This window comes from Eurosta solidaginis, chromosome 5 (assembly GCF_040869045.1).
Source record: "Eurosta solidaginis isolate ZX-2024a chromosome 5, ASM4086904v1, whole genome shotgun sequence".
NCBI classification, from domain to species: Eukaryota; Metazoa; Arthropoda; class Insecta; order Diptera; family Tephritidae; genus Eurosta; species Eurosta solidaginis.
Window position 1 is genome coordinate 25,105,208 of NC_090323.1, and position 144,179 is coordinate 25,249,386.

The following is a 144,179-nucleotide window of genomic DNA, read 5'->3' on the forward strand; positions in this document are numbered from 1 at the left end:
GAAACCAGGCTGTCTCTTCAGGGTTTTCGTTAGTTGGTTTTTTGTTCGGTTACTAACACTCGAGTTTGTTGGATCCCGCGGATCCAACTTGTGATCTCATGGGGTCGCGCGCAATGTGTTTACGGCGTAAGAAGAGACGAAAGCAAATGTCATCGAGTGGCAACCTTGATTCATTCATTCAAAATGTCATTCATTCATGGAAATGAGTATAGATACATTTTGAATGAATTTTCACTATGAAGAATGGGTAAGTATGCAGGTATCGTTCCTTTTTTTTTATAATTTTATAAAGATTCTAATTTCTTCTTCTTTTGCTTCGTTTCAGATGATGATCAAACAAGGCGTTTTTTACATAGACCACACTGGATTTCCTTTTGACATGCACAAAGAATGCATAAATGATATTATTCGCGGTGGCCAAGTAGATTCCAGCTAAGTGGACAGACACTGGGCCAGCTGGTGTTTTTTTTTTTATATATGTATATATACGCGTTCAAGAGGCACAAGCCGCAGTTATGAAGGAGACAATTTCATTCATATAGATGAAAGTGTGCTTCGAGTTGTTTTTTTTTTTTTGGACCAGTAAACATCTAACGGAACCATATACCCGTATGAAAATTGATCTTAGCCTCTACTTATCCCTGTTGTTCCTTGCTAAGCTTCGAACATCCATATATAACCAGGATGTTACTCCTGCTCCTATTTATATATGGCGTGGGGATGTTACTACTAAAGCGAAGCAAAGTACCAATTCAGACGCGATTGCTACTAACTTGGTAACCGGAGCGTATTATGATAAAACCAACTGGCCAGAACAGTTTATGCGTATTTACATAGCAGATGCTATTACCGAACGTACGTGGGCTGATAATGATTTATGTATGTCGTTTATAAAAATGTCTGCACGCGGAATCTAAAAAATAGGGGTGTGCTTGCTACTATGTTTCCCGCATCTGCGGAACAGCCTTCCCACTATCTGGCAGAGATTCCTAAAGAATTTTTATTACAACGTGAAGATTGTTTACGTACATCGAGAGTCTTTTTTTTACGTGAATTGGTGCGAGTACTTCGTTATGATATCAATATCGTGAAGTTTTGCCAATCGTTTATGAAGGAACGAATATTTATTGCAGCAAATAAACCCATATATGGCGCGCGGTATGGACGTACAAAATTCTGCTCGGGAAAAGTTAACTAAAATAATAGTAAAACGCTCCTAAAAAATGTTGAATATCGCTGCAATTGTGAGATAGAGACTCAATAAGTGCTTTATAATAATTTTGCTAAAAATAAAGTGTAACTATTTTATATTTAAACAATTTTAAACTATATTATTAATTTAAAAGTGCTCAAAATAAAAATAATTAAACCATAAACGAGGATAAACAAACGGGAAAGAGAAAAAGAGGCAAATTATGGGTGTGTGTGCTAAATGCAACGGTAGTATCAGAGGGGAAAGTGGTATACCGTGCGAAGGTGTGTGTGGTAAAATATACCATGATAGCGTTCAATGCTCAGGAGTTGATAAATACAGCTCAAAAATTATTGGCGAGAAAAACAATATGGTTCGGTTTATGTGTGATGAATGTGTAACATACATTCAAAACGTTGACTTGGTGTTACAAGAGATGCAGGTTAATGTGAAAAAAAATAACTCAATTCTAAGTGAGTATAAGCTTGAGTTTGAAAGTGTAATGAAAACAAGCCAAAATGAAATAAAAGCTCTATTGGAAGCAGTTGAGAGTCGTTACACTCAACGTGCTGCGATGATAGAAAAATCGCAAAAGCAATTTGAAAAGAAAATAGGAGAAATGAAAAGTTTATATTCCATGGTTGAAGAGATAAAAAATAAAACTGATTTAATTGGCAAAGGCAGTGAAAAGGTACAGAATATGGTTGAAGAAGTGAAAAAGCAGGCAGAGTTAATTGGTAAAGACAATGAAAAAGTGCATACTGAAATAAAAAAAATAAACAGCAATAATAATGAAAAGAGAGTGTCATATGCTGATGCCATAAGAAATAATAATAAAAAGAGTGAAGTACCACAGCTTAAAAAAGATGTCGCAATAATAGTGAAACCGAAAGGAAAACAAACTAGTGAAAAAACAAAGCAAGATCTGAACAACAAGGTGGATCCGAAAAACCTAAAGATTTCAAATATCGAAACAAGAAATAATGGGGTGATGGTAATCCATAGTGAAAATAATGATGAGCGTGAAAAAATAAAATTAGCAATTGAAAACAACATTGGTAGAGAATACGAAGTAAAAGTGCCTGAGCAGATTCGTCCAAGTTTTGTAATCTCGGGAATAATTTTTAAATACGAAAATGATGTGCTAATAGACACCATAAAAAAACAAAATGAATGTGTAAGCAAGAGTTCACTAAAAATTGTAAAAAAAATCGAGAGAAAACGAGGTAACACAATGGTGCAAGATATAATTTTTGAAATTGATAAAGAGGACTTTTCCAAGATTTTGGCAGCTGAGAGAATTAACATCGGGTGGGAAAGATGCAAAGTATATGACGCGATTAGCGTACTAATGTGCTACAAATGTAAAGGTTTCAATCATAGAGCATCAGATTGTAAAAGCGATGAAGCCTGCAATAGGTGCCATGGAAAACATAGCTCAAAAACGTGTGAAGAAACCCCCATAAATAAATGCCTAAATTGTATAAAGGCCAAAGAAAAGTTGAAGTTAGAAATATACTTTAATCACGACACATTTAATAAAGAGTGCCCATGCTATATCAATAAACTACAAATAAAAAAACAAAAGCTCGGTTATTAGCAATTAAGAAATAATGAAGGTACCAATATAAAAGTACAAAATAAAGTGAAAGCAGAGTTGAAGTGTATATACCTCAATACTAACAGTATTACGGCAAACAAAGCCGAAGTCCAAAGAATGGTTGAAGAAGAAAATCCCAGTATTGTGTTATGTGCTGAGACCCACACCACAGAGAATATAAGTGACACAGAAATAAATATTATTGGATATAATCACGTTAGATGCGATTCGCATAGCCGACACACAGGTGGTGTCCTTATATACATTAATAAATCGATCGAATTTAAAGTAGTATTTAATAACAGTATTAATAATAACCTATGGTGTATTGTGATTAAAACCATAAAAAACACGATTAAATGGAAAATAGGTGTAGTATACCACTCACCAAACACAAGCGATGCTGAATTTATAAACCATATGGGCGAGGTGTTAGAAGAATATTTTTGTGAAACTGAAAACAATATTATTATAGGCGATTTTAACATAAATGTGAATGTACAGTCAACGTACACAAACCAGCTAAATCATATATTCGCGATAGCATCAATGCACCAACTAATTAAGTTTAATACAAGGGTAAGAGAAGTGTCACAGACAAAAATAGACCTTCTTTATAGTAACAATGATAAAATTGAAATAAAAAATCTAGAAAACCATAGAATATCAGACCATGAAACGATCTGCTTCAAAATGCCTGTTCAAGAAAGACACAAAATGAGAATATATGAAAACCGCGTATGCTGGGATAATTATACAAAGGAAAGTCTGGTTGCTCTCCTTAGGAATTACAATATATCGGAACTGAATAAATGTGATATAGGACTTAAAGTTGAAACTATTAACAATATATTAGGGGATATAATGGCAACGCTTACCTACGAGAAACGAGTGCAAATTAAATTAGTAAATAAATGGTATGACCGGGAGCTTACGGAGTTAAACAAATTAAAATATGAGCTTTACAAAATAGCACAGAGTACAAATGAGTGGGATAGTTATAGTTATACAAAACGTATATATAAAAGACTTTTAAAAATAAAAAAGAAGCAATACATGGAAAATAAAATAGCGCTTAATTGCAACAATCAGAAACTAATGTGGAAATGTCTTAAAGATGCCATAAACATGAGTCATGACACAGCCCAAGTAAAACGTATAGTAATAAATAGTACAGTTATTGAAGGAGACCCCGATATCGCGACCCATTTGAATCAGTTCTTTGTCGAGAGCATCACAACAATATGTAATACCATTGAACCAGCTACATCAGATGAGGCCACAGAGGATATTAGGGGGAGTGTTTTTGAACTGAAGCAAATAAATGTGGAACAGCTGTTGAGAACAGCAACTAATTTAAAAAATAAGTATGGAGGAAAAAAACTGGTAACAGAAGGTGTATATAAAGACAGTATGGAATATTTGGGATACGCTTATACATGTATTGTTAATGAGAGCTTTAGAGAAGGTGTAGTCCCAGCATGCTGGAAAACATCGACAGTGATACCAGTTGAAAAAGTTAAAGGGACTGAAAAACCAGAGGAAATACGGCCTATTAATACGTTGCCTAGTGATGAAAAGATTTTAGAGAAAATCGTAAAAGACCAGCTTCTCGATTACCTGAATAAAAATCAAATTATTATATGTGAACAATCAGGGTTCAGAACTAAACACTCTTGTGAAAGCGCTCTAAACCTGGTTATAGCGGAATGGAAACAAAGCCTATCAAACAAGTTAGTAACAGTGTCGGTCTTTCTGGACCTAAAAAGGGCATTTGAAACCATTGACAGGGTCATCCTACTAAGTAAACTGCATAATATTGGGGTACGTAATACAGCACTGCGGTGGTTTAAAAGCTACCTTACTAGCAGAAAACAGAAAACCATAATTAGAAGCACATCGTCGCCGGAAGTTGATGTTGACATAGGTCTTCCACAAGGATCTATTCTTGCTGCAATATTATTCATTGTATATATAAACGATATAAAGAGCTGTCTTAGCCACTGCAAGATACGACTCTTCGCAGATGATGCATTATTGACAATAAGTTGTTCGTCGGAGATTGAAGCTATAACTAAAATGCAAGCGGACTTGAATGCTGTTTATAATTGGTTGTGTCAAAATAAGCTTAAAATAAATATTGAAAAAACGAAATGGATGACCGTGAGAAGAAAGAATGCAGAAGAAAATAATTTAGCCTTGAAAATAGCAAATAGTACCATACAAAAAGTTAAAGAAATTAAATACCTAGGAATTATAATTGATGAGAAACTTAAGTTCAATGAGCATCTTAAGTATACAGAGGCAAAGATATCAAAAAAAATTGGATTTATGTTCCGGACATGCAAGCACGTCAGCAAATATTATAAAATTATGGTTTATAGGTCCATTATAGAACCTCATTTCATATACTGCCCTACGATATTATTCCTGTTAGCCGACTCGAACATCGCAAAACTACAGGTGAAACAAAATAAAGCAATGCGGTTTATTCTTAGAAAACGATATGATACCCCAATACATGAAATGTTAGAAAGTTTAAATTGGCTGAGTGTAAAGCAACTCATTGTATACTACACTCTAAAATTCATACACAACATGAAACTAGGCAACCTGCCGAAATATTTAAATGACCGAGTAACATACAACAACGAGGTTCATGACTACCACACAAGAAACAGGAATAACTTCCGTCTGCCAGCTGTTCGATCAGAATTCGACAAGAACAATATATACTACGAGGGATTGAGAGAGTACAATGATCTACCATTTGAAATAAAACAATGTCCAAATATCAATAAATTTAAGAAATTATTATATAACTATTGCAAAGCACTACCATTTAGATAATGATCTCATACATACATGTACCTAATTTAGGTCTACAAGACTGTAAATAAATAAATAAATAAATAAATAAATAAATAAATTGAACGTTTCGAGTTTACAGCGGCCAGCTTTGGATAATGTAGAAAAGTTAGCTGTAAAAATGAAGTATTATCCACCAAAGGATATATTAAGATATTAACTGGTACTGAGTTGTACGATGAATACAATGAGGACCATATAGAGGGGGTTGTGAAGCATTTAAAAGAGCTTAGGTTCAACATAATGATTACGTCGCAACACAAACATGAAGAGGTGACATATGACAAAAAGGAAAAAATGGTTCTGGACAGAATATACAACTATTAAAATGCCACAGAAATGGTGTGAACTTTGGGAAAATTCTGAGCCAATGCCAGAGTTCTTGCCGAAACCAAATTTTGGTAATCTCGTTGACAATAGTATAACCAATGAAATAGGTTAAGGAGAGGGAGGGGGGGGGGGGGGGGTCAATTGGAAAACATCCAACACTATTACCATATATTACTTTTGTACTGAGGATGTTAGGCATAAATCAATTTGTCACACAATCTTAATTCCTGAAGGTGATTCAATATACAATATAAAAAGTTGTCGCATTTAGGCCTCAAAATTATTCTTGCGAAAGTGGTCAATTCGAAGCTAAAATGCAATAAAACATTTCAAAAATTGCTAATACTTGAAGTTAAGATACAAGTCCAGTGGAAGTAGTAACACAGTGGCGTTCTACATCTAATTAACCCCGTAACGTGGCTAGAACGAAATCTCGGCATATAAGAGGCGGTTGGTTTCATAGATCCATACATATTCACATGAAATGGTGCCAGTTGTGATGACGGCTTAGAAGCGGAAGAAAAGATAAAACATTCACAAAAAGATATTAAAGTGGTTAACTTCAAAACTGCATCATCAATTCGTCAAACGCAATATATAACAGACAAAGTGTGTGATTAAAATTTTCCAATATGACGACGACATTAGTGCTTGAATCGTGCATACCTCTGCCAATTGATACAGGAACTTTGTTGGAGGTTACAGAAAAAGCGAAGGATTGGGCCATTATGCATGGTATTGCTATGCGCTCTAAAAGAAATTTTAGTCCAGATGCTTTAAATTTCGCTCCATTTATTTTAATACCGTCATCATTCCCACGTACGGAATTTGAAAATGCTGTAAATTTACAAACCGTCATTAATCAGCTAATGCATAGTGTACAAATGGAATTAAAAATATTCAAAACGCTTGACTGCAATGTGTCGCGTCCATTGCCAATACATTTCTTGAGTCGTTTTCCCAAAGCAGCCAACGTGGAAGATAACTATCATGCAATGGCCATATTTCCTCGAATTAACATCGATAGGGTACGATTTTGCATCATATAAGCCATTAGGGACTGCCGCTGCATCCCTATTTTTAGCTTTACATTTGCTGAAAGATAATTCAAATTACCAACTGGTTTTAGCACCAACTACTGGACATCAACCATGCAATGGTATGAGATAATTCGTCTAATTTTTTTAGATTTTTATTATTTATATATTATATTTTAGTAAAACTTAGGTAGCGAAGTACATACACTGCACGTTGGCAAGAGATGGCCGTCGAAATAGATGCAGCCCTACGGTTGGAAGGCAATACCAGCACTGGCGCTTCATCTCTTGCATATGCGATCCCAGTGGGCAATATGACGGCCTCCACTATAACGGTGCCCTGGCATGGTCTATGTGTGGTAAGAGGTGAGCTAATATGCACGTTTGTTATTGTATTTTATATTATTTTTAGTTATGAAGTGAGTACTTAGGTTGTATGATAGGATTTCAAAAAAAGGGCTTGTGTAATTGTATGGGTTTTAACTGTAATCAATTTTTAGATTGAAACCCGTGGGTGTTCCCTCCCCCTTTTTCCCTTTTTTTTTTTTAAAGTCATTTTCCATTCAGCTTTCTGAATCTGCCCTGATTATCTTGGTTGACTGATTAATGAATATTCTACGTGTTAAAGTTTTACCTCTCATTGAAGATTTTATGTGGTCTGAGATATGAATCAGAAATGATTATTTAGCATAATCACATTTAAGATACATTTTCTTCTCGACAATAAATTAACTTTTGAACAGAAAATACCTTTGAATCTGAACGTTTTTAATCATCCTGGAGCATGATGTTTGAATGTTTTGAGTCGCTGGATATTCTGGTGGTGACATGAATAAAAATTTTTTTTTTTTTTTTTTTTTGGGAGTATGCGGTGGCAGATAGTTTATCTGCTTTAGGCTTCGGTTGGCCTCGTTCGTGGGGAACGAGAGCTGGGTTAGGCGGGTTGTTGGCCTCGTTCGGGGTGAATTTGTTATAACGGTTGGGAGTTAAAAGTCTCCCTCACCCTCACTGGAGGGTGGTAGCAGGACCAATTTCGTGATTGGTCTGGTGGTTTGTCCCCTTGCCGTATCCAGTTCGACGACTCGAACTCGGTTATCGGGGCCATAGTGAAGATTGGCTATCCGACCTAGTCTCCATTCGTTGGGGGGCAGATTATCCCCCTTAATGACGACTAGGTCTCCCTGTTTAAGGTTTGATTGTGGATGCTTCCACTTAACGCGCTTCTGCAATTCGGTGAGATACTCCGTTTTCCACCGTTTGCAGAAGGTTTGATACAGCGCCTTAAGTTTTTCCCATCGATTGACGAGTGATGCGCGATTCTCGCTGACGTCGATCTCCGGTGGAGCTAACAGGTGCCCTCCCACGAGGAAATGACCTGGAGTAAGTGGCTCCAAGTTCGACGGCTCGTTGGAGGAGGGGCTTAACGGTCGAGAATTGAGACAGGACTCGATTCGACAAAGTAGTGTGCTGAACTCTTCAAGGGTAAATTTGTGATCCAAAGCGATCTTCTTGAAGTGGTTCTTGAAGCTCTTGACCCCTGCCTCCCATAGTCCGCCCATGTGAGGAGCTCCTGGTGGTATGAAATGCCATGTCAGGTTTTGGTGACAGTACTTGGATAGAGTTCGGTTGCGAGCATCCGCCAGGAAGGCTTTGAGTTCTGAGCGGAGCGCTCTGGAGGCTCCGACAAAGTTGGTTCCGTTGTCGGAGTAGATGTTCTTTGGACATCCTCGCCGGGCAACAAACCTATCGAACGCTGCCAGGAATGCGGCAATACTGAGGTCACTAGTGGCTTCCAAGTGAATCGCCTTGGTTGCAAAGCAAACAAAGAGGCAGACGTAACCCTTTGACATGCGGCATCCTCTTCCACTATAAGATTTGATGTCAAATGGTCCGGCAAAATCTACCCCCGCATTGGTGAAAGCCCGGGAAAAGGTGGTTCGTTCTGAGGGTAGATCTCCCATAAGTTGGGTTTGGGTCCGTTTGCGGAATATTGCGCACGTTTTGCAATTGTGTATGACCGATCGGATCATATTTTTGACCCTAGGGATCCAATATTGTGTGCGTTGGCGACGAAACATAAGTTGGTTCTCCCCATGCAGGGTGTCTTTATGGATGAACTGGACAAGAAATCGTGTGAGCCGGCAGTCATACGGCAGAATGATCGGGTGCCGTTCACTGTAGGGAAGATCCTTGGCCCCTGAAAGACGACCGCCCACCCTCAATATGCCCTTTTCATCGACAAGGGGGGTGAGAGGGAGGATTTCACTCTTTGAACCGATGAGCTTCCCGGAATTTAAACTCGAAAGTTCCTCCGAATAGTGCCTCCGTTGGTAGAAAGCTATTAACTGACTTGTCGTGGCCTGGATTTCATCGGGTGAAATGAAGGGCGATGCCGCTTTAAAGGAAGATTTTGTCTTAGGATTGGTTCTTTCGATAAATCTTCGAACATACGATATGACTCTCAAGGCCCTGGATAAATTGGAAAACCGTTCGAGGATGTCGTCTTTCTCTCTTATTTTTGAAGTTGTATGAACCTGCACCCGTTTCTCCTCTATGTTAGTCCGATAGTCCTTTTCTCGTATTGGCCATTCTGTCTTATCTTCTTGTAGCCAAGAAGGTCCCTGCCACCACAAAGAGTTATTGACTAACTCCTTCGCTGATAGTCCTCGGCTAGCCAGGTCTGCAGGATTGGATGCGGATTCTACGTGGTGCCAGGATTTGTTTCCTACCTTTTCTACTATTTTCGTTACTCGATGAGCGACAAAGGTTGTCCAAGAACAAGGGGGTTTTCTTATCCACGCCAAAACAATCGTGGAGTCTGTCCATAGGTGTAGATTGAAATTTTCTAAATGCAGATTTTCACGCACTGATTCGATGGTTTCGGCCAGCAACACTGCACCGCATAGCTGTAATCGGGGTAAGGAAACTGTTTTAACGGGTGCTACTCTTGTTTTTGCTATTAATAAGTTAACGTAGACCTCATCCTTTATCTTTGCTCGTAAAAAGACTGTCGCGGTGTAAGCTTTTTCCGAGGCGTCGCAAAAGCCGTGTATTTCAACGTCGTTGGTTGGCGTAAAATACACCCAACGTGGGATACGAATTCCGTTAATGGAGGGGTATTCCTGCATAAAATTATGCCATCGGTCTAGGGTTCCTGCCGACACTGGTTCGTCCCAGTCAGTCCCCTCTAGCCAAATGTCTTGCATAATGATTTTTGCAACAATGACGACTGGGGCGAGCCAACCTAGAGGATCGAAAAGTTTAGCGATTGCAGAAAGTATTGTCCTTTTCGTTAACATATCCCGATTTTCAATTGGTTTTGCCGTGAAGTAAAAATAATCCGCATGCGCGTTCCATCGAATACCTAGGGTCTTCACCGTACTCGTGTCCTCGAATTCCAAAAAGTCTTCGTTGAGCAGATGAGGTTTGGGTATTCCTTTAAGTATTCTTGAGCAAGTTGACGTCCATTTGCGGAGGGAAAAACCAGCGGACTGTAATGCATCTGTGATTTCATCGCGAGCTTTGAGTGTGGATTCGATGCTATGTCCCCCGGCTAGAACGTCATCGACGTACATACCTGTCCGTAAGATATCTGCGGCAATGGGTAATGAAGTTTCAACGTCGCCTGCTAGTTGGTGCAGTATCCTTATCGCCAGATAAGGAGCACAATTGACTCCAAAGGTGAATGTCTTTAATTCGTAGACGCTGATAGGGTCACTAGGATTGTTGCGAAAAACTATTCTCTGGAATTGTGTTTGGTTTGGCTTTACCCATATCTGCCGGTACATCTTTTCGATGTCGCTATTAAAAACATATTTAAAAAATCTCCATCGAAGGAGTAGAATCGTTAAGTCGGCCTGAAGCACTGGGCCTGTATAAAGTACGTCGTTTAGGCTTGTGCCATTGGCTGTGGGACACAAAGCGTTGAACACCACACGAACTTTGGTCGTGGTGCTTTCCTCTTTTATAACCGCATGATGGGGTAAGAAGTAGCAATCGGTCACGTGGGGTGGTATGATTTTTGGAACTTTTGACATATGTCCCAATGTCTCATATTCCGCTAGTACCCTATTGTACTCTGTCTGTAGGGCCGGTGTCTTGGCTAGGCGCGTCTAATTCCGGTAGAATTGGGAGCAGACGCCGTTTAGGGAAGGCCCTAAGGAGATGTGGTTGGGAAAATCCTGTTTAAAAGGAAGGGCGACAGTATATTTGCCATCGGAATTTCTTTCTGTTGTAAGTCTGAAAAGTTCCTCGCAATAGGCATTATCTTCGTTAAGTGCCCTTTTCTTATGTACGTTTTCAAGTTCCCAGAAAGCGGTTAGTTGCTTGTCTAGGCTGATTTCATTAAAAAAAGATACCCGTGTATTAGTTGGGTGAGGTACTTCTGCACGACCAGTTAGAATCCAACCGAAGACGGTTTCTTGGGCGAGAAGCGTATTTAGAAAGTTCTTCCTTATACCGTTCAGTATTATCTGGGGATAAATGTCGCCTCCAAGAATGAGGTCGACTGGTTCATTAATGAAGAACTTCTTATCCGCCAGAATCAGATCAGGAAACGCTTGTCGAGTCGTTGCGCTAACTTGGCAAGTCGGAAGGTCCCCTGTTAATTGGGGCAGGACTAGGACCACTGTATCGATGCTCACTAAGGGGTCTGTGAGCGAACCTAACGTAATCACACATGATCCCTTTACCTGTGTAGATGGGGTATTATTTATTCCTGACACTTGCACATGCAGACGTTTGGATGGAAGGTTTATTCGCTTTTTTATTCTTTCTGTTATGAAAGAGCATTCGGACCCAGAGTCTATCAGCGGTCTGGCGGAAAATTTCACTCCATTATAGTGTATATTAACACGTGCTGTTCCTAATAACACCCCTTTAGTGGTGTTAGCATGACACGAAGAGACGTTATTAGCATTATCTTGCCTTTTTTCAGACGCCATCCTTGCCCTAGCCTGCTGTGAGGTTGAAGGTGTGTTGTCGGTGGCGTTTTGAGTCCACCTTTGAGGAGTTGTCTTTGGTTGTGCTGTCGGAAGATGGAGCAAGGTGTTGTGCCTCGCGTGGCACGTGCTGTAATTGAATTGGCTAGTGCATCGTGTCACGGTGTGTCCACCCGACAGACAATTCAGACAGTAACTATTGTTTTTGATAAATTCAATTTTTCCTGACGTGGACAACCTACGGAGTTTTTGGCAATTTCGTAATTTGTGCTCTGTACTGTTGCACATCTTACAGGCTGATTTGGGTACGCTGGCTTGGTAAACCCCAAGTTTCGTAGAATTTTCCCGAGAGTTTGAATTTTGACTTTTGGGTGCTTTTGTGGTTTTGTTACCCCTAAGATCAGAAACCGTCTCTAATGTCTGGAAGCGATTGGACAGGAATTTGTCCATATCCTCCCATTTTGGGATATCTGTTTTTCGTTCTACGGTCTGTTCCCAAAGAGCCAACGTAGATTCAGGGAGTTTTGTGGAGCATAGGTAGGTTATAATTGCATCCCAATTTGTGATGTCAATATTATGACATTGTAATGCAGAAATGCAATTGTTTATCTCCCGTTGCAATTTTTTGATGGAGGTTCCACACTCCTGTTCGACTGCCGTCAGATTAAATAAAAGTTTTAATTATGTGTTGACGAGGATACGTTTATTTTCGTACCTGTCGCTTAGATTTTTCCAGGCGGTTGCAAAACCCTCGTTTGTTAATGAGCACCTGCCCACTATTTCTTTTGCCTCCCCTTGAGTTTTTTGTTTTAGATAATATAATTTCTCGACATCTTTCAGATCAGTATTGTGGATGTATATCGCCGTGAACATATCTCTAAAGGCTGGCCAGGAAAGGTAGTCGCCTTTAAATACATCGGTGTCACAAGGCGGCAGTCGCATTTTATGTCCACGGCGCGAAGAGTCTTCATCCTTTGCTTCATCCTTGGCCGGCTGTGGGGTGATGGATTCGGCTTCAGCCGCCACAGCAGACATGCATTGCAGGTAGCATGCAAAGCAACTTTTATTTTTCTTTCTTAATGAGCTGAGCTCGTCTTTGGACAGTTCAGAATTGCTGAGAAGACTTTCATATGTGGACTTGGTCTTCTTCCATAGTACCCTTAGCTCCTCTTGCAGTAGTGCAAGGGTGTGCTTGTTCCGGGATTCGGCCGGGGTGGAGTTGAAATCTTGTTCAAACTCCACTATGGAATCAGCCAATCTAATATAAGTCTCCATTGATTTTATTAATTTGAATATTTTGTTTCTTTGAAGGTGTCGAGCTTGAAGGCAAAAGACTTAGTGGCGTTGGTGTATATTCAACCGCAGCAAAAATTATAAGAGTGTTTTGTTTTTTTTTTTGTACGTAGCCCAGCTATCAATCCTGCTGTGATTGTGCTGGGTGAGTAAAATCTAAAAAATACACGGATTTGAACTCTGATCGGATTGTATGTGTTAAAACAGAAAGCAATCTTATGTGAATTTAGTGATAAGAAAAAATTTGAATCAGATGTAAATCTTGACGTGGTGTAATGTGTCGCCAGCGATATGAACCACTTATAGAGATCCTCACGAGGATTATGTAAGCCACAGATAGAAATCCTGACGAGGATTTAATGTGTATACAGTGTTATAGATAGAAATCCTGACGAGGATTTAATGTGTCTACAGTGATGTGCAATGCAGAGAAAAGAATTCGTCTGCAGGTATTTAATGTGTCTAAAGGGTGTGTTGGACACAGATAGAAATATTTTCTGAAAACTTAGTGTATCTAAAAAAAGTTTAAAAAACGCAGATGTAATCCCGATGTGGATATGATGTGTAATCCTCGAGATTTGAAACACAAATAGAAATCCTTATGTGGATTTAATGTGTTTAAAAGGGTGAAATTTGACCCACAGATAGAAATCCCGACGAGGATTTAATGTGTATACAAGTGAAAGTGAAACACAGATAAAAATCCTGACGAGGATTTAATGTGTATACAAAAGGTGTTATGTGAACGTTGATGAGTATCGCCGAGTAGCCAACCAGGGTATCTTTCCCAATATAAATAAGACAATAACTTTGTTTATCCAACTTAATGTGGAAAATTACACTTTTAATTATTTATTATAAAAAACACTGAGAACATACAGCTATGTAATAGTAAACGATCAGTATAAAGCTGTGTTTGTGACCAATTGTGATGAGCTATGACTATCCACTCAACGCAGTGCTAATTTTTGGCTTTATGGTATTATTTCAGTTCGCAACTGATTAAGAAATTGATTTCCGTTCAAAGATAACGCAATTGATTATATGTATATAATTCGGTGAAAAAATACTCTATATCAAATGCCTTCGAATTAATCTGAATTAAGTGTATTCACAAATGAGCGATTTGCAACAATGTTATTGATTGTCGCAATTAAGCAAAAATGACTACAAGCCACCCAACGAAGGTGAAATGTTTTTGAAAAAATTTTTCTGTGGTTGCAGAATATTATGACTGCGTGAATATTGTGGTATTTCTTTGCAAGTTCATCAACCAAGTGAGAGTGTATGTAGTTGTTGCCGAAAATCAACAACCGAAAATATTATCTATAGAAACCGAGTGTGGTTGCACAGTGCAGTGATAATTTTGTTGCAAAAGGAGAAAAAAGAAAAAAAAATCCTCTGACTGCCTGCCTTGAGTTGTGTCGGAAAAGTCTTACCACTGGTGGGGGACTTAGCCGATAATCAAAAGGCGCTAGGTGTGCGTTGTAACACAATGAACTTCCACTTGCTTTGACTTGCAAATGGATATCACAAATCCACTCGATACGTGAGTTCGTATATAAAAAAAAATGTGCACCAAAATCAACCACTTACCTTACACAAGTTTTGGTAATGTATGATGTTATGTGGACTGTTGATGTGATGTTATTGTGATGATGTGATAAATGGACGTGATATCGTATGATGAGTTGATTAGTGGACTGTTTGATGTTGTGATGATGATGTGATAATGTGATGTAGATGAGTGGACTGTTTGATATGCTGATGATGTTTTAATGCTAATGGATTGTATGTATGTGTGTGATGACGAGTTGGTATACGCTGCTCGTTCGTTTTGATGGCCAACTTTTTTCACTGCTGGTTGATTTTAATACTTTTATAAATAATTTTCCTTGCTTGGTTAATAATTTCCAATTATTCCGATGGGCTGATTCTGGGGTAAATCACCTTTGTTTCCTTTGAATTTTTGATTTTCTCGGCGCGTAAGGACCAAAATGTTACGGCGGCAAGACCACAGATAGGGCGCGCTCGTAATAATGGTAGGGAGAGAAGAAAAGAAAATACACAAACGAATTCGTTATAAAAAGTGAACAATAATATTTATTAAAATAAATGGAAATGCAAATGCAACGTTAGTCCACTTAATCACAATAAATGAAATTGGTTAGACAATAAAATGAAAGTAAAGGCAAATGCAAGATAATCCACTTACTCACATTCAATATTTCCAAAGACGGAAGTGCAAAAATGAATTTTAGAATTTTAAATAGAATTGAAGGGCTTACCCTTGGTGGCTTGGCTGCTGGCGGTTTCTTAGACGTTCGCAAAAGAAGTGAAAGAGGTAAAAAACCTTTTGTTCGCGGTCACCGCCGAATCCTAGGCTTAACTATTATCCGGCGGGGTAAACGGTTATCGGTATAAACCGATATGTATAAATGAAAGATGTGAGGTAAAAGGACAACGAAAAGAAAAAGTTAAGTAATACGAGGGTGCACCGCCATATTTAGGCTTGTGGCCTAAACACACTCCAAGCGCATTTCTTCTATGAAAAGCTTTTCAGTGAAAATGCATATTCCTTGCATCAGCTTCCGTTTGGAATCGGCATTAAAACATATAGGTCCCGTCTGCCAATTTGTAGAGAAAATCAAAAGGGAGCAAGACGCAAATTCGAAGAGAAGTTCGGCTTAATCCTCTAAGCGATAAATCGCGCCAAGCATTAATTAATATTTTTTTTTCTTTTTAATTTTTTATGGTTAATGCGTCAAGCGTAATACAACTTCTAAATCAGTTAAACAAATAGCTGTTGATATATCAAAATAACAAATACAAGGTTGCTATGTTTATTCGAGCGAAATGAAATTAGCGCGTATATTCGATTCTTTTTCAAACGAAAATTTAATTGTACTTAATTGCTAGTATCCATATTTGTTCAGCTGAATTGTGGTAATAAATAAGGTTAAGAGATACGTGTACAATATGACCGTATTTTTAACCCTTTTATTTCCTTGCATAGTTAGCAAGAAGGCTAGCAATATTTTACTAATTTTTTCGTTATAAGTTTCTTAATCTTATCTAAATGTATACATCCGAACCGATTTTCATTTAAAGTGTTTAAGTGTGCTAACAAGATTCGAGACGGAAGCTACTAGCAAGCCATGCCTACTTACAAAGTAGATATGTGTATGACTTATTTACCATTGTTAGGTTAGGTTTGGTTGAACTGGCCGGTCCATGAGGACCTCACATAGACTGAAGGAGTCCGTAGTGTTACCAGAAGTTTGTTTTAATGAGCAAACTGAAAAACCCAGGACCTATGTTATAAAATAACTCCGTCCTCTTGGCAAATACTAGAAGCTTCCTATGACTTAAGTCACTTGCCGCTTCAAGCCTAATTTAAAAGCGCGTGACGCAAGAAGGCAGCATCCAGTCAGAATACCCGTCATGAGTCTAAAGTCCTTTCTTTTTAATGACAGAAGCAACTTTGTTAGTCTAAGGTTGTAAGACCTACACATAATCTTCGACACTTTACAGCCCCACGCTTGAACGCACGCCTTTCTTGCTTGGTCGATCATGTGCACCTCTCGCCTTCGCTAAATCTCGCCAAGTCTAATTGGGACGTCTACGAACCAAGCATCAAGGTGTGCGCCCTTTTTAGCTGGTACATCCGCTTTTTCATTCCCATCTATTCCCATATGCTCTGCGACCCAATATTAATGTATGCTTCTCCCTGTCACGATTCTCTCCAGAGACTGCTTACACTCTAACACGCATTTAGATGCTGTACTATGCGAGATTATTGCCTTAATTGCTGCTTGAATGTCAATATAAAAGTTAACACGGTTGCAGCTTAAGGTATTTTCTTCCAGTGTTTCTACTGCTTTGGATACGGCTAATATTTTCGCTTGGAAAACGCTACAGTAATCCGGCATCCTACAGGCTTTCCGGATCAGCACAGTATACCGCAGACCCTAATCCTTCCACTACTTTGGAATCATCTGTGTACAAATGTGTCGCCTCGTCCGCTATTTGAGCACTCTTGGGCCAACCGTCCACCTCTATTGTGGCCTTAATATCTCCCTCGAAGCGCAGATTGAGAATCAGGTAGTCTGTTCGTCTTGTGATTGATGACGCTACACTACTATGGCTGCTCTGAAGCAGGGAGCCTGGCTGCAGTTGTTAACGCTATGTTCTTTTCTACTATGTCTACAGGTGGAATGGCATACAGTGCAGCCGTCGGGGTTGTTTTCAGGGCTTCCGTAATACTAAGCATTGATAGTCTGCATACCCCCTCTAATTTTTTTAGGTAGGTTGTTTTTTGTGTGGCTTTGCACCAAACAAGAAATCCGTAGTATAGAATAGGGCTTACAATCGCTGTAGAAACCCAATGAGGAAGAGAGGGCGATAAGCCCCACGTACACCCCAGCATTCTTTTACATGCATAAAGTGCCATTGAGACCTCCTTCACCCTCTGCTTCACGTTGAGCTTCCATGACAGCTTACTGTCTAGGATGATTCCTAGATATTTTGTGCAAGGTTTCTCCTGTAGGGTTACCCATCCCAACTAAGGCCTGGCCTAATTTGGGAGCATCTCCGTCTTCTCCGTTGACTTTTAGCCCGACATTAGATGCCCAGGTATGAATATTCCAGAGTGCCCGATCTATCAAAGAGCTAATCGTTGGAAGGAGCTTTCCACTTATGACAATTGCAACGTCATCTGCATGAGCCGTAAGTTTTACCGCCTTTACATTTTAACATGCAGCCGATCCATCTGGTTAAGGCTGGTTGTACTTTAATGTAACTAAGACCATCCATAAAGGCCACTGAACGCGTTAATAGGAATATCGTCAGGGTAGCTCCTCTGAATACATTTAAAATTGTTCGACAAACTTTCGCGGAATTGAAGGATAGTATAAACATGAAAACTATAATATTGTTGGTCCGCCGTCACTTGAGGTACAATAATTAGATGGTTCTTGGCTAGAATAAAACCAGCTTCTTAGTACAAAAGTCCTTCCCCCCTACTAAAGTGATTCTGCGAGAATAGAAACTGGACTTGGAGCGACTGGCGACGAGTCATGTTCTCAGAATAGCACAAAATAAATAAATTAAATTCAGTTTTTTTAATGCGTGGTTAGCCCCAATACTCAAATATGGATTCGCTGCTGCGTTCAGATTACTGTGCTCGATTAGCCCCCAACTCATGGTGAGATGCCATCTTGAATGCTGTCAATGTAGGCGGCTGAATTAGTCTAGCTCCCCATTAACAAAATCTAAGCGACTCTCACGGTTTTTAATGCGTTCCACACCGTTATATACGGAAAATCCTTTACTCTTGCCTTAACGTAATTTTGACTCAATCTTCCAGATTTTTGGGACTTGCTACACATCGCGAACCTTAACTGATTAAAACTTATTATGCACTCATAAGAGAACATGAATCATGGCCAATCGTTCCCTGTCCAATATATGTTTTTATAATACCAGTTAGCGTGCGGGATCGCTTTTTTGTGGTGGAAAGTGGGTTTTTTTTCTAGCCATGGGCCATCAAATTCGTTTTTCTTAAGAGACACAGTGTCGCTGCTATTTTAGTTGTCATGTTTATATTAACTTTCAATTCCGTGGAAGTTTCCGGAGCAATTTTAAATGTATTCAGAAGAGCCATGATGACGATATTCCTATCAACGCCTCCATTGAGCTTTCTTGGTCGTCCACTTCGAAAATGAGAGGATAAAGTCACTTCTTTAATATATCTCGTTCATCGTCTTTTTAAGAATAATTTATTGTAATGTACTCCGCCTACAACTTCCATTTTTTGCGTGATTTGTCCTTCGTAAACAATTATATTAATTTTCTTCTTCAAGGATAAAACTATTACTTTTATGAAACATTTTTGATTTTACACAAACTGCTAGAAACTTTCTAGCTTTTCGCTTTAAAGTACCACCTAATGAGGTAAAGAATTGTCAATGTTATTCACAATAACTAAAAAGTTTCGTTACATAGCTGTAAGTACCGTAGAAACGATGTAACAGGGAACACATTGTCGTCGGCTTTATTTATGACCGTAAGTGTATATACTTATTTAATCATTATTTCTTTTTAAATAAAATTAAAAGACAAAAGTTTTATAAAAAATTTAAAAATAAATGAATAATATTTTAATAAAATAATTTTTAACAAGATTAATAATAATTGCTAATTCTAAGCATTTATTTTAATAACCAATTTTGTTTATTTTAAATAATTTATTTTAAAGTTTATCACTTAAAATATTATAATTTATAAATTTATTTATTAACAAAGTAAATAAGTAAATCAAATATTACTAAATTTTATTTATTTAAAAAAAAAAACTAGATATTGTAACGAATGTGCTTGCAAATTCTCTTATTTGCAATCCTCTGCTAAGTTCGAATCACTAAACTGTTGAATAAATAACTCCAATATTGAATGATGGAAAAATGGCCTTTATTAAATTACTTCACAATAACACTTATACTTTGCTACTCGCTGGCTTAATAACCAAACTGATTGATAACTCAAATGAAACTCTACTATTGGCCGCCAGATCGCGTGCTTAAGCAAACTGATTGATAGCTCAACTCAAACTGCATTACTTCTTACTCGCCTGCCCCGCTTTTATAGTTTACGCTGCATACTTCTAGGCTCTTCGATTTCCAGAACTTACTAGTTATTTTCGGCTACAAAATCGCCAGCCACAACTACGTGCACAAATTATTGCTCTCTCTTGTGACAACTCAGATAAGATATATGCATGTGTTTGTGCATTGCCGCTCCGCTGCTCGTATACGTACATATGTGTAGACGCAATTATTTATTCGTTTATGTAGATACATAATGACTGAATTATTGATGTGAATGTTTGTAGTTTACAGTCTCTCGCGCATACATAGGCGTATAAGTAAGTGCATCTGTGTGTGACATCTTTCGGCTGCCTTATATATGTGTATACATGATTTGATTATTGACGTAAATACTGCTTATCGTGGCCTTGGCATCGCCTTAGTGATGGTATAACTTAGTGATGTTAATATCCGTGACACTGCCCTCCACCTAAGTCTGATCGTCCCGATCAGACAAATCTCTCGATCTAAACGCTGCTAATCTCTCCAAATGAACCACCCTTCTATTTCGTGGTTTTCCAATTGTTTGTATGCGGTAGATGGCATCACTGATCCTTTTTACAACTTTGTACGGGCCTTCCCAACTGCACCAAAATTTGGAAGGAACACCTTTCCGCCGGCGAGGGTTGTACAACAGTACCAAATCTCCCTCCAGGAAACCCTCCGAATTATTCTTGTTGTCTAACCTGTATTTCATCTTACTACTCATTATCCTGGATCGTTCACTCGCACTCTGTTGCTTGGCCAATGAAGAACTACTTCGCAGAGCTTGATCTTGACGGATTGACTTTGCATCATCAGTATCGTCTTGACGTTTCACAACAGTAGTACGCGCTGGCTTGAAACCATCCTTGCAATCCTTCTGGAAAATTCTGTCAGTCGTTTTAGTGCGTCCATTAGGGTTTGTCAATGCCAGTGTTTTTCTCGCAGGTACTTTTGATTTCGCTTTATTTGGCCCATTCGATCCATCAACCTTTTCTCGATCTACTTTCCTTGACTTTCGTGGTCTCTGTCGAATCTCCTCCACCAGCACTCGCTTACTGCTGAACCCTTTTTTCAAACTGAAGTTAAGTGGCACATCTTGGTTCTCATAATGCATCACCCTTCTCTGCATATCGATCTTGATGTCATGGTCAACCAAGAAATCCACTCCCAATATAACTTCATCAACAATCTCCGCCACAACGAATTTGTGTAAAACCATGACCTTCCCAATTAATACCTCACAAACCACTTCGCCTTGGACTTGATTATACTCGCCTGTGACCGTACGCAACCTTGCTCCAGGTAATGACTTTACTTTCCTGTTGACCATGTCAGATCGGATCAAGGAATGAGATGCACCCGTATCTACAGTCAGTACACGTTCTTTACCATCCACATTCCGTCTGACGGTAAGACTGCTTGATTTCCTTCCAATTTGCGACACAGATATCACAGGACATTCAATAGCCGGGGCAAGTTTTCGTTCTTTACATTCGACACGCTCTTGCTCATTTTCGCCAGCTTTGCGTTTGCGGCTACCCACACTGTTGGAACTATTAGGACCAAGATCGCAATGACGTGCAATGTGACCTGAGTTTCCGCACTTGAAACATTTAATAACTCCGGCATTCTTCTGTTGAGATCCCTTCAGTGCTTCCAAAATTGTGTCTACCCACTCTGGCCTTTCTACTACCACACGGCGTGCTTTGAAAACTGGCTTACACAGAAGCGACGCTGTTTCCTGAATCAGAGCATGCGATACCGTTTCAGCAAATGTTAGTTTTGGATTCGCATATGTAGCCCGCTTTGTTTCGGCGTCCCGTATGCCATTTATAAAACTCTGGATTTTTACCTTTTCAGTATATTCCGCGGGTGCGTCCGCATTTGCTAAATGTGCTAGCCTTTCAATATCCGACGCAAACTCTTGCAATGTTTCACCAGGTCCCTGGAAGCGGTTCAGCAACTCCATTTGGCATATCTGTCTCCTATGCTCAGTTCCGTATCGTCTCTCTAGAGCGCCCATCAATGCTTCATAACAGTTCCGTTCGCCCTCTGGAGTGGTTTGTAAAATCTCCGCTGCAGGCCCTTTCAACGCCATGAACAGTGCAGCAACTTTATCTTCCGCATTCCAGTTGTTCACTGCTGCGGTCTTCTCAAACTGTAGCTTGAAGACCTGAAAAGGAACAGAACCGTCAAATGATGGTGTTTTTACCTTTGGATTGCTTGCTGAAACAGCTGGGCGGTTTAATTGCAACTCTTGTATACGACCTCTCAAAGCATCCAACTCGGCTTCGATTTTTTCCTCAAACTGCGTTATTTTCTCGTCCATACGTGCTTCGAGTTTTGATGATATACGCGCCTCTTGCGCTTCGAGTTGTACTGTTATGCGTGCCTCTTGTTCTTTCAGTTGTGTCTCCATCTTTGATGTAATCTGTGTCGACATTTCTGCCATACGCGTTTCTTGTGCTTCAATCTTCGATGTAATCTGTGTCGACATTTCTGACATACGCGTTTCTTGTGCTTCAATCTTGGATGTTATCTGTGTCGACATTTCTGACATATGCGTTTCTTGTGCTTCAATTTTCGATGTTATTCGTGTCTCTTGGGATTCCATCTGTGATGACATTGTCGATGTTTGAGCAGATATTGCAGCCAAAATCATGTTCAAGTCTGTGCTCGTAACTGTCTGCGATGTTTCGTTTTTCTCTTCAATTTTAGTTACTTCCTCGCCATCAAGATGAAAGTCATACTCTTCCACATCAATTCCTTCCGCTTCCATTGCCTCTCGTAGCCGTGCCTGAAGTTCAAGTTTAACGCCGCTTGTATTCAATCCACGGCTCTCCAACTCCTTCTTTAGTTGCTGGATCTTCAATTCACTGAACTTTGCCATGTCCTTGTTGTCCTCTGGAATTTATTCAACAATTCCTTTTCTAACACCAATTGTAACGAATTTGCTTGCAGATCCTCTTATTTGCAATCCTCTGCTAAGTTCGAATTACTAAACTGTTGAATAAATAACTCCAATATTGAATGATGGAAAAATGACCTTTATTAAAGTACTTCACAATAACACTTATACTTTGCTACTCGCTGGCTTAATAACCAAACTGATTGATAACTCAAATGAAACTCTACTATTGGCCGCCAGATCGCGTGCTTAAGCAAACTGATTGATAGCTCAACTCAAACTGCATTACTTCTTACTCGCCTGCCCCGCTTTTATAGTTTACGCTGCATACTTCTAGGCTCTTCGATTTCCAGAACTTACTAGTTATTTTCGGCTACAAAATCGCCAGCCACAACTACGTGCACAAATTATTGCTCTCTCTTGTGACAACTCAGATAAGATATATGCATGTGTTTGTGCATTGCCGCTCCGCTGCTCGTATACGTACATATGTGTAGACGCAATTATTTATTCGTTTATGTAGATACATAATGACTGAATTATTGATGTGAATGTTTGTAGTTTACAGTCTCTCGCGCATACATAGGCGTATAAGTAAATGCATCTGTGTGTGGCATCTTTCGGCAGCCTTACCCTGCTAACCATGAGTGGATAAAAAATCGGGTAATCGTATACTGACGATATCCAAAAAATTGGATAATAAGTTGGATAATTTTGTTCGGCGAGGCGCCGATATTATCCATGGTGAAATGGGATATTTCGTGTACGTGTGATCTTCCATCTCTGTCGCACTCATTCAGAACCGCCATATCAAAAACGAATAGCTGAACTGCTCTCAAAATGTCATTTTAAAGAGGCTGCATACTTTTATGCGCTCCAGAGTTGCCAGCCCGATGATCAAATAACCTATAATGCGAATTGAAAATACCTAAAAAATTCCAAAAACCCCACAAAATAACCAAAAACCGCCCACAAAATGCCCAAAATTTTTCATTCTATGTTTTTATTAAGAAAATATGGTTTTCAATTTAAAAACACAACAAATAAATTTTAAGGGAATATGAATAATTTAGATGTATGCATATTTTAGATATTTACAATAAAAAATATTAACAAAAATTCCTTTTAATTCATTCATCTCTGTATTAAAACATTTCATTTTTCTTTTGGTTAGTGTTACGTTTGAGATTTGATTTTGATTTAAAATTAAAATTAATATTTTTTCTTACTTATAATATAGATTTAATTTAATTAGTTATCATTGGCTTAAAAACTAAACTTTCAATTGAATTTAACATATACTCTTACTTTCAAAATTTAGTTATAATAATTTAAGAAAAGTTTTTTATTGAATTAAAAATAAAAATACAAATTTAAACGCCGCAGGTTAATATAATGGTGTCATCCACAAAATCCCCAACGTCCTTGTTCTTCCACTTTCGGCATATTTGTCACAGTTTAGACCTCCTTTTTTGAATTGTTACCTATTCAGTAATAAAAAAATTTTGTTAAACTTCATTAATTTTAGTAGCAATACTATAAAAAATAAGGAATTTAAGTGAAAAAGTCACGTTCCTTACAATATTACATTATTTGATCTGAAATTCGCAAAATTTTCGAAATATTATTTAATTGGCTCTATGAAAGCAATTGGATTACCTTTCTTTTGATGCATGTTAACATTTAAAATTCCTTAAGGATCATCCAAAAAAATACTTTCCTTGCAACTTTACACTATTTGCTCTGACTACATATTAATGTTTGCGAAATTCGCAATATTTACCAAAAAAATATTTAATTGGCTATAAGGAATTTTCCATCAAAAGAAAAGTAATTGAATTACATTTCTTTTGATGCATGTTAACATTTAGAGTTCCTTAAGGATAATCTAAAAAAAATTACTTTCCATCTAAAAAAAACTACAACTTTACATTATTTACCCTGACAACTTATCCAATAATTTAAATAACTTTCCTTAAGTGAAACAGTCTCCAAACCACTCTGTCACTCACTGCATTTAACATGGGTCGATGCTCCGTTCTTCTCCAGGGCTTTCTTGAACTTGCCTGTAAAAAATTAAGGACATTAAAATTAAGATCATTAAAAACACTTGATCAGCCAAATCATGACTTTTGCATCAAAAGTTCCACTATAAATTTATTCACATCGAACAAGTAGCAAAATAACTTGATAATCAGGTCGATATTAATACAGAAAATTTTCATTGCATTACAATAATTTGAGGAAATCTTTTAGGTGGAACTTGTGATCACATTGAAGTTAAAATTTGGGTTATAAAGCTAGCGTTTAAGTGTACTGAATGTCCTGAATGCGATGTGTCCCCACATGACACCCACCATCTTTTCAATTGTAATGTGAAAACTACGCATCTAACACTATTCTCCCATGGTCCATACCTGTTGAGACTACCATTTTCCTTTGCCTCCCGTTACAGGACTTTGATGACAATTTGTGAATGGCCGTGCTCATTGAATGGGCGAAGCATAGTTAACATAACTACAACATGATCCTAGAAGTATCCATAGTGGTTCTGCGTTGGCGTTCGCCTGAAGGCCGCTTCAAAAAATCACCCTTAGTCCAACATCGAATTGGGAATCAAAATAAAAACCTGAAACCTTTCAGCATTTGTGTGTATACAGCAAAATCAAACCAATTAGAAAAACCACTTGCAAAAGTCATTTCTAGCTCAAATCCATGTGAAACCCCAAAAAGTTGGAATGGGGTGAAGCACTGTTAACACAACAAAATACATTTTGGATAAAACAATGACAAAATAATTGACTATTTGCTGTTTCAGCAGTTTGTTTATTATTTTGCCATAACAGCTGATTTGAGCAATCTTACCTCGTGTTCCAATGGTACATGAACCAGATACGGATAGAGATTTAACAAGCAAATGCAACAACAATGTACCATTGGCACACGAGGTTAGTGTTCTCGTAGGCAAGGTGCAGACGAGGCTACGCGTCATCCACGCGTACACGATATTTCATGAAGCTACAATTCCTCTACGCTTCAAGATCTGCATACGTAGCTACTTCCAAGCGTCGCTATAAAATGAAAAATATTTCTAAAAAAAATTAAACAAATTAATTTATGCTGTATAAAACAAAAGTTGATTGTGTATTAAATTAAAATCGAAAGTTTTCACCGCCGCGCATAAGTGAAAAAAAGAACTTTAGCAAGTTTGCAAACGAAAAATTGTAAACATCTTCTTCTTGCTCTTTTCTAGGCGTATTTACGCCTAGCGACCAAAATTGCTGTACGGCTAGCTACACATGAAACTTTCATGCTTTGTCGCTTTCATGCAGCTGACGCCTCGTACACAGCTCTTCATCCAAGTACATGTGTTCGACATCAAAGCGTACAGATTTCGCCTTCAGCGTCTATGAAGCGTAGCCTCGTGTGCACCTTGCCTTAATCAGATTATGCTACGCTTCACATTTTTACAAACTTTTGTGCTGTGCTTCTGTTGCTATAAAGATATAGTGAAAACTTTCCTTTTTAATTTTATATACAATCAACTTTTGTATAATTGCAATTATACGGTATACATTAATTTGTTTATTTTTTTTAGAAATATTTTTTTTTTTTGTAGTGACGCATATCTTGAAGCGTAGAAGAATTGTACCTACATGAAATATCGTGTATGCGTGGATGACGCGTAGCCTTATGTGCACCTTGCTTAAGTGCGCATAATCCCCTGATAATTCACGAAACACACTTTGGGCTTATTGGGGTAAACGCAATATTTTTGAGGATGGTAATTTACAAGCGATCAGCTGCAAGCAGCAAATAATTCAACTTCAAGAGAATCCAAGTTGTTTATTTTGTATAAAAATGTTAAATAAATAAAATTGTTACGTTTATTTAATACGGAGGCCTCGAAAGTGTTGGCGTTAAGTATGTTACCCCAAGAAAATACTGTGATGTCATTTATTTGATCCTGTTGACAAACAAAGAATGTGGACATACATATTAAAAGATGCTGTTTGTGAATTAATTTAGGTAATTCTATACAACAGCATGAACCTATAAATACAAGTCCAAAAATATCGGAAGATGTATCAAAAGATGCGTCTTGGAGCCAGAATGGGAATCCAAAAACGGAAAACAAAAATTGTGAGTTGTTCAAAAGATGGTAATTCTATACGAAAGCATGACACTCTTAATACACGTCCAATAAACGCTGGCCGGTCCCCCAAAGGGGTGCAATCAAAATTTAATCCGTGCAAAATCCCTTTGTACACAAAATTATTTCCTGTGTAGACCAACATTACAACAACCACACAAAAAGTTGCAATTTCTTTTGCAAGTATCTCTTCACAGACTCAAAATTTGTGTTTTTATATTCGCGTTTCTGGGTCCAAGACGCATATTTTGATACATCTCCCGATATTTTTGGACGTTTATTTAGGGTTTGGTTGTTGTTGTAGCACTGATTTATTTAGAGTGTATAGAATTACCTAAATTAATTAACATACATATCTTTAAATATGTCCACATTCTTTTTCTTTGCCAACAAGATCATAAACAAATGACACCATAGTATCTGCTTGTTACCCCAAGCGGACTAACACTTTCGAGGGTGGTATAAAAAGGCGAGCGTTTCCTCCCGTATTAAATAAGCGGAACATAATAGCTATTTATTTCACATTTTTATAAAAAAAAACAATTTTCTTTAGCTCACAATTGCTAAAACTAGTCAAATATATCGGGAGGTGTCAAGAGGCGCCTTTGAACTCAGAACAACGAATCTGAAAGCGGAAATTGAAAATTTTATATCTGTGCAGAGATATTTTTAGTTAAAGTTGGCATTTTTCATGTGATTATTGTAATGTTGTTGTTCACAGGAAAACATTTTATGTACGAAAGGAATTTGCACTGATTTAATTTTGATTCCACCTCCTTGGTGGTAATTTTTTATAAGCGCGGCCGAAGGCCAAAATTCTATGGATCACACCGCAGGTTTCGGAGGGAGCAGGGGTCATTTTTCGGGTTTTCGTTAATACATTTTGGGTAACTGCAAATATCTCTGTACAGATATAAAATTTTCAATTTCCGCTTTCAGATTCGTTGTTCTGAGTTCAAAGCGCTTCTATTGACACCTCTCCCGATATATTTTGACTAGTTTTAGCAGTTGTGTGCTAAAGAAAAGAATTACCAGCAAAAATTGTGCCATCAAACATATGTATGTATATAACTACATACCCATATTATGGTGATGAAAAACAAAGTCAGTCCTGCGTTGGACGGACAAAACTTCAACTAATTTGGCTATCACCATAATACTCGCATTTACTCAGAATCATTCATATTATGACGACACCAAACAATATTCCTGATCCCTGTCAGGTCCATAATATGTAACACTGATTTGGTATCTTCATAATAAGGGTAAGTTCTGCAATATATTTCCAAACTTGCACTGCTACAACAACAAAAAAGTTAGTTATACTAAAATACCTAAACATTTACTTACCTCGGATAATCCAACGTGGAAGTGGCGTCTTGGAGAAGCCCTTTTGTGGCTGATGAAAGCTGGAAATTTTTTTTTTGAACGTTCGCCCGTTTTTCTTTAGCGAATCCCGAATTATTGCGCTAACATAATGTCGCAAACTTTTCTGTTATATTTTTTTTTTTTTAATGTTCTTACTCACTTGAACACTTGTAAAATTCATTTTTATTAAATTCTTTCGCAATGAGACGCGTTTTGCTTAAAAAAATTTACATAAATGGTGGCGAAATCTGTAGTATCTTATTGTTTCATTCCTACATCATACTACTGTTTCATTCGCACATCTTAGAGATTTACCACAATTATGAAAAATGTCCCACAAATGTGAGTTGGTGTTAGTTGTGTCCAAAAAGAAATTGAGATAGTGTTGGTTTTTGAGGTGAAAATAGCAAAATGTGGTTAGCCATGGTTAGCAGGGTATATATGTGTATACATGAGTTGATTATTGACGTAAATACTGCTTATCGTGGCCTTGGCATCGCCTTAGTGATGGTATAACTTAGTGATGTTAATATCCGTGACAATATATTTATTAACGAATAATATTTCATTCCTTATAATTTATTTAAAATAATTTTAATACAATACATTTCATAAATTATTAACTCTTATAAAATCGAGATTAATAATATTATTATTAATTATTTAATAAACCCTGAAACACAGGGTACAAAAAATAAATTTTTCTTTTAAAAGAAAATTTTTTCTAATTATTTCAATAACCTTTCACAATACAAATAAATTATAATGAAATTTATTTTTTCATTCAAATTTACTAAAACAATAATTTTTATAATTATTTTTAATATAAAATAAATAAATAATATTAAAACAATAATAATAATACTAAATAATTTTTTATTTTTTTTTAAATAAATTATTAATAAATAAATATTAAATTAAATTTATATTGATTTTCACAAAAATTTGTTCAATATAAACGAAATACTTTACTTAATAAGCTTTAAATTGTCATTCTAGATACACCTTCCGGTACACCTACTATGTTACGACTTATCTTACTTTTGAATAAGAGCGACGGGCGATATGTTCATTAAGCTGGGTCGATTTATTAACCGATAGGTTTTGGGCTCAGGAAAAAAAAGTTCCACTAAGCATACCCAAAAAATTAATTTTCGAGCCTGCAAAATTTGAGTTTTTTGACTTTTTATACTTAGTTGAGCAGAGCTCACAGAGTATATTAACTTTGATTGGATAACGGTTGGTTGTACAGCTATACAGGAATCGAGATAGATATAGACTTCCATATATCAAAATCATCAGTATCGAAAAAAAATTTGATTGAGCCATGTCCGTCCGTCCGTCCGTCCGTCTGTCCGTAAACACGATAACTTGAGTAAATTTTGAGGTATCTTGATGAAATTTGGTATGTACGTTTCTGGGCACTCATCTCAGATCGCTGTATAAATTGAACGATATCGGACTATAACCGCAAAAAATGCGATAATTCATTGCCAAAGACGGATAAAGCGATGAAACTTGGTAGGTGGGTTGACCTTATGACGCAGAATAGAAAATTAGTAAAATTTTGGACAATGGGCGTGGCACCGCCCACTTTTAAAAGAAGGTAATATAAAAGTTTTGCAAACTGTAATTTGGCAGTCATTGACGATATCATGATGAAATTTGGCAGGAACGTTACTACTGTTACTATATATGTGCTAAATAAAAATTAGATAAATCGGATCAAGAACACGCCCACTTTAAAAAAAAAATTTTTAATTCAAATTTTAACAAAAAATTGAATATTTTTACTGTATAAAAGTAAACTATATCAACATTCAACTCCAGTAATGATATGGTGCAACAAAATACAAAAATAAAAGAAAATTTCAAATTGGGCGTGGTTCCGCCCTTTTTCATTTAGTTTGTCTAGAATACTTTTAATGCCATAAGTCGAACAAAAATTTACCAATCCTTCTGAAATTTGGTAGAGGCATAGACTCTATGACGGTAACTGTTTTCTGTGAAAATGGGCGAAATCGGTTGAAACCACGCCCAGTTTTTATACACAGTCGACCGTCTGTCCTTCCGCTCGGCCGTTAACACGATAACTTGAGCAAAACCTGATATATCTTTACTAAACTCAGTTCGCGTAATTATCGGAACTCACTTTATCTAGGTACAAAAAATGGCCGTAATCCGACTATAACCGCGCCCACTTTTTCGAAATCGAAAATTACGAAAAATGAAAATAATGTCGTAATTCTGTACCATGAAAAAAGGGATGAAACATGGCAATTTGATTGGTTTATTGACGCAAAAAGTAACTTTAGAAAAAACTTTGTAAAATGGGTGTGACACCTATAAGTAGAAAAAATGAGAAAGTTCTGCAGGGTGCAATCAAAAGCCCTTGGAATTTTGGCAGGAATACTGTTCGTGGTATTACATATATAAATAAATTAGCGGTACCGGACAGATGATGTTCTGGGTCACCCTGGTCCACATTTTCGTCGATATCTCGAAAACGCCTTCACATATGCAATTAAGGACCACTTCCTTTTAAAACCCTCATTAATACCTTTAATTTGATACCCAAACACATTATAGAGTCACCCCTGGTCCACCTATATGGCGATATCTGGAAAAAGCGTCCACATATAGAACTAAGGCCACTCCCTTTTAAAATACTCATTAACACCATTCATTTCATACCCATATCGTACAAACATATTTTAGAGTCACGCCTGGTCCACCTTTAGAACTATGGCCGCCTCCCTTTTAAAATACTCTTTAATACCTTCCATTTGATACCCATGTCATACAAACACATTCCAGGGTTACCCTAGTTTCATTTTCCTAAGTGGTGATTTTCCCTTATTTTGTCTCCAAAGCTCTCAGCTGAGTATGTAATGTTCGGTTACACCCGAATTTAGGTTTCCTTACTTGTTTTTCTTTGATTTTTAAGGTTTTTTTCATGACGTACTTGAAAAATTTTCATTTGATTTTAAAATTTATGTATACCCTGTCCGACTCAAAATTCTCCGCTAAAAACTTTGGCGATAACAGTTTTTTGAAAAAAAAAAAAATATCTCTTGGGTTTTGAGGAGTGTCTTGGTGAAAACATTTATTTTTGCGTCACTTTTTTAAGGGTTTCTTCAGAAACGTGCAAATGATCAGGGGACGAGCTGAGTTCATTCAGCCATGTCCGCCTGTCCTGAAACCTGAAAATCAAAAATAAGAAATTTTAATTGTGAAAAGTGCTGCAGGTTATCCAAGCTTTTTCAAAAAATTGTGTTATACATATAAGGTGTTCCGAATTGGTTTCTTACACAGTAATTAGAGCAACGCTGTAAGAAAAAGCTCTGGTTCAAAACTGGTGCGTTTCTAATACATTCGGAACCTTTACTTTTTTGCCCTCTATATCTTTGGGTAGTTCCGAACTAGTGTTAAAATATCAGCTTTCTTGTTTTCTTGGTACTATGGTCTTTGATTCCGAACTGCTATTAGAGCATTTATCGATACCTCCGAGCCAGTGGCAAAGTTTGGGAAAAGAAATCATACTCATAGTCGAAGTTAATTAAAGCTGGTAGCGGTTTTTTTGTGGATAACATATTGCTCTAATTAGATATGAAAAATAACAACCCAAGCTGTGGATTTAATAACTGGGTAAAATCTTGTTAATACCGAATTTGTACTTATTTGGCAATTTAGGTCGAGCTCCGAACCAGAAATGTGTATCACTAGTTACTGTCCAAAGGAAAGCGGATTTTCTATGGGCATACCGTATATTTATTGATAAAAGGTGCCATCACAAACGAAGTAATTATTATCTCTTAGCAGAAATCAAGCACTTTTAGAAATTGTGTTTTCGTGAGGGACGTGTGTTTTTCAAAAGTTTGCCATTGGTGCATGATTGTACATATCGCTAGTTGAGTGGCAATATTTGTGAAAAGGGAGACAACATCAAACGATATAAGAATTTCATCTTCGTTGATCTCTATGTTAATTAACTTTTCTTTAACTTGAAAAAAGTTTTGCCCATTGTATATTTTTGGAACCACTTCTTTTACCAACGGCCGAAAAGCTCCACAAGACACAAAAGTGAAAAAATTATTGGCCCAGAAACAAAATTTGGTTTCATCATATGTCCAAAATATTTCAGATTTGGGCTCAAAGTTTTTACCATGTGCCTGTCAAAATTATTAAAGCGTCAAGCGTAATACAAATTCTAAATCAGTTAAACAAATAGCTTTTGATATACGAAAATAACAAATATAACTTTAATTAATTGCTCGTTTCTCTATTTGTACAACTGAATTGTGGTACTACATTCACGTTAAGAGATACATGACCGTATTTTTAACCCTTTCACCCATATGCGACACCGGTGTCCCAAAAATATTTCCTTGTATAGCAAGCATGCTAGCAATATTTTACTAGTACTTTCGTTATAAGTTTCTTTATTTTATCTAACAGGAGAAACAGGAAGACCGTTATAATCTACATTTAAACAAAAATTGGTTTGATCATATGTCCAAAATGTTTCAGATTTGGGCTCAAAGTTTCTACCGTGTGCCTGCCAAAATCTCAAACCACTTATTGATAAAAGTGGAAGTGCCGGCCAAAGTAACATCAAATATTCAGAACAAGGGGCGGTCGACCCTTGGCTGTGATTTGGCATACACTCCAAGCGTATTTCTTCTATGAAAAGCTTTTCAGTGAAAATGCATATTCCTTGCATCAGCTTCCGTTTGGAATCGGCATTAAAACATATAGGCCCCGTCTGCCAATTTGTAGAGAAAATCAAAAGGGAGCAAGACGCAAATTCGAAGAGAAGTTCGGCTTAATCCTCTAAGCGGTAAATCGCGCCAAGCATTAATTAATATTTTTTTTTCTTTTTAATTTTTTATGGTTAATGCGTCAAGCGTAATACAACTTCTAAATCAGTTAAACAAATAGCTGTTGATATATCAAAATAACAAATACAAGGTTGCTATGTTTATTCGAGCGAAATGAAATTAGCGCGTATATTCGATTCTTTTTCAAACGAAAATTTAATTGTACTTAATTGCTAGTATCCATATTTGTTTAGCTGAATTGTGGTAATAAATAAGGTTAAGAGATACGTGTACAATAAACCTTTTTGTTTCCTTGCATAGTTAGCAAGAAGGCTAGCAATATTTTACTATTTTTTTCGTTATAAGTTTCTTAATCTTATCTAAATGAATACATCCGAACCGAATTTCATTTAAAGTGTTTAAGTGTGCTAACAAGATTCGAGACGGAAGCTACTAGCAAACCATGCCTACTTACAAAGTAGATATGTGTATGACTTATTTACCATTGTTAGGTTAGGTTTGGTTGAACTGGCCGGTCCATGAGGACCTCACATAGACTGAAGGAGTCCGTAGTGTTACCAGAAGTTTGTTTTAATGAGCAAACTGAAAAACCCAGGACCTATGTTATAAAATAACTCCGTCCTCTTGGCAAATACTAGAAGCTTCCTATGACTTAAGTCACTTGCCGCTTCAAGCCTAATTTAAAAGCGTGTGACGCAAGAAGGCAGCATCCAGTCAGAATACCCGTCATGAGTCTAAAGTCCTTTCTTTTTAATGATAGAAGCAACTTTGTTAGTCTAAGGTTGTAAGACCTACACATAATCTTCGACACTTTACAGCCCCACGCTTGAACGCACGCCTTTCTTGCTTGGTCGATCATGTGCACCTCTCGCCTTCGCTAAATCTCGCCAAGTCTAATTGGGACGTCTACGAACCAAGCATCAAGGTGTGCGCCCTTTTTAGCTGGTACATCCGCTTTTTCATTCCCATCTATTCCCATATGCTCTGCGACCCAATATTAATGTATGCTTCTCCCTGTCACGATTCTCTCCAGAGACTGCTTACACTCTAACACGCATTTAGATGCTGTACTATGCGAGATTATTGCCTTAATTGCTGCTTGAATGTCAATATGAAAGTTAACACGGTTGCAGCTTAAGGTATTTTCTTCCAGTGTTTCTACTGATATGGTTACGGATAATATTTCCGCTTGGAAAACGCTACAGTAATCCGGCAGCCTGTAGGATCTGTTTATTTCCGGATCAGCACAGTATACCGCAGACCTTACTCCTTCCACTACTTTGGAATCACCTGTGTACAAATGTGTCGCCTCGTCCGCTATTTGAGCACTCTTGGGCCAACCGTCCACCACTATTGTGGCCTTAATATCTCCCTCGAAGCGCAGATTGAGAATCAGGTAGTCTGTTCGTCTTGTGATTGATGACGCTACACTACTATGGCTGCTCTGAAGCAGGGAGCCTGGCTGCAGTTGTTAACGCTATGTTCTTTTCTACTATGTCTACAGGTGGAATGTGCAGAATGGCATACAGTGCAGCCGTCGGGGTTGTTTTCAGGGCTTCCGTAATACTAAGCATTGATAGTCTGCATACCCCCTCTAATTTTTTGAGGTAGGTTGTTTTTTGTGTGGCTTTGCACCAAACAAGAAATCCGTAGTATAGAATAGGGCTTACAATCGCTGTAGAAGCCCAAAGAGGAAGAGAGGGCGATAAGCCCCACGTACACCCCAGCATTCTTTTACATGCATAAAGTGCCATAGAGACCTCATTCACCCTCTGCTTCACGTTGAGCTTACATGACAGCTTACTGTCTAGGATGATTCCTAGATATTTTGTGCAAGGTTTCTCCTGTAGGGTTACCCATCCTAACTAAGGCCTGGCCCAGTTTGGGAGCATCTCCGTCTTCTCCGTTGACTTTTAGCCCGACATTAGATGCCCAGGTGTGAATATTCCGGAGTGCCCGATCTATCAAAGAGCTAATCGTTGGAAGGAGCTTTCCACTTATGACAATTGCAACGTCATCTGCATGAGCCGTAAGTTTTACCGCCTTTACATTTTAACATGCAGCCGAACCATCTGGTTAAGGCTGGTTGTACTTTAATGTAACTAAGACCATCCATAAAGGCCACTGAACGCGTTAATAGGAATATCGTCAGGATAGCTCCTCTGAATACATTTAAAATTGTTCGAGAAAGTTTCGCGGAATTGAAGGATAGTATAAACATGAAAACTATAATATTGTTGGTCCGCCGTCACTTGAGGTACAATAATTAGATGGTTCTTGGCTAGAAGCCAATTACTGGCATTGAAGTTTTAAAAACAATTAATTCTCTGAATAACTCTAGATCATGTGGTTGTGATGGAATTTCGAATCAGACTCTTAAATATGTGGCACTAAATTTAGTTGATATCCTAACGCATTTGTTTAATATGAGTATTTTAGGTGGATCATTTCCTTTAGACTTAAAATGCGCTATTGCCATTCCTTTATTTAAAAAGGGTGACAAAACGGATATAAATAACTACAGGCCTATTTCATTACTGTCTTCAATTTCAAAAATTTTTGAAAAACTGGTTAAAGGTCGAATCCTATCATTTCTTGACAATAATAACTATTTCAGCTCAATGCAATTCGGGTTCAGATATGGGCGGTCAACAGAAGATGCCCTGCTGGACTTTTGTTCTCACATATATAGGGAACTAGACAATAAAAAGAATTGTGCTGGACTGTTCGTTGATATCACTAAAGCATTTGACATGGTTGATCATCAAATTTTATTAGACAAATTGTATTTTGCGGGCTTCCGTGGTTTTATATATAATTGGTTTAAATCTTATTTGTCAGGAAGAATTCAAAAAGTAAAAGTTGGAAGTAGTATAAGTAACCCAGTTACAATTAGCTTAGGTGTACCTCAAGGATCTGTCTTAGGTCCTATTCTATTTTTGATTTACCTTAATTCAATATTCTCGCTGCCATTGTATGGAAATGTAACAGCCTTCGCTGACGACCTTGCTATCGCCTATGGCTCATCGACCTATCTGGATTTAGTAGCAGGAATCAATAACGATGTGCATTTGCTAAGAGTGTGGTTTGCAGCACATAAGCTCTGTGTCAGCAAGAAAACGAAGTTGATGTATTTCAATTTGCATCCAAAATCCTCACCTGACATAGCCATTGTATTCCATGCTACTGACTGCAAACGTTTTGTACTAAATAATTTTCTGTTCTGTGCATCGTTTAAAGCTGAAGTAAATTGTTCCGATAAGTGCTTCACTATTGAAAAAGTAAGCGACTTCCAATATCTTGGTGTTATTGTTGACCAAAACTTGAGTTGGTCTACGCATATTTCTCGTTTGAAGTCCTACTTGCGATTTTCCGTTCGTTATTTTTACAATTTAAGAAAAGTTTGTTCAAACGAAACACTTAAAACTATTTACTACGCTTTAGTCCACTCCAAGCTCCAATATGGTATAACCTGTTGGGGTGGCGCTGCAGGTAATAAAATCCAGCAGCTTCTAACTATTCAAAAATGGGTCATAAGAAAAATATGTAATGTTGATCGTTTTCACCACTCTATAGAGTTGTTTAGGGATCTGAAAGTTCTTCCTGTTAAGCATATGTACTACTATAAAACGTTAAAGATATTTTTCATTCGCTGTGGGTATTTACATAGCCTGGTATCGGATAGTTATAACTTGAGGCAAAACTCATATGGACTTGTGTATGTCCCGACCTCTCGAACAACCAGCTTCAACAACTTCTTTACTATCGTTTCTTGTAAAGCTTTTAATGCGTTGCCTGCATGTATACGTGTCACTAGAAATCTGAATGAGTTTTTGGGAAAGGTTAAATCTTTTCTACTAGAGAAATCACACGAAGACATCAAAATTTTGCTGAACCATAGCACTTAAAAAAGTATATGTACATATTGTATTAATATATTTTATTGCTCATTATTTTTAATCAAACTTCACCCCACGCACTATTTTACATGTTTTTGAATTCAATTTTATTCGGAGATGGCATTCGATACTAAAATACATATATTTTTACAGAATGCCTTACTTTTCTTTCTGTAATTATGGTTAATTTAATTTAAGTCGCTATTGTAACATATATGCTGTTTTGAAAGAAAATGAATAAAAAATGAAATGAATGAAATGAAATGAAATGAATAAAACCAGCTTCATAGTGCAAAAGTCATTCCCCCCTACTAAACTGATTCTGCGAGAATAGAAATTGGACTTGGAGCGACTGGCGACGAGTCATATTCTCAGAATAGCACAAAATAAATAAATTAAATTCAGTTTTTTTAATGCGTGGTTAGCCCCAATACCCAAATATGGATTCGCTGCTGCGTTCAGATTACTGTGCTCGATTAGCCCCCAACTCATGGTGAGATGCCATCTTGAATGCTGTCAATGTAGGCGGCTGAATTAGTCTAGCTCCTCATTAACAAAATCTAAGCGACTCTCACGGTTTTTAATGCATTCCACACCCTTATATACGGAAAATCCTTTACTCTTGCCTTAACGCAATTTTGACTCAATCTTCCAGATTTTTGGGACTTGCTACACATCGCGAACCTTAACTGATTAAAACTTATTATGCACTCATAAGAGAACATGAATCATGGCCAATCGTTCCCTGTCCAATTTATGTTTTTATAATACCAGTTAGCGTGCGGGATCGCTTTTTTGTGGTGGAAAGTGGGTTTTTTTTTTCTAGCCATGGGCCATCAAATTCGTTTTTCTCAAGAGACACAGAGTCGCTGCTATTTTAGTTGTCATGTCTATATTAACTTTCAATTCCGTGGAAGATTCCGGAGCAGTTTTAAATGTATTCAGAAGAGCCATGATGACGATATTCCTATCAACGCCTACATCGGCCTTTCGTGGCCGTCCACTTCGAAAATGAGAAGATAAAGTCACCTCTTTAATATATTTCGTTCATCGTCTTTTTAAGAATAATTTATTGTAATGTACTCCGCCTACAACTTCCATTTTTTGCGTGATTTGTCCTTCGTAAACAATTATATTAATTTTCTTCTTCAAGGATAAAACTATTACTTTTATGAAACATTTTTGATTTTACACAAACTGCTAGGAACTTTCTAGCTTTTTCGATTTAAAATACCACCTAATGAGGTAAAGAATTGTCAATGTTATTCACAATAACTAAAAAGTTTCGTTACATATCTGTAATGACCGTAGAAACGATGTAACAGGGAACACATTGTCGTCGGCTTTATTTATGACCGTAAGTGTATATACTTATTTAATCATTATTTCTTTTTAAATAAAATTAAAAGACAAAAGTTTTATAAAAAATTTAAAAATAAATGAATAATATTTTAATAAAATAATTTTTAACAAGATTAATAATAATTGCTAATTCTAAGCATTTATTTTAATAACCAATTTTGTTTATTTTAAATAATTTATTTTAAAGTTTATCACTTAAAATATTATAATTTATAAATTTATTTATTAACAAAGTAAATAAGTAAATCAAATATTACTAAATTTTATTTATTTAAAAAAAAAAACTAGATATTGTAACGAATTTGCTTGCAAATCCTCTTATTTGCAATCCTCTGCTAAGTTCGAATCACTAAACTGTTGAATAAATAACTCCAATATTGAATGATGGAAAAATGGCCTTTATTAAATTACTTCACAATAACACTTATACTTTGCTACTCGCTGGCTTAATAACCAAACTGATTGATAACTCAAATGAAACTCTACTATTGGCCGCCAGATCGCGTGCTTAAGCAAACTGATTGATAGCTCGACTCAAACTGCATTACTTCTTACTCGCCTGCCCCGCTTTTATAGTTTACGCTGCATACTTCTAGGCTCTTCGATTTCCAGAACTTACTAGTTATTTTCGGCTACAAAATCGCCAGTCACAACTACGTGCACAAATTATTGCTCTCTCTTGTGACAACTCAGATAAGATATATGCATGTGTTTGTGCATTGCCGCCCGCTGCTCGTATACGTACATATGTGTAGACGCAATTATTTATTCGTTTATGTAGATACATAATGACTGAATTATTGATGTGAATGTTTGTCGTTTACAGTCTCTCGCGCATACATAGGCGTATAAGTAAATGCATCTGTGTGTGACATCTTTCGGCTGCCTTATATATGTGTATACATGATTTGATTATTGACGTAAATACTGCTTATCGTGGCCTTGGCATCGCCTTAGTGATGGTATAACTTAGTGATGTTAATATCCGTGACAATATATTTATTAACGAATAATATTTCATTCCTTATAATTTATTTAAAATAATTTTAATACAATACATTTCATAAATTATTAACTCTTATAAAATCGAGATTAATAATATTATTATTAATTATTTAATAAACTCTGAAACACAGGGTACAAAAAATAAATGTTTCTTTTAAAAGAAAAATTTTTCAAATTATTTCAATAATCTTTCACAATACAAATAAATTATAATTAAATTTATTTTTTCATTCAAAATTACTAAAACAATAATTTTTATAATTATTTTTAATATAAATTAAATAAACAATATTAAAAAAATAATAATAATACTAAATAATTTTTTTTTTATTTTTTTTTTTTAATAAATTATTAATAAATAAATATTAAATTAAATTTATATTGATTTGCACAAAAATTTGTTCAATATAAACGAAATACTTTACTTAATAAGCTTTAAATTGTCATTCTAGATACTCCTTCCGGTACACCTACTATGTTACGACTTATCTTACTTTTGAATAAGAGCGACGGGCGATATGTTCATTAAGCTGGGTCGATTTATTAACCTATATCGCGCCATCGATTTTTCGATAGGTTTTGGGCTCAGAAAAAAAAAGTTCCACCAAGCATACCCAAAAAATTAATTTTCGAGTCTGCAAAATTTGAGTTTTTTGACTTTTTATACTCAGTTGAGCAGAGCTTACAGAGTATATTAACTTTGATTGGATAACGGTTGGTTGTACAGCTATAAAGGAATCGAGATAGTTATAGACTTCCATATATCAAAATCATCAGTATCGAAAAAAAATTTGATTGAGCCATGTCCGTCCGTCCGTCCGTCTGTCCGTAAACACGATAACTAGAGTAAATTTTGAGGTATCTTGATGAAATTTGGTATGTAGGTTTCTGGGCACTCATCTCAGATCCCTATATAAATTGAACGATATCGGACTATAACCACGCCCACTTTTTCGATATCGAAAATTGCGAAAAACCGAAAAAATGCGATAATTCATGCCAAAGACGGATAAAGCGATGAAACTTGATAGGTGGGTTGACCTTATGACGCAGAATAGAAAATTAGTAAAATTTCGGACAATGGGCGTGGCACCGCCCACTTTTAAAAGAAGGTAATTTAAAAGTTTTGCAAACTGTAATTTGGCAGTCATTGAGGATATCATGATGAAATTTGGCAGGAACGTTACTACTGTTAATATATATGTGCTAAATAAAAATTAGATAAATCGGATCAAGAACACGCCCACTTTAAAAAAAATTTTTTTTTAATTCAAATTTTAACAAAAAATTGAATATCTTTACTGTATAAAAGTAAACTATATCAACATTCAACTCCAGTAATGATATGGTGCAACAAAATACAAAAATAAAAGAAAATTTCAAATTGGGCGTGGTTCCGCCCTTTTTCATTTAGTTTGTCTAGAATACTTTTAATGCCATAAGTCGAACAAAAATTTACCAATCCTTCTGAAATTTGGTAGAGGCATAGACTCTATGACGGTAACTGTTTTCGGTGAAAATGGCGAAATCGGTTGAAGCCACGCCCAGTTTTTATACACAGTCGACCGTCTGTCCTTCCGCTCGGCCGTTAAAACGATAACTTTAGCAAAACCTGATATATCTTTACTAAACTCAGTTCGCATAATTATCTGAACTCACTTTATCTTGGTACAAAAAATGGCCGAAATCCGACTATAACCGAGCCCACTTTTTCGAAATCGAAAATCACGAAAAACGAAAATAATGTCATAATTCTATACCATGAAAAAAGGGATGAAACATGGTAATTTGATTGGTTTATTGACGCAAAAAGTAACTTTAGAAAAAACTTTGTAAAATGGGTGTGACACCTATAAGTAGAAAAAATGAGAAAGTTCTGCAGGGCGCAATCAAAAGCCCTTGGAATTTTGGCAGGAATACTGTTCGTGGTATTACCTATATAAATAAATTAGCGGTACCCGACAGATGATGTTCTGGGTCACCCTGGTCCACATTTTCGTCGATATCTCGAAAACGCCTTCACATATACAACTAAGGACCACTTCCTTTAAAAACCCTCATTAATACCTTTAATTTGATACCCAAACACATTATAGAGTCACCCCTGGTCCACCTATATGGCGATATCTGGAAAAAGCGTCCACATATAGAACTAAGGCCCACTCCCTTTTAAAATACTCATTAACACCATTCATTTCATACCCATATCGTACAAATATATTTTAGAGTCACGCCTGGTCCACCTTTAGAACTATGGCCGCCTCCCTTTTAAAATACTCTTTAATAACTTCCATTTGATACCCATGTTATACAAACACATTCCAGGGTTACCCTAGGTTCATTTTCCTACGTGGTGATTTTCCCTTATTTTGTCTCCAAAGCTTTCAGCTGAGTATGTAATGTTCGGTTACACCCGAATTTAGGTTTCCTTACTTCTTTTTCTTTGATTTTTAAGGTTTTTTTCATGACGTACTTGAAAAATTTTCATTTGATTTTAAAATTTATGTATACCCTGTCCGACTCAAAATTGTCCGCTAAAAACTTTGGCGATAACAGTTTTTTAAAAAAAAAAAAATATCTTTCGGGTTTTGAGGAGTGTTTTGGTGAAAACATTTATTTTTGCGTCACTTTTTAAGGGTTTCTTCAGAAACGTGCAAAAGTGTTGCCGATGAAAACGAATTTGTCTCATAGTTCCTATCCCACATGAAATTATGCTATAAAAACGTTGGCATTAACAGTTTGAAAAACTTTTTTTTTGGTTTTTGGGACTTGTTTTGGTGTAAATCGATTTGTTTCATTTTCAAGGCTCCAAATCATTTTTTATGTATATGTTTCCATTAGACCCACCAATAAGTATACCAAAATGATCAGGGACGAGCTGAGTTCATTTGGCCATGTCCGCCTGTCCTGAAACCTGAAAATTCAAAAATAAGAAATTTTAATTGTGAAAAGTGCTGCAGGTTATCCAAGCTTTTTCAAAAAATTGTGTTATACATATAAGGTGTTCCGAATTGGTTTCTTACACAGTAATTAGAGCAACGCTGTAAGAAAAATCTCTGGTTCAAAACTGGTGCGTTTCTAATACATTCGGAACCTTTACTTTTTCGCCCTCTATATCTTTCGGTAGTTCCGAACTAGTGTTAAAATATCAGCTTTCTTGTTTTCTTGGTACTATGGTCTTTGATTCCGAACTGCTATTAGAGCATTTATCGATACCTCCGAGCCAGTGGCAAAGTTTGGGAAAAGAAATCATACTCATAGTCGAAGTTAATTAAAGCTGGTAGCGGTTTTTTTTGTGGATAACATATTTCTCTAATTAGATATGAAAAATAACAACCCAAGCTTTGGATTTAATAACTGGGTAAAATCTTGTTAATACCGAATTTGTACTTATTTGGCAATTTAGGTCGAGCTCCGAACCAGAAATGTGTATCACTAGTTACTGTCCAAAGGAAAGCGGATTTCCTATGGGCATACCGTATATTTGTTGATAAAAGGTGCCATCATAAACGAAGTAATTATTATCTCTTAGCAGAAATCAAGCACTTTTAGAAATTGTGTTTTCGTGAGTGACGTGTGTTTTTCAAAAGTTTGCCATTGTTGCATGATTGTAGATATCGCTAGTTGAGTGGCAATATTTGTGAAAAGGGAGACAACATCAAACGATATAAGAATTTCATCTTCGTTGATCTCTGTGTTACTTAACTTTTCTTTAACTTGAAAAAAGTTTTGCCCATTGTATGTTTCTGGAACCACTTCTTTTACCAACGGCCGAAAAGCTCCACAAGACAAAAAAGTGAAAAAATTATTGGCCCAGAAACAAAATTTGGTTTCATCATATGTCCAAAATATTTCAGATTTGGGCTCAAAGTTTTTACCATGTGCCTGTCAAAATTATTAAAGCGTCAAGCGTAATACAAATTCTAAATCAGTTAAACAAATAGCTTTTGATATACGAAAATAACAAATATAACTTTAATTAATTGCTCGTTTCTCTATTTGTACAACTGAATTGTGGTACTACATTCACGTTAAGAGATACATGACCGTATTTTTAACCCTTTCACGCATATGCGACACCGGTGTCCCAAAAATATTTCCTTGTATAGCAAGAAGGCTAGCAATATTTTACTAGTACTTTCGCTATAAGTTTCTTTATTTTATCTAACAGGAGAAACAGGAAGACCGTTATAATCTACATTTAAACAAAAATTGGTTTGATCATATGTCCAAAATGTTTCAGATTTGGGCTCAAAGTTTCTACCGTGTGCCTGCCAAAATCTCAAACCACTTATTGATAAAAGTGGAAGTGCCGGCCAAAGTAACATCAAATATTCAGAACAAGGGGCGGTCGACCCTTGGCTGTGATTTGGCATACACTCCAAGCGTATTTCTTCTATGAAAAGCTTTTCAGTGAAAATGCATATTCCTTGCATCAGCTTCCGTTTGGAATCGGCATTAAAACATATAGGCCCCGTCTGCCAATTTGTAGAGAAAATCAAAAGGGAGCAAGACGCAAATTCGGAGAGAAGTTCGGCTTAATCCTCTAAGCGGTAAATCGCGCCAAGCATTAATTAATATTTTTTTTTTCTTTTTAATTTTTTATGGTTAATGCGTCAAGCGTAATACAACTTCTAAATCAGTTAAACAAATAGCTGTTGATATATCAAAATAACAAATACAAGGTTACTATGTTTATTCGAGCGAAATGAAATTAGCGCGTATATTCGATTCTTTTTCAAACGAAAATTTAATTGTACTTAATTGCTAGTATCCATATTTGTTCAGCTGAATTGTGGTAATAAATAAGGTTAAGAGATACGTGTACAATATGACCGTATTTTTAACCCTTTTATTTCCTTGCATAGTTAGCAAGAAGGCTAGCAATATTTTACTATTTTTTTCGTTATAAGTTTCTTAATCTTATCTAAATGAATACATCCGAACCGAATTTCATTTAAAGTGTTTAAGTGTGCTAACAAGATTCGAGACGGAAGCTACTAGCAAACCATGCCTACTTACAAAGTAGATATGTGTATGACTTATTTACCATTGTTAGGTTAGGTTTGGTTGAACTGGCCGGTCCATGAGGACCTCACATAGACTAAAGGAGTCCGTAGTGTTACCAGAAGTTTGTTTTAATGAGCAAACTGAAAAACCCAGGACCTATGTTATAAAATAACTCCGTCCTCTTGGCAAATACTAGAAGCTTCCTATGACTTAAGTCACTTGCCGCTTCAAGCCTAATTTAAAAGCGTGTGACGCAAGAAGGCAGCATCCAGTCAGAATACCCGTCATGAGTCTAAAGTCCTTTTTTTTAATGATAGAAGCAACTTTGTTAGTCTAAGGTTGTAAGACCTACACATAATCTTGGACACTTTACAGCCCCACGCTTGAACGCACGCCTTTCTTGCTTGGTCGATCATGTGCACCTCTCGCCTTCGCTAAATCTCGCCAAGTCTAATTGAGACGTCTACGAACCAAGCATCAAGGTGTGCGCCCTTTTTAGCTGGTACATCCGCTTTTTCATTCCCATCTATCCCCATATGCTCTGCGACCCAATATTAATGTATGCTTCTCCCTGTCACGATTCTCTCCAGAGACTGCTTACACTCTAACACGCATTTAGATGCTGTACTATGCGAGATTATTGCCTTAATTGCTGCTTGAATGTCAATATAAAAGTTAACACGGTTGCAGCTTAAGGTATTTTCTTCCAGTGTTTCTACTGCTTTGGTTACGGCTAATATTTTCGCTTGGAAAACGCTACAGTAATCCGGCAGCCTGTAGGATCTGTTTATTTCCGGATCAGCACAGTATACCGCAGACCCTACTCCTTCCACTACTTTGGAATCATCTGTGTACAAATGTGTCGCCTCGTCCGCTATTTGAGCACTCTTGGGCCAACCGTCCACCTCTATTGTGGCCTTAATATCTCCCTCGAAGCGCAGATTGAGAATCAGGTAGTCTGTTCGTCTTGTGATTGATGACGCTACACTACTATGGCTGCTCTGAAGCAGGGAGCCTGGCTGCAGTTGTTAACGCTATGTTCTTTTCTACTATGTCTACAGGTGGAATGTGCAGAATGGCATACAGTGCAGCCGTCGGGGTTGTTTTCAGGGCTTCCGTAATACTAAGCATTGATAGTCTGCATACCCCCTCTAATTTTTTGAGGTAGGTTGTTTTTTGTGTGGCTTTGCACCAAACAAGAAATCCGTAGTAAAGAATAGGGCTTACAATCGCTGTAGAAGCCCAAAGAGGAAGAGAGGGCGATATGCCCCACGTACACCCCAGCATTCTTTTACATGCATAAAGTGCCATAGAGACCTCATTCACCCTCTGCTTCACGTTGAGCTTACATGACAGCTTACTGTCTAGGATGATTCCTAGATATTTTGTGCAAGGTTTCTCCTGTAGGGTTACCCATCCTAACTAAGGCCTGGCCCTGTTTGGGAGCATCTCCGTCTTCTCCGTTGACTTTTAGCCCGACATTAGATGCCCAGGTGTGAATATTCCGGAGTGCCCGATCTATCAAAGAGCTAATCGTTGGAAGGAGCTTTCCACTTATGACAATTGCAACGTCATCTGCATGAGCCGTAAGTTTTACCGCCTTTACATTTTAACATGCAGCCGAACCATCTGGTTAAGCCTGGTTGTACTTTAATGTAACTAAGACCATCCATAAAGGCCACTGAACGCGTTAATAGGAATATCGTCAGGGTAGCTCCTCTGAATACATTTAAAATTGTTCGAGAAAGTTTCGCGGAATTGAAGGATAGTATAAACATGAAAACTATAATATTGTTGGTCCGCCGTCACTTGAGGTACAATAATTAGATGGTTCTTGGCTAGAATAAAACAAGCTTCATAGTGCAAAAGTCATTCCCCCCTACTAAACTGATTCTGCGAGAATAGAAACTGGACTTGGAGCGACTGGCGACGAGTCATATTCTCAGAATAGCACAAAATAAATAAATTAAATTCAGTTTTTTTAATGCGTGGTTAGCCCCAATACCCAAATATGGATTCGCTGCTGCGTTCAGATTACTGTGCTCGATTAGCCCCCAACTCATGGTGAGATGCCATCTTGAATGCTGTCAATGTAGGCGGCTGAATTAGTCTAGCTCCCCATTAACAAAATCTAAGCGACTCTCACGGTTTTTAATGCGTTCCACACCGTTATATACGGAAAATCCTTTACTCTTGCCTTAACGTAATTTTGACTCAATCTTCCAGATTTTTGGGACTTGCTACACATCGCGAACCTTAACTGATTAAAACTTATTATGCACTCATAAGAGAACATGAATCATGGCCAATCGTTCCCTGCTTTTTTGTGGTGGAAAGTGGGTTTTTTTTTTCTAGCCATGGGCCATCAAATTCGTTTTTCTCAAGAGACACAGTGTCGCTGCTATTTTAGTTGTCATGTTTATATTAACTTTCAATTCCGTGGAAGTTTCCGGAGCAATTTTAAATGTATTCAGAAGAGCCATGATGACGATATTCCTATCAACGCCTCCATTGACCTTTCTTGGTCGTCCACTTCGAAAATGAGAGGATAAAGTCACTTCTTTAATATATCTCGTTCATCGTCTTTTTAAGAATAATTTATTGTAATGTACTCCGCCTACAACTTCCATTTTTTGCGTGATTTGTCCTTCGTAAACAATTATATTAATTTTCTTCTTCAAGGATAAAACTATTACTTTTATGAAACATTTTTGATTTTACACAAACTGCTAGGAACTTTCTAGCTTTTTCGCTTTAAAATACCACCTAATGAGGTAAAGAATTGTCAATGTTATTCACAATAACTAAAAAGTTTCGTTACATATCTGTAATGACCGTAGAAACGATGTAACAGGGAACACATTGTCGTCGGCTTTATTTATGACCGTAATTGTATATACTTATTTAATCATTATTTCTTTTTAAATAAAATTAAAAGACAAAAGTTTTATAAAAAATCTAAAAATAAATGAATAATATTTTAATAAAATAATTTTTAACAAGATTAATAATAATTGCTAACTCTAAGTATATATTTTAATAACCAATTTTGTTTATTTTAAATAATTTATTTTAAAGTTTATCACTTAAAATATTATAATTTATAAATTTATTTATTAATAGGAAAGTAAATAAGTAAATCAAAAATTACTAAATTTTATTTATTTAAAAAAAAAAACTAGATATTGTAACGAATTTGCTTGCAAATCCTATTATGTGCAATCCTCTGCTAAGTTCGAATTACTAAACTGTTGAATAAATAACTCCAATATCGAATGATGGAAAAATGGCCTTTATTAAAGTACTTCACAATAACACTTATGCTTTGCTACTCGCTGGCTTAATAATCAAACTGATTGATAACTCAAATGAAACTCTACTATTGGCCGCCAGATCGCGTGCTTAAGCAAACTGATTGATAGCTCAACTCAAACTGCATTACTTCTTACTCGCCTGCCCCGCTTTTATAGTTTACGCTGCATACTTCTAGGCTCTTCGATTTCCAGAACTTACTAGTTATTTTCGGCTACAAAATCGCCAGCCACAACTACGTGCACAAATTATTGCTCTCTCTTGTGACAACTCAGATAAGATATATGCATGTGTTTGTGCATTGCCGCTCCGCTGCTCGTATACGTACATATGTGTAGACGCAATTATTTATTCGTTTATGTAGATACATAATGACTGAATTATTGATGTGAATGTTTGTCGTTTACAGTCTCTCGCACATACATAGGCGTATAAGTAAATGCATCTGTGTGTGACATCTTTCGGCTGCCTTATATATGTGTATACATGATTTGATTATTGACGTAAATACTGCTTATCGTGGCCTTGGCATCGCCTTAGTGATGGTATAACTTAGTGATGTTAATATCCGTGTCACTGCCCTCCACCTAAGTCTGATCGTCCCGATCAGACAAATCTCTCGATCTAAACGCTGCTAATCTCTCCAAATGAACCACCCTTCTATTTCGTGGTTTCCCAATTGTTTTTTGTATGCGGTAGATGGCATAACTGATCCTTTTTACAACTTTTTACGGGCCTTCCCAACTGCACCAAAATTTGGAAGGAACACCTTTCCGCCGGCGAGGGTTGTACAACAGTACCAAATCTCCCTCCAGGAAACCCTCCGAATTATTCTTGTTGTCTAACCTGTATTTCATCTTACTACTCATTATCCTGGATCGTTTCCTCGCACTCTGTTGCTTGGCCAATGAAAAACTACTTCGCAGAGCTCGATCGTGACGGATTGACTTTGCATCATCAGTATCGTCTTGACGTTTCACAACAGTAGTACGCGCTGGCTTGAAACCACCCTTGCATTCCTTCTGGAAAATTCTTTCAGTCGTTTTAGTGCGTCCATTAGGGTTTGTCAATGCCAGTGTTTTTCTCGCAGGTACTTTTGATTTCGCTTTATTTGGCCCATTCGATCCATCAACCTTTTCTCGATCTACTTTCCTTGACTTTCGTGGTCTCTGTCGAATCTCCTCCACCAGCACTCGCTTACTGCTGAACCCTTTTTTCAAAGTGAAGTTAAGTGGCACATCTTGGTTCTCATAATGCATCACCCTTCTCTGCATATCGATCTTGATGTCATGGTCAACCAAGAAATCCACTCCCAATATAACTTCATCAACAATCTCCGCCACAACGAATTTGTGTAAAACCATGACCTTCCCAATTAATACCTCACAAACCACTTCGCCTTGGACTTGATTATACTCGCCTATGACCGTACGCAACCTTGCTCCAGGTAATGACTTTACTCTCCTGTTGACCAAGTCAGATCGGATCAAGGAATGAGATGCGCCCGTATCTACAGTCAGTACACGTTCTTTACCATCCACATTCCGTCTGACGGTAAGACTGCTTGATTTCCTTCCAATTTGCGACACAGATATCACAGGACATTCAATAGCCGGGGCAAGTTTTCGTTCTTTACATTCGACACGCTCTTGCTCATTTTCGCCAGCTTTGCGTTTGCGGCTACCCACATTGTTGGAACTATTAGGACCAAGATCGCAATGACGTACAATGTGACCTGAGTTTCCGCACTTGAAACATTTAATAACTCCGGCATTCTTCTGTTGAGATCCCTTCAGTGCTTCCAAAATTGTGTCTACCCACTCTGACCTTTCTACTTCCACACGGCGTGCTTTGAAAACTGGCTTACACAGAAGCGACGCTGTTTCCTGAATCAGAGCATGCGATACCGTTTCAGCAAATGTTATTTTTGGATTCGCATATGTAGCCCGCTTTGTTTCGACGTCCCGTATGCCATTTATAAAACTCTGGATTTTTACCTTTTCAGTAGATTCCGCGGGTGCGTCCGCATTTGCTAAATGTGCTAGCCTTTCAATATCCGACGCAAACTCTTGCAATGTTTCACCAGGTCTCTGGAAGCGGTTCAGCAACTCCATTTGGCATATCTGTCTCCTATGCTCAGTTCCGTATCGTCTCTGTAGAGCGCCCTTCAATGCTTCATAACAGTTCCGTTCGCCCTCTGGAATGGTTTGTAAAATCTCCGCTGCATGCCCTTTCAACGCCATGAACAGTGCAGCAACTTTATCTTCCGCATTCCAGTTGTTCACTGCTGCGGTCTTCTCAAACTGTAGCTTGAAGACCTGGAAAGGAACAGAACCGTCAAATGATGGTGTTTTTACCTTTGGATTGCTTGCTGAAACAGCTGGGCGGTTTAATTGCAACTCTTGTATACGACCCCTCAAAGCATCCAACTCGGCTTCGATTTTTTCCTCAAACTGCGTTATTTTCTCGTCCATACGTGCTTCGAGTTTTGATGATATACGCGCCTCTTGCGCTTCGAGTTGTACTGTTATGCGTGCCTCTTCTTCTTTCAGTTGTGTGTCCATCTTTGATGTAATCTGTGTCGACATTTCTGCCATACGCATTTCTTGTGCTTCAATCTTCGATGTAATCTGTGTCGACATTTCTGACATACGCGTTTCTTGTGCTTCAATCTTGGATGTTATCTGTGTCGACATTTCTGACATATGCGTTTCTTGTGCTTCAATTTTCGATGTTATTCGTGTCTCTTGGGATTCCATCTGTGATGACATTGTCGATGTTTGAGCATATATTGCAGCCAAAATCATGTTCAAGTCTGTGCTCGTAACTGTCTGCGATGTTTCGTTTTTCTCTTCAATTTTAGTTACTTCCTCGCCATCAAGATGAAAGTCATACTCTTCCACATCAATTCCTTCCGCTTCCATTGCCTCTCGTAGCCGTGCCTGAAGTTCAAGTTTAACGCCGCTTGTATTCAATCCACGGCTCTCCAACTCCTTCTTTAGTTGCTGGATCTTCAATTCACTGAACTTTGCCATGTCCTTGTTGTCCTCTGGAATTTATTCAACAATTCCTCTTCTGACACCAATTGTAACGAATTTGCTTGCAAATCCTCTTATTTGCAATCCTCTGCTAAGTTCGAATTACTAAACTGTTGAATAAATAACTCCAATATTGAATGATGGAAAAATGGCCTTTATTAAAGTACTTCACAATAACACTTATACTTTGCTACTCGCTGGCTTAATAACCAAACTGATTGATAACTCAAATGAAACTCTACTATTGGCCGCCAGATCGCGTGCTTAAGCAAACTGATTGATAGCTCAACTCAAACTGCATTACTTCTTACTCGCCTGCCCCGCTTTTATAGTTTACGCTGCATACTTCTAGGCTCTTCGATTTCCAGAACTTACTAGTTATTTTCGGCTACAAAATCGCCAGCCACAACTACGTGCACAAATTATTGCTCTCTCTTGTGACAACTCAGATAAGATATATGCATGTGTTTGTGCATTGCCGCTCCGCTGCTCGTATACGTACATATGTGTAGACGCAATTATTTATTCGTTTATGTAGATACATAATGACTGAATTATTGATGTGAATGTTTGTAGTTTACAGTCTCTCGCGCATACATAGGTGTATAAGTAAATGCATCTGTGTACATCATTTGATTATTGACGTAAATACTGCTTATCGTGGCCTTGGCATCGCCTTAGTGATGGTATAACTTAGTGATGTTAATATCCGTGACAATATATTTATTAACGAATAATATTTCATTCCTTATAATTTATTTAAAATAATATTAATACAATACATTTCATAAATTATTAACTCTTATAAAATCGAGATTAATAATATTATTATTAATTATTTAATAAACCCTGAAACACAGGGTACAAAAAATAAATGTTTCTTTTAAAAGAAAAATTTTTCAAATTATTTCAATAATCTTTCACAATACAAATAAATTATAATTAAATTTATTTTTTCATTCAAAATTACTAAAACAATAATTTTTATAATTATTTTTAATATAAAATAAATAAATAATATTAAAACAATAATAATAATACTAAATAATTTTTTTTTTATTTTTTTTTTAAATAAATTATTAATAAATAAATATTAAATTAAATTTATATTGATTTGCACAAAAATTTGTTCAATATAAACGAAATACTTTACTTAATAAGCTTTAAATTGTCATTCTAGATACACCTTCCGGTACACCTACTATGTTACGACTTATCTTACTTTTGAATAAGAGCGACGGGCGATATGTTCATTAAGCTGGGTCGATTTATTAACCGATAGGTTTTGGGCTCAGGAAAGAAGAGTTCCACTAAGCATACCCAAAAAATTAATTATCGAGCCTGCAAAATTTGAGTTTTTTGACTTTTTATACTCAGTTGAGCAGAGCTCACAGAGTATATTAACTTTGATTGGATAACGGTTGGTTGTACAGCTATAAAGGAATCGAGATAGTTATAGACTTCCATATATCAAAATCATCAGTATCGAAAAAAAATTTGATTGAGCCATGTCCGTCCGTCCGTCCGTCCGTCTGTACGTAAACACGATAACTAGAGTAAATTTTGAGGTATCTTGATGAAATTTGGTATGTAGGTTTCTGGGCACTCATCTCAGATCGCTATATAAATTGAACGATATCGGACTATAACCACGCCCACTTTTCCGATATCGAAAATTGCGAAAAACCGAAAAAATGCGATAATTCATTGCCAAAGACGGATAAAGCGATGAAACTTGGTAGGCGGGTTGACCTTATGACGCAGAATAGAAAATTAGTAAAATTTCGGACAATGGGCGTGGCACCGCCCTCTTTTAAAAGAAGGTAATTTAAAAGTTTTGCAAACTGTAAATTGGCAGTCATTGAGGATATCATGATGAAATTTGGCAGGAACGTTACTACTGTTACTATATATGTGCTAAATAAAAATTAGATAAATCGGATAAAGAACACGCCCACTTTAAAAAAAAATGTTTTTTAATTAAAATTTTAACAAAAAATTGAATATCTTTACTGTATAAAAGTAAACTATATCAACATTCAACTCCAGTAATGATATGGTGCAACAAAATACAAAAATAAAAGGAAATTTCAAAATGGCCGTGGTTCCGCTCTTTTTCATTTAGTTTGTCTAGAATACTTTTAATGCCATAAGTCGAACAAAAACTTACCAATCCTTCTGAAATTTGGTAGAGGCATAGACTTTATGACGGTAACTGTTTTCTGTGAAAATGGCGAAATCGGTTGAAGCCACGCCCCGTTTTTATACACAGTCGACCGGCTGTCCTTCCGTTCGGCCGTTAAAACGATAACTTGAGCAAAACCTGATATATCTTTACTAAACTCAGTTCGCGTAGTTATCTGAACTCACTTTATCTTGGTACAAAAAATGGCCGAAATCCGACTATAACCGCGCCCACTTTTTCGAAATCGAAAATTACGAAAAATGAAAATAATGTCATAATTCTATACCATGAAAAAAGGGATGAAACATGGTAATTTGATTGGTTTATTGACGCAAAAAGTAACTTTAGAAAAAACTTTGTAAATTGGGTGTGACACCTATAAGTAGAAAAAATGAGAAAGTTCTGCAGGGCGCAATCAAAAGCCCTTGGAATTTTGGCAGGAATACTGTTCGTGGTATTACCTATATAAATAAATTACCGGTGCCCGACAGATGATGTTCTGGGTCACCCTGGTCCACATTTTCGTCGATATCTCGAAAACGCCTTCACATATACAACTAAGGACCACTTCCTTTAAAAACCCTCATTAATACCTTTAATTTGATACCCAAACACATTATAGAGTCACCCCTGGTCCACCTATATGGCGATATCTGGAAAAAGCGTCCACATATAGAACTAAGGCCCACTCCCTTTTAAAATACTCATTAACACCATTCATTTCATACCCATATCGTACAAATATATTTTAGAGTCACGCCTGGTCCACCTTTAGAACTATGGCCGCCTCCCTTTTAAAATACTCTTTAATACCTTCCATTTGATACCCATGTTATACAAACACATTCCAGGGTTACCCTAGGTTCATTTTCCTACGTGGTGATTTTCCCTTATTTTGTCTCCAAAGCTTTCAGCTGAGTATGTAATGTTCGGTTACACCCGAATTTAGGTTTCCTTACTTCTTTTTCTTTGATTTTTAAGGTTTTTTTCATGACGTACTTGAAAAATTTTCATTTGATTTTAAAATTTATGTATACCCTGTCCGACTCAAAATTGTCCGCTAAAAACTTTGGCGATAACAGTTTTTTAAAAAAAAAAATATATCTTTCGGGTTTTGAGGAGTGTTTTGGTGAAAACATTTATTTTTGCGTCACTTTTTAAGGGTTTCTTCAGAAACGTGCAAAAGTGTTGCCGATGAAAACGAATTTGTCTCATAGTTCCTATCCCACATGAAATTATTCTATAAAAACGTTGGCATTAACAGTTTGAAAAACTTTTTTTTTGGTTTTTGGGACTTGTTTTGGTGTAAATCGATTTGTTTCATTTTCAAGGCTCCAAATCATTTTTTATGTATATGTTTCCATTAGACCCACCAATAAGTATACCAAAATGATCAGGGACGAGCTGAGTTCATTTGGCCATGTCCGCCTGTCCTGAAACCTGAAAATTCAAAAATAAGAAATTTTAATTGTGAAAAGTGCTGCAGGTTATCCAAGCTTTTTCAAAAAATTGTGTTATACATATAAGGTGTTCCGAATTGGTTTCTTACACAGTAATTAGAGCAACGCTGTAAGAAAAATCTCTGGTTCAAAACTGGTGCGTTTCTAATACATTCGGAACCTTTACTTTTTCGCCCTCTATATCTTTCGGTAGTTCCGAACTAGTGTTAAAATATCAGCTTTCTTGTTTTCTTGGTACTATGGTCTTTGATTCCGAACTGCTATTAGAGCATTTATCGATACCTCCGAGCCAGTGGCAAAGTTTGGGAAAAGAAATCATACTCATAGTCGAAGTTAATTAAAGCTGGTAGCGGTTTTTTTTGTGGATAACATATTTCTCTAATTAGATATGAAAAATAACAACCCAAGCTTTGGATTTAATAACTGGGTAAAATCTTGTTAATACCGAATTTGTACTTATTTGGCAATTTAGGTCGAGCTCCGAACCAGAAATGTGTATCACTAGTTACTGTCCAAAGGAAAGCGGATTTCCTATGGGCATACCGTATATTTGTTGATAAAAGGTGCCATCATAAACGAAGTAATTATTATCTCTTAGCAGAAATCAAGCACTTTTAGAAATTGTGTTTTCGTGAGTGACGTGTGTTTTTCAAAAGTTTGCCATTGTTGCATGATTGTAGATATCGCTAGTTGAGTGGCAATATTTGTGAAAAGGGAGACAACATCAAACGATATAAGAATTTCATCTTCGTTGATCTCTGTGTTACTTAACTTTTCTTTAACTTGAAAAAAGTTTTGCCCATTGTATGTTTCTGGAACCACTTCTTTTACCAACGGCCGAAAAGCTCCACAAGACAAAAAAGTGAAAAAATTATTGGCCCAGAAACAAAATTTGGTTTCATCATATGTCCAAAATATTTCAGATTTGGGCTCAAAGTTTTTACCATGTGCCTGTCAAAATTATTAAAGCGTCAAGCGTAATACAAATTCTAAATCAGTTAAACAAATAGCTTTTGATATACGAAAATAACAAATATAACTTTAATTAATTGCTCGTTTCTCTATTTGTACAACTGAATTGTGGTACTACATTCACGTTAAGAGATACATGACCGTATTTTTAACCCTTTCACGCATATGCGACACCGGTGTCCCAAAAATATTTCCTTGTATAGCAAGAAGGCTAGCAATATTTTACTAGTACTTTCGCTATAAGTTTCTTTATTTTATCTAACAGGAGAAACAGGAAGACCGTTATAATCTACATTTAAACAAAAATTGGTTTGATCATATGTCCAAAATGTTTCAGATTTGGGCTCAAAGTTTCTACCGTGTGCCTGCCAAAATCTCAAACCACTTATTGATAAAAGTGGAAGTGCCGGCCAAAGTAACATCAAATATTCAGAACAAGGGGCGGTCGACCCTTGGCTGTGATTTGGCATACACTCCAAGCGTATTTCTTCTATGAAAAGCTTTTCAGTGAAAATGCATATTCCTTGCATCAGCTTCCGTTTGGAATCGGCATTAAAACATATAGGCCCCGTCTGCCAATTTGTAGAGAAAATCAAAAGGGAGCAAGACGCAAATTCGAAGAGAAGTTCGGCTTAATCCTCTAAGCGGTAAATCGCGCCAAGCATTAATTAATATTTTTTTTTTCTTTTTAATTTTTTATGGTTAATGCGTCAAGCGTAATACAACTTCTAAATCAGTTAAACAAATAGCTGTTGATATATCAAAATAACAAATACAAGGTTACTATGTTTATTCGAGCGAAATGAAATTAGCGCGTATATTCGATTCTTTTTCAAACGAAAATTTAATTGTACTTAATTGCTAGTATCCATATTTGTTCAGCTGAATTGTGGTAATAAATAAGGTTAAGAGATACGTGTACAATATGACCGTATTTTTAACCCTTTTATTTCCTTGCATAGTTAGCAAGAAGGCTAGCAATATTTTATTAATTTTTTCGTTATAAGTTTCTTAATCTTATCTAAATGAATACATCCGAACCGATTTTCATTTAAAGTGTTTAAGTGTGCTAACAAGATTCGAGACGGAAGCTACTAGCAAACCATGCCTACTTATAAAGTAGATATGTGTATGACTTCTTTGCCGTTGTTAGGTTAGGTTTGGTTGAACTGGCCGGTCCGTGAGGACCTCACATAGACTGAAGGAATCCGTAGTGTTACCAGAAGTTTGTTTTAATGAGCAAACTGAAAAACCCAGGACCTATGTTATAAAATAACTCCGTCCTCTTGGCAAATACTAGAAGTTTCCTATGACTTAAGTCACTTGCCGCTTCAAGCCTAATTTAAAGGCATGTGATGCCAGAAGGCAGTGTCCAGTCAGAATACCCGTCATGAGTCTACAGTCCTCTCTTTTTGATGATAGAAGCAACTTTGTCAGTCTAAGGTTGTAAGACCTACACATAATTTTTGACACTTTACAGCCCCGCGCTTGAATCCACGCCTTTCCCGCTTGGTCGATCATGTGCACCTCTCGCCTTCGCTTAATCTCGCCCAGTCTAATTGGGATATCTACGGAGCAAGCTTCAAGGGATGCGCCCTTTTTAGCTAGTTTTCATTCCCATCTATTCCCATATGCCCTGGGACCCAATATAGATGTATGCTTCTCCCGGTCACGATTCTCTCCAGAGATTGCTTACACTCTAACACGCATTTAGATGCTGTGCTATGCGAGATTATTGCCTTAATTGCTGCTTGACTATCAATATAAAAGTTAAAACGGTTGCAGCTTAAGCTATTCTCTTCCAGGGTTTCTACTGCTTTGGTTACGGCTAATATTTCCGCTTGGAAAACGCTACAGTAATCCAGCAGCCTGTAGGATCTGCGTATTTCCGGATCAGCACAGTATACCGCAGACCCTACTCCTTCCACTACTTTGAACAATCTGTGTACACATGTGTCGCCTCGTCCGCTATTTGAGCGCTCTTGGGCCAACCGTCCGCCCCTATTGTGGCCTTAATATCTCCCTCGAAGCGCAGATTGAGAATCAGGTAGTCTGTCCGTCTTGTGATTGATGACGCTACACTACTATGGCTGCTCTGAAGCAGGGAGCCTGGTTGCAGTTGTTAACGCTATGTTCTTTTCTACTATGTCTACAGGTGGAATGTGCAGAATGGCATACAGTTCAGCCGTCGGGGTTGTTTTCAGGGCTTCCGTAATACTAAGCATTGATAATCTGCATACCCCCTCTAATTTTTTGAGGTAGGTTTTTTTTTGTGTGGGTTTGCACCAAACAAGAAATTCTTAGTATAGAATAGGGCTTACAATCGCTGTAGAAACCCAATGAGAAAGAGAGGGCGATAAGCCCCACGTACACCCCATCATTCTTTTACATGCATAAAGTGCCATTGAGACCTCCTTCACCCTCTGCTTCACGTTGAGCTTCCATGACAGCTTACTGTCTAGGATGATTCCTAGATATTTTGTGCAAGGTTTCTCCTGTAGGGTTACCCCTCCTAACTAAGGCCTGGCCCAATTTGGGACCATCTCCATCTCCGTTGACTTTTAGTCCGACATTAGATGCCCAGGTATGAATATTCCGGAGTGCCCGATCCATCAAAGAGCTAATCGTTGGAAGGAGCTTTCCACTTATGACAATTGCAACGTCATCTGCATGAGCCGTAAGTTTTACCGCCTTTCATTTTAACATGCAGCGATCCATCTGGTTAAGGCTGGTTGTACTTTAATGTAACTAAGACCATCCATAAAGGCCACTGAACGCGTTAATAGGAATATCTTCATTTTTTAATGCGTTGTTAGCCCCAATACCCAAATATGGATTCGCTGCTGCGTTCAGATTACTGTGCTCGATTAGCCCCCAACTCATGGTGAGATGCCATCTTGAATGCTGTCAATGTAGGCAGCTGAATTAGTTAAGCTCCCCATTAACAAAATCTAAGCGACTCTCACGGTTTTTAATGCGTTCCACACCGTTATATACGGAAAATCCTTTACTCTTGCCTTAACGCAATTTTGACTCAATCTTCCAGATTTTTGGGACTTGCTACACATCGCGAACCTTAACTGATTAAAACTTATTATGCACTCGTAAGAGAACATGAATCATGGCCAATCGTTCCCTGTCCAATTTATGTTTTTATAATACCAGTTAGCGTGCGGGATCGCTTTTTTGTGGTGGAAAGTGGGTTTTTTTTTTCTAGCCATGGGCCATCAAATTCGTTTTTCTCAAGAGACACAGTATCGCTGCTATTTTCGTTGTCATGTTTATATTAACCTTCAATTCCGTGGAAGTTTCCGGAGCAATCTTAAATGTATTCAGAAGAGCCATGATGACGATATTCCTATCAACCCCTCCAATGACCTTTCTTGGTCGTCCACTTCGAAAATGAGAGGATAAAGTCACTTCTTTAATATATTTCGTTCATCGTCTTTTTAAGAATAATTTATTGTAATGTACTCCGCCTACAACTTCCATTTTTTGCGTGATTTGTCCTTCGTAAACAATTATATTAATTTTCTTCTTCAAGGATAAAACTATTACTTTTATGAAACATTTTTGATTTTACACAAACTGCTAGGAACTTTCTAGCTTTTTCGATTTAAAATACCACCTAATGAGGTAAAGAATTGTCAATGTTATTCACAATAACTAAAAAGTTTCGTTACATATCTGTAATGACCGTAGAAACGATGTAACAGGGAACACATTGTCGTCGGCTTTATTTATGACCGTAAGTGTATATATTTATTTAATCATTATTTCTTTTTAAATAAAATTAAAAGACAAAAGTTTTATAAAAAATTTAAAAATAAATGAATAATATTTTAATAAAATAATTTTTAACAAGATTAATAATAATTGCTAATTCTAAACATATATTTTAATAACTAATTTTCTTTATTTTTTATAATTTATTTTAAAGTTTATCCCTTAAAATATTATAATTTATAAATTTATTTATTAACAAAATAAATAAGTAAATCAAAAATTACTAAATTTAATTTATTAAAAAAAAAAAAACAAGTAAGGAAGGCTAAGTTCGGGTGTAACCGAACATTACATACTAAGTTGAGAGCTATGGAGACAAAATAAGGCAAAATCACCATGTAGGAAAATGAACCTAGGGTAACCCTGGAATGTGTTTGTATGAAATGGGTATCAAATGGAAAGTATTAAAGAGGATTTTAAGAGGGAGTGGGCCATAGTTCTATAGGTAGACGCCATTTCGAGATATCGCCATAAAGGTGGACCAGGGGTGACTCTAGAATTTGTTTGTACGATATGGGTATCGAATGAAAGGTGTTAATGAGTATTTTAAAAGGGAGTGGGCCTTAGCTCTATAGGTGGACGCCTTTCCGAAATATCGCCATAAAGGTGGACCAGGGGTGACTCTAGAATTTGTTTGTACGATATGGGTATCGAATGAAAGGTGTTAATGAGTATTTTAAAAGGGAGTGGGCCTTAGGTCTATAGGTGGACGCCTTTCCGAAATATCGCCATAAAGGTGGACCAGGGGTGACTCTAGAATGCGTTTATACAATATGGGTATCAAACGAAAAGTGTTAATGAATATTTTAAAAAAGAGTGGACCTTAGTTCTACGGGTGGACGCCTTTTCGAGATATCGCCATAACGGCGTACCAGGGGTGACTCTGGAATTTGTTTGTACGATATGGATATCAAATGACAGGTGTTAGTGAGTATTTTAAAAGGCAGTGGGCCTTAGTTCTATAGGTGGACGCCTTTTCGAGATATCGCCATAAAGGTGGACGATATGGGTATCAAAATAAAGGTACTAATGAGGGTTTTAAATTGGTGTGGTGGTAGTTGTGTATGTGAAGGCGTTTTCGAGATATCGACCAAAATGTGGACCAGGGTGGCCCAGAACATCATCTGTCGGGTACCGCTAATTTATTTATATATGTAATACCACGAACAGTATTCCTGCCAAGATTCCAAGGGCTTTTGATTTCGCCCTGCAAAACTTTTTCATTTTCTTCTACTTAATATGGTAGGTGTCACACCCTTTTTACAAAGTTTTTTTTTAAGTTATATTTTGCGCCAATGAACCAATCCAATTACCATGTTGCATCCCTTTTTTTGTATCTGATATAGAATTATGACATTTTTTTTTCATTTTTCGAAATTTTCGATATCGAAAAAGTGGGCGTGGTCATAGTCGGACTTCGGCCATTTTTATACCAACACAAAGTGAGTTCAGATAATTACGTGAACTGAATTTAGTAAAGATATATCGATGTTTGCTCAAGTTCGTGTTAACGGCCGAGCGGAAGGACAGACGGTCGACTGGGTATAAAAACTGGGCGTGGCTTCAAACCAATTTCGCTCTATTTCACAGAAAACAGTTATCGTCCTAGAGTCTAAACCCCTACCAAATTTCACAAGGATTGGTAAATTTTTGTTCGACATATGGCATTAAAAGTATCCAAGACAAATTAAATGAAAAAGGGCGCAGCCACGCCCATTTTGAAATTTTCTTTTATTTTTGTATTTTGTTGCACCATATCATTAATGGAGTTGAATGTTGACATAATTTATTTATATACTGTAAAGATATTAAATTTTTTGTTAAAATTTGACTTAAAAAAAATTGTTTTTAAAAGGGGGCGTGGTCGTTCTCCAATTTTGCTAATTTTTATTAAGCATACGTATAGTAGAAGTAACGTTTCTGCCAAATTTCATCATGGTATCTTCAACGACTGCCAAATTACAGCTTGCAAAACTTCCAAATTACCTTCTTTTAAAAGTGGGCGGTGCCACGCCCATTGTCCAAAATTTTACTAATTTTCTATTTTGCGTCACTAGGTCAACGTACCTACCAAGCTTCATCGCCTTATTCGTTTTTGATAGTGAATTATCGCACTTTTTCGGTTTTTCGAAATATTCGATATCGAAAAAGTGGGCGTGATTATAGTCCGATATCGTTCATTTTGAATAGCAATCTGAGATGAGTGCCCAGGAACCTACATACCAAATTTCATCAAATACCTCAAAATTTACTCAGGTTATCGTGTTAACGGACTGACGGACATGGCCAAACAAATTTTTTTTCGATATTTATGATTTTGATATATGGAAGTCTATATCTATGTCGATTCCTTTATACCTGTACAACCAACCGTTATCCAAACAAAGTTAATATACTCTGTGATCTCTGCTCAACTGAGTATAAAAACTAAATATATTTATAAACGAGTAACATTTCATTCCTAATAATTTATTTAAAATAATTTGAATACAATAAATTTCATAAATTATTAACTCTCATAAAATAAAGATTAATAATATTATTATTAATTATTTAATAAACCCTGACACATAGGGCACAAAAATTAAATTTTTCTTTTAAAAGAAAATTTTTTCAAATTATTTCAATAATCTTTCACAATACAAATAAATTATAATTATTATAAAACAATAATTTTTATAATTATTTTTACCATAAATTAAATAAATAATATAAAACCAATAATAATAATACTAAATAAATTATTAATAAATAATTATTAAATTAAATTTATATTGATTTGCACAAAAATCTTTTCAATATAAATGAAATACTTTACTTAATAAGCTTTAAATTGTCATTCTAGACACACCTTTCGGTACATCTACTATGTTACGACTTATCTTACTTTTGAATAAGAGCGACGGGCGATATGTGCATATTTTAGAGCTAAAGTCAAATTTTTTTTCTTTAAACTTTTACTACCAAATCCGATTTCGTTAAACACTAGAAGACCCGGCAGACGTTGTCCTGCCCTAATTTGGCCAATCTGCATACATTTTAATAAGCTTTTTCCGTCTGACTCTGCCCTCCCCCTCTTCACTTTTTCCTAATCCTTTTATTCACTCCTCCCTCCGTCTTTTTCGCTTCATCTGTCTCCATCTTCGTCTCATTCTATCTCTTTCTCAATCTCCTTCTCTCTTTTCTTTTTTCTCTTCTCTCAATTTCTTCTCATTCTTCTGCATCCCTTATTGCCTGTCCCAGAAGGTGGTATGTATTTTATTCCAGTCCCAGTCCCACTCCGAGTCTCAGTCCCAGTCCTAGTCCTAATCCCAGTCCCAGTCCGTCTCTGGATAATATATTACTCTGTACTAAAGCACTCATCAACAGCTTTCATTTGATATCCATATTCTATATACAAATTCTAGGGGTACCCAGGTCCACGTTTTGACCTATATCTCGAGACCCGAGTCACCGAGGGGTATGAAAATTAGCCTCTACTAAAGCGCTCATCAACAGCTTTCATTTGATGTCCATATTCTATAAATACACTCAATGTCTACCCGGGTCCGCGTTTTGGCCTATACCTCGAGACCCTAGTAACCCAGTCACCTATCCTATATTTCAAGTTAGATTAAACTACATACGGGGTGCAAAACAAATTCAAAATCGGTTCAGTAGTTTAGGAGTTCATTGGCCTCAATTGTGTGACACGTGTTTTTTATGTATTACGATTTAAAATTTAAATTCATTTAAACAATTTTATTTAACCCATTTCTACTTAAATGCAGTCTTCACTAGACTGGGTCGAAAAAAAAAGTTGCTAATGTCCGTCCCTAAATTTGAAGATTATGTTGAGAGGGTTTCGGTTTTTATAACTTTCATGAACATGAAATGGTATATTAACTTTGGTCGGATGTTTGTAACGTTGAGAAATATAGAAGATAGACTCACCATTAAGTATACCGAATTGATCAGGGCGACGAACTGATTTGATATAGCCATGTCCGTCTGTCCGTCTGTCCGTCTGTCCGTCCGTCTGTCCTTTCGTCTGTCTGTTTGAATGCAAACTAGTCCCTCAAATTTTGAAATATCTCAATGAAATTTGGCACAAGGATGTATTTTTGTATTATATAAGACATTTGTCGGATCCTGTAGGATCGGACCACTATAACAATATATTTCCCATACAACCGATCGTTCTGATAAGGCGATTTTGGTCATTCCTGCCGCAATTTAGAAAGTATAAACGTGAAACTCGGTGATATATATTCTAATATATCATAGAAGATTTCTTGAAAAAATCACTTTGATCGGAGCTATATATAGTTATATCCCATACAACCGATCGTTCAGATAGAAAGATTTTTGGCAATTTCTCCCTTAATTTCCAATATAAAAACGTTAAACCTGGTGATATTTATTCGAATATATCATAAAAGATTTCCTGAAAAAATCACTTTGATCGGAGCTATATATAATATATATCCCATACAACCGATCGTTCAGATAAGGGGTTTTTTTTGCCATTTTGTATTTTATATTTATCTTAAAATCATCAATACATCCGATTATTTAGAGATTACGAACGGGATAAGATTATAATTCAGCCCCATTCATGAAAGGTATGAAGTCTTCGGTACAGCCGAAGACAGTCCCGTCCTTACTTGTTTTAAATTTTTTTTTGATCCTTCGAAATACAACCAAAAAGTTTTTTCGTTGTAACTTAGTTATTTGACGTCCGATTTTTAAAATTTGACAAACCCACTTTTTCATAGAGATTGAGGCTTAAGTAAACAAAGTACTATCTCCGTTTTTCGAACTTAGCCTTCAAAAAATAGATATCGACTTACGAAATTTGAACTTCGAAATTCTGACTACAGTCAGACTCTGACTTCTGACTTTTAACCTCGTATAACAGCTGTTATACTAAATTTCTCAAAAAAAGAATCCAGCCCTGCTAATAAGGGAAAAGGGCGGACCGCGCCCACATTTTTACTTGTTCAATTTGCTGAACGCGTTAACAAAAAAAATAAAATTTCGAAATGTAGTATTTCGAACTTCGAAATTCGTAAGCCGATATCTATTTTTTGGAGGCTAAGTTCGAAAAACGGAGATAGTACTTTGTTTACTTAAGCCTCAATCTCTACAAAAAAGTGGGGTTTGTCCAATACCCGGAAAAAAAGTTGATTTTGCCGCATAGCCTTATTATAAATACGAAACAACAGGTTTGACTCACTTATTTACTTTTACTTCCTTTCATGATATTTGGCATATTTTTATTAACTTTTTAATGCAAACCCTGCAATTTTTCCTCCAAAAATATCATGAGTTTCAGGTCTAAGTAATGTAAGAATCAGGTAAAATAACAGTTGCAATAAATATTGAAAGTGCTATAACTTCTTTGTTTATTATTTTAGTAATATGGTTTCAAAGCAACATTTTCTTGAATTTTAAAGTACTTTCGTTTGGTAGTGGGGGGGGGGGGGGGGGGGTAAAATTTTGTTAGCTGACCTAATCATGTGAAAACGACTTCATAGCTTAAAAAGACATTAAACGAAAATGTGACGCTTCTCAAGGCCAAAATAATGACATATCAATTTTAAAATTCGGACGCCAAATAACCAAGTTACAACGAAAAAATCTTTTTGGCTGTATTTCGAAGGATCAAAAAAATTTAAAAAAATGTTTCCGAAACTCTCTCAACATAATCTTCAAATTTAGGGGCGGACATTAGCAACTTTTTTTTTTTTGTATGGGCACCTACCCAGTCTAGTCTACACTTTGATCTGATATAAAGTTAAATACAAATTTTTGAAAATTATTATTCTAATAAAATATTATAACAACGACGGTATATAAACTGAAACCAAATTTAAGTGAGGTATATCGTGGATTATCAATTATAGAACAGGTTCCTCTGAATAGACTAAAATACCGCCAAATTTTTTAAGTTTCACCATTATAACTAATATTATTTTAATGAAAAATAAATACATTTTTTATAATAGGGTATCTAATCATACTTTAATAATGAAATTTTTAAAATTAGATAAAGGTAAATCTAAAAATTATAATAAATTTAAAATTTCACTTGATAAATTTATATATTTTTTTAATTTTTAATTTATATCTTTATAAAGTTAAAGATTTGAAATGAATTATCTTTCCATAAAATCAGTGACCACATAATTTTTTATACCAACTTTTATATTTGCAAGGAAGCACAAAATGCACTTAGCTTTTAGGTATAAATACAAAAATGTTTCGTAGACCTATGTACCAGCATAATTTATTTATGCCTTTTTTCGCTTTATAATGCAACATGCAACATACAATTTATAGCCACTACAAATAAATTGTGCAATAGTTCACATACAACAACAAAGGCACTCACTTAATGCAACACCTTTAAAAACGATTATGGCTGAGTGCAAAAAAAAAACAAAAAAAAATGCTACACATACGAATATAATGCATAAGCACTGGTTCTCACATACTCACACACATACAAAGTGAAACATTTACAATTTTTAAATGTGTACAAAGTTTTCGCATAAAAAAAAATTCATTCAACTTTTGACGCCATAGCATTTTTGCAAAATTATTTAAACTATTTAATTACGTTGTGGGTGTCCATTTTAAGTCTACACACACATACACTATTACAAAATTATGTGGCCCACATACATGTACGCATTTATGGAGAAATTTTATTTCATTTGAGTTCTTGCTTTAATTTAATTTTTATACTCAGCGTGCTTTGCACACAGAGTATATTAACTTTGATTGGATAACGATTGGTTGTACAAGCATAAAGGAATCGAGATAGATATGGACTTCGATATATCAAAATCATCAGTATCGAAAAAAAATTTGATTTAGCCCTGTCCGTCAGTCGGTCCATCCGTCTGTCCGTTAACACGATAACTTGAGTAAATTTTGAGGTATCTTGATGAAATTTGGTGTGTAGGTTCCTGGGCACTCATCTCAGATCGCTATTTACAATGAATGAAATCGGACTACAACCACGCCCACTTATTCGATATCGAATATTTTGAAAAATCGAAAAAGCGTTATAATTCATTACCAAAGACGGATAAAGCAATGAAACTTGGTAGGTTGGTTCACCTTATGACGCAAAATAGAAAATTAGTAAAATTTTGGACAATAGGCGTGGCACCGCCCACTTTTATTAGAAGATAATTTAAAAGTTTTGCAAGTTGTAATTTGGCATTCGTTGAAGAAATTATGATGAAATTTGGCAGCAAAGTTCCTCCTATTACTATATGTGATAAATAAAGTAAATTATTACTACATTCAACTCCTGTAATGATATGGTGCAACAAAATACAAAAATAAAAGAAAATTTCAAAATGGGCGTGGCTCCGTCCTTTTTCATTTAATTTGTCTAGAAACCTTTGATGCCATCAGTCTAACAAAAACTTACCAATCCTTGTGAAATTTGGTAGGGGCGTAGAATCTGTGACGATAACTGTTTTCTGGGAAAATGGGCGAAATCGGTTGAAGCCACACGCAGTTCTTATACACAGTCGCCCGTCTGTCCTTCCGCTCGGCCGTTAACACGATAACTTGAGTAAAAATCGATATATCTTTACTAAATTCAGTTAACGTAATTATCTGAACTCACTTTGTATTGGTATAAAAATGGCCGAAATCCGACTATGACCACGCTTACTTTTTCGATATCGAAAATTACGAAAAATGAAAAAAATGCCATAATTCTATACCAAATATGAAAAAAGGGATGAAACATAGTAATTGGATTGGTTTATTGACGCAAAATATAACTTTAGAAAAAATTTAGTAAACTCACACCCAACTACCATATTAAGTAGAAGAAAATGGAAAAGTTTTGCAGGGCGACATCAAAAGCCTTTGGAATCATGGCAGGAATACTTTTCGTGGTATTACATATATAAATAAATTAGCGGTGCCCGACAGATGATGTTCTGGGTCACCCTGGTCCAAATTTTGTTCGATATCTCGAAAACGCCTTCATACAACTAAGAGCCACTCGCTTTTAAAACCCTCATTAATACCTTTAATTTGATACCGATATCATACAAACGCATTCTGAAGTCACCCCTGGTCCACCTTTATGGCGTTATCTCGAAAAGGCATCTACAAATACAACTAAGACCCACTACCTTTTAAAATACTCATTAGCACCTTTCGTTTGATACTAGGGTTGCCAGATTTTTATTTCGGGTTCCCAGGACAAACCTCAAATTTGAGCCAAATTCCCGGGATTTTTAAAAATTTCCCGGGACATTTGAAAAATAAGAAACACCTATATATTTTTATGGGTTGCTCATTCGGCGAAATATTTTTTAGATAGAATTAAACTTTTTAAACTCTTTTATTTATAACACATCTTTTTATGAAACAGGCTAACAATTAATGCGTTTACTGTGTTTAATGCGAATTCAATATTCTATGGATTTATTTTCAAAAAGTTATTTTAAAACACAAAACTTGCTTCGCAAAATGAATATTTACGTGTGCGAAATGTCAAACATAGACAATATTCAGAACCACAGTAGGGATGAATTTTTCTTCTTTACAGAGTTCCATGCAATATGCTAATTAGCTGAATACAATATAAGCCGCAAATATGGCCATGTTTCGTAGCAGATTATAATTTATTAATTTTGGTATTGTAAAAATCCCGGGACACTTAAAAATTTGTGAAAAATACGGGATGTCCCGGACAATACGGGACATTTGGCAACGCTATTTGATACCCATATCGTACAAACACATTCTAGAGTCACCTCTGGTCCACCTTTATGGCGATATCCCGAAATGGGGTCCACCTATAGAACTAAGGTCCACTCGGTTTTAAAATACTCTTTAATGCCTTCCATTTGATACTCATGTCATACAACACATTCCAGGGTTACCCTAGGTTAATTTTCCTACATGGTTATTTTCCCTTATTTTGTCTCCAAAGCTCTCAGCTGAGTATGTAATGTTCGGTTACACCCGAAGTTAGCCTTCCTTACTTGGTTTCTCTCAATAACTCACTCTCTCTCTTCTTCCCTTGCATGGATTGCATGACCTTGCTACACTTGCACTGCAATTCATAGCTGAGTAATTCTTTTTGTGGTTGCCTTATATGGTGACAGCAATGATCCGCAATACATTTCAACATAAGAGAAAAACTGTAGTTAAAAGCAATAAAGTTGTTGAATTGTTATCATCACAGGTGAAAGGTGTTGAATGTCAATTGAGAAATGGTTAGTTACACAATCGTTTGGTTGCTGATTGTTATTGAAGAGCGTGCTTAACTGCTGAGAAAGTAGGTTTTAAAGTATAATTTTAAAAAGTTTTCATTTTTTATGAGACTAATTTGTTGGTGAGTTCGTGATGAGGAAATGTTTCGCAGCGAAGGAAAAAAAATATAATATTTTTAAGTAGTCAGAGGTTAATTATTTAAGAAAGAGTGAGGTGGGTAAATTGTGTAAGAGGGAAGAAAGAGGGAGGTAAAGGAAAAATTTAAGGGCCGAAAGGAACAGGGAATAAGAGAGGAAGTAAAACAAAGAAGAAGAGGGATAAGATGGAAATATAAGGGGAATAAAGAAACACCGTGGTGTGATGGTAGCGTGCTCCGCCTATCACACCGTATGCCCTGGGTTCAACTCCCGGGCAGAGCAACATCAAAATTTTAGAAATAAGATTTTTCAATTAGAAGAAAATTTTTCTAAGCGGGGTCGCCCCTCGGCAGTGTTTGGCAAGCACTCCGGGTGTATTTCTGCCATGAAAAGCTCTCAGTGAAAACTCATCTGCTTTGCAGATGCCGTTCGGAGTCGGCATAAAACATGTAGGTCCCGTCCGGCCAATTTGTAGGGAAAATCAAGAGGAGCACGACGCAAATTGGAAGAGAAGCTTGGCCTTAGATCTCTTCGGAGGTTATCGCGCCTTACATTTATTTTTTTTCTTTTTTAAAGAAACAAGAACACGAAGGTGGAGGAGAGATGTGAAGGAGAAGGAGATGGAGATTGAGATTGTGATAGAGATGTGGTTGGAAATAGGAAATAGAGATGAAGATGGAGATGGAGATGAAGGTGGAGATAAAGATGAACATGGAGATGGAGATAGAGATGAACATCTATATGCGGGTGGAGATAAATATTGAAAGTGAAATTGGGATGTAGATGGAGATGAAGACGAATATAAAGATTAAGAAAAAGACGAATATAGAGATGAAGATAGAGATGGTGTTATGTTGCTTTGTATTTAGGGACAGAACGGGGAGGCATGCTCGCTGGCCACTGCTAGCTCTTCGGATGAAAGCCGCCCATCCCACTTTCTTGCAAGCCGCAATGAAACGATGAGTGGCACTAAGCTCCAGTTATATTAAGTGGTACTCCCTATCTCGTCACTCGTCCTTCAATTTGTCATCAGATCATGTAAGTCCGTAAAGTCAGGTTTGGGTGGACCAGACCACAGCACAGCATCATTCTCCAAAACCAATACCTACCTCCAACTCTGATCGGATCTACTCAGCCATGACTTGGCTTACCAGAGTCAGTTATTTCAACCCGCCCAAATAAATACATAAACCAGAAATGAATTCATTTTCATTAACATTTAATTTATTAATAAGAAATTAAACTCTTAGTGAACTAATAATGATATTCTTATTACACATATAAAAAAGTTCTAAAGCATAAATATACCAGACACCCTAATGTATCTTTGCTAGTAATTTGAAGCTATCTAATCATGTATGTATGTAAGTAAGTAAACAAATCGCACTCCTACGGTTTGCTCAGCTTGGTTTTCGCTGGCGACAAAAAAAAAAAAAATATTAGTAGACACACAATGAGAAGTAAAAAAAAGAAAAATAGCTAAAATGATAAAACAAAAGAGTACTTTGCTTGTGCATACGTCTTCTACATATGTACATACTAGCAGACCCGTAAGACGTTGTTCTGCCATAAATTTGGTCTATCTCCATACATTTTAATAAACTTTTTCCGTCTAACTCTGCCCCCCCCTCCCCCTCCTCACTTTTTCTTAATCCTTTTATTCACTCCTCCCTCCGTCCTTTCGCTTCATCTATCTCTATTTTCGTCTCACTCTATCTCTTTCTCAGTCTCCTTCTCCTTCCTTCTTTTCTCTTCTCTAAAGTTTTTCCCATTATTCTTCATCCCTTATTACCAGGCAAAATCGAATAGGACGTATGTAAATAGTTATGTGGGTATTATTAATTCATGTCTTTATTTCGGCTTCGCATACATATTTATCAGTTTTGCCAGGTTGATGCGTCTAAATCGAATATCACAATGAAAATTACTTTAAAGCTCTCGGCAACAACTTTCGTTTGATATCCATATTACACACACATTCTAGGTGTATCCGGGTCCAGGTTTTGGCCTATATCTTGAGACCCTAGTCACCCAGCGGTATAAAAATTACTCTGTACTAAAGCACTCATCAACAGCTTCAATTTGATACCCATAATGTAAAAACATATCCTAGTGTTACCCTGGCATGAAAACTACCCTGTACTAAAGCACTTATCAACAGCTTTCATTTGTTATCCATATTGTATAAACACTTTCTAGGGGTACCCGGGTCCACGTTTTGGCCTCAATCTCGAGACCCTAGTCACCAATAGGTATGAAAACTACCCTGTACTAAAGCACTCATCAACAGCTTTCATTCGTTATCCATATTCTATAAACACATTCTAGGGATACCCGCGTCTACGTTTTCGCTTATATCTCGAGACCCTAGTTACACGCGGGTACGAAAAATACCCCGTATCAAAGTACTCATAAACAGCTTACATTCGATACCCAGGTCAACGTTTTGATCTCAAGACCCTATCCAGAACGGGATAAAATTAGCCTATGTCTGTCTCCTGGTTCTAAGCTACCCCTCCACCAATTTTAAGCCAAATATGTTCATCCGTTACTTTCTCTTCAATCACCCTTTATCTATTAAAAAAAGCGCATCAAAATCCGGTGGGTATTTTTAAAGTTTTAAGCATTCAAAGGGACATAGGGACAGAAAAAGCGACTTTGTTTTATACTATGTAGTGATGTACATCCATACATACCTATAAACCTACGCCCGAAGTTAAATAACGCAGCGAATGCTATATATGTACGTATGTATGTGTCGCATCAAGCCTCACTCAAAAGCAATTAGCGCGGGCAGTTCACAGCGAACAAACACACATACGCATTTTTTGATAAAAATGTTACTTTTGTTTAAACAATTTGGCTGATATAAGAAAGCAGTCAAGTATTTCTTTTGATGCAGATCGAAGGTAAATATTTCAAGGTTTTACTGAAAAGTAGAATTTTTTAAATCCATCCATCCGTTTATGAGTTATAGCTGTGTAAACAAAAATTTTATGGTTTTTTCTACATTTTGGCAATTTGCCACGCCCCTATAATATATACCTTCAAATTATATTAACTGTACCATCTCACGTAGCTAAGCTTTCAAATGCAAAAAACCGTATTAAAATTGGAGCATTCTGTGTGAAGTTATGTGCATACAATGGCATTTAGCGACTTTGTTTTATAAGATTTATAGATTAGGCGGAAAAAATAATTAGCGGCAGCATTTTCTATTCGTGGCAAAGCCTTTGTGAGGTTAAAGAGCGGTGATGAGATGAAACAAGTGAGCAGCAGAGCCGAACTCCATGCGCTTATTGGCGCCAAACCGCAATATAATAAGCAAGTGTATAATTATTTAAGCTTAGTAATTAAGTCACTTATATGTTGTTTCTTTTCTCTCTTCCCCTTGCTGTTCGAACACTATTTGTCTATATTCCCATTTTTATGTTCTCTGCTAATTTTCTTGCTTCTTTTATCTGCTCTTCTGTTTTCTTTTTGCTCTAAACTTGTATATGCATTTCTAAGCTGCGATCATATTTTATCTCTAGGGGGACTCATGTAACCGTATAAATGCCTTATAAAGTGTGTAAACGTATAAATTTATCTAGTTTACGCACGAGCTGTCAAATTTTGTATGAAAAATCATTTACACAATTTGTATAAATTTACGCGCACATTTTATTGTGTAAACGCGATAAACTCAAAGGAATGCAACCTTGCAGACATTACAGCAGGCATTTTCATCAGAAATCTCCAACATCAGCAAGTAATTTACAAGAATATCTTAGTAAAGACGTTTTAGTTTTGATTTTTCACTTAATCTTGGTATTTTTTAATTTGTATAACAATCAAAAAAATTTTTTTGGAAATAATACAGCTGAAAAACAATCAAGTTTATCAAGAGTATTACCAGGTGCGTTCATATAACCGCGTGTGTAAATGGATATAATTTTACACCTTATAAGTTTATATGCTATCATGAGTCCCCCTTCTGTTGTGTTATATTGTTTTTGTGTTAAATGAATTTTGTAGTTTTAACAGAAATTTTATGCTGCCAGTCCAATGGATTGAATGTTATACATTTTAACGCGAGAAGTCTCAACAGAGAAAAGTTGGACTATGTTAGGGATATTTTTGGAAACTCTAGAGTCGATGTCATTTGTGTGTCGGAAACGTGGTTTAACCCTGCTATTTCCGACTTCCATTACAGTATTCCCCTCTTAATTGAATACGGCATGACCGCTCACACAGAAGAGGCGGAGGTGTGACAATTTATTGCAGGTCTAACCTGTCAATTAAAACCTTGGCAGTTTCAAATCCCACTGAAACGGAATTTATTATTGCAGAAATTTCTAACAACGTTACTAAAGTATTAGTATCATGTATGTATAACCCTCATAAGTGTTGCATGTTAGATTCGTTTTTTGTTGTTTTATCTACGTATATAATTAATTATGAGCCGTGTGCTATAGGTATGTGGTGATTTTAATATAAACCTTCTTTTAAGTTACTCTTATACAGCTAAACTACTTGACCATGTATCTACTGCAGGTCTTACTGTAGTAAACAGATTCATACCAACGAGATATGCCAACAACTCTAGTCCTAGCCTATTAGATCTTGTTATTACATCCAGTTCTGACCATGTTTTAAAATTTGACCAAATTTTTTTTATATCGGACCATGACTTGCTATTTTTTTCACTTGATGTGTCATTTAATTGTGCTCCTAATTGTAGTACTTTCGTGTATCGTGACTTGAAGTCGGTGAACGTCAGTGATTTGCAGGCTAGTATGTCTTATGTTAATTGGTCTGAATGTTGGTTATATGAGACTGTAGACGAAAAACTTGACTTTTTAAATACAAATTTAACCCAATCACGCATTCTTGGCGGACGACACACTATTTCACTTAATGAAACAAAAAAAGAAGGCTTCGTTTACATGCTCGCAACCGCCGATGGTGCCTGCATCATGGAGCGTGTGCGAAATAAGATTCTATTGCAGCCCACTAAATTTAAATTCCTTGCCCAACGTGTGAATTCATCCCACGACCCCAAGCCGGATTCCATAAAATCATTTATCGACTTCGCCTACAGTCCTCTTCGTCTACCTTCTGATCCCTTTGGTCTACAATTATTAGCCTATCACTGGGTTGTTCTACTATACAGGACTAAACACACACATACACAACAGTACGGAAGGTTGAGTACATCGATACACCAACAAGTAATCATTGCGTCAAACCTATATACATATCGTAGTACACAGATAGAGGAGGTATTATTGGAGACAAGTGTAATAGTATGTTTGCAACAGGGCGGATAATCACTAAGAGTTCACTAAACTACGAATATATCTTTAGCATGGTATACCCCCAACTTCTTACCAGAGCTGTCTCCCAGTACATACAACGAATTACCAACTGTTCGCAAAACAACACACTGGACGTGCTTCGGCGCTAACTTAGCGTTATAATTATCCACTTGGCAGATCTGTTTGAAGTTGTTGAAGTTCACATCTTTTGCCCCGGCGCTTTTGTTATGTAGTTTTGAATTTAAGGACAGAACGGGAGGCATGCTCGCTTACCTCCGCCTAACCGACGAGCTAGCTGGGGCCAGCGAGCATGCCTTTCCATTCTGTCCCTAAATGGAAACCTACATAACAATGGAGAGAGAGATAATGAAGGAGATTAAGACGGATATAGAATGATTGATGAAGAAGTGAAGAAGGAGATTAAGATCGAGATGTTGATAAAGATGGAGAGAGAGATGGAGAGGGAGATGGAGGTTGAGATGGAGATGGAGAGAAAGACGGAGACGAAGTTGGAGATCAAGAAGAAGGAAGAGGAGAATGGAGAATGGAGAAGAGGAAGGAGAAGGCGAAATAGATGAAAAGGAAGTGCCTATAGTTAGAGGAAGTCCAAGAGATACAGGAAAAAGTTAAAGTACAAAGAGATGATAAGATAAAGAGATGGAGAAAGGAAGTCGAAGTTGAAAAATACGGGAGGGGAGTGTAAGAAGAAGAGGGATAATGAGTTAGAGACAGCGAGACGGAAGGAAAAATTAGATAGAAAGATGATGGAAGGGGAGAAAATATTTAGAAATAAAAGGAGAGGAAGAAGTAGAGGGAGGAGACCGATGATGAAACCAGAATCAAAAAAAAAAAAAAAAAAATATATATATATAGCTCATCTTACAATTTGCATAGTTTTCCTTTTTAATTGCTCCTAGAAATCGGTGCTAAGGGACCTACGCCGACTACTAATGTATGCTGTAAGACAGAGCAATTTTCACAAAAAAGCTTCTCATGGTAAAAATACATTTGAAATGTTGACCAAACCACTGCCAAGTGGCGATACTGCGCAGAAAAGCTTTTTTCTAGTTGTGACATTGTTTTTTTTATATTTTCTTTTTCTTTTGCGCGGGACTTGAACCCAGTACCTCGGGTATGGTAGGGGGAGCACGATACGACCACACCACGGTGGCCGCCGATAAAAGTCTTAGTGGTCTCACTTAAGCTCAATCAGAGCCATATTTTTGAAACCGGAACCAGAAAATGCTGTCTAGTTTTTTTTAGCCAAAGCAATACTACATTGAAGTGAAGTATTTTGACTACCATATCAAACCTCCAGGACAGCTCCTTTGTAGAGACTGACACCTAAAGCCTATGGATTGCATCCACTTCGCTCAAGTAGCTGAGGCTCAACTGAAACGAAGTAAACTCTCAAACAGTAAGCTCATTGGATATAAGACCACATGTAGTAGATATTAAACTCTCAAACAATTGGGACACCGCCCAGAGAATTTTGATTGGCATCTATCTATGGCAGTAAGCTGCCGCGGCGATCAAGTGCTCCCGCGCTTTAGTTTCCCAGATCATTTCTGCACACGCCCACCGTTTTTTCATAAAATTTTCAGCGTATTGAAAATGTTGCGATTTTATTTCATTAACCATGGGTGGATCATTGTTGAAAGTATCCGATCACTTTGTGATCACGTGGGCCTATCTGGCCCACATTCTGATCCCGATAAGAAAACCAACGCAGTTAATACAGACAATACAGAGTGGTTAAGAGGAAGGAGTAGATATTGCTTGCTAATAAATAATAGGGAAGATGTTAAGGTTCCAAATAACCAAGATATTGACCTTTTAGGGTAAGTTTTAAGTTTTCTGTTATTTTGCTAGGAATTCTAAGATTTTCTGCGCCCAACGGCTGGTCGCGCTTTAAATGGAAGCTATCCCAAGCAGTTTTTTATACCTTTCATGAACATGAAATGGTATATTAACTTTGATCCGATGTTTGTAACGTTGAGAAATATAGAAGATAGACTCACCCTTAAGTATACCGAATTGATCAGGGCGACGAACTGAGTTGATATAGCCATGTCCGTCTGTCAGTCCGTCTGTCTGTTTGAACGCAAACTATTCCCTCAAATTTTGAGATATCTAAATGAAATTTGGCAAAAGGATGTATTTTTGTATTATTTTAGACATTTGTCGGATCCGGTAGGATCGGACCACTATAACATATATCTCCCATACAACCGATAGTTCAGATAAGACGATTTTGGTCATTCCTGTCGCAACTTAGAAAGTATAAACGTAAAACTCGATGGTGTATATTCTAATATATCATAGAAGATATCCTAAAAATATCACTTTGATCGGAGTTATATATAGTTATATCCCATACAACCGATCGTTCAGATAGAAAGATTTTTGGCCATTTCTCCCTTAATTTAGAAAGTATAAACGTGAAACTCGGTGATATATATTTTAATATACCATATACGATTTTCTGAAAAAGTCACTTTGATCGGAGCTATATATAGCATATATCCCATACAACCGATCGTTCAGATAGAAAGATTTTTAGCAATTTCTCCCTTAATTTCCAATATAAAAACGTTAAACTTGGTGATATTTATTCGAATATATCATAAAAGATTTCCTGAAAAAATCACTTTGATCGGAGCTATATATAATATATATCCCATACAACCGATCGTTCAGATAAGGTATGTACATCTGTTCACTATATATTTCTTATCTTATACATCCGATTATTTGGAGATTACGAACGGGATAAGATTATTGTTCAGTCCCTTTCATGAAAGGTGTGAAGTCTTCGGCACAGCCGAAGACAGTCCCGTCCTTACTTGTTTTTTTTTTTTTTTAATTAAGTTTTACAGGCAATAAAACTCAATTATTTTGAAGTAACTTTTTTTTGTTTTATCCTAAGTAAATAATAAATCAAGCGATTTTTAAGCTAATAAACCAGAACGCCTTTAGTTTAATGTACTAGAAAAGTTTCTTCGCTTTGTTTGCTATTGAGAGGGGCATTGCGGTGTGTACTATCTTCTTCTTCTGCTATCTTATCTCGACTCACTTTTTTTTAGTTGAATTTAAATGGGCATAAATTCCTTCTGACTAAGTTTGTTTAACATTTCCTATTCTTTATCTCTCCTTCAATTTCTGAATATAAAATTTTCTCATGCTTTTCTTTTTATGCAATAAATTGAATCAAAACAAACTTGACAGTGATTATAATTCCATTATACTCTTATTATTACACTTTCTATTGTATACTTATTTTGTGAGACAATGAATTAAATTAAATCAAATGAAAGTAAATGATGCTAGAAACATTTTGAAAATTTGCTTTTCCAAACCATAAAACAACAAACCATACCAGCTAAGTAGCTTGCAGCTAAATTTTACATTTAAAAATATATATCTGTGTATATATATAATTCCTACTACTATTTCAAGTAAGTAACTGCCCTTGAGTTGTGAACTTGAGCCTATTACAACACCTCACTCCTTCACTTCATATTCTGTACCCCAAGTTTGCAAGTGCCACCTCAATCAATTGAAATGCAAAATCGTGCTATGAAATGCCTCAAGTTTATTTTGTTTGTATGTATGCCGACTAACACACATACCCATACTCTTTTTCTATGCTAGGCAATATTGCCTTGAAGCCGTATTTAGCTTTTCGAGCAGCTTTCCTACCCTCCATCTACTGTCTGGTAAACTCCCAAGCCGCTTCTCAGTTGTTATAGCAGCAGATTGCTACGGTCAGTTAGTAAAATCCTCAGGGTCATAAAAATTGTTCGCATTCCACATCAGTGAGCAGTACCGATGTTGCCGCACATACTTACTCATTGTCCTTAAGATGGTTTACTTACTTTTTATGCCTGCTTTGTGATTTCTTTTCTCTTTATTCGAGATTGATAAATATGGTTTTGCATTAGGCTTTGTTCATGTAAGTACGTTATGCGAAGATTTCGTTGCGAAATATTTTTATGGGGCTTATTTCCACCCCATTTGTGTAGAGCTTTTTCTCAATTTAGCTGTCATCAAAAGACGGAAAGTGTTGAGTTCGCTACTAAAAAGGCTGTGGCTCTACGTTGGCCTCAAAGCTTTATAGCAATTCGGTTTACGTTGAGGTCTTGACAAACCGCGATTATATTTTTTTTACGCGGCTGTATAACTTTCGGGCCGCATTGCTCACGAGAGATCTGGTGCTAGTATTTGACAAATGAAGAAGAAAAGCTCTAAACTGTCGTGCGCTCTATGAAACCTAGAAATCCCCTGGCCCCGAGGACATACCCGCGAACGCAATTAGGCCAGCTGGAAATAAACGCCCAGAAATCATGATGCACACAGCAGTGAAATTGATGAAGAGCCTCCTGAAGCAACTCTTCACGCGAAATTTAGAGGACGGCAGAGGACTCTCTTCCAGACGTCATGATTTCCGGCGGGGGAAAGCCGAGACAGCGTGCCACAGAGCAAGACCTATAGCATTGCCGGTCAAGTTGAAAGTCAGAAACGCTTTTAACACACCCAGTTGGGAGGACATGCTTGAGGCACTAGAAAGCACGTTCAAGGTACTGCTATAGTTGTTAGCTACCTGTACTGTGGGAAAATAGACGATGTGCGCCACACCTTCTTGGAATTCGGGCGATCTATCCGCGACCAGTGTCATCAATAACATGACCTGCCGAAGCGATAGATGATATATGGTCAGCACCTATGTGAACCACATACTTATCCGCAAACGAGAATACGGATGCCAGCTTATTACCGTGAGAGTAGCCATGGAGGGCACGTAGCGCGCACCCGTACCCGAAGTAATACTAAACGCGGTGCCAAGTACGGGTATTCACGTAGGACTTTGGTGGTGAGATTTTAGTGGGTAGCCCTTCATGGAAAAAGGCAGTCCTGCAGTCGGAGAGTCTCGCATTGAGGCTTAAATATCAGCGTCAATGAATAAAGCATTCCTTCATCCCACGAAATTAAAAAAAAAAACAAGTAAGGAAGGTTAAGTTCAGGTGTAACCGAACATTACATACTCAGTTGAGAGCTATGGTGACAACATAAGGGAAAATAACCATGTAGGAAAATGAACCGAGGGAAACCCTGGAATGTGTATCAAATGAAAGGCATTAAAGAGTATTTTATCAGGGAGTGGGCCATAGTTCTATAGGTGGACGCCATTTAGGGATATAGCCATAAAGGTGGATCAGGGTTGACTCTAGAATGCGTTTGTACGATATGGGTATCAAATGAAAGGTGTTAATGAGTATTTTAAAAGGGAGTAATCCCTAGTTCCATAGGTGGACGCCGTTTCAAGATATCGCCACAAAGGTGGAACAGGGGTGACCCTAGAATTTGTTTGTACAATATGGGCATCAAACGAGTGGTGTTAATGAGTATTTTAAAAGGGAGTTGGCCTTAGTTCTATAGGTGGACGCCGTTTCGAAATATCGCCATAAAGGTGGACCAGGGATGACTCTAGAATGTGTTTGTACGATATGGGTATCAAATTAAAGGTATTAATCAGGGTTTTAAAAGGGAGTGGTGGTTGTTGTATAGGTGGTCGCCTTTTCGAGATATCGCCATAAAGGTGGACCAGGGGTGACTCTAGAACGCGTTTGTACGATATGGGTATCAAAAGAAAGGTGTTAATGAGTATTTTAAAAAGGAGTAATCCTTAGTTCCATAGGTGGACGCCGTTTCGAGATATCGCCATAAAGGTGGATCAGGGGTGACCCTAGAATTTGTTTGTACAATATGGGCATCAAACGAAAGTTGTTAATGCGTATTTTAAAAGGGAGTGGGCCTTAGTTCTATAGGTGGACGCCGTTTCGAAATATCGCCATAAAGGTGGACCAGGGGTGACTCTAGAATTTGTTTGTACAATATGGGTATCAAATTAAAGGTATTAATCAGGGTTTTAAAAGGGAGTGGTGGTTGTTGTATAGGTGGTCGCCTTTTCGAGATATCGCCATAAAGGTGGACCAGGGGTGACTCTAGAACGCGTTTGTACGATATGGGTATCAAAAGAAAGGTGTTAATAAGTATTTTAAAAGGGAGTAATCCTTAGTTCCATAGGTGGACGCCGTTCCGAGATAGCGCCATAAAGGTGGACCAGGGGTGACTCTAGAATGAGTTTGTACGATATGGGTATCAAATTAAAGGCATTAACGAGAGTTTTAAAAGGGAGTGGTGTGAAGGCGTTTTCCAGATATCGACCAAAATGTGGACCAGGGTAACCCAGAACATCATCTGTTGGATACCGCTAATTTATTTATATATATAATACCTGCCAAGATTTTAAGGGTTTTTTATTTCGCCCTGCAGAACTTTTTCATTTTCTTCTACTTAATATGGTAGGTGTTACACCCATTTTACAAAGTTTTTTCTAAAGTTATATTTTGCGTCAAAAAACCAATCCAATTACTATGTTTCATCTCTTTTTTCATATTTGGTATAAAATTATAGCATTTTTTCATTTTTCGTAATTTTCGATATCGAAAAAGTGGGCGTGGTCATAGTCGGATATCGTTCATTTTTCATACCAAGATAAAGTGAGTTCAAGTAAGCACGTTACTAAGCTCATTAAAGATATGTCGATTTTTGCTCAAGTTATCGTGTTAACGGCCATGCGGAAGGACAGACGGACGACTGTGTATAAAAACTGGGCGTGGCATCAACCGATTTCGCCCATTTTCACAGAAAACAGTTAATGTCATAAAATCTATGCCCCTACCAAATTTCAAAAGGATTGGTTAATTTTTGTTCGACTTATGGCGTTAAAAGTATCCTAGACAAATTAAATGAAAAAGGGCGGAGCCACGCCCATTTTGAAATTTTCTTTTATTTTTGTATTTTGTTGCACCATGTTATTGCTGGAGTTGAATGTTTACATAATTTACTTATATACTGTAAAGATATTAAATTTTTTGTTAAAATTTTACTTTAAAAAAATTTTTTTTTTAAAAGTGGGCGTGGTCCTTGTCCGATTTTGATACCTTTTATTAAGCGGACATACAGTAATAGGAGTAACGTTCCTGCCAAATTTTACCATGATATCTTCAACGACTGCCAAATTACAGCTTGCAAAAATTTTAAATTACCTTCCTTTAAAAGTGGGCGGTGCCACGCCCATTGCCCAAAATTTTACTAATTTTCTATTCGGCGTCATAAGTTCAACTCATCTACCAAGTTTCGTTGCTTTAGCTGTCTTTTGTAATGAATTATCGCACTTTTTCGGTGTTTCGAAATTTTCGATATCGAAAAAGTGGGCGTGGTTATAGTCCGATATCGTTCATTTTAAATAGCGATCTGAGATGAGTGCTCAGAACCCTACATACCAAATTTCATCAAGATACCTCAAAATTTACTCAAGTTATCGTGTTAACGGGCGGACGGACGGACGGACATGGCCCAATCAAATTTTTTTTCGATCCTGATTATTTTGATATATGGAAGTCTATATCTATATCGATTCCTTTATATATGTACAACCAACCGTTATCCAATCAAATTTAATATACTCTGTGAGCTCTGCTCAACTGAGTATAAAAACACCTACAGTCTATTTGAGGACCAGCAGGTGTATCCTAACTTAACCATCTTACTGTCCCTTAGCTAAGTTCGCCATCCCTTAGATAAGTTGACCCTTTCCTATTTTCCATACTGTTGTTACCTTCGTTTTCATTTTATTTGATTTTTTCTTTCCTTTACTTATCGCATACTGTTTTTATACCCAACTGTACTTGTACACAGAGTATTATAACTTTGATTGGATAACGGTTGGTTGTACAGGTATAAAGGAATCGAGATAGATATAGACTTTCATATATCAAAATCATAAATATCGAAAAAAAATTTGATTGAGCCATGTCCGTCCGTCCGTCTGGCCGTCTCCCCGTTAACACGATAACTTGAGTAAATATTGAGATATCTTCACCAAATTTGGCGCACGAGCTTATCTGTACCCAGAATAGATTGGTATTGAAAAAGAGCGAAATCAGATTATAACCACGCCCACTTTTCATATATATAACATTTTGGAAAACACACAAAATCTGATTATTTTGTAAATAATGCACCTATAAAGTTCAAATTTGACGTGCGGACTGATAGTGAGACTCTTGATAAAAATTTTAAAAAAAATTTTAAAATGGGTGTGACACCGCCCACTTGCGATAAAATCAATTTTACAAATATTATTAATAATAAATCAAGAATCATTAAACCTATCGTAACAAAATCCGGCGGAGAGGTTGCCTTTACTATAGGGAATGCTTTGAAGAAAAATTAACGAAATCGGTTAAGAACCACGCCCACTTTTATATAAAAGATTTTTAAAAGGGTCGCGGACGAATAAAATAAGTTATATCTTTGCAAAAAAGAGCTTTATATCAATGGTTTTTCATTTCTCCAAGTGGATTTATAACAATAATTAGGAAAAACTTCAAATTTTGAAAAATGGGCGTGACACCGCCCCTTTTATGACTAAGCAAATTTCAATGTTTCAGGAGTCATATCTCGAAGAAAAATTAACGGATCGTAATCGGATCGTAATAAAATTGGGTACACATATTTCCCTTATAGCAGGAAATATTTCTAGTAAAAATGGATAGGATTGGTTAAGGACCACGCCCACTTTAAATAAATGACTTTAAAAGGATCGTAGGCAAAAATAGTAAGTTAAATCTTGGCGAAAATTTGTTTTATACCAATCGTATTTTGTGCCATTATAACAGAAATAGGAAAAAATTAAAATCTTGAAAAATGGGCATGGCACTGCCCCTTTCTTACAATGCATTTCCCAACGTTTCTGGAAAACAAGAACATTTCAAGTGTACAGCTGGGTAAGTAATGTGCGGTTTCACCCGAACTTAGACTTCCTTACTTGTTCATTTTCCTTTTACTCCACTTCCACTTCGAATACACATATTTGTTTCCCAAAATAGATAAGTTTCATATAATTCGGTTTATGTTCACTCTCTCAGTCTTCCTTCCTACCTGATTTTACTCGCTGGCTTCTGTAATGCAGGAGTCGATAAAGATTCTAATTAGAATAAATAATAATTGATGTTGTTTTTATTTTTATTTTCGGCCTTTCAAAAGTTATATCAAAAAGAATTTCCGAGCTCTAGGCCACACATATATATTAATAATAGAAATGCAATTAATTATACCATATATGTTGTATTTATTTATTTTGTCGATATTTCGATTTCAATTAGAAATCATCTTCAGGGACTTGTCGACTAATTTAAAATTTCTGTGCAGAACATAGAATATCATAAACAGAAAACAAAGATGTATACAAATAATAAACAGTAATAATAAACAAAATATCTGCTAACAACAACGTATATATTAACTTGTTGGACACCCTCAGCATTATTGTTGCTAACTTCTCTTCATTACCAAATGTCTGTATGCGTAAGCGATGTTGTCGGTGTCGCTCTTAAAATTCATGCGTATGTCATTGTATTGATAATATGTAGCATTTCGAGAGTGTACCGCTTGGAATATTGTTTTTCTTCTTGCAATATTGTAACATTCTCTAAGTCCGGAGAGTGTCCCGTGGTCTTGCAATATTGTGATAAAGCCGTTCTGTTGTCGTTAGAGTGGTCGCGATTTTTGATGTTCGATTTGTGAGCGGAAATCCTTGTCTTTAGTTTTGATTTAGTAGTACCCACATATACTTTGTTGCATACGTGGGAACCGTCGCCATTACATTTAATTTTGTATATTACGTCGGATTTCTCGTATTTTTCGATTTTGCTTTTTGTATTGCTGTATATTTGTTGTAGGGTATTTTTATATTGGAACGCGATTTGAAATTTTTCTTTGACATACATGTTTGAATGTTTTATTCGGTTAGACAAACCAGGTACAAATACCGCAGTCTTATATATTTTGTTTATGTTTTGTTCTTTATTTTTATTCGTAGCGTAAAATTGGTGGATATAACCATTAATAAGGTGGATCGGAAACTCGTTGTTTTGAAGTATTTTTTTGATGATGCTTATATTTTTCGGGTGATATATTCACTCGCTGATAGAGAGAACTCGCCTGATAAAATTTTTGGCGGTGCTTATTATTATACTCCTATCATGTTTCGAGTTAAAATTTATTAACCTCCCGGAAGCCGTAGGCTTTTTATACCAGTCAAAGGTTAGGTGGTTGTTATTTCTTATTACTACCGTATCCAGAAACGGCAACATTCCATTATTTTCCATCTCAGATGTGAATTTTATTGAGTTATGAAAATAATAATTATAAAAGGAAGTACCGTTATTACACCTACATTGCTCTCATTTCCTCTTCAATTTTATTTACTTAGTTTTTCGAATAACTAAAACAATTAGTTTCCTTCACTTAATAAAAACAATGCTGCTAACAAGTCAAGCAGTTAGTATAAATTTCCTTTCCTTTTGTAATTTAACTTAAATTGTTTTTCATTAATTTTGTGCATTTGTACAAAGCCTACAGTCGTTTCGTTTCAGGAAGTACTAAAGAATCCACAATACACGCAAGAGCATCTCCTTAGTGCAGGCATAACTAAAATAGTATTACTGAGAACAAAATGAAAAAAGCAACAATAATAGAAACAACAAATACAGCAAATAACATTAGAAAATAGTAATACCAACAACACCTTAACCAACTTAACATCTTATTTTGTTCAATTAAATTTACTTCACTAATTTTACTCGAAGCACCAATTGTCTACTCTCAACTTTTTTTGTAGAAAATAAGGAATAAATAAACGGGCGATGTTCATTGCTAAACAAAAAGTTGTCAGCTGAGCTGAACAACTGTTACACAATTACAAGACTTTATAAATGCTGGAATTACATGCAACGTAAATAAAGTTACTCATACGCAGTGTATATAATTAATTAATATTGCATTGAAAAGTATTTGTAGCAGAAAGTAGAAACTATTTTTCATAGGAAATATCTAAGGGCTGTATTTTAGCTTGCTGCTGCGAAATTGATGTCGCAGACAAAACATGTAATAGGATTAACATAACGGGAAGAAGAATAAAGAGGGGTATAAATAAGATGCTCAATTTGTTTAAACATAAATGAGCTACATGCCGGAAGGGAAGTCAGTAACTAGTGATTATTATTATTAATAGGTCTGGAAGCACTGCGACCTTGGTGCAGATCTATTGTGCAAGACCTTTCAGCCTAATTTTGTATCTGGAGGCTTTTGATGTATCTAAGTACCTCTTCAGGCTTTTTACTCCATATCACATAGGGATTAAGAGTCCCACCACCTAGATGGGATAGTCTCTACCTAGCTAGAGCGACACATTCGCAGAGAATGTGAACCAGCACACAGAAACGATAAATTTGGGTATAAGATATATTTAATTTACTTAGGTGATATCGTAGAGCGCAGTGTCCCGTGTAGTACCCAGTAAGAGTTCTTAGGTCCTCCCTGCTTAGGTTAATGAGCTTGGTTGATACCTTCGTTGCCGGAAGTATAAACAGTTTGGCCTGCCTTTGCCCTGGGCATGCAATCCAGTGACGTCTGAATTGTTTAGTTTCCCAGTTACTTATAATTTCCCTGGTGTGTGCTTTTGTGAGTACACAAAAGGGCTCTGGACCATAGAATGCTGATGTAGCAACCTGCTTTGCTAGGTAATCTGCATGTTCATTATCTTCATATCCCTGATGTCCTGTAACCCATCCCAGCAAAACCTAGTTTTTGATCTTCAATTGTAATTTTCTGAACTTCAATCATAACTTTCTGAACTTAAATTGAAAACTCGGAGCTTCATTTGTAATTTTTTGAACTTCAGTTGAAAATTCTGCACTTCAATTGCAATTTTCTGAATTTTAATTGTAATCTTTTGAACTTCAATTGAAAATTCTGAACCTCTATTGTAGTTTTCTGAACTTGAATTATAATTTCCTGAACTTAAATTGAAAATTCTGAGCTTCAGTTAAAATTTCCTAAACTTCAGGTTAAATTTTCTAAACTTCAATTGTAATTTTTTGAAACTTAGTTGAAGAATCTGAGCTTCAATTGTAATTTGGTGAGCTTCATTTAAAAATTCTGAACTTCAGATGCAATTTTCTGAATTTCAATTATAATTTTCTGAACTTCAATTGAAAATTCTGAACTTCAATTGAAGTTTTCTGAACTTCAATTGTAATTTTCTGTACTTCAATTGCAAGTTCTGAACAGCAGTTGTAATTTTCTGAACTTCAATTATAATTTTCTGAGCTTCAGATATAATTTTCTAAACTTCAATTGAAAATTCTAAACCTCAGTTGTAATTTTCTGAACTTCAATTGTAATTTTCTGAATTTCAGTTGTAATTTTCTGAACATCATTTGTAAATTTTTAACTTCAGTTGCAACTTTCTGAACTAAAACTGAAAATTTGCAGTTCAGAACTATCGAAAAAGCACCAATAAGCAACTAAAGAGGTAATTTTTATCTAGTTAAGATCTAGAGAAAAGGTAATGTAGCTGTGGTAATTTTCAACGGCTAGGATATCGCCATATTAAGTTCGCCCGTTGAAAACATGTGAAGGAGATGGATGGCGAACTAGTACTGGTTCTGCATGCATTAGAATCACAATAGTTTTTAAATAGAGATTTTCCTACAGGGAATGAGCAAAGCTAGATTTGGTGACGGAAAGGGTATGCTTGTCTTGAGTGCTCGTCAGAAGGAAGTTGTTTGCAATTAATTTTTCACACCTTTTACAAGCGATTTGCTCGTAATCCTTTAAAAGTTTTGTGGCTTTCGCCTAATTGATGTGAAGAAAGCGATCGCTTGTAGTTTTTGATGTTCGAAGTGGAAGTTTTATACCAACAAAGTTAGTCGAGGGGTTGTTTTACTATATTTTTAGTAATATACACTTATTTAGCAAGCGATGCTTTAGTGACGATAATTTCTTTACTGAGCGAGTGAGATAATTTGCAAAGTTTAAAGTAGTCTTATTCAACCATTCTTGAGTTGACTTGATTATCATAAACATACCACAATAAAGGAAATAGCACAATTAGGCTAGAATGCCTAACTAAATACCAATGAATGAGCTGGTGCGCTTCTAGTTTTATTATATGAAAAGTTGAAAAAATTTGTTCGCTAAATGTAACAGGAAGTGACTTGGGAATCAGCGAAGCCAAGTAATATTAACCAGCCATTGAAAACATCAGTTATTCGTCCAATCAGATTTATTCTGAGTTATCCTCAGCAAACCACTTGCTTTCTCCGATGAAATTAAGTTGCAGCGAAAGTTTGCCCAGAAATATTGGTCATCTTGTCTGCAGTCTGAACATCGGCATCAAAAGCGATGAATTATCGATAAGGGAGTTTGTTAGTATGCGCCACAATAGTGTCATCGATGCAATAGCGCAATGAATCCCTGTGACGAATCCGCTATGTATCTCACTGCAGATTAGTTGAGCTTATGCAAACATCTATTTCTGTCCATAATCAAAAACGACCATTTAAAGCTTGATACCTCGAAATCGTCACGATTTATCCACAGAAAGTCCGTCGCTCTAATCTTATATTCCTCGGTTTTCATAGAATATAGCCCCGCGGCAGTGGAACGAAGTTATCCGCCTCGCTCCTGTTCCTTTCAGAAGCTTTTCTGCCCATCTCGTTTGCAGTTTTATTCCCTTCAACATATCTTTGTCGTAAGACCCAGACGATCGACACTGGACAGAAATATACTGCTCATCTGGACGCTAGTTAAATAAAGCAGCAAGAGATGTATTCGACAGCACTCGACTCTACAGAAAAAATCGGGACTATTTCCCAAAGCGAAATATTGAGCATTTAATATTCTTCTGAAGCCTAAATAACCTATGCTTATTTGGTTTGACAGCCGAACATAGGGAATCTGGCATTGCAACTACGTAATGTAAAGGTCCCGGCGCTTATCCTCAAGGTGTATCCGCATTATATCACACAGCCAAGCAGACTTGCTTGTGTCGCAGTCTTTTTCAATTACTTCTAGGCTAGTGGATGAATACAAAGGAGTCGTAAATGATCTGGGAGCTAAAAACAAATTTTTGATATGTTATTCCGAGAAATGGAGGACATGAAGGAAATCAACACATATACTGCCTAGCCAAGCAGGGTGATATAATGCCATTTTATGGTCCAAATCCCTTCTGTGGACTTACAAAGGCACACATTAAGGGAACTGTGGGTAGCTGGAAAAAAAATTAATTCATATAACACTGTATTGAATGCCCAGTGTAAAGACAGACCAAATTGTTCAACTCCCTGTAACGAGTGTATCAGCCAAACTCATTAATTCAGGCAGATAAGGCCGGCCTGCGAAATTTCACAGGTACTATACGGGAAACTCTAGTCTATGGCACCACCTAGGTCAGCTTAATCTATCTGATATATAAACCTGTCGTCTTCGTGAGCTGATCGCAGTGCATCGAGGACTAGATACAATAATGAAGTAAATCTAAGTATACGTCTATTGCTACCTATATAAGTTTTTCTGATGTTATTAAGGTTAGGTTAGGTTGAACTGGCCGGTCCATAAGGACCTTACATAGACTGAATGAGTCCGTAGTGTTACCATAAGTTTGTTTTAACGACCAAACTGGAAAACTCTGCCAAAAAACAGGACCTATGTTATAAAATAACTCAGTCCTCTTAGCAAATACTAGAAGATTCCTAGGACTTAAGCCACTCGCTGCTTCAAGTTCTGACAGCTGTATCACTCCTAATAGCTGGAGTCTTAGCCTGGAAAGCGCAGGGCACGAGCACAGAACGTGCTCGATCTTTTTCTCCACCAAACCGCACTTCCTACATTTGCTTTCACTGGTCAAGCCTAAATTAAAGGCATGTGACGCCAGAAGGCAGTGTCCAGTCAAACTACCCGTCATGAGTGTACAGTCTTCTCTTTTTAATGATAGAAGCAACTTTGTTAGTCTAAGGTTGTAAGACCTACACATAATCTTCGACACTTTACGGCCCCGGCGCTTGAACCCACGCCTTTCCCGCTTGGTCGATCATGTGCACCTCTCGTTTTCGCTTAATCTCGCCCAGTGTAATTGGATGGTATTATACTTTAGTTAGAATTCTTAAAGCACTGATTAATTAGAGATTCAGCCTAAAAGGGTTGATATGTTCATATTAAGTCGGTTCCGGGATGTTCAGGCTTATGTATTAGTGGTGCTTGTTACCAGTAAAGGACCACCAACATCAATTTTACTCTCAAAAGCCGGCAGAGAGTGTCTTTATCGCTACAAAAACAGCAACAGCGGATTGCTTACATACATGTATTTTAATTTTATTTCAAGTGAGTCCCTATATGTTTTGATATTACATTTCGAAACAAACTTGTATACAAAATCATTTATGAACTATTCATTTCCCTACACAAATGGGCAAAAGCCTACTAAGTACCAAATTAGTTTGCCAATAACATCTTAATGTTTACAGTTTATCAAAAATCCGTACAAACTTACAAAATAACAAGGAAACTAGCATGCAAACTTACATACGAAAAGGTTCACAAAACTTAAGCGGATACTGAAACATTGAACTTGTTCAACAAAACTTTTGATTGAATTATCTCTTGTGAGATGCCGAAAATCGTCCATGTAAGACGTTTATAAAATGTTGAGCTTAATGTGCATGCAGTTTATCTGTCAAATGCATAAACATATTTACATGATATACATAGACATTAGGGCGGGTCGATTTAAAAATCGCTCATTACTCTGTGAAAATCGTATTCTAGGGGTCAAAATAAGAAACTTTGCCGAAGGAACTATACCTCTAAAACGAATTCTGGTGTCCCCCAATTTGGGTCGAACTTTTGGGAAATGGTAATTTCAATTCTACCTGCTGTGTCTTGTGGTGGCTTAAAAAAAAACAACACAAGCAATTTTACGATCTGCAATTGTGTCACAGTGATACCTTCATTTTTTAAAACGGCTGAATAAAAAACCCACACAACTATGTTTACGACATGCAAATGCATCACAGTGATGCCTTGGTCTTAAAAGGGTTGTAAAAATGCTAATTTCTAATAATTTTTTTTATTTCTTTTCTATTACTAAGTTAAATTCATTTTTTCGTTTACATATGTTCTGACTAAATAAATTTCTAAAGAGAAAAATAAACTCCAAAAAGAAAAAACATAGGCATTTCAAAGTGTGATTTTTCAAAATTTGCCCCTACCCAAAAGTTCGACCCAAATTGGGGGACACCAGAATTCGTTTTAGAGGTATAGTTTCTTCGGAAAAATTTCTTATTTTGATCCCTAGAATATGATTTTCACAGAGCATGGGCAATGGGCGATTTTTTTGCCTCCCCACAAATCGACCCGGCCTAATAGACATATTTACATGAATATCTACATGTAGCAGTATATGTATGAAAATATCTGAGTGTGTATTGGTAAGCATTTAATATACTTACTTCCCTCGTTGGGTAAATGAGTTTATCAAAGTAAATAAATGTCTATTAAATTTGGTGCTCCTCGGCGAAAAGCCATTTACATTTTACCCGCACTCTCTGCTCCGTTGACAATCATTCCGTTGTACACAATTTCACAGTTTACAATTCAGCTACAATTTATGCAGTACGTGCGACCAAATTGGCAACAAATCGCATTGGGATTAAAGTTTTTTATGTTTCATTGCTTCAAGGCGTTAAGGTTAGAATATCTCCTTTAGACTTGTATAGCTCTCGTACTTTTTTATAATTTTATAGTAAGAGTACAAAGATTTCACCCAGGTTTACCTTGGTCAGTTGCTTCATTAAGATTCGCAAGCGGGCTTCAAACTAGGCTCACCTTAGGTGAATAATCTTTATATACCTCCTACAAATTGTGCACTCTCTTCCCATGAAGACATTGCAAGGATGCAAAATAGGTAATGCGCAGTTTTAGCATGCGCGGTTCCGGGGGGGGGGGGGGGGGCTTTTTTTGTATTGACTGTAGTGAAGTATATAATACTAATCTACATAGTAGTTTCTTATCACAAAACGAATTTTTACTAATTTTTAAATTTTCTTGCTTTTTTACTTTCTAGTGGGGGGGGGGGGGGGGGGGGGGGGGGGCTTTTTTAAATATATGTAATAATAACGTAAAAAAGCAAGAACAATTAAAAATTAGTAAAAATCCGTTGTGTGATAAGAAACTACTATTTAGATTAGTATATTATACTTAACTAGCTTTACCAGGCGCACGTTGTAACGCCCGAGATCGAATGGATGTTGCGTTATTTTTTCTGTTTTTTTTTTTTTGTTGATAATTTAATTTATTGTTCTGTAAATTGAATTGAATTTTGTACGCATATTTGATGAAATTTTCTGTTAAAACATTTTATTCTTGTATCTTATTTTATATTATTGTATTGCTTTTACCGCTGATGATTGTTGCTTTGATTACATTCCGAAGAAGCATGACTGGTGAGCCAATTTTCAAAGTTGATATATGCCCAGGCATTCCTTTTGGTTCTAAGGAGTATAGAAATCCATTTGGATAATTCACAATTTTATCTTCATCTGTAACTGTGTCGATCGATTTATATTTCGTCACTTCATCAGGAAATTGATTTTGAAAGCGATCATTGATTTTGTTAACATGATCATTTTTGGGAGCTAAGATAGTTCTTTCGCATAGCCAAAAAAGAAAAACATTTAAATTTAAAATTCTTAATTCTGCAATATGAAAAACTTTCGTCTTGATCGAAGTAACCTCGAGCCAAAATTTGGTGATGATCGAAGTATAGCAAACACGTTTTCATAGGGAACACACACACAGAATTTGATTTTTATAGAAGATGTAGATAGACTGAAGCTAAACAATTTTTTTAACAGCGGCAGCTTACTAAACGTCCAAAAGGCATAACAGCTAAACTCAACAATGCAGTCAAACTTTAGGTGTTAAAATAACTTAAGTTTGTACGGCAGCCATAGTTTTTCCCCATTCCACATTTTACTGGAGGTTTTAGGACTTAACGTCACATAGCTCCTTACCAATTTTAATTATCCTACCATTACCACATCCAGATATATGCAGTATAATATATTCCATTTGTATGGGAGGTGCCACGTCCCCTATTTCCCAATTCCATAATTTCTTGGTGGTGTTAAGGATTGACCTCAAATAACACCTAACTGAATTTCAATGTTCTGGCATGTATACCTTCAAAGTTATGCATTATTAAAGATTCCATTTGTATGGGAGGTGCCACGCCCCCTTTCTCCAAATTCCGCATTTTCTTGGTGGTGTTAGGGATTGACCTCATTGAATTTCAATTTTCTGGCATGTATACCTTCCAAGGTATGCAGTACCAAAGATTCCATTTGTATGGGAGGTGCCACGCCACTTTTATATATCGAAATTATTTTTAGCCTAAAACCTTCCCGTTGATCGAAGGAACCCATAACCAAAATTTGGTGATGATTGATGTGTGGGAAATACGTTTCCATAGCGAACACACACACACACAGAATTTGATTTTTATATATATATGGCTAAACCGATTTGGGATTTCAAAATCAACTAACCATCGTCTCTCCTTTCTGTATCCTTCCTAAAAATGTCATGGCAATCTGTCGAGCCGTTCTCGAGTTATGGAGTGACAATCAAAATGTACACTTCTTTTTATATATATAGATGACAGTCAATACAAAAAAAAGTTCCCCTTATAAGTGCGTCACCTCACCCACATTTTATAATGTCGTTTTTATAAGAAACATCTTTCAATACTCTTCTTGAGATGCTGCTATCATACTTGTAATAAAATACTAATTTAATGTATTTGGGGGCTCTTTGCAGCAACAAGTTTTGTTAAATAGCACAGCATATTCAATAGCAAATTGCTATATTTGAAATTGCTAGATTTTGCAATTAACAAAAGCAAGTAAAATATCTTCAAAACATGCACATCACTTGTAGAAATCACAACAGCAATAAAAATAACAACAAGAAAATTAATCAACTTTTGTCTGACATGCTCATCATCAGCGTTATTTAGATAATAAATAATAACAACAAAGCTTAAAGCAACCACGCTATAACTACAAAAACTATTACAAAAACAATAAGGACAAACTTCCGTTGTAAAATCATCAATATCATTGCTGCCTTTTTCCTTGTTGGTTCTGTCATTAAGCACTAACCAGCGCTGGTACTCCAACTATGAAGTGGAAGCTTTTAAGTTTTAAGTTATTTCGTTGGTTTTGATAAGTTGTTATAAGTTCAGTTTTGCCTTGCTTCTTAGTAGTTCTGTTTATTAGATTGTTGAAATTGCAAATTTAGTCATTTTCAAATTATACTATATGTATGAACATATTTTTCATATACAAACTATTTCAATTAGTAAAAGTTGTTGTTCATAGTCTAAAGTTCGGAATATAGCTTAAAAAGCTGTTCTCCAAATTTTCACAGAAAATATTTTATAGTCCTTTATCTAATATTGTCGTTTTGGAACAAAAGGACCACAGTACATTCTAGTATACTAAACAAATACAGTTTTCTTCCTCCTAGCACGGATCACTGTGCGAACACAACAGTTGCAAAAACCAACTTTAATATAAACATTCCCAGTAGGGATTGTTGTACGGAGTCGGATAGGTGCCTTGCTATTGACAGCAGTATTTCCAAATACACGGATGGCTTGACTTAACCTCCAGATCTCCTTCAGGCTACCCGACCACTGCAGTATATTCCAGGCAGAAGTTTCAGCCATCATGGCAGCCGCAGCTAGGATAGGACACACAATGTTGGCAAAGAAATCTTTATTTTCAGCGACAGTCAGTCTGCCATAAAATTTCTTGGCTCCTACACTTACAATTCTGAACTAGCATTAAACTGTCGCCGATTTCTCCAAGATATGGCCCAACAAAAGAGTGTAAGGGTAAGGGACGTAGAGGGAAACTGCATTGCAGATGACCTCGCTAGACTGGGTACAACCACGCAGATTCTTCCCGACCAAGAATGCTTAGGTATGCCCCGTCCACATGCAAGCTAATGCTAAAAGGTCACATCCACCGTCAAGCTGACGAAAGGTGGCTACAAACACCGGAGTGTCGAACATTAAAGGAAACCTGGGCAAATATGGGATTCTAAAAGATCCTGTCACGTGCACAACCTAAGTAGGGATAAAATTTCCACACTTGTGGGAGCAGGAGTTGTAAAGAGGATGAGGAGGTCTATGTGAGGTCTTTATTGACCGGCCAGTTTAACCTAACTGGAGCGATTAGGTTATTTTGAGGTAAAAAAATTGCATAATTACATTTAATGCGCTTAAAATTCCTTGTTCTTCAGGATGAATATAATATAGAAATTGTGCTAAGATTTTGCTGATTTTGATTACAACACTCAAAAAAAAAAAAAAAAAAAAACTCATTAAAGTTCCTGAAAACGAAGAAAAACTAGTTTGCGCCATAGAAACGCTTCCCTTAATCTAGAAAAGTAATTTTTTGAAAATTTAAGTTGTTTTTTCTTGCTTGAGAAATACTAGCTTATGCCCGTGAGTCTCACCCCACGCTTCTATAAAAATATGCAGAACAAGCAAGGGTGTAAAAGTTCGGGTGCAACAGAATATTATATACTCAGCGTGAGTTTCAATTATACAGTTCATTTCAGATAAGTTACCTTTTCAAATTTTCTTACAAGGGATTTATTTTTTTTTTAGAGGCTGTAAAAATATTGTATAATGTTTGATCAGAATAGGGGTGAGACACCGCCCATTAAAAAAAAAAAAAAAATTCCAATTTATTATTCTAGTTTATAACCCCTTTAAAAAACCTTTATAAATAAGAGTGGGCGTGGTCTTTAACCGATCCCTCCATTTTACTAGAAATATTTCCTGCCATATAGCTCCCGAAACATATCAAATTTCTGATCAAAAAATGACCGGCGCCAAGCCCATTTTCAAAAATTTTAATTTTTTGCTTTGTTTTGTTATAATTCCACTTGGGAAATAAAACGCAGTTGATATAAAGCTCTTTTTTGTAAAGATGTAGCTTATTTTAATCATCCACGACCCACTTGATAATCTTTTATATAAAAAAATTTGATTATCTTCACTCTCTATATAACTGGGCAAGAATAGTGTCTCTGCCAAATTTCAAGGTAACATCTTTAAGGGCTTTTGATTTACAGCTTGTTAAACTTCCAATTTTTATTCTTTCAAATGTGAGTGGTGCCACGCCCATATTATCATCCGATTTCGCTCATTTTCTATACCAATCTATTCTGCGTCCAGAGAAGCCCGTAAACCGAATTTGGTGAAGATGTCTCAAGAGATACCTTAAATATATTTGCTCAAGTTATCGTGTTAACGGACAGACTACTGACGGACATGGCCTAATCAAAAATTGTTTCGATTCAACTTTATTAGCTGACCTAATCATGTGAAAACGACTTCATAGCTTAAAAGGAAATTAGAAAGAAATGTGAAGCTTCTCAAGGCCAAAATAAGGACATATCAATTTTAAAAATCGGATGTCAAATAACCAAGTTACAACGAAACAAGTAAGGAAGGCTAAGTTCGGGTGTAACCGAACATTACATACTCAGCTGAGAGCTATGGAGACAAAATAAGGGAAAATCACCATGTCGGAAAATGAACCTAGGGTAACCCTGGAATGTGTTTGTATGACATGTGTATCAAATGGAAGGTATTAAAGAGTATTTTAAGAGGGAGCAGGCCATAGTTCTATGGGTGGACGCCATTTAGCGATATCGCCATAAAGGTGGATCAGGGTTGACTCTAGAATTTGTTTGTACAATATGGGTATCAAATGAAAGGTGTTAAAGAGTATTTTATGAGGGAGTGGGCCATAGTTCTATAGGTGGACGCCATTTAGGGATATAGCCATAAAGGTGGATCATGGGTAACTCTAGAATTTGTTTGTACGATATGGGTATGAAATGAAAGGTGTTAATCAGTAATTTAAAGGGGAGTGGTGGTAGTTGTATATGTGAGGCGTTTTCGAGATATTGACCAAAATGTGGGCCAGGGTGACCCAGAGCATTATCTGTCGGGTACCGCTAATTTATTTATATATGCAATACCACGAACAGTATTCCTGCCAAGATTCCAAGGGCTTTTGATTTCGCCCTGCAGAACTTTTTCATTTTCGTCTACTTAATATGGCAGGTGTCCCATCCATTTTGCAAAGTTTTTTCTAAAGTTATATTTCGCGTCAATAAACCAATCTAATTTGTTCGTATTTGGTATAGATTTATGGCATTTTTTTCATTTTTCGTAACTTTCGACATCGAACAAGTGGCCGTGGTCATAGTCGGATATCGGCCATTTTTTACACCAATACAAAATGAGTTCAGATAAGTACGTGAACTGAGTTTAGAAAAGATATATCGATTTTTGCTCAAGTTATCGTGTTAACGGCCGAGCGGAAGGACAGGTGTCCTAGACAAATTAAATGAGAAAGGGCGGAGCCACGCCCATTTAGAAATTTTCTTTTATTTTTGTATTTTGTTGCACCATATCATTACTGGAGTCGAATGTTGACATAATTTACTTATATACTGTAAAGGTATTAAATTTTTTGTTAAAATCTGACTTACAATTTTTTTTTAAGTGGGCGTGGTCTTTCTTCGATTTTCCTAACTTTTATTAAGCAAACATACAGTAATAGGAGTAACGTTCCTACCAAATTTCATCATGATATCTTCGACGACTGCCAAATTACAGCTTGCAAAACTCTGAAATTACCTTCTTTTAAAAGTGGGCGGTGCCAGGCCCGTTGTCCAAAATTTTACAAATTTACTATTCTGCGTCATAAGTTCAACTCACCTACCAAATTTCATCGCTTTATCCGTCTTTGGTAATGAATTGTCGCATTTTTTCGGTTTTTCGAAATTTTGGATATAGAAAAGTGGGCGTGGTTATAGTCCGATATCGTTCATTTTAAATAGCGATCTGAGATCAGTGTCCAGGAACCTACATACCAAATTTCATCAAGATACCTCAAAATTTACTCAGGTTATCGTTTTCGCTACTGATAATTTTGATATATGGAAGTCTATATCTATCTCGATTCCTTTATACCTGTACAACCAACCGTTATCCAATCAAAGTTAGTATACTCTGTGAGCTCTGCTCAACTGAGTATAAAAACCTTTTCGGCTGTATTTCGAAGGATCAAAATAAAAAAAATGTTTTTCCGAAACCCTCTCAACATATTCCTTAAATTTTGGGGCGGATATAAGCAACTTTTTGTTCGATCCAGTCCAATGTATACCTATCTATATTTCTTTATACCTGTACAACTAACCGTTATCCAATCAAAGTTAATATACTCTGGGTGCAAAGCACACAAACTTCGCTTAAGGTTGTGTATTTCCGAATTTCGATATTGCCAAAACCCATAGGATATACGATAATTTGTGTAATGTTACTTGTCGTATAAATAAAAATAGTTTTCGATGATATCGCGGTTTTGTTTAAGTAATCTATGTTTGTACGTTAGCCATTATTCTGAAAAATCCCATTGGTATGAAAGGTGCCACGCCTCGTTTTCCACAATGCCACATTTTACTTAAGATGCTAGGACTTAACGTCATATAACTCCTTACCATTTTTCATTATTCTAACATTACTAACTCCACATATATGCAATATCAAGCATTCCGTTTGTATGGGAGGTGCCACGCCCACTTCTTGCTGACTCCACATTTTCTTGATGGTTTTAGAAATTGTCTTCATATTACTCTTTACTAAATTTCAATGTTCTAGCATGAATACTTCAAGAGTTACGCAGTATCAAAGAATCCGTTTGAGTAGCAGGTGCCACGCCTCTTTTATAAACCGAAATTATTTTTAGCTTATGACCATCCTTGAATCGTTTGTAATGGGTGTCTAAAATTTAATTGTGATCGGCAGATCCGTTTAGGATGCAAGCCGAGCTATACGTACATATATAATTTGAATTTTATATATTAGGGTAGATTTCCTTAAACATGGAGAAAATTGTATACAAAAAAATTAAAAATTTCCTTAACTGTCACGGCCGCGTATTTCTATTGGAGGTGCTCAACTTTACAGTCGAATACTCTTGCCCACTTAGCTAACTCGTACATGTCAATATTGTGAGAAATATTCAATCATGTATTCTAGTATTAAAAAAAAAATTAAGAAAAATTTTCCCTAAAATTGATGAAAAGTTGTATACAAAAATTGGATATTCTTGCGCATTACAATAAAATTTAAAGAAGTTTTTTTAGAAAATGTTTTTCTCATTTTAGATAAATGTGTTGTCCTAAGTGTAGTATATAACTGTGAATTTTATAAATATTCCTTCACTTTTTTCGGGTTTCGGCAACTTTGGTAAAGAATTAAGTTTTGTCTATCCAAAACTGGTAAAGGATTTCAAATCGTCGGTTAACTGTAAAAGTTACAGTCATAATAATCTGCAAAGGGTAATTCTAAACTTAGACACCAATGGGCCAAATAAATATTTCTTAGTTGTTTTGATAACATTTTTTTTTTCAAATTTTGTTTTCACGAAAATTTTAATAACTTAGTCAGTTTTTAACACATATAATATACGATTAATTTCCAATTATTATGCAATGTAGGATTGGTATAGTCTTCTGATAAATTAGTGCATACTAGGGCGGTTTTAAAATATTGATGTCGGATTTTTTTGGGGACACCCCCCTAAAATGTTTCATTTTGTTAGATTTTAAGATAGCCAAAGTTTGAGCGCAATTGGAAGATGTTAGCACGGGCCACTGGGGCCTCCAAATTTTGAAAATCTCGATTTTTTGGCAAAAAATTTTCAATGAAGTCTAAGTCTTGTTTTGGTGCTAAACACGCTCTGGGGGCGTTAAACCAGGCTTTACAGTGGCCCCAGTGGCACGGTGTAACATCTTCCAATTATGCCCAAACTTTGGCAATCTTAAAATTTGACAAAATGAAACATTTTAGGAGGTTGCCCCCAAAAAATTCTGACATTTTTTCTCCTTGAGATAAAACCATAATAATGTGTATATCTTAAAGGTAAAAAAATTGCAGTTTATGCCTTAAATGTCTAATGAGAAAAATTATAAAAATGGACCCTAGACCAATAAATTAAAACTTACATGAGGTACCGAAGCTTAAATTTTTGTACGCTATGAGATAAAACAACCCTAGTGCATACAGATGGCACCAAAAATGATGAAACCCGTAAAAAAGTGAAAAACCAAATTTATACATTCTGAAAACTTTCACAGATGAGTTATGTTTTCATAGTTTATATGTATATATATCGTTGGGAAGGTCTAAATCTCTTCATACGAGATCCAAAGAAAACTGAAAATAGAGTTATTGTCAACAAAATTGGAGCTCACAAGGGTACAAAGATACGAAGGCCAGGTTTTTTCTCTGTCTCTCACGATTTTGGGGGTGTCCGAGAAAATCGTGTATGTAGTCAATCTAAGATCTTCAAGATCTACTAGAAAAATGATATGACTTTCCAGGAAGTTTCACTTTTGTCTCTTTCGTAACACTCGGTAACTTGTTTTATTTTTCACTAAAAATCGTCAAATAAAGACCTCCAATAGACTGAATGTATCTATCGTGTTACCAGAATTTTTGTGACGATCAAACGGAAAACCGAGTAAGGTACCAGGATATAAGTACAAGTAATGAAAAAAACTAGAAGTTGTCTACGACATAGCTAAGTTATTTTCTCGAGTTCTGCCGTCACTGGTAGCTGGAGTCTTGACTTCGCTATCGCAGGACACGTACACAGTGTGTGCTCAACTGTTTCTTCCTGTAGCCCATATATCTTGCGTCTGCTATCACTGACGCGGCCGAATTTATAAGCAGTTGATGCCACAAAGCAGTGTACAGTTAGTATGCCCATTATAATTATTGAGTTTTCTATCTTTAGGGAGCGTTATATATAAACGCTGCTTTCATGATCTCTCAGAACTAAAGTCCATATACACGACTTCTCTCAAGACGTTACAGGATTGTTTCTGTAGCGCATTATATTTGCTTACCTTCTTAATCCTTTATTTTATCTTATTTTCGCATCCATTTTAAGGTTTTATCAATTGGCGGGGGGAGGGAATTTTTTGAAAAAATCTCTGAGAGCATCGATTCGGGTTTAGAAATCTCCTGTGATACGTAACTAGGTAGTCCATTAAGAAGTAAAAACTAAAATGTACTAAATGTACTATCTTATGCATTGTATGTTAGCGACAGCAAACATCGATAAAAGTAAAATCGAAAATATGTTTTTGTAAAGTAAAGAAAAACCAACACATTGGTCTAAGAAAATCTAATGTTGATGACATGCAATCAGGATTTCTGCAAATTTTTATCTCTATACCAATATCAATTTCCCATTTACGCAAACCGATCACATTTTAGTACCAACTTCATTTAAAAGGCTACGATAATCGCCACAAGACGTTTGCTTTCATTAAATTGAACAATTTGTAATATCCTGCGTACTCGCATTTTTGAAGGCAGCGCTTCCTTACAATTATCTATATTTGTACGTATGTATGTATATCTTTAAAGAAAATCCTGTCGTGGTTATGCACTGCAATAACAATAGAAAAATCAAATTCCAATACAAAAGCAACAACAAAAAGTAAGGATGGGACGGTCTTCTGTGTGGGCGAAAACCTCATACCTTTCATGAACGGAGCTGAACAATAATGTGTTGAAATTTAAAAAAATTCATATAACCGGAACAATCAGTTGCATGCGATATATAGTATATACATATACGACTAATCTTAATGATTTTTTCAGACAACAATGTATCTCTCATAAGTAAACTTCCTGTGTAATTTCAAGTTTCTAGCTGTTAAAATGAGGAAGAAATTACGTTAAACCTCTTATCTGAACAATCGGTTGTATGGGATATATGATATATACATATATGAACGATCTTGACATTTTGTTCGCAAAACAATGCACGCTTTATATGTAATCATCCTATGAAATTTCAATCTTCTAGCTGTTGAAATAAAGAATAACTGACTAAACCCCTCATATTCCAAAAATTGGTTGTATGTGGGATATATGTATGTATGCTATAGTAATCCGATACGGTCGGTTCCGACAAGTCATCAGTCGGACACCCAACTATAACAGCTCAACACATTTCATCACGATACTATAAAAATTGAGGGACTAGTTTGCGTTCAAACAGACAATCGGACATGGCTAAATCAACTCAGTTCGCCATCCTGATCATTTCGGTATGCTTATTGTTGCGTCTATCTCTTCTCTTCTAAGGACTTGAGATTCATGACAGACTAATAATTTAATTTTCATAAAGGGTATAATAAGCAAACCACAACAAAAACAAAACTTAAGCATTTTCAATTGAAAAGCTCTTTACATACATAGGTACATACATGGGAATGCATTTAACACTTTCCTTAGATCACGTTAAGTTTGGCTTATTCCAAAGAATGCATTTGGGTTGAACACACAAACACATATACACCCACTTTGCGTATGGCGTTAAGCATTTTAAGATTATGTATCTCTGAAATATGTAGCTTCAAAGTAGCAAAATTCCTAGCGTTTGGTAAATCGAAAACATTTATGAAAATGCTGTGGCGATTTCAAAATGCCATTCCACACAGCAGCAGAGAAGATGTAGTAGCTGCATGCGTGTGTTTGTGTGCGCTTTAGTGTTCTCTGCTCCTTTTTCAACAATGTCGAGCGTTTATTGTTATTGCACAGCATCAATGGTAACAAATTTTCACAGAAAGGATATTGGGTTTACATACTTACAGCAATTTTGATGAAAAAAGGAAAAACATTCGCATTTTATTATTATTAAAGCATTGAAAATCTTTGCGTTATGTTAAGGCTAGTTTACATAGGGGATAAAAATTCCGAGATATCGGGAGCGGAGTGTGACTGAAGCTATCCTAAACCCTTCCCAATCTTGACTTTGTTTTAACTTGCTATTTAAATGGTGCTTAACAGATTAAACAACAATGGCCGTGCAACAAGGTGCACCAGTCGCTTCTTCGCTGTGCTAACTTACGCCAATTGGTAACAACAATAGAACTCAAGCCGTTTTTCACCTGGTTCTACTAGCGATGTGTGAGCCGCTCTCTTCTTCTGATTCCATAGGCAGTTTGGAAAAAAAATACTTGCTTAGCCAGAGCATCATCTTTCATTTGCATAACATAGCCTAGCTAGCATAGCGCCGTATTTAATTTCGCTGGAGAATGTTGACGTCTGCGCATAGCATGTACAGCCCATCATTAAATCCTGTTATGGCACTCGCCGTCGCCAAGGACGGATACAATAAATTAGATTGTAATTATTGAATTAGTCGAAGATCATGATTTTCGTTTGCCGGTAGAGGGGCGGAAATGAGCTGGCTCTTTGCGTGATGACAGCAGATACGTTCTTTCATCCTTATCATCATAGATTCCATTTTTCCCGCTTCTTTTTCCTGATTAGTAGAAGCACAACTTATGGCGCTGTTGTTAAGACCAATGATATCAATACCGTAAGCTTACGCCAGTACTTGCACGCCCTTCTAGAATATTGTTCCAGCGTGTTCTGCGGCGTGTATTATTTTTTTCAGCATGAAATTAAATATTTCACAGGAAACCGTTTAGTTGCGTACGGCTCGGAGAGCTTCTTCTCAATTTCGACTGAGCTGATGGTACTGCTCAACATGATTTTGCACGTCCGCATAAGTTTTGCAAGAAAAACCAATTCAGACGTCGCGGCATAAAGGCAGCTCCTCTTCGAGCTGGCGAACGCGGCTTTTTCGCGGGGGTTTTTCCAAGATTTTGCGCATAGTAAAAATCTGGCCGGTAATTGATTTACCACATCTTAACTCGCATTGATAAACACCAATCAGGCGACTCACGATGGGCTTCAATATTTCGCACAATTCGCTTGTCAGGACCATATACGCAATAATATGAAGGCTGATTTTGCGATAGTAGGCGCAGAGATCCCCTTATGTTGGACTTGGTAAAGAAAATTTACATTCCAATTATCGGGCGTGCACTCGTTGAACCATATTTGGCAAAGAAGCTGATGCATGCGCCTTACCAACTGCTCGTCGCCGTATTTGAAAGTTCCGCAGATAATCCATCAGCGCCCGCGGCCTTGTTTTTAAATATGGTTATTACTATTCGGGTGGGGGATATTGATTTTATCATCGTCGATTTCGTTATCGGGTTGATCATATCTGGCCGGTATATTGCTGTTTTCATTTAGGAGGGCAAAGAAGTGTTCCCTCCATAATCTAAGTACTCTCTGGACATCGCCTAAAAGGTCGCCCTTTTAGTTCATATGGGAGTTTGCCCCAAGCTCTTCGCACTCACGCCTTTCCGTCTTTGCTTTTTCTTCCAGTATAGGCGCCTTGCTTTCCCTTTCCCTCATTATCTCTCCCCTCTGTCGGTGCATATATTAAACGTGACTTTACTTTGCTTCACAAAGATTAAAATCGCTGAATATCAAATGTGAATACTCGAGTTCATCATAAATATATACAAAAGTATGCCATAATAATCTCTTAAATCTCAGACTATTTCCGATATTCAATTATCGTTACTTTTTTTCTCACTCTTTGGAGGAAATTTTCGTGGCTTGCATAATTTCAATGCCATCAATGGAAAGATATCTCATATGCTTATAAGTACATACATTTATTAAAAACTGTTTATGTATGTGTGCATATAATTTAAATTTGCCTTGATGCTTTCACTAGCACAGCATCACACTTTTAACATAAAAGGAAATTAAGCTCATGCAAGTTAAGTGCATTAAAGGCGACGAAGCATGACAGCTTTGACAGCTATGTATGTATGTGAGGTACTGTAACTTGGCAGTCATATTTAACCTGAACTTGAAGAAATAAATTACTTCGAAATTATAATCGCAATTACTTGCCTCGGTATCTGATAATTCAATCAATTAATTTTGTGAGCGACTACAAAATACCCGATTTTTGATGTGTAAACATATTTGCTCACGGCATGGGAAAATTAATGTGCGCGTAATGTGTAAGCGTAAGCGTGGACGTGGACGTAGCCTCTGTAATTGGTATGCAATATTGGGAATATATGTGCAATGTAAATGCTAGAGGATGCAAAGGTAATGATTACTACACTGTAACGTAAAATGGAAAAATATACATATGTACGTGGTAGACTTGATATGAGAGAAATCGCACAGCACGTTACTTAAGTATAATATAAAGTCTCTGATCATATATGTACACAATTTGTATGCATGCCAGTGCACGAAGGGATGTATACACTGCTGTTTTGTTGGAGATAACGAACAAGAGAGTGTTTAGAAAAACAAAGCACGTGGTTAGGTATTTAGGTGTAAGTTGAAATTTAGTTCTTTATAGGATTTTCTTGGTTTTAACGTCATTGTGAAGTGACTGGCTAGATTAACATGAAATAGAAAAGTTAGGGAAAGAAAAAATATATAATAATTTAATAAAATAAAGTAAAATAGAATAAAAAGAAATAAAAAAATAAAATGAAATAAAATAAAATAAAATAAAACAAAATAAAATAAAAAAATTAAATAACATAAATTAAAACAAAAGTATAAAGTAAAATAAAACTAAACAAAATGAAATAAAACAAATGAAAATAAAATAAAATAAAATAAATGAAAAAGAAATAATAAAATTAAATTAAATTAAATTAAGCAAAACAAAATAAAATGAAATAAAAAATATAAAATAAAACTAAACAAAACGAAATAAAATAAAATAAAATAAATAAATTAAATAAAATAAAATAAATAAATTAAATAAAATCAAATAAAATAAAATAAAGTAAAAAAATATAAAATAAAATACAATAAAACTAAACAAAAAAAATAAAATAAAATAAAAAAAATAAAATAAAATAAAATGAACTAATATAAAATAAATTAAAATAGAATAGAATAAAAAAATAAACTTATATATATAAAATAAAACAAGATCGGAAAAAAAATAAAATAAAAAATCAAATAAAATAAAATAAAGTAAAACAAAACAAAATATACATGAAAAAAAATTAATAAAAAATGAAATAAAATAAAAAATAAGTAAAATAAAACAAAATTTAATAAAATCGGTTTTTATGCGACAAGTATTCGGCTTTTATCGAAAAGCGATCGATTTATCAGCGAAAGGCTAAGATATGCTATCAAAATATAATCCATTTTTATCCCAATTTGTTTTTGGAAACTTAAAGATTTTTTTTGTTACCCATTTGTTATACACGTGTTATCTATTTACTATCGAAAAGTTATCGGAGTCTTACCCATTTTCTATCGATTTGTTAACGGCGATTCATTGGTTAACAGATACTGCTAAAACTTCAATATAAAACCGATGGCACTAGTGCACCCCCATCGGTGACAAGCCGATAGAGAACCTACAAGAGGACGATGACCAGCTGATAAAAAATCCAAACCTCTTTGATAAAAATTCGCTATCAATAATTAACCGATATTAAAACAATTTTACTTCAACCTCTTGTCGAGCTCTAATTAACATAAAAATATTGTTTTCCCAGACGTATATATAGGTTTACACATCGAACTTCACGGGTTTTTGGTTCTCACGCCTTTTTCTTTATTAGAAGCAATCGTTGGCAAACATTTTTTTTACTCTTTCAAAATGTATTTTGTTTCTTTATTAACATTTAGTTTTGTTTGTTTCGCTTTATTTGTGAGTATTACTCTTTGTGTATATGCTTAACTTAAGTTTAAAGTTTGATAGCCGTTTTTACCATCCCTAGTTAAGTTTACTTTGAACAAAAAAAAAAACCTCGTGACAAGTCGCTCCATAAAAAACCGTTATCAATTGTTCTTTGTACTCATTGCAGTGATATCAAATAAAAAAATTCTAAAATATTTATCTAGATGTGGTTAGATATACATAGACATAAACTTATATAAACATACATACATATTTAGCATATATTTGTTTCAATTTCATTAATATTTATTTAACTTTTTATTTGCAGATATCGCAATCACAACAGAGCTCCAAAGCTCGAAAAACACACTAGCTCTCTGAGAGCAGAAGTAAACCAGACGGAGTGCAGGGGTAGAGGTGGCATAGCTCTAAAGCACTTTGTATCGCCTCCGAAGACATATTTGGTTACCGCCGACCACGCAAAATCAGATAGTACGATGCGTAGAGCTCGAGCAAATTTTTCCAAAGAATCCGGCGACAGACAGAAAGTTTATGGCCAGAAGCAAACTCCTGTTAAAACGAAAACGCCTGGTAACCCGTGTCCAGAGGACGCTTCAATTTAGAGCGAATACTTCTACATATTTGTTCATAAATATAGAGAGAGATGGTACGCCCAGGGAAGATGATGAACCTGAGGCCGCATTCGATGTTGATGGAATAAATATTCCCCCACCCGTATATGACGAAGTAAGAATAGCGATAACCAGGCAAGTCCGTGGGCGCTGATGCGATTGCCTGCTGAGCTATTCAAATACGGCAGCGATGAGTTGGTAAGGCCCATGCATCAACTTCTATGCAAAACATGGTCTAACGAGTGCATGCCCGATGGTTGGCATCTTGAGTATTCTTTGCCAACTCCACAAGAAAAGGGATCTTGCAAACTGTTCCAAATATCGCGGAGTCAGCCTCCTTAATATCGCGTCGAGTGTAGTGTGCGAAAAATTGACTGATTGGACCTTATCAGTGAGGCTTCAGACCTGGTAAATCTACCAGCGACCAGATTTTCACTATGCACCAAATCTGGGAAACCCGACGGAAAGATATCCACTAAAAGCACCGCTTCGTCGATCTTAAAGCCGCCTTTGATAACACGAAAAGCAGCTATATTCCGCTATGTCTGAATTTGGTTTCCCCACGAAACGGTTGTGAAAAATGACGCCTAGGAACGCCATCAGCTCAATCTAAGTCAATGACCTCTTCGAGCACAAGGTTTCAGACAGGGTGACCCCCTATCGTGCGATTTTTTTTTAATTTGATACTGGAGCAAATAATACGAGCTGCAGAAGTTAAAGGCTCTTGAACAATATTCTATAAAAGCGTGAAATTACTGGCGTATCATGGCAATATTGATAAGTAAGTTCTACATACTCCAAGCTGGAAAAAAGTGGAAAAGATGGTTTAGATGGTGAATGAGGACAAAACGAAATACCTGCTGTCTTCGGGCAAAAAATCGACGCAGTTGCATTTTGGCAACTCCGGCACGGTTACCATTCTTAATATCGAAATAGTAATTAAAAGGAAGTTGCGTGAAAACGCAAATTTATTTAGTGCCTAAGCATTAATTAATTTCATTTAAGTAATTTGAATTGAATAAACAAAAGACAGCGGAATACGTTTTGGTTTTTCTGTTTTGTTTAGTTATCAAATGAGGTAAGACAAGAAAAATTTCTTAGCTGATTGTTTTTTTTTTAATTCTCACATAAGCGAAGAGTTTCTTTTTTACCCTTACTATCGCGATTCATCAATAAGCCTAGGTATTTCCCAAGGTTTATTGTGTGAGGAAAATTTTAAAAACAGGAGATGTAGAAGACATTGCTTACTATAACAGGAGCTCAGAATTTAAACACAAGCGGCAGCGGAAACAATTTCCCTGTACAATGGCTCTTTAAAGTACACTAAAATTTTTATAGTTTACTAGCGTGGAGGGGAAATTAAGAAAAATTGGAAATGTAGCAAAACTTGCCTACTCTAATAGGAGATCAGAAATTAAAAGAAAGCGGTAGCGGAAGCAATTGCATTACTAAATGCACCTAAAACTATGCAACAAATTTAATAATTTGTATAACGCATTATATAGTCTATGGCAGAGGATCAATATAATTTGCATGATCTCGCTAAAGAAGAGCGCGTGATAACTTTCTTTGTCGGTTCGTGTAAATATGCTGTTGTTCGCCTACATTGAACCTTCTAAGTTTTTCCACTTTCTCCATGCGTAAAGAGCGAGCACGACTTCTATATCGTAACCTATAAATTGATTCTAAAAATAGCTGGCTGTTGCTAATAATCCTATAAACCTGGAAATGGGTAAGACAGCATAAACTAATCGAGATAGATATAGACTTCTATATATCAAAATGATCTGGCCGAAAAAAGAAAATCATTTAGCCATGCCCGTCCGTCCGTTCGTAAACACGATAACTTGAGTAAATTTTGAGGTATCTTAATGGAATTAATTAACGAAATCGGACTATAACCACGCTTTACCCTATATAAGTAAATTATGTCAAAATTCAACTCCAGTAATGACATGGTGCAACAAAATACAAAAATAAAAGAAAATTTCAAAATGGGCGTGACTAGGGTCTAGAATACTTTTAATGCCATAAGTCGAACAAAAATTTACCAATCCTTGTGAAATTTGGCAAGGGCATAGATTATATGAAAATGGGCGAAATCGGTTGAAGCCACGCCCAGTTTTTATACACATCGACCGTCTGTCCTTCATATTGACCGTTAACACGATAACTTGAGCTAAAGCCGATATATCTTTACTAAACTTAGATCACGTACTTACCTGAACTCACTTTATCTTGGTATTAAAAATAGGCGAAATCCAACTATAACCACGCCCGCTTTTTCGATATCGAAAAATGAAAAAAACGCCATAATTCTATACCAAATACGAAAAAAGGGATTGGCTTTTTCAACGCAAAATATAACTTTAGAAAAAAATTTGGAAAATGGGTGTGACACCTACCATATTAAAAATGAAAAAGTTCTGCAGGGCGAAATCAAAAGCCCTTGGAATCATGGGTTCGTGGTATTACATATATAAATAAATTAGCGGTACCCGACAGATGATGTTCTGGGTCACCCTGGTCTACATTTTGGTCGATATCTCGAAAACGCCTTCACATATACAACTAAGGGCCACTGCCTTTTAAAATACTCATTAATACCTTTAATTTGATACCCATATCGTACAAACACTTTCTAGAGTCACCCCTGGTCCACCTTTATGGCGATACCCGAAAAGGCGTCCACCTATAAAACTAGGACCCACTTCCTTTTAAAGCACTCATTACCACCTTTCATGTGACACCCATATCGTACAAACACATCCCATGGTTACCTTAAATTCATTTTCCGACATGGTGATTTTCCCTTATTTTGTCTCCACATCTCTCAGCTGCGTATGTAATGTTCGGTTACACCCGAACTTAGCCTTCCTTACTTGTTAGACTTGTATTTCTTGACTTACAAGATGTGGTCAACCTTTTCAACTGGAATGTGTCAGATTCTCATTGCTTTAGTAAAGGATCTAACGAAATTAGCACACTCATAATAAAATCGTGTCCAGACGGCACCTAGTTTAGTTCGCGTGATCTATGACACTATATGGAGCCATAACTATTTAAACACGAGCTCAACAGTTCACAGAAACATCCATCGAAAGGCACGATAATAGCCTAGACACATAAAAAAGTGATCGTGATCACAACTTAACACTACTTAAATATTGCGTGTTTGAATAAGTTTGCATAATATGAAGGCCGACAACAGAGTAGGTAGATGATTGATACATTGCTCCCAACTGTATGCTGCAAAGTAATGTGGCGCTAATTGTTTCTAATATGCCTTTTCTCCGATCGCTTTAACAATGTGTGCGTTCGGACATTTTCAGGCGATGCATACGTCACTGAAGTACGTCCATTGTCGTCGGTCTTTTTATTCTGAGCACCTATTCACACATTGTGGAATATTATATACTTTATTACCCTCCTACCTTTACCTTAAATGTAGTGAGGATACAACTAAAAAACACCGATTAACACCAAATACTGCGCATTTAAATAGGTGCTCAGAATATAAAGGCCGACGACAAAGGAAGTAAATGATTTATACCTTCCCCTTAATGTTTGCTACAAAATTATGTGTCGCCATCTAAAATAAGGTATTTCGTCTCTAAAGTTATACAGGGTGCACGAAAATTTAATATAATATACTATACCATACAGCAGACTCTCAAGAATATATATTTTAGCTTTGTGATTTCTATACCGTTTTTGTTTCTTCCAGAGTTACAAAACTAGCTTTAAGTTTTCCTTCAAATGTTTTCGGGGAGAATTCAATTCATTTTTTTTAATCCCAACCTGCGCGGGAAATTTTGCCAATATGACGGTTGTACCTTAAACTAATACATTGTAAGGGCCTTTTTCTTAAGAAACAGGCGCAAAATTTTCTTTCCTAACTGATAAAGTAGCTCCCTCATGTGCGTTTGTGCGAACATTTGGGTACAATCAGAGTCCGTCGTAGTAGAATAACTCAATAAACTCGCATAACATCGATCTGAATACTGTCGTAGGCTAAACTTAGACGTGACATTAACTGGCACATTGCGCCTAAGTATAATTCCTACTACATGGTGTGAAAGGCATCTAACCATACTCCTTCAAAACGCTTCTTAAAACTTTTAAATTTCGTGCTCGCTAGGTCTATCTCAAAGTGTTCTCGAAGACGAAAGCACAGACCGAAACATTTTCTGAAGGCTCTTCTTTAAAGCTTTAAACATTTTTAAAATTTATTAAATGAAAGTTCATCATCAATAAATAACCACCTCCTAGTCTGCATTTAACTTAAGACCAAAGAAGGCTTTATTATTCCATATTTCAGTCCAAACAAAGCTGTAAAGCTGTTTTCTGGCATCGTACTCCTAAAAGCATCCTTACCGCATATTCCTGAATGTTAAATATATTTTCTTTGATCCTTCATTATGACGCGCTAAGTAGTCGGACGGATCCAGATTTTGCTTGGAAGGTGAAAAAGGTCGGAAATTTTGCAAACGTTGTATACTCTAATAGGAGCCCAGAAATTAAACACAAGCGGCAGCGGTAACAATTGCTTTATAAAATGCTCCTAAATGTATGCTACACATTAACAATGTAGAGAAGAAGCAATTCCCCTGCAGGCATTATATATCATAAGGTGCGTGCACATTAGCGGCGCGTCATGAAGCATCAGCGGCTCTACACTTTTCTGCCTATTTTTTCAACATTGCCGATCATTTCGCGTAGTGCTTCTGCCTATAAGTGTGAATTGCTTCATAAAAATACATGCAAATAATATATTTCTGCGTCGTGCAGTGCAGCTCAGTATGTTTTAAGCTTTACTGCAAAAGTAGATTAGCAATTAGTAGAAGCAATTTCCCTGTACAATGCTCTTTAAAGTGTACTAAAATTTGTATAGTTTACTAGCGTGGAGGGCAAATTAAGAAAAATAGGAAATGTAGCTAAACTTGCCTACTCTAATAGGAGATCAGAAGTTAAAAGAAAGCGGCAGCGGAAGCAATTGCATTACTAAATGCACCTAAAAGTATGCAACAAATTTACTAATTTGCATAACGCATTATATAGTCTATGGCAGAGGCTCAATATAATTTGCATGATCTTGCTAAAGAAGAGGTCGTGATATCTTTCTTTGTCGGTTCGTGTAAATATGCTGTTGTTCACCCACCTTCTAAGTTTTTCCACTCTCTCCATGTTAAAGAGCGGGCACGATTCCTATAGCGTAACCTATAAATTGATTCTAACAATAGCTGGCTGTTGTCATTTATCTTATAAACCTTGAAGTTAGTAAGTAAGTATGTTTGTTATTCTTCAAGATCCATCCCTTCGCTGGGTTCTTTCTTGTTCACGAAATCAAAGCTAGGCTTGTAGTTAGGACCTGTACTGCTACACTTAAAGGATGTGGAGAACCTTTTCAGTTGTAAAGTGTCAGATTTCCATTGCTTTAATCAATGCTTTAACGAAATAAGTACACTCGTTCCAAATACGTGTCCCCACGGTACCTAATTTAGTCCTGAAATAGCACTATGGAGATTTTGCAATTGTATTTAAACCGATCTGAACAGTTGACAGAAACCATCCATCGAAAGCAACGATAATAGCCTAGACACATAAAAAAGTGATCGTGATCACAAATGAACACTGCATTTGAATAGGTTTGCAGAATATAAAGACCGACGACATAGTTCGTGATTGATACATTGCTCCGAAATGTATGCTACAAGGTAATATGTCGCTAGTTATTTCAATTTTGCCCTTCCTCCAAACGCTTTAACAATGTGTGCGTTCGGACAAATTGGGGCTATGCATACGTTATTTAAGTGTGTCGTCGGTCTTTTTATTCTGAGCACCTAGTCACACACTGTGGAATGTAAATACAGGGTGCACGCAACTTGAATATAAAAGGGTATATTATAGCAGACACTCAAGAATATAAATTTTTTTTTTTTAATCCCAACCTGCGCGGGAAATTTTGCCAATATGACGGTTTTACCTTAAATTAATACATTGTTATGGCTTTTTTCTTAAGAAACAGGCACAAATTTTCTTTCCTGACTGATAAAGTAGCTCCCTCATGTGGGTTCGTGTAAACATTTGGGTACAATCAGAGTCCGTCGCAGTAGAATAACTCAATCAACTCGCATAACATCGTTCATCATCAATAAATAACCACCTCCTAATCTGCATTTAACTTAACACCAAGGAAGACGTTGCAGTAGAATTCTAGCCCTTTTCAGTCCAAACAAAGCTGTAAAGCTGTTTTCTGGCATCGTAATCTTAAAACCATCCTTACCGCACGTTGGATGGAGATATAAAGTAAATCCTGAATGTTAAATATATTTTCTTTGATCCTTCATTATGAAGCGCTAAGAAGTCGGACAGATCCAAATTTGCTTGGAAGGTGATAAAAGTTGGAAATTTTGCAAATGTTGTATATTGTAATAGGAGCCCAGAAACTAACACAAGCGGCAGCGGAAACAATTGCATCATGAAATGCTCCTAAATGTATGCTACACATTAACAATGTAGAAAAGAAGCAATTCCCCTTCAGGCATTATATATCCTATGGTGCGTGCGCACTAGCGGGGCGTCATGAAGCAGCAGCGGCGCTACACTTTTTACCTATTTTTTCAACATGCAAATAATATATTTGTGCGTCGTGCAGTGCAGCTCACTATGTCCTTAGCTTTACTGCAAAAGTAGATTATTATTTGATATTCCTGTTTTTTTTTTCACACTTATAGGCAGAAGCACTACGCGACATGATCGCAATGTTGAAAAAATAGGTAAAAAAGTGTAGCGCCGCTGCTGCTTCATGACGCGCCGCTAATGTGCACGCACCTTATGATATATAATGTATGCAGGGGAATTGCTTCTTCTCTATATTGTTAATGTGTAGCATACATTTAGGAGCATTTCATGATGCAATTGTTTCCGCTGCCGCTTGTGTCAATTTCTGGGCTCCTATTACAATATACAACATTTGCAAAATTTCCGACTTTTATCACCTTCCAAGCAAATTTGGATCTGTCCGACTTCTTAGCGCTTCATAGTGAAGGATCAAAGAAAATGTATTTAACATTCAGGATTTACTTTATATCTCCATCCAACGTGCGGTAAGGATGGTTTTAAGATTACGATGCCAGAAAACAGCTTTACAGCTTTGTTTGGACTGAAAAGGGCTAGAATTCTACTGCAACGTCTTCTTTGGTGTTAAGTTAAATGCAGATTAGGAGGTGGTTATTTATTGATGATGAACGATGTTATGCGAGTTGATTGAGTTATTCTACTGCGACGGACTCTGATTGTACCCAAATGTTTACACGAACCCACATGAGGGAGCTAGTTTATCAGTCAGGAAAGAAAATTTGTGCCAGTTTCTTAAGAAAAAAGCCATAACAATGTATTAATTTAAGGTAAAACCGTCATATTGGCAAAATTTCCCGCGCAGGTTGGGATTAAAAAAAAAAATCTATATTCTTGAGTGTCTGCTATAATATACCCTATTATATTCAAGTTGCGTGCACCCTGTATTTACATTCCACAGTGTGTGACTAGGTGCTCAGAATAAAAAGACCGACGACACACTTAAATGACGTATGCATAGCCCCAATTTGTCCGAACGCACACATTGTTAAAGCGTTTGGAGGAAGGGCAAAATTGAAATAACTAGCGACATATTACCTTGTAGCATACATTTGGGAGCAATGTATCAATCACGAACTATGTCGTCGGTCTTTATATTCTGCAAACCTATTCAAATGCAGTGTTCATTTGTGATCACGATCACTTTTTTATGTGTCTAGGCTATTATCGTTGCTTTCGATGGATGGTTTCTGTCAACTGTTCAGATCGGTTTAAATACAATTGCAAAATCTCCATAGTGCTATTTCAGGACTAAATTAGGTACCGTGGGGACACGTGTTTGGAACGAGTGTACTTATTTCGTTAAAGCATTGATTAAAGCACTTTACAACTGAAAAGGTTCTCCACATCCTTTAAGTGTAGCAGTACAGGTCCTAACTACAAGCCTAGCTTTGATTTCGTGAACAAGAAAAGAACCCAGCGAAGGGATGGATCTTGAAGAATAACAAACATACTTACTTACTAACTTCAAGGTTTATAAGATAAATGACAACAGCCAGCTATTGTTAGAATCAATTTATAGGTTACGCTATAGGAATCGTGCTCGCTCTTTAACATGGAGAGAGTGGAAAAACTTAGAAGGTGGGTGAACAACAGCATATTTACACGAACCGACAAAGAAAGATATCACGACCTCTTCTTTAGCAAGATCATGCAAATTATATTGAGCCTCTGCCATAGACTATATAATGCGTTATGCAAATTAGTAAATTTGTTGCATACTTTTAGGTGCATTTAGTAATGCAATTGCTTCCGCTGCCGCTTTCTTTTAACTTCTGATCTCCTATTAGAGTAGGCAAGTTTAGCTACATTTCCTATTTTTCTTAATTTGCCCTCCACGCTAGTAAACTATACAAATTTTAGTACACTTTAAAGAGCATTGTACAGGGAAATTGCTTCTACTAATTGCTAATCTACTTTTGCAGTAAAGCTTAGAACATACTGAGCTGCACTGCACGACGCAGAAATGTATTATTTGCATGTATTTTTATGAAGCAATTCACACTTATAGGCAGAAGCACTACGCGAAATGATCGGCAATGTTGAAAAAATAGGCAAAAAAGTGTAGAGCCGCTGATGCTTCATGACGCGCCGCTAATGTGCACGCACCTTATGATATATAATGCCTGCAGGGGAATTGCTTCTTCTCTACATTGTTAATGTGTAGCATACATTTAGGAGCATTTTATAAAGCAATTGTTACCGCTGCCGCTTGTGTTTAATTTCTGGGCTCCTATTAGAGTATACAACGTTTGCAAAATTTCCGACCTTTTTCACCTTCCAAGCAAAATCTGGATCCGTCCGACTACTTAGCGCGTCATAATGAAGGATCAAAGAAAATATATTTAACATTCAGGAATATGCGGTAAGGATGCTTTTAGGAGTACGATGCCAGAAAACAGCTTTACAGCTTTGTTTGGACTAAAATATGGAATAATAAAGCCTTCTTTGGTCTTAAGTTAAATGCAGACTAGGAGGTGGTTATTTATTGATGATGAACTTTCATTTAATAAATTTTAAAAATGTTTAAAGCTTTAAAGAAGAGCCTTCAGAAAATGTTTCGGTCTGTGCTTTCGTCTTCGAGAACACTTTGAGATAGACCTAGCGAGCACGAAATTTAAAAGTTTTAAGAAGCGTTTTGAAGGAGTATGGTTAGATGCCTTTCACACCATGTAGTAGGAATTATACTTAGGCGCAATGTGCCAGTTAATGTCACGTCTAAGTTTAGCCTACGACAGTATTCAGATCGATGTTATGCGAGTTTATTGAGTTATTCTACTACGACGGACTCTGATTGTACCCAAATGTTCACACAAACGCACATGAGGGAGCTACTTTATCAGTTAGGAAAGAAAATTTTGCGCCTGTTTCTTAAGAAAAAGGCCCTTACAATGTATTAGTTTAAGGTACAACCGTCATATTGGCAAAATTTCCCGCGCAGGTTGGGATTAAAAAAAATTAATTGAATTCTCCCCGAAAACATTTGAAGGAAAACTTAAAGCTAGTTTTGTAACTCTGGAAGAAACAAAAACGGTATAGAAATCACAAAGCTAAAATATATATTCTTGAGAGTCTGCTGTATGGTATAGTATATTATATTAAATTTTCGTGCACCCTGTATAACTTTAGAGACGAAATGCCTTATTTTACATGGCGCCACATAATTTTGTAGCAAACATTAAGGGGAAGGTATAAATCATTTACTACCTTTGTCGTCGGTCTTTATATTCTGAGCACCTATTTAAATGCGCAGTATTTGGTGTTAATCGGTGTTTTTTAGTTGTATCCTCACTACATTTAAGGTAAAGGTAGGAGGGTAATAAAGTATATAATATTCCACAATGTGTGAATAGGTGCTCAGAATAAAAAGACCGACGACAAAGGGCGTACTTCAGTGACGCACACATTGTTAAAGCGATCGGAGAAAAGGTAAAACTGAAATAACTAGCGCCACATTACTTTGTAGTATACATTTGGGAGCAATGTATCAATCATGTACTTACTCTGTCGTCGGTCTTTATATTCTGCAAACCTATTCAAAGGTACAATATTTAAGCAGTGTGATCACGACCACTTTTTTATGTGTCTAGGATTATCGTGCTTCTCGATGGATGTTTCCGTCAACTGCTTAGACCTGTTTAAGTGGTTACGGCTCAGCTATGAAATCTATACAATTGCAAAATCTCTATAGTGCTATTTCGAGACTAAATTAGGTACCGTGTGGACACGTGTTTGGAACGAGTGTGCTAATTTCGTTAAAGCATTGATTAAAGTAATGAGAATCTGACACATTCCCCCTGAAAAAGATTGGCCACATCCTTTAAGTGTAGCTTAACTACAAGTCAAAAAATAAGGTGGGAGTCACATTTTTGTGGGATTACTATCAAACCCCCGAAAGCAATTATGGAATCGTAACATACGATCACGGCTCCAAAACTATTTTCACTCAAGCTATAAAAATTAGGCTATGCAAACTATTTAAAAAAATAATATATACCTAGGCCGAAAACATTATTTTGGTTCGAAGAACGACGACAGTGAAACTCCCCGAAACTGGTGCCCATCGCTTATGTGAGAATTAAAAAAAATCAGCTAAGAAATCTTTCTTGTCTTGCCTCGTGTGATAAGTTAAAGACCTGCTTTACAATTCTTCTTGAAACACACAAAAACAAAAAAGCATTTCGGTGTCTCTTGTTTATTCAATTCAAATTAAATAAATTAAATTAACTAAAGCTTAGGCACTAAAAAAATTTGCGTTTTCATGCAACTTTCTTTTAACCCTCCGATTAGCGGTGAACGAATTCAACACATCTTAGCGTTGTCGTCTGGACAGACGAAATTTTACACTTTGAAATTTATCCACAAATATTTGAATTTTTATTTAAAGTTTGAAGAAAACTCGTCGCACACTGTGATGAGTTTGAATTTTTATTGATAAATTTTTAAATCAATTTGATTTACGAGATTTTGTAGGCTTAAAATATGTTCGTCTAGCCAGACGACAACGCTAAAAAGTGACATAATCAACTTTGGTGCAAAAAAACAGATAAAATAAAAAGAAAAAAATATCGATTTCGGAATTATTATAAAGACCACCCTTAAACTTAAAACGTCACTAAAGATTTTCATAATCGGGGTGGTAGCAGTAAAGCTAAATAAATAAAAAAAAGCCTTCTCGTCTGGCCAGACGCCATAATCTATCGGAGGGTTAATTACTATTTCGATGTTATGAATGCCAACCGTGTCGTGGTTCCCAAAGAGCTATTGTGCCGATTCATTGCTCGATGATAGCAGGAACTTCGTTTTGTCCTCATTCAGAAATCATCTTTTCCGCTTTTTGTCCAGTTTGGAGTATGTAGATCTTACTAATCAATGTCGCCATGATACGCTAGAAATTTCACGCTTTTATAGAATATTGTTCAAGAGCCCTTGACTTCTGCAGCTTGTATTATTTGCTCCAGCATTAAATTGAAAATATTACACGGTAGGGGGAAACCCTGCCTCTTTTAGTTTCGACCGGCTTGGAAAGGTCCTTCCCTTTGACTACCTTCCCTTTGTCTGAGCTGATGGTGTTGCTCAACGTCATTTTCCACAGCCGTGTAAGTTTTGCGGAGAAATCAAATTCAAACGTAGCAGAATATAAGTAGCTTCTTTTCGTGCTGTCGAAGGCGGATTTAAAATCGACAAAGAGGTGCTGTTCGTCGATTCTCTTTTCGCGTTGTTTTCCTAGATTTGCGCATATTGGAAATCTGGTCGCTGGTAGATTTACCAGGTATGAAGTCTCACTGATAAGGTCCAATCAGCCGATAGAGGGTGGGCTTCAACCTTTTGACCACTATACTTGACAGGACCTTATTTATACACGATTTTAAGAAGGCTGATTCCGCGATAGTTGGCGCAGTTTGCAGGATCCCCTTTCTTGTGGATTGGGTGAAGAACACTTCAGATTTCAACCATCGGGAATACACTCGTTAGACCATATTTTGCATAGCATTTAATGCATGTGCAGTGAATCGCATCAGCGCTCGCGGGCTTGCTTGCTTATTGCTATTCTTACTTCGTCACAGTCGGGTGGGGGAATATTTATTCCATTAACATCGAATGCGGGCTCAGGTTCATCAACTTTCCAGGGAGTACCATCGCTCTCTAAATATATGAACACATATATCCATCTATAATAGAAGCGCCTTCTGGACATGGGTTACCAGGTCGGCGTTTTCGTTTTAACAGGAGTTTCCTTCTGGCCATAAACTTTCTGGCTGTCGCCAGATTCTTTGGAAAAATTTGCGGGCGTTATTTCTGGTGGCAGGAGGCAATACAAAGTGCTTTAGAGATATGCCACCACTACCCCTGCATTCCATGGGGTTGACTTGTGCTCTCAGAGAGTAGGTGTATATGCCGATTGTTGGAGGTCCCTGCGATCTCTGCAAATAAAAAGTAAAATAAATATTAATAAAATGTAAGGAAGTACATGCTAACAAAACAGTAACCACATAATGTTTGCATTTATGTTTGTATAAGTTTATATCTATATCTAACTAGATCTAGATACATATTTTTGAATTTTTTCATTTGAAATCGACCAATGATCGGAATCAGTACTTTTATATTCCTATGAATATAGAACAATTCATAACGATCTATGTAAGCCGACCTGTTGAGAACGTCATTGTTTGTTCAAACCGCAAATCACACGGTAAAACCGCAGTTTCCACTAGGCTTACCGACTTGCATTTGCGTTCTTACTTTTTCAGTTTATCTAATTTTTACACTAGCAACACAACTGAGATATTCTGCGCCATTGCATGCATAAGAATTGTGTATATGGTCAGGAGTTTTAATTTATATATAGGTGACGAACTTGTCTTGAGTTGCTGTAAGATTTCGCTCATATCAATTCTATCACGTACCTTGTTCCAGTGTAGTAACCACACTCACGCCCTCATTCTTTATAACACATGTTACACATTACACTGCATTTTTATTCTACATATATTCCCCGTATAGACTACCACTTGCAAAAACTACGCTTACATAATCAGGTCCTAAGTGATATTCACAAAAAGAGCGGGACCTCTGTCAGGTATTGCCCGGTAAACCTCGTTCTTAAATTATACACAGCAACTACAGAAGAGAAAATCTATCTCCCCAGGGAGACCCGCGGCACTCTAGCTCAACTTCGATCTGGATACTGTAATAGTTAAGCTAAACCTTTTTTTAACCTTTCCAAAATCAACACAAATATTTATAATTTATGTCTTAATTGCAACGTGTCCCCACATGACACCAACCATCTCTTCAATTGCAATGTCGAACCGACGCCTTTTATGGTCCACCCCTAATGAAACTGAAAGTTTCCTCGTACTCCCTTTAAAGGATATTTATGACAATTTGTGAGTATTCGAACCTATTGGATCGCGCGGAGCACTGCTATAGCAACAACAAAAACTACGCTTACACTTACAGCTTACGCTTACATTCATGATTCTCCCGTACCGGGAGCAAATATATTTAAATATTAAATAAAAGGAAAGTCCTTAAGAATGCGGGCAAATCTGCTGTGTATCAGTAGCGACTAAACCGTAAAGAAACAAGTAAGGAAGGCTAAGTTCGGGTGTAACCGAACAGCTGAGAGTTTGGAGACAAAATAAGGGAAAATCACCATGTAGGAAAAGCAACCTAGGTTAACCCTGGAAAGTGTTTGTATGAAATGTGTATCAAATGGAAGGTATTAAAGAGTATTTTAAAAGGGAGTGGCCACAATTCTATAGGTGGACGCCATTTCGGGATAGGTATCTCCATAAAGTTGGACCAGGGGTGACTCTAGAATGTGTTTGTACGATGAGGTTATCAAATGAAAGGTGTTAATGAGTATTTTAAAAGGGAGTGGGCCTCAGTTCAATAGGTGGACGCGTTTTCGAGATATCGCCATAAAGGTGGACCAGGGGTGACTCTAGAATTTGTTTGTACGATGAGGGTATCAAATGAAAGGTGTTAATGAGTATTTTAAAAGGGAGTGGGCCTCAGTTCAATAGGTGGACGCGTTTTCGAGATATCGCCATAAAGGTGGACCAGTGGTGACTCTAGAATGTGTTTGTACGATGAGGTTATCAAAAGAAAGGTGTTAATGAGTATTTTAAAAGGGAGTGGGCCTTAGTTCTATAGGTGGACGCGTTTTCGAGATATCGCCATAAAGGTGGACCAGGGGTGACTCTATAATGTGTTTGTACGATATGGGTATCAAACTAAAGCTATTAATGAGGGTTTTAAAAGAAAGTGGCCCTTAGCTGTATTTGTGAAAGCGTTTTCGAGATATCGACCAAAACGTGGACCAGGGGGACCCAGAACATCATCTGTCGGATACCGCTAAGTTATTTATGATTCGCCCTGCAGAACTTATCTTTTCTTATACTTATTATGGTAGGTGTCACAACCATTTTACAAAGTTGTTTCTAAAGATATATTTGGCGTCAATAAACCAATCCAATTACCATGTTTCATCCCTTTTTTGTACTTGGTATACAATTAAGGCACTTTTTTCATTTTTCGTAATTTACGATATCGAAAAAGTGGGCGTGGTCATAGTCGGATTTCGGCCATTTTTTATAACAAGATAAAGTGAGCTCAGATAAGTACGTGAACTAAGTTTAGTAAAGATATATCGATTTTTGCTCAAGTTATCATGTTAAGGGCCGGGCGGAAGGAGGGACGGTCGACTGTGTATAAAAACTGGGCGTGGCTTCAACCGATTTCGCCCATTTTCACAGAAAACAGTTACCGTCATAGAGTCTATGCCCCTACCAAATTTCATAAGGATTGGTAAATTTTTGTTCGACTTATGGCATTAAATGTATTCTAGATAAATTAAATGAAAAAGGGCGGAGCGACGCCCATTTTGCAATTTTCTTTTATTTTTGTACTTTGCTGCACCATATCATTACTGGAGTTGAATGTTGACATAATTTATTTATACACTGTAAAGATATTCAATTTTTTGTTAAAATTTGACTTAAAAATTTCTTTTTTTTTTAAGTGGGCGTGTTCTTCATCCGATTTTGCTAATTTTTATTTAGCGCACATACAATAATAGGACTAACGTTCCTGCCGAATTTCATCATGATATCTTCAACAAATGCCAAATTACAGCGTGCAAAACTTTTAAATTACCTTCTTTTAAAAGTGGGCGGTGCCACGCCGATTGTAAAAAAATTTACTAATTTTCTATTCTGCGTAATAAGGTCAACCCACCTACCAAGTTTCATCGCTTTATCCGTCTTTAGTAATGAATTATCGCACTTTTTTGGTTTATCGAAATTTTCGATATCGATAAAGTGGGCGTGGTTATTGTCCGATATCGTTCATTTTAAATAGCGATCTGAGATGACTTCCCAGGAACATACGTACCAAATTTCAGCAAGATACCTCAAAATTTACTCAAGTTATCGTGTTAACGGGCAGACGGACGGACATGGCTCAATCAATTTTTTTTCGATACCGATGATTTTGATATATGGAAGTGTACTTTATACCTGTATAACCTACTGTTATCCAATCAAAGTTAATATACTCTGTGTGCAAAGCGCGCTGAGTATAAAAAGAGGCAAAAAATATGTAGAAGAAGAAGTAAGAGCGTAATAGTGATAGATAAAAGAAGATAGTAAAGCGAGTAATGGTGACAGTAATAAAGATCAGAAAGATTATGGTGAGGCTGACAATGAAGAGATGACAAATACGTAGACGATGGCGTAGGCGAAGGCGAATACGAAGTCAAAAAGACAGGATGATATTACTCGGTTTCAAAGCCGTTGGTTTTAGGGCCACGGTTTGAATTACGGCTGCAATTAGAGGAATTCAGGTTGGGATTGGCGTTTTCTGTTATGTTCATCGTTATGGTTACGCTTGTTACGGTTACAGTTTTTGTTTCGCTTATGGATACGAATATGATTACGGTCATGCATACGGTTATGGTTTTGGCTATGGTTACGGATAAGGTTATGGTAACGGTTACGGCCAAGATTACGGTTATGATTATGGCAATAGTCTCCGTTATACCAACTGTTATGGTTACGATCAAGGGTACGGTTATGGTTACGATCGCGCAAAAGGTTACCGTTATGGCTACAGTTCTCGTTATGAAAAAGATAAGCTAGCAGCTACAGGTACAGCTATTGTTACGGCTATGCCTATTAAAATAGTCTAGTTTAGCACAAGCTTCCAAAGTTGTTGGCACTCACGATCTTTTTATCCCTGCAGAGTTTAAAAGACCTCTTCTGTCATCTCGGTGTTTAGTTTTAAAAATCGGCCTTTCATTCCATGGCATATTATCCTTTCAATGTTTTTCTCCACAACGTTATTGCTTCACCTGCTGTCACTCATTTCTATTATAAATTACAAACTTGAATTTTTTCAGCACAATGATCCTTTTTTCTCGTTTTGTTGCATTTTCATATCAACTTGATTGTGACAGCGTGAGCAAAGATGTCGAAAACCGACATACCCTTCCGCTTGTTATGTGCAAAACAAAGGTAAACAATGAAAATAGAAAAAACAGTTAAAGTGACACTTTAGAAAAGAGGAAGTACAGAAGAGGGTAGACTTTAAATATATACACATGAAACTTTAAATTACACTCAATGTACAATGGCAGTACATATCGCCAACCTGCCTAGAACAAAACAGCTAGCAACTCAAGAAACTGCAATATTCAGATAACCGTATGCGACAAAGCAATTTTTATTTTTAAACGGTTTTATTTAGCTTGACTTGATAGGCTGGTTGGCTGGCTGGCACGAATTTTGTAATTGAAATTTAAGTAACTTCCCGATAAGCTACAAGGTTGAAACTTGGAATGTAGTTCAGAACCCGATGACAATGTAATAATAAGAAAAAAATTGCCGCTAGGTGGCGCAAGGATCGAGATATTCACAAAAATCATATTTTTGGTCCGATTTGGCTCATATTTGAAACACATAATACATACAAGAATAGAAAGCGACCTATAAAAAAATCGCCGCTAAGTGGCGCAAGGATCGAGATTTTCACAAAAATCGTATTTGTGGCCCGATTTGGCTCATATTTGGAACAAATATTACATACAGCACGGTAGAAGTGACATCAAAATATTTTGTAGTTGGATGAGGGACAAGCATACGTGACGCAGAGTCGAGTAAAGTCTTTGGAGGGATTATGTATTGAGGACTTATATTGTAACAAATTGTTAGGAAAGAGACTCACTATTAGTCCCTAAATGAACTAAATAGAATAAGAAATAATAGGCAATTAAATAAAGATTAAAAACTTGAAAATAAAATAATTTAAAAAAAATTGTTAAGTTAAACGGTTTTATTGAAAACAATACTTACATGAAGTAATAATAATACTAAAAGCTAGAAAATAAGTAGGTAGGTCCTAGGTACTAGTCATCACACTCCTCATCAATCTAGGGCGTTGATCAGTCAATTAAATAAAAGCGTTGGACGCGTGAAACTTCTATTGATAGTCATATATAAGACCAACTGAACCCTAATTAGGTAATGCTACGCCTCACATTTTTAGAAATTTCACGCGCCCAACGCTTTTATTTTATGTTCTGATCAACGCCCTAGATTGATGAGGAGTGTGATGACTAGTACCTAGGACCTACTTATTTTCTAGCTTTTAGTATTATTATTACTTCATGTAAGTATTGTTTTCAATAAAACCGTTTAACTTAAAATTTTTTTTAAATTATTTTATTTACAAAGTCGTTTCACATCCACAAGTGAAGGGTATTAATAAATTTAGTATACAGCTCGGAATGTATTGAGTAGTTAAGCCTGGATGTACTTGAACCTTGAAATTTCAGATTTCCCAGTTAGCTCCTTATTGATCGAAGTGTGCGATATAAAAACGTACACATACATATGTGTTGCGTCTACTCACATTTATCACACTTAAGTGAACTCAGTCAGAGTGCTGTTGATTATAATACAAGGATAAGCATTACGGGAATATCTTTGCGCATGCAAACGATTAAAAAAGACAAACGAGCCAAGCACATAGAAGGTACCAACGAATAACTCAAAATTTTTTTTCTAAAAATGTACAGGACGGGTGAGTCTATAAACTTTGCTTTATTCAAAGTGGATCACAAGATTGGCAGAAGCTGTTCCGGTGGTCTAAAAGCATATCTAATGGATATACATTATCATCAATTCTTATAGGTATCCAGAGCAAGATGTGCCATCGCTCTATCATCGCCCTAAACCAATGAAAAGACAAATATTACAGTTAACGAAGTTAACGCAGTAAGAACCTTCGAAGATTGCTCTCTGTGCAAAATTACTACCTTTTTTCCGTGGATTTAAATCTCATCAATGAAACGACAACTATTTTTCACCCAACGGCTATGACTACCGCATGGGTCCGTAGGTTATTACAGTGTGGTCAGTAAACCTCCGCTATAGTAAGCTGCTCCTACTTAGCAATTAATCACAAATTAAGAACGAAAAGATCTTGAAAGTTTTGTATTGTCGTATCAACAAAGCCGCATGATCTATAGCTTGACAAAGGATGTTGAAGGGAAGAAACCAGCTTGTAGTGGAGCTTCGGAAATTCTAAAGGAAATCTCCGCTTGGCGTTTAAATCAGAACTGCGCAGCTAGCTTCTTGATAGTTTTACATTGTCGTATCAACGAAGCCCTAGTTACGATTTCTATAACTCTTCCGCATGGTCTATAGCTTGGCAAAGGGTGTTGAAGGGAAGAAACCAGCTTGTAGTGGAGTTTCGGAAATTCTAAAGGAAATCTCCGCTTGGCGTTCAAATCAGAACTGCGCAGCTAGCTTCTTGATAGTTTTACATTGTCGTATAAACGAAGCCCTAGTTACGATTTCTATAACTCTTCCGCATGGTCTACAGCTTGACAAAGGGTGTTGGATGGAAGAAACCAGCTTGTAGTGGAGCTTCGGAAATTCTAAAGGAAACCTCCGCTTTGCGTTGGTTTTGCATTTTCGTATCAACGAAGCCCTAGTTACGATTTCGATAACTCTTCCGCATGGTCTATAGCTTGACAGAGGGTGTTGGATGGAAGAAACCAGCTTGTAGTGGAGCTTCGGAAATTCTAAAGGAAACCTCCGCTTTGCGTTGGTTTTACATTGTCGTATCAACGAAGCCCTAGTTACGATTTCTATAACTTTTCCGCATGGTCTATAGCTTGACAAAGGGTGTTGGAGGGAAGAAACCAGCTTGTAGTGGAGCTTCGGAAATTCTAAAGGAAACCTCCGCTTTGCGTTGGTTTTGCATTGTCGTATCAACGAAGCCCTGGTTACGATTTCTATAACTCTTCCGCTTGGTCTATAGCTTGACAAAGGGTGTTGGAGGGAAGAAACCAGCTTGTAGTGGAGCTTCGGAAATTCTAAAGGAAACCTCCGCTTTGCGTTGGTTTTGCATTGTCGTATCAACGAAGCCCTAGTTACGATTTCTATAACTCTTCCGCATGGTCTATAGCTTGACAAAGGGTGATGAAGGGAAGAAACCAGCTTGTAGTGGAGCTTCGGAAATTCTAAAGGAAACCTCCGCTTTGCGTTGGTTTTGGATTGTCGTATCAACGAAGCCTAGTTACGATTTCTAAAACTCTTCCGCATGGTCTAAAGCTTGACAAAGGGTGCTGGAGGGAAGAAACCAGCTTGTAGTGGAGCTTCGGAAATTCTAAAGGAAACCTCCGCTTGGCGTTGGTTTTGCATTGTCGTATCAACGAAGCCTAGTTACGATTTCTATAACTCTTCCGCGTGGTCTATAGCTGGACAAAGAGTGTTGGAGGGAAGAAACCAGCTTGTAGTGGAGCTTCGGAAATTCTATAGGAAACCTTGGCGTTTAAATCGGAACTGCGCACCTAGCTTGCGATTTGTTATCGGCGTGTTTCAATTTTGCTATCAGCGCACAATCGATTGTTATAGTTTTTAAAAAGTTGTCGATTTGTTATAAAAAAGTTATCGATTTGTTATAGAAAAGTTATAGATTTGTTATTTGTGTTACTGTTATACATTTTTTATAAAAAAAAGTTATCTTTTTTTTTTTCAGTGTTATACTATTTTCACACAGACGGCTTATTGAATAATAAAGGCAATTTTCTACATTAAGACGCTTATTGAGCTCAATCTTCCCTACAAAATTCGAATCTATTATTATTTCATTAGTAGCTAATCGAATGCCTAATGAAGTCAAAAGCACAATGCAACTCTGTTTGCAGCGTTCCTCTTCCGTTTCCGCTTCTTAGTTTTCAAAGCAAATGTCATTGTCTACATGGCGGAACGACACAAGGTGGCCGCATCGGACAGCTGATTATAACCTTTTTTATTTGATTTGATACATCAACTACCGGCGCAGTACGATTTTGACATTTGTCCATCGAATTTACAAGTACATGGAATTTTGTTTGTTTGTAGGTATGTCACCATGCTCCCACCTTGTATCGTTCCGCCATGATTGTCTGTCTCATCCTTCATACTAATCGAGCAGTTACTTCTGTGTGAAAGCAAAAAAATTACGATTTCATTAGCAGGTGAAATGAGATCATTAAGTTTCTGTGTGAAAACAGTATTATCCATTTCGAATGCTCGGAATACTATGCAACAGATACCGATAAAATTTCAATATAAACAAAAAAACGGATAAATATATGATTGTAAATCAATAACAAATCGATCACTTCTTGAAAACGGATAGATAATTTTCTATTACAAGTTAATAACACATCGGAAATACGCTAGTAACAGCATAACAATAACACACACGCTTGCACTTATATTCTACTAATGGGGCACATATACATTAGACTGGGTTGATCACCATAAAAAAAAAAGAGTTGGTAGTGTCCGCCCCTAAATTTGAAGATTATGTTGAGAGGGTTTCGGAAAAAATTTTTGTTTTTTTTTTTGATTCTCCGAAATACAGCCTAAAAGGTTTTTTCGTCATAACTTGGTTATTTGACGTCCGATTTTTAAAATTGATGTGTCATTATTTTGGCCTTGAGAAGCTTCATATTTCCGTTTAATGTCCTGTTAAGCTATGAAGTCGTTTCCACATGATTAGGTCAGCTAACAAAATTTTACCCCCCTAATGTATGCTTTTTTCCTTACCAAACGAAAGTACTTAAAAATTCAAGAAAATGTTGCTTTGAAACCATATTACTAAAACAATAAACAAAGAAGTTGTAGCACTTTTTAATATTTATTGCAAATGTTATTTTACCTGATTCTTATTATACTTAGACCTGAAACTCATGATATTTTTGGATTAAAAATTGCAAGGTTTGCATTGAAAAGTTAATAAAGATATTTCAAATATCATGAATAGGAGAAGTCAAAGTAAATAACTGAGTCAAACCTGTTGTTTCGTATTTATAATAATATCACTATGCGACAAAATCAACTTTTTTTCTGGGTATTGGACAAAACCCACTTTTTTGTAGAGATTGAGGCTTAAGTAAACAAAGTACTATCTCCGTTTTTCGAACTTAGCCTCCAAAAAATAGATATCGGCTTACGAAGTTCGAAATTCTACATTTCGAAAATTTTTTTTTTTGTTAACGTGTTCAGCAAATTGAAAAAGTAAAAATGTGGGTGTGGCCTGCTCTTTGCCCTTATTTGAAGGGCTGAATTCTTTTTTTGAAAAATTTAGTATGGGATTGCCACGAAATCCCAAAAAAAAAGTAACCAAACACAAAATTCCCAAAGAAAAAAAATATCCAAACACATAATCCCTAAATTCAAAATCCCCATAATCAAAATCCCCAAAATCAAAATCTCCAAACACAAAATCCCAGTGCTATGATAAACATCATGACCGTGTAAAAAATAGCAATATCTCTTTCCTCTTTCATTCATATTTATGTATCTATAACTATATATTCACGTTTTGGCAATACATATTTTTACTTATCCATATATAGGACTGCTAGTCGCTCTAATTCGAACAAGCTAACAGAAGCATGTACTACGCAGAAGGACATCACCGTGGGGGCAGCCACGGTTATACCACACACCCGGACTTAGCATGGCGTAGCCCAGGGTTATTTTTTATAAGCGCGGCCGAAGGCCGCCTATGCAGAAAGTTGGTATGGATTATTAGCCTTTTTTGGTCGCGGCGATTTTAAACCTAATTTGAATTTATTTCACACATAAAATGGGGATTTTATGTTGGGGATTATGAGTTTGGGGATTTTGATTTTGGGGATTTTGATTTTGGGGATTTTGATTTGGGGATTTTGTTTTGGGGATTTTGATTTTGGGGATAACGTGGTAGACCCATTTAGTATAACAGCTGTTATACGAGGTGAAGTCAGACTCTGACTTCTGACTTTTCACTTTTTCAATTTGCTGAAAGCGTTAACAAAAAAATAAAATTTCGAAATGTAGAATTTCGAACTTCGAAATTCGTAAGCCGATATCTATTTTTGTAGGCTAAGTTCGAACAACGGAGATAGTACTTTGTTTACTTAAGCCCCAATCTCTACAAAAAAGTGGGTTTTGTCCAATACCCAGAAAAAAAGTTGATTTTGCCGCATGGTGCTATTATTATAAATACGAAAAAACAGGTTTGACTCAGTTTTTTACTTTGACTTCTCCTACTCATGATATTTGACATATCGTTATTAACTTTTCAATGCAAACCCTGCAATTTTTCTTCCAAAAATATCATGAGTTTCAGGTCTAAGTAATATAAGAATCAGGTAAAATAACAGTTGCAATAAATATTGAAACTTCTATAACTTCTTTGTTTATTATTTTAGTAATATGTTTTCAATGCAACATTTTCTTGAATTTTTAACTACTTTCGTTTGGTAAGGAAAAAAGCATACATAAGGGGGGTAAAATTTTGTTAGCTGACCTAATCATGTGAAAACGACTTTATAGCTTAAAATGATATTAAACGGAAATGTGAAGCTTCTCAAGGCCAAAATAACATGACATATCAATTTTAAAAATCGGACGTCAAATAACCAAGTTACAACGAAAAAACCTTTTCGGCTGTATTTCGAAGGATCAAAAAAAAATTAAAAAAAAATAGTTTCCGAAACCCTCTCAACATAATCTTCAAATTTAGGGGCGGACATTAGCAACTTTTTTTCGACCCAGTCTAATATACATACCACTTCTACAGACTACGGTTACACCTTACCCTTTACGCTTACATTCAGGATTCCCCCATACTGTGAGCAAAGATGGTTTCACATCAAAAGTAAACTAGCGCGAAATGGCCAAAGGATATGAGACAAGTATAGAAAAAATATATACAGCAGAAGAGATGTCTATAGTCACATAACAACTGGGCTTGTAGAAGTCCCTGTGGCTCAAAGCCGTTGCCAAACAATCCCAGCTGTATCACTAATTTATTCAACTGAACCTGACTGCACATCCTAACTCACTACGGTAACACTTTCTTACTCTGTGGCTCTTTGACCATGTCTTATTTTTGTGCGCTTTATTGGTAATCGCCGAAGTGTAAGATGTTGTAATTGTGTCACCCACTTTGCACATTTCTTTATTTACTTTATAAAAACATATGTCTACTCACATACATAGATATTAAGTACTACGCATGTCTCTAAAGTACATATACGTTTGTATGAAAACATTTTCAACTTTCAAAAGACGCGACTTTCCACAAATATGAAACCTCAAAGTAAAGAGATGATATGTTAGAGACTTTAGCCAAAAGTTTATGCCTTTAGTTTACCCTCAATGGAAGACTCTGTGTCTTTCTTGGAGGCTTCGATGTGGGAGATACTCAAACTACGTCAAATCCGGTCAAAACCAAGATTGAACCATGCAGAGCATGGCCGAAAGTCAGTTTATTGGTACTTTTTAATACGATTTGATACTTGCGGTACAGTACGATTTTGACGTTAGTCCATCGGCTTACAAAAAAAAAGTACATGAAATTGTTATTTATGTTTGTATATTGGTATGCCGTTTGTGCTGCCACCTTCTATGGGTCCGACATCGTCAGGCTCTCTAATTCAGTGTTGCACTCGAGACCTCTGCAGATCGATTCGGCGTTTACCTTCTTGTCGTGTGAGCGCAGTGATAGAAATTCAGTAAAGCAAGCTGCTAATCAGTTAAAGTTTGTTCTTCAAACAGTAAACATCTCATAAGTTTGTTTGTTTTTCGTTTGTATTCGCAGCTCTGCCGTCGTTATGCAACACTGCTCTAATAAGTTAGTCGATGGCAATAAAGCCCTTCATATGAAGATGTTGGCATGGCGTGTTTGCGGGATGATTGGGATATTTTTATGCTCGGTGGCTCGCACGTATTATCGCGCTGCAACGTTTTCCTCATTAGCAAGTTTTTAGTTGCGATTTTAACTTTTACATGGCTTTTTCTCATCTTTTATATTCGTATTAGCTTACATTGCAGTTTTTTCTTCATATGCATAGTTTTATTATATTTTCTTTTTGCAGTATTCTTTAGTTTGCTTCTGACAAATTTATCGGAAAGTGCAAATAAAATTTTGGGGTTTTGCTTCATTGAGGAATGTGGAACATCATTGAGCTATTGTCATATACGAATTCGCTCAGATCGTGGTTTGATTTTATGGTGATTTTGAGACTTAAAACAGAGAACATAGCTCAGAAGCTGAAAGTAATGTAACATAAACGAAAAATCCGCTAGGTAACACAGTTCGAAATTTTTTGATATTTCGTGCTACATTAGGAAATTTGCAATCGCTTTCTCATTTTCTTTCATTTGAACTATATATTTAAAACTTGAAAAATACTATTTAAATATTTAGAAATTGTATAGGTAATGGAAAGAAAAAGGTGTGGATTATTTATAAGAAAGTTATCGATTATTTATCCAAATGTTATCAATGGTATGATAAGTTTTCGACTTCTTATCGAAGTGTTATCGATCTTGTATTGAAAAGTTATTGATTAATTGTCATACGGTTATCGATTTTTTATAAAAAGTTATCGATTATTTATCGAAAAGCTATGCAACATATATCTATTCATTATCGAAAAATCATCAATGTTTTATCGGAAAGTTCTCGATTTCTTGACAAAACAACTACCGATTTGCTATCAAAAGGTTATCGTTTAGTTTCGAAAGATATTAAAAGGTTTTCGATAACTTATCGCAAAGATGTTGAAGATATATCTATTCTTATTCGAAAATCGTCAATGTTTTATTAAAAAGTTGTCGAAAAGTGGTCGATTTGTTGTTAAAAAACTATCGATTTGACATTAAGAAGTTGCCAGGATCGATGGGATTGGATCAATACCAATTTATGCTGGGTCCAGATAAGCCCGTACACCGAATTTGGTGAAGATATCTCAGTATTTGTTATCGTGTTAATGGACGGACAGACGGACATATGGTCATGGTTTAATCAATTTTTTTCCAGACTAATGATTTTAATATAGGTTCAATTATCAAAAGATGATATATCTATCTTCAATGCAATATCAAAACCCAACTCAAAACACTCTTTTTCATGAAAGATTTTACAGATTGATTCTAAACCAATATTGGCTTGGTCATAAATGTAGTCCAAAAAAGTTTTGAAAGTTTTGAATTTCTGTAAGTGCGGACTGCCCATTGGATGTGAACAATTTTCGTGTTATTTTCTCTCTCAAACCAGGGCCCATATCGTGTTATGCGACCACGGATGAAAAACCAATTTCACTCAAACGACAAATATGAATCTGTCAGGCTTTTTGTAAAAATGCCATCAATCCACGGACGGAAAAAAACAATTATTTTTTTTTCGGAGTCGAAAAAATCCTGGTCAAAAAATTGTCCTAGGTTAAAATGTTTGAGTCGCCAGGTATCCCTATAGCAATATCATGTCGAATCATGCATCCCTTTTATTTTTCGACCTTTTCCATAAAAGTCCACATATAAAAGTAAATCCGGACTTTTATTTTTTAAGGCCAAAATAAAAGTCCGGCTTGATAACAAAGAAACGGCTTATCCGAAATAAATTTTTTTTAAGCGGGACTTTTATTTTGGCCTTAAAAAATAAAAGTCCGGATTTAACTTTTATTTCCGGACTTTTATTTTTAAAAGCCCGAGTTTAAATAGTTCTAGCAGACTCAAAAAATAAAAATACAGGTTTTACTTTTATATGTGGACTTTTATGCAAAAAGTTCGAAAAATAAAAAGGATGTATAATTCGACATGATATGGCTATAGGGATACCTGGGAACTGAAACATTTTCACCTAGGAAAATTTTTTGACCAGAACTTTTTCGACTCCGAAAAAAAAATTATTATTTTCCGTCCCTGCCTCAATCCCAATCACCATTTCAGCTTTATTGCGATTCGAAAAATTGAATTCGATAACGGATCGGATAACACGATACAGCCCAGTGGTCGCCGGGGTGTGATGGTAGCGTGCTCCGCCTGCCACACCAAAGATCCTAGATTCACGCGCCGGGCAAATCAACGTCAAAATCTGAGAAATAACGTTTTTCAATTAGAATAAAATTTTTCTAAGCGAGGTCGCCCCTTGGCAGTATTTGGCAAGCACTTCGAGTGAATTTGTGCCATGAAAAGCTTCTCAGTGAAAACTCATCTGCCTTGCAGATGTCGTTCGGAGTCGGCATTAAAAACAAGTAGGTCCCGTCCCGCCAATTGTAGAAAAAATTAAGAAGAAGCACGACGCAAATTGGAAACTATAATTTTTTATTTTTTTATACAAAATAAACTTTTTTACTCTACCTTAGGTAAGTTTTTGGTTTGAAGTGCCTAATTAAAATTTCAATGCCCTCAATGATAAAAAATACAAAATATTTAAACAGCTTTTTAAAATGAAATTTCCACAGAAGTTTCTTATTATACTAGCTTTATGTTTTTATGAGGAGAACAAAGCGTAAACTTAATTAGTGTTATTTGTTTCCAAAATGGTATTTAAACCTGCTTAAAAGCAAACACGAGCAACAGACTGAGCGAATATTATTAGCGTTCCATTGAGTCATCGAGCTCAATCACGATCAAATCTCATTAGAAAGATCAGTTTCCGTACTCTGAGAGTTGGCAGCACTCAACCGATCTATACACATGATAGGCTGTCTGTTATTTTCAACATTTTTTCCCGAATCGCTCCATAAAATTTTACTAAATAAGTAAAAACAAATTATCAAACGCATAAATAGTGTTATTAGTTCTTTAAAACATGCCGAAAATGGGATATATTTTCCACATCAAATTTAATGGGATTGTGCATGTAAAAAAAGCTAGAGTGCTAATAGCTAACAAAGGGGTGGGTCGGAAATTAAAACCCGTCCAAAAATATCGGGAGAGTTACGAAAAGAAACATTTTGAGCTAAGTAACTAGCTATTATAAGCTTAGATTAACAAAGTTGCTTCTATCCTTAAAAAGAGAGGACTGTGGACTCATGATGGGTATTCTGACTGGACACTGCCTTCTGACGCCGCATGCCTTTAAATTAGGCTTGGTCAGTGATAGTAGATGTAGAAAGTGCGGGCTGGAGAAGGAAACGATCGAGCACGTTCTGTGCTTGCCAGGCTAAGACTCCAGCTATTCGGAGTGATACAGCTGTCAGATCCAGAAGCAGCAGGTGGCTTAAGTCCAACGAAGCTTCTAGAGTTTGCAAAGAGGACGGAGTTATTTTATAACATAGGTCCTGGTTTTTGATAGTGTTTTTAAGTTTGGTCGTTAAAACAAACTTCTGGTAACAATACGGACTCATTCAGTCTATGTGAGGTCCTCATGGCCGGCCAGTTCAACCTGACCTAACCTAAGTAACTATCGTCCCAAGGCTGATATTAAAAATTTTACTTTTGTCAGGAGCTTTGGCAAAACGCAATTGCACAATATGTTGTGGTTCTTGTATTTTTCATATAAAAAATATATAGTTTTTTTATCATGATTTAAAATTAATATTATTTAATTATCTTATGGCTTTAATAATTTGTTTTCAAACTCAAAGCTAAAATGTATGGGTTGTGGAATGGAAAAAATATGTTAAATATGTTGCTGTTGTAGCGATAAGGACTCTCCTCGAAGGCCCTGGGGAGTATTATCGACGTTGATGGTCTTTCGCCGGTTGCAGATCCGGTACGTTCCGGTAACAAGCACCATTAAGGTACTAGCGCGACCATCCCGGGAACGATTTGGTATGACCATATGAAACCTTCTAGGCCATAACGCCCTCCCACCACTTAGATCCCTGAGGATATGTTTGTAAGTGCTACCAAGAGCTGAGGATATGCTCGTAACGTACGATCGTTAATTACCAAACATACGAGAGAAAGTTATGTGTCAAATCAGTCCTATAGGATAAATAATTTATTTGGAATTGATATTGGGTTTAAGGACACAACATAGATTGTATGGTCTTTTAAAGTTGCAGTATAATAGCAAATGTAGAACTGTTAAATCTTAATCTTTCACGAATGTGGTCATGCCATGTACGATAAAATACGTACGATTAGTAATGTGTAGTGGAAAATCAGCACCAGTGTTGTTCCGTAAAAAGTAGGAAATTTTTTTGTGCAACTTTGTTCCTTCATAACCAAATTTAAAAAAGCAACAAATATTTCAAAAATCTTTTGATATTTGACCCTATTTCAACCGATATATTGAGTTTTGAAAGAAATTGATTATTTATTTGTTTATTTATTCATATTATAGTCTAGGATAATCAGAACCTCCTTATAGACTATTTACAAATGTATCTTAACTAAGAAATATTAAGTAATCAAATTACTTCATTCAATAGCCTAAATTTATTTAATGGAAAATCAATATCTATTGGATACAGAAAATTAAACTTCGTCATTGCCCTAGAAGCATAAATCGTTCTAAATCTATCTAACCAGAAATAATCGTGACATCGAAGGGTTCGCGATGGTACATTGAGCCGTAGGCGTTCTAAAAGATAGGGCGAGTCAACCGTCCCATTGATGATATCGTATAAAATGTCAGTGATATCATTGATCTTCTACTAACTAATGATTTCAGGTTAATTAAAAGACACCTAGAAATATGCGTTGGAAACGCAAAGACCGGGAAGAAAATCGTAAAAATACAGTATGAACAGATATTTGCCAGGCTAAGACTCCAGCTATTAGGAGTGATACAGCTGTCAGATCGAAAAGCAGCAAATGGTTTAAATACTAGGAAGCTTCTAGTATTTGCAAAGAGGACGGAGTTATTTTATAACATAGGTCCTGGTTTTTGATAGGGCTTTCAGCTTGGTCGTTGAAACAAACTTCTGGTAACACTACGGACCCATTCAGTCTATGTGAAGTCCTCACGGACCGGCCAGTTCAACCTAACCTAATCTAACGTTCAATATTCTAGGTCAAGGCCCCCGCCATATGTGTATTTAGGAGATTATTTCCTTCCAATTGATAGGGTGCTGTTTGATGTAAGCTGTCCCGCCACCTGAACCTACAAAGGATCTTCGGTACGGTACGCTCAGCACACTACCTCTATACCAGGGTTGCCGTTACAACAATAACATTTATATTCATGTCCCCAGCAAGATTTATTTTGGAGACTCTTTGTCTTTGTCGAGTTCATTAGAATTAACCACTGAATGACTTTCGTCACAACTTTTGTATCCAGCAAGAATATTTATGTTTGCTTGATTCTAATGGTGTGTTCAATTTATACTTATTATTAAGAATTCATGAGCTTAACACCGGCTTATAATAATTGAATATTCAAGTATTATGTTTTTCTAAGAGAAACTGAATAAATTGAACACACCATTAGAATCAAACAAACATAAATATGTAAAACTGAGCCCGAGTTTACAAGCCTCTCATTCGCAACGAAAAAGAAACTTTACAAAAACAAATCTACATACACACAAATTAATAGAGGCAGAATGTATCAGTTGTGTTGTTAGTGTAGAAATAATAAAAACTGAATTAAGAAAGAAGACAAATGCAAGCAGGATATCCTAGTGGTTAAGGCAACTGCAGTTTCACCGTGTGATTCGCGGTTCGAATCCCGGTGAAACCTTTGATAACACTACGAAATTGCCTGACGATGAATTCTTGGCAGTTTTCGAAATGGTACCATCGCAATATGCCAGTAAATGTTTTTTTTTTCTTTTCAGTTTCTCTTAGAAAAACATAATAATGGAATATTCAATTATTATAAGCCGGTGTTAAGCTCATGAATTCTTAATAATAAGAATATTTAATATTTATTTATGGCTACATATTCTTATCTCTTTATTCATAATAAAAAGATGATAAAAAAATTTTGAGGACTACCCCTATATAAATGGACCAAAAAATAGAAGGTAATTTTTTCCTTTAATGCAGACATAGTCTTGTTGATTTTTGACTAAAACACTTTAACAATAGCTCTTCTAAGAATTTTGGGATTTATAACTATAAAGGTGGAGCGCAATCTTTCAATTTAAGGCAAACCATGTACTTGGGATTAACTAATTGCTTATTTAAAATTTAAACACGCGCTCTGCCTTTATAATTTTATATCCCAAAATTCTTTTACAAGAGCTATTGTTAAAGTTTTTTAGTCAAGACTATGTCTGTACTAAAGGAAAAATTGCCTTCTATTTTTTGGTCCATTTATATAAAGGTAGTCCTTAAATTTTTTTTATCATATTTTTATTTTCAATTTTTGGTACTGCCTACAAAAAGGCAATTGCAACTTTGATTAGTAATTTATTTGTTCAAAAGAGCAAGATTTAAGAGAATTAGTGGAATTTTTGCTGACAACACGGGCGAAAAAAACAGAATTCCACCTCGCATCATAACAAGAGAATTCCACCTCGTTTGTCAACTACCTAATTTGCACAGCTGAAAATCGTGGTGAAATTCGCATACGCCTGAAAGCCTGAAAGTCTAAAAGAATCGTGGTGAAAGTCGTTTACGACTAAAAGTATGCAAGGACGTGCATTGAGTTGGGCCTTCAACGAGGAGGTATTCTCCAACGCCTGCAACACTCAGGAGGTTAGCCATGAAAGTATGACCTAATCTTCAAAATAGTTCGACTTGTGCGTCACGTAGCTCAAATTTTTTGATCAAACATTGCACTGTCGCCGAGTTTTAAACTATATTTCAGCTTTCAAGTCTCTAGATATCCAGAAAGTTAGTTAAACATCGATTGCAAGATTTTTAATTAAAACTAGTTTTCTCAATATCTCGATACATGCGCCACCTAGCGGATTTTTTCGGATAAAATATTGCATTGTCACCGGGTTCTGACTTACGGCCCAAGTTTCATGTCTCTAGTTCATCAGGAAGTTACTCGAAAATCGAACGCAATATTCCCCTCGTTTTTAAAGATTTGCAGTTATCTTGACTAGCGCGCCACCTAGCGGAACTTTGTTTTCTATAAGTTGTATTGTCATCAGGCCTCTAACTAAGTGCCAAGTTTCAAGTCTCTAGGTAACCGGGAAGTTAGTTAAAAATGGGTCGAATGATTCCAAAATTAAAATTTGTTATCTTACTATCTCGATCCGCGTGCCACCTAGCGAATTTTTTTTTGACCAAATGTTGCATTGTTACCAAGTTCTGACCCACGGCACAAGCTTCAAGTCTCTAGATCACCGGCAAGTTACTCAAAAATCGATCGCAAGATTCCCCTCGTTTTTATCTCAATTAGCACGCCACCTAGCGGAACTTTGTTTTCTATAAATTGTATTGTCACCGGGTCTCGAACTATGTACTAAGTTACAAGTCTCTAGGTAACCAAGAAGTTAGTTAAAATGGATTGAAAGATTCCTTAATTAAAATTAATTTTCCTAATATGCCGATCCATGCGCGACCTAGCGGAATTTTTTGATCAAATTTTGCATTGTCACCAGGTTCTGACTTACGGCTCAAGTTTCATATCTCCAGCTCATCGGCTCATAAATCGATCGCAAATTTCCCCTCGTTTTTCAGGGATTTGTAGTTATCTCAATTAGCACGACGCGGAACTTTTTTTGTATAAATTGTATAGTCGCCGGGTCTCGAACTATGTACTAAGCTACAAGTCTCTAGGTAACCGGGAAGTTAGTTAGAAATGGATTAAAGGATTCCCAAATAAAAACTAAATTTCCTAATATCTCGATTCGTGCGCCACCTAGCGAATTTTTTTGACCAAATATTGCATTGTCACCGGGTTCTGACTCACGACTTAAGTTCCAAGTCTCTAGCTCACCGGGAAGTTACTTAAAAATCGATCACAAGATTATCTGCGTTTTTTCAGGTATTTTCAGAGGTTTTCGTTTATCTCGATTCGTCTGCCACCTGACGGCATTTTGCTTTCCACGATTTGTAGTGCCATTGACTCGCAAACTATGTGCTAAGTTTCAGGTCTCTGGATCACCGAGAAGTAAGTAAAACTATGTTCTAAGTATTAAGTGTCTAGTTCAACGGGAAGTTACCGAAGTATGGGCCAAAAATTCGTATGGAAATGAGGGGACAAATATGAAAGGGACTTAATATAAAGGTAGTAATAAAAATCGAAATTGGTTTATCAAGCTTTTATTATTGCAAAGTTGTTTGGAAATGTTATTTTGTAAAATTTTATACATCATATAAGTGTATTATACATACATTCATTTTTTTATACCGCCGAACAGGTATTCTATTATAAATAAACGTATTATGCGCGATATATCTTCCGTAGCATCGTAATCAATTGCTGACTCGTTATCATCTTGAGTATGCAATGAGATTGACTTTGGTCTTAGATGCAATATTGGTACCTTCTCTTTTAGGAATGGATCACCCTTAAGATGATGAGAACTTATTCCACCAGTTTCAAAGAAGCGCTTAGGATTTTTGCAACTATGTAACATTTTGGCATTTGCCAAACGCTTTTCCAATGCTATGAAACGTAAAAACAATGCTTCAGTATTTGCAAAGTAACTATAAATCGTCGTATCGGCTAAACCAATCAAATCCAAATTTACTAATATATCCAATTTATTTAAAATACCATTCTCCTGCCAACCGTCAGCTAGATGATTCCTCCCACGAGGGAAACCGAGGGGGTTGTAGTCATCTGGAGACTCTTCACCATCAAAGAAAACAAACATTAAACTGAGTTCTGTTTTACGAAACGGATTAAGCGCTGCTTGTAAAACGTGCGCCATATTAAGTAGCATAGCGCATGGTACTGCGTCTAAAGTGCCTACAAGTGTAGTATGTACTTTATATTTGCTATCATAGTGGCAGGTTAGCACTAGAAACCGTTCCGCCTTTGGATTAAGTTTTGCAATTATGTTATGAAAATATACGTCGTCCAAAATAGGCACTGTCGCCTCAAATGTATCATACTCAACAGACCATTCCATCTGTTTTAAACTATCACTGATGTATTTGCGTACTTGCTTATGTCCGTCTGTGCCAACAACACGCGGTATAAGTATATTTTTCACTGCATCGCGTAAATGTGTCTCGGCTTCAAGTTGTCCATATTTTAACAAATCTTCTTTAGATAGGTCATTAATAGAATGCTTTATCTTTAAGTAAATATTTTAGTTAGTCAGTATCCTAATTTAAATGGTGATAGTCTAGGAAAGGGGTCGACTGCTACGTGTCAAAAAATATAGAGATGTGTCAAAAGACGCGTGTTGACCTCAATAACAATAATCCGTAAGCGGAAAATAAAAAATTTAAGTCGTTCAAAATATAATAACGAAATATCGAAAAATTACCCCGGGGTGGGATCCATAGTAATTTTGGGCACAACATCTTTCTGCGTTGGCGCTTATAGAAATTTACCCTGGCCGGTCCACCAATGGGGGTGGATCAAAATTAAATGCGTGAAAAATCCCTTTGTACACACAATTTTTTTCAGTGCACACTACAATAACCACATGATAATTACCTGTGTCAACTGCAAATATCTCCGGACAGAGATGAAATTTTTCTTTTCCGCCTTTGGATTATTATTTTCGAGATTAATACGCTTCTTTTCACACATCTCTCGACTGCTAATTGCCGATCCTTGTTCTAGACTTTTACCAAACTCTCAATGCAACTTATTTCATAAAGTAGCGTTTTTATTTCATTGATTATTACCTGACAGCGGGGTCCCACAGGATATTCAGCACACAAATATTGTTTAACACATAAACTGATGCTTAGTACGAAGAAGGTGATAAAATTTGAGCTGCTTGCCATGTTGAAGATTATTTTTCTTAAATAAATTCAAGTACTTATGTCACAATTTAAAATGGTTAACTAAACTTGCTTTTTTCTTTTATTATATCAAGGTAGATATTTGCCCCACAGAAGCAACAAGTCGTTTGTGTACGCATGTTTTTATTTTTCATTTTTATACCGTGTTTTGCTTCGTGTTCCTCACATGCCTGTTTATTTTTTAGTATTCGTATGCATATTGCTTGTTATCGTTTTTTTATGTTGATAGCTTTGTTCTTGTTTAACACCGCTCATAGTGTATGATACCGTTTGCTTACTATATCAAATATTTTTGGTAGTTAAAATTGTACGTGCTTAGCTTAGATTGGTGGCCGGTGCAGCAGAATCAAGAAAATTATGCTGCCAATGAACAGATACCACAATTAAAAATGAGAGAGCAAACTAATCATAGTTAGCTGTGAAATAAATTTTCTCGGCCTGACGTCACGCTTTCGACAATATGTTTCATTTCTCATTTGTTTATGTTATGCTGCTACTAGTGGAGAAAACAGCTAAATAGATAGTAAATGATTTCGGTGACGAAATCTATATGTAGCGCAGGGTATCGGTTAGTTATGCATGGTATTTTAAAATTGAAATCAATGTTGACCGTCCAGATTTCACATGCATGTGAAAAAGTCTATTAATTAGACATTTATCTGCACTTTAACACATTGAAGTCCAAACGCGAGGTCAACGGAGTTAGTTCTATTCACCAAACCCTTGTTTAGGCCATTTCCCTATTACCGGGGGAACATTTTTTATAAATCAAATATGCACCCGCCAGCTTCTAGAATCAATCAATATGCAACCGCTTTGAAGCTCAAATTTGTAAAATGAATGCTTATATATACTTTTTAAGCTCAGCTCCATTTGGCTCCAGCACTAACACCGGTTGTAATGTGGTTTTTTTGTTGAAAGAATAAGGCGGGTTAGAGAGGCATAGAATATACCCACGGCAGGTATACCTGTCGTAAGAGGCGACTAAAACACCCAATTATTTCGATAAGTTGTATAGCGGGACCTTTTCAAGGGGATGCTAGCGCAGTTTATAGCTTCTCCAATCCGATTGTAAAGGTTTAGCGCAGGGGTCTAGAGGTGGCAATAAACGCGTATTGACTTCGACACCAATACTCCGAAGGCGAAAAATTGTATCCCTGTCCGGAGATTTTTGCAGTTAAAATTGGCAATTTTCATGTGGTTGTTGTGCACTGAGAAAAGTTTTGTGTACAAAGGGACTTTGCACGGATTTGATTTTGACCCCCCCCTATTCGTGGAGCGGCAAGGGTATTTTTTTATAAGTGCAGTCGAGGGCCGCCAAAGCAGAGTGTTTTTATTTTCCGCCTATATAATAGTTTCAAATTTGCGTCGTGCTTCTTTTTATTAGATTTATATAGATTTAGAAAAATGTATGCTTCTAATTCTCCAATTGCTATGAGGGCAATGAGGCAGTTTAATTTGCTGTATTCAATAGATATTGATTTTTCATTAATTAAATTTAGGCTTAAACTGCTATTGAATGAAGTAATATGATTACTTAATATTTCTTAGTTAAGATGAATTTTTAAATAGTATGTAAGGAGGTTCTGATTATCCTAGACTATAATATGAATAAATAAATAATTAATTAATTTCTTTCAAAACTCAATATATCGCTTAAAATAGGTTCAAATATCAAAAGGCGTTTGGAATATTTGCTGCTTTTAAACTTTTAAAAATGTCTATGAAGGAGTTACACCAAAACAAGTAAGGAAGGCTAAGTTCGGGTGTAACCGAACATTACATACTCAGTTGAGAGCTGTGGAGACAAAGTAAGGGAAAATCACCATGTTGTAAAAAGAACCTAGGGTAATCCTGGAATGTGTTTGTTAATGATAATTTTAAAAGGGAGTGGGCCTAAGTTCTATAAGTGGACGCCTTTTCGAGATATCGCCATAAAGGTGGACCAGGGGTGACTCTAGAATTTATTTTGTACGATATGGGTATCACATGAAAGGTGTTAATAAGTGTTTTAAAAGGGCGTGGGCCTTAGTTCTATATGTGGACGCCTTTTCGAGATATCGCCATAAAGGTGGACCAGGGGTGACTCTAGAATTTGTTTGTACTATATGGGTATGAAATGAAAGGTGTTAATGAGTATTTTAAAACGGAGTGGGCCTTAGTTCTATATGTGGACGCCTTTTCGAGATATCGCCATAAACGTGGACCAGGGTTGACTCTAAAATGCGTTTGTACAATATGGGTATCAAACGAAAGGTGTTAATAAGTGTTTTAAAAGGGCGTGGGCCTTAGTGCTGTAGGTGGACGCCTTTTTGAGATATCGCCATAAAGGTGGACCAGGGGTGACTCTAGAATTGGTTTGTACGATATGGGTATCAAATGAAAGGTGTTAATGAGTATTTTAAAAAGGAGTGGGCCTTAGTTCTATATGTGGACGCCTTTTCGAGATATCGCCATAAACGTGGACCAGGGGTGACTCTAGAATGTGTATATACGATATGGGTATCAAATTAAAGGTATTAATGAGGGTTTTAAAAGGGAGTGGCCCTTAGTTGTATATGTGAAGGCGTTTTCGAGATATCGACCAAAATGTGGACCAGGGTGATCCAGAACATCATCTGTCGGGTACCGCTAATTTATTTATATATGTAATACCACGAACAGTGGCTTTTGATTTCGCCCTGCAAAACTTTTTTATTTTCTTCTACTTAATATGGTAGGTGTCACACCCATTTTACCAAGTTTTTTTCTAAAGTTATATTTTGCGTAAATAGACCAATACAATTACCATGTTTCATCCCTTTTTTTGTATTTGGTATATAATTATGGAATTTTTTTCATTTTTCGTAATATTCGATATCGAAAAAGTGGGCGTGGTCATAGTCGGATTTCGGCCATTTTTTACACCAATACAAAGTGAGTTCAGATAAGTACGTGAACTGAGTTTAGTAAAGATATATCGATTTTTGCTCAAGTTATCGTGTTAGCGGCCGAGTGGAAGGACAGACGGTCGACTGTGTATAAAAATTGGGCGTGGCTTCCACCGATTTCGCCCTTTTTCACAGAAAACAGTTATTGTCCTAGAATCTAAGCCTCTACCAAATTTCACAAGGATTGGTAAATTTTTGTTCGACTTATGGCATTAAAAGTATCCTAGACAAATTAAATGAAAAAGGGCGGAGCCACGCCCATTTTGAAATTATCTTTTATTTTTGTATTTTGTTGCAGCATATCATTACTGGAGTTGAATGTTGACATAATTTACTTATATACTGTAAATATATTAACTTTTCTTTTAAAATTTGAATTAAAAAAAAATTTTTTTAAAAAGGGGGCGTGGTCGTTCTCCGATTTTGCTAATTTTTATTAAGCAGACATATAGTAATAAGAGTAACGTTCCTGCCAAATTTCATCATGATATCTTCAACGACTACCAAATTACAGCTTGCAAAACTTCTAAATTACCTTCTTTTAAAAGTGGGCTGTGCCACGCCCATTGTCCAAAATGTTACTAGTTTTCTATTATGCGTCATAAGTTCAACTCACTTACCAAGTTTCATCGCTTAATCCGTATTTGGTAATGAATTATCGCACTTTTTCGATTTTTCGAAATTTTCGATATCGAAAAAGTGGGCGTGGTTATAGTCGGATATTGTTCGTTTTAAATAGCGATCTGAGATGAGTGCCCAGGAACCTACATACCAAATTTCATCAAGATACCTCAAAATTTACTCAAGTTATCGTGTTAACGGACAGACGGACGGACGGACGGACATGGCT

At 36.4% G+C, this 144,179-nt stretch overlaps 1 protein-coding gene and 1 long non-coding RNA gene across 2 annotated transcripts; one reads left to right on the forward strand and one right to left on the reverse strand.

Moving 5' to 3' along the window:
- The first annotated feature begins 6,139 nt into the window (after positions 1 to 6,139).
- On the forward strand, positions 6,140 to 107,156 carry LOC137251975 (uncharacterized). The gene is made up of 3 exons (XR_010953414.1): positions 6,140 to 7,149; positions 7,208 to 7,393; positions 105,828 to 107,156. It is a non-coding gene; the product is annotated as an uncharacterized lncRNA (long non-coding RNA).
- A 31,562-nt stretch (positions 107,157 to 138,718) lies between these two features.
- LOC137252160 (glutaminyl-peptide cyclotransferase-like) lies at positions 138,719 to 140,496 on the reverse strand. The gene is made up of 2 exons (XM_067787497.1): positions 140,280 to 140,496; positions 138,719 to 139,717 (listed from the first exon to the last, which is right to left on the reverse strand). The coding sequence occupies exons 1-2, from the start codon at positions 140,379 to 140,381 to the stop codon at positions 138,809 to 138,811; spliced, it is 1,011 nt and encodes a 336-aa protein (XP_067643598.1). The 5' UTR covers positions 140,382 to 140,496; the 3' UTR covers positions 138,719 to 138,808.
- Between the last annotated feature and the right edge of the window lie 3,683 nt (positions 140,497 to 144,179).

Coding starts and splice junctions, on each gene's coding strand:
- LOC137252160 (XM_067787497.1), bottom strand. CDS start 140,381: ATGGCAAGCAGCTCAAATTTTATCACCTTCTTCGTACTAAGCATCAGT. Junction 139,718..140,279: donor CTGTGGGACCCCGCTGTCAG/GTAATAATCAAT, acceptor ATTTACTTAAAG/ATAAAGCATTCTATTAATGA.